The sequence below is a fragment of the Pogona vitticeps genome, chromosome 6 (assembly GCF_051106095.1).
Source record: "Pogona vitticeps strain Pit_001003342236 chromosome 6, PviZW2.1, whole genome shotgun sequence".
Taxonomy (NCBI): domain Eukaryota; kingdom Metazoa; phylum Chordata; class Lepidosauria; order Squamata; family Agamidae; genus Pogona; species Pogona vitticeps.
The window spans coordinates 84,006,680-84,135,196 of record NC_135788.1 but is presented as its reverse complement, the minus strand read 5'-3'; the positions used below and the strand labels follow the sequence as shown (position 1 = coordinate 84,135,196).

Genomic DNA, 128,517 nt, shown 5'->3' with positions numbered 1-128,517 from the left:
AAACGAAGTTAAAAGCCAAATAGTAAATTATTACAATTTTTTTTAAGCGTGAAATAACTATGGTATTAAAATTCACAATAAGAACAATATTAAAAATACAAATAAAATACAGATAAAAGGCTACCTTGAAAAATCCCCTTCGAGCAAGCCTAGTACTGAGACTGAAAAAATCAGTGTCCCCCCATCTCCCCAGCAAAAGGAGGGCAGAGTGTCTTTGTAATGCGGGCGGAGAAGGCTGTCTAGTAATCCGAAATATTCTGCCTTTGGTTTGGACGTGGGCATTCCCATTCTTTTCTCCGGAAACAGCCGTGGTCTTGCTTGTGTGTACTGGTTGCCCTTATCCCAACATTCAACATAGAACCTGCAAAAATTTACTTTTCGTGACTGTAACTCTCACAATCTTTTTTATTATTATTTTAAAGTTTATCTTGTGGTGTTTAATCCAGATCCAACAGAAAATTCATCTCAGAAATTTCCTTATACATTGCAAATATTTATTTATTTTGTAAGTCCAGCATTTGCTCTGAATCCTTTTTGTTGGATTATAGCCCTGAATTCATACGGTTTAAAAGCCTCCTTCATGGATTGCTGCCTTGTCGTGGCGAAGGGGCTTGAGTAACTCAGAGAAGCTATGGGCTATGCCGTGCAGGGACACCCAAGACGGACAGGACATAGTGGAGAGTTCCGACTAAACGCAATCCACCTGGAGTAGGAAATGGCAAGCCACTCCAGTATCTTTGCCAAGAACGCCCCATGATCAGAAACAAAAGGCTAAAAGATATGACGCTGGAAGATGGGCCCCTCAGGTCGGAAGGCGTCCAACATGCTACTGAGGAAGAGTGGAGGACAAGTACAAGTAGCTCCAGAGCTAATGAAGTGGTTGGGCCAAAGCCGAAAGGACGCTCAGCTGTGGACGTGCCTGGAAGTGAAAGGAAAATCCAATGCTGCAAAGAAGAATACTGCATAGGAACCTGGAATGTAAGATCTATGAACGTTGGGAAGCTGGAGGTGGTCAAACAGGAGATGGCAAGAATAAACATCGACATCCTGGGCATCAGTGAACTAAAATGGACAGGAATGGGCGAATTCAACTCAGATGATTATCATATCTACTATTGTGGGCAAGAATCCCGTAGAAGGAATGGAGTAGCCCTCATAGTCAACAAAAGAGTGGGAAAAGCTGTAATGGGATACAATCTCAAAAATGATAGAATGATGTCAATACGAATCCAAGGCAGACCATTCAACATCACAATAATCCAAGTTTATGCACCAACCAGCATTGCTGAGGAGACTGAAATTGAACAATTCTATGAAGATTTACAACACCTTCTAGAACTGACACCAAAGAAAGATGTTCTTCTCATTCTAGGGGACTGGAATGCTAAAGTAGGGAGCCAAGAGATAAAAGGAACAACAGGGAAGTTTGGCCTTGGAGTTCAGAATGAAGCAGGACAAAGGCTAATAGAGTTTTGTCAAGAGAATAAGCTGGTCATCACAAACACTCTTTTCCAACAACACAAGAGGCGACTCTATACATGGAAATCACCAGATGGGCAATATCGAAATCAGATTGATTATATTCTCTGCAGCCAAAGATGGAGAAGCTCTATACAGTCAGCAAAAACAAGACCTGGAGCTGACTGCGGTTCTGATCATCAGCTGCTCATAGCAAAATTCAAGCTTAGACTGAAGAGAGTAGGAAAAACCACTGGGCCACTCAGGTATAATCTAAACCAAATCCCTTATGAATACACAGTGGAAGTAAAGAACAGATTTAAGGAACTAGATTTGGTGGACAGAGTGCCTGAAGAACTATGGATGGAGGCTCGTAACATTGTCCAGGAGGCAGCAACGAAAACCATCCCAAAGAAAAGGAAATGCAAGAAAGCAAAGTGGCTGTCCAACGAGGCCTTAGAAATAGCAGAGAGGAGAAGGGAAGCAAAATGCAAGGGAGATAGGGAAAGCTACAGAAAGTTGAATGCAGACTTCCAAAGAATAGCAAGGAGAGACAAGAGGGCCTTCTTAAATGAACAATGCAAAGAAATAGAGGAAGATAACAGAAAAGGAAAGACTAGAGATCTGTTCAGGAAAATTGGACATATTAGAGGAACATTTTGCGCAAAGATGAACATGATAAAAGACAAAAATGGGAAGGACCTAACAGAAGCAGAAGACGTCAAGATGAGGTGGCAAGAATACACAGAGGAATTATATCAGAAAGATGTGGATATCCCGGACAACCCAGACAATGTAGTTGCTGACCTTGAGCCAGACATCCTGGAGAGCGAAGTCAAGTGGGCCTTAGAAAGCCTGGCTAACAACAAGGCCAGTGGAGGTGATGGCATTCCAGCTGAACTATTTAAAATCTTGAAAGATGATGCTGTTAAGGTGCTACATTCAATATGCCAGCAAGTTTGGAAAACTCAACAGTGGCCAGAGGATTGGAAAAGATCAGTCTACATCCCAATCCCAAAGAAAGGCAGTGCCAAGGAATGCTCCAACTACCGTACAATTGCACTCATTTCACACGCTAGCAAGGTTATGCTCAAAATCCTACAAGGTAGGCTTCAGCAGTATGTGGACCGAGAACTCCCAGAAGTACAAGCTGGATTCCGAAGAGGCAGAGGAACTCGAGACCAAATTGCTAACTTGCGCTGGATTATGGAGAAAGCCAGAGAGTTCCAGAAAAATATCTACTTCTGCTTCATTGACTATGCGAAAGCCTTTGACTGTGTGGACCACAGCAAACTATGGCAAGTTCTTAAAGAAATGGGAGTGCCTGACCACTTTATCTGTCTCCTGAGAAACCTATATGTGGGACAGGAGGCAACAGTTAGAACTGGTCATGGAACAACTGAGTGGTTCAAAATTGGGAAAGGAGTACGGCAAGGCTGTATATTGTCCCCCGGCTTATTTAACTTATATGCGGAATACATCATGCGGAAGGCTGGACTGGAAGAAACCCAAGCCGGAATTAAGATTGCCGGAAGAAATATCAACAACCTCCGATATGCAGATGATACCACTCTGATGGCAGAAAGTGAGGAGGAATTAAAGAACCTTGTAATGAGAGTGAAAGAGGAGAGTGCAAAAAACGGTCTGAAACTCAACATCAAAAAAACTAAGATCATGGCCACTGGTCCCATCACCTCCTGGGAAATAGAAGGGGAAGATATGGAGGCAGTGTCAAATTTTATCTTCCTGGGCTCCATGATCACTGCAGATGGAGACAGCAGCCCTGAAATTAAAAGGCGCCTTCTTCTTGGGAGGAAAGCGATGACAAATCTTGACAGCATCTTGAAAAGCAGAGACATCACCTTGCCAACAAAAGTCCGAATAGTCAAAGCTATGGTTTTTCCTGTCGTGATGTATGGAAGTGAGAGCTGGACCATAAAGAAAGCAGACCGCCGAAGAATTGATGCCTTTGAATTGTGGTGCTGGAGGAGGCTCTTGAGAATCCCCTGGACTGCAAGGAGAACAAACCTATCAGTTCTAAAGGAAATCAACCCTGAATGCTCACTTGAAGGACAGATCCTGAAGCTGAGGCTCCAGTACTTTGGCCATATCATGAGAAGAAAAGAGTCCTTGGAAAAAACCTTGATGTTAGGAAGGTGTGATGGCAAGAGGAGAAGGGGACGACCGAGGATGAGATGGCTGGACAGTGTCTGCGAAGCAACCAACATGAACCTGACACAACTCCGGGAGGCAGTAGAAGATAGGAGGGCCTGGCGTGCTCTGGTCCATGGGGTCACGAAGAGTCGGACACGACTAAACGACTAAACACACACACAAAAGATTTGGGGGGGGGGTTGCCCATATTCACTTACATAACCCGACTGAAAGGACATGATTTGACTTTTTATCACCACCCAAGAAAAACATAAACGCAATCTATCTTTTAAAAGCCATTGGCCACTTTTGCAGAGCATAAAGGGAACGTTTGAATGAAACTGCATACAAGCAGCGGTAGCAGGGGACAGAAGACTTCCAAATACAGAATGTCTGAAAAGCAAGAGAGATTTAAAAAATCAAATCCATGTAAAGTTTCTGTCATCATCACTGTATCAATCTTGAGTTTAGCTCACTATATATATTCATAATCCACCTTTCTGTAACTTTTGACAGGTATAAAATGGCTGGACTCCAACCTCTATCCCAAAAACAATTCTTAGCATTTCTATGACAGCCAAGTATAGTTGGCATGCAGCTTATCTCCCTGGCCAGGACCTGCCAATCCAAGTAATTAACAGTTTCACAGGCCCATTACTATGTTATTACTTATTATCACTTTGCTGAATATCTGTATCTTCACCTAGTCAGGGGATATCTGTAAATACAGATTACACATATTTGCACTCTCTGTGTCTAAAGATGTGGATTTCGATCCATGAAAGCTCACACTGAAATAACCTGTTAGCCTTTAAAGAGCTACAACATTTTGCTCTCCCTCCCTTCGCCCCCTCTCTCTTCCTTTTCTTTTTTTCTCCTTCGATTTTGCCAACATTCTGAAAGAGACCAACATGGCTACTTCTTTGGAAATTCTACTAGCAGTGTTTCATGGGACCCACCGTGTTGAAGAATGGATTCTTGCCTGAAGAGGTTAACAACATATACTGCCATGCAGGGGAAGCAACAGAAGATGCAGAGTTCCAGACAAAAGCAGTTTGCAGTTATTTGAATTGTATGTACAGTGGGGTCTTGACTTGAGAACTTAATCCGTATCGGAAGGCGGTTCTCAAGTCAAAAAGTTCTCAGGTCAAATCTGCATTTCCCATAGGAATGCATTGAAAACCATTTGATCCGTATCTGCTCTTTTCAGTCCATAGAAACTAATGGGAAGCTGCTATTCCGCCTTCGACCACTAGAGGGGGTTTCTTTTTTTCTTAGGTCAAGAAAGGTTCAGGAAAGGCAGGGAAAATACAGTCCAGGCAGTACAGTACCAGGCAGTCCGAAGACTGTCTCCCAATCCACTCTCTAAACGCTGGGAGGAGTGAGGAAGCAGACAGGCACCCTTTTCACTGGCCAACAGTTAACTGAAAGTTCAAATTTTGCACTTTCCCTGCCTCCCACGTGGGTTTTTTTTCAGTTCTTAACTCAAATCTAAGTATGTAAGTCAAGTCAATATTTTCCTATGAGAGTGGTTTGTAAGTCAAAATGTTCTTAACTCGGGCCGTTCTTAAGTCAAGACCCCACTGTACTGAGGTTTAGTTATAGGGTTAGGTACCAAAGGATAGCGTTTTCCAACCTAATATCTTCCAAAGATGTTCAACTACAATCAGTACCTAGCACCCAGAGAATACAGCCAGTGGGAGGAATGGATAATCCGAAATGTAGCTGAGCACATCAGAAATTCTGGGTTTGCACTTTTCTCATAACAGCCCTTGCACATATTTTTATTCATTAGGGGCCTATTCTGATCATGTAGTTCCATCAGCATCTGTATTGAGAGGTTAACACTGTGCAAATTAAATTATGTTAAATAATCACTCATTTGATGAGCTTGAGAATAAAGGCATACCCAGAGACTAAGAACAGAATTATTAGGGGACAAGCTACTCTCTACACCAGTGTTTTTCATCCTTGGGTAGCTCAGGTGTTCTTGCACTGCAGTTCCCAGAAGCCTTCACCACCAGCTGTGCTGGCTGGGATTTCTGAGAATTACAGTCCAAGAACATCTGGGCTACCTAAGGTTGGGAACCATTGCTCTACATCAATTATGCTAGGTGGGGTTAAAAGGAGATTGACTTCTGTCTTGGTACTGGGGACACTTTCATCCATAAACCACGTTGTCAGGAAAGGGAAATATAAAATTAACACAAATTACAGACTGCTCCCAGGATCTAACAATGGCAGCAGAGATGTACATAATAGAAGTGATCCCCTGGTGGCATCTGTACCCAGAGGGAACCAATTAACTCCCATTCACAGTCTCTTTTCCAAAACTACTCAGACATCAATGCAACAGTATCCCCACTATACATGTTTCTGTGGCACAGCCAATAAAAAGTCTATCAGGCAGAGGATCAACTTTGGTGCTCTATTCATAGCTTGCTGCAGTCCACACCATGCCTCGTGATGGAACTGGAAGTGAATGGAAGTCTAATTTTGGTTTCAGAAAAATCCCATTTTAAAACTAAAAGGCATTGGGGCAGACATCTTGTTTCAAAAGAAAATCACATACTGGAAAGTACAATTATCCTTGTTAAACATTCTTTTTTTTAAAAAAATCTGCCCTTTGTTAATTATTTTTTCACCCCTTTATTATTATTTCTCTCTTTCTCTCTCTCTCTGTGGGTGGAATCTGGATCTTGTACTGGATAGCATCTACCTTGATGAAAAGATTCCAGAACTAAGCAAGGCAAATAACATTTTATTTTGAGAACACTGTACTATTTTTGTACATTATTTTTTGTTGCTGTTTTAAATCTTTCTTTCTTTCTAGTAGGGGTGGCTCTGAGGGATCTAAAGGTTGTCACAACTTAGGAATGCATGCTCATGTGTTGCCCCTGCTTTACTAGAGCTTAGAAAAGTTAATTTTTGGATTAGAACTCACATGGGTAATTAAACCATACTGTCTAGGGATTCTGGGAGTTATAGATCAAAACTGTAACTTCCCCGGTTCATTGATGTATGTTATTGTCAAGCACGGCAGAGAAAAGGAAGGAAGGAATACCACAACGCTATGCAGCAAATAGCTGTGTTCGCGTTTATTTATTTTATTTATTTATTGGACTTATATACCGCCCCATAGCGCTACAAGCACTCTCCGGGCGGTTTACAATTTAACTATACAGGCTACACATTGTCCCCACCCCCAGCAAGCTGGGTACTCATTTTACCGACCTCGGAAGGATGGAAGGCTGAGTCAACCTTGAGCCGGCTACCTGGGATTTGAACCCCAGGTCGTGAGCACAGTTTTAGCTGCAGTACAGCGTTTTAACCACTGCGCCACTGATCAGTCAAGAGGCCTGCTAAAGAGGCAGACAGCCCTGCTTTGGGCCTAAGGTTTTTGAAAGTCACTGAGAAGGCAAGATGGGGACAGGACAGACAACAAGGGAACCTGTAGCTGCCAGTGGAGCATTCAAAGTAAGACTTTGAAGCAGAAGCCCAGAGCCCTAGACAGCTGAATTAACAAGAAGCTCTTCAAACATAGCAGGGGTGGCTTAGCACTTTCTGAAGTAAGAGAGGGTGACACATATGACAATCTAAGGAAAGGCAGAAGAGATGAGTAATTCCACAACCTAAACTTTATTTACACTTCTCTTTTAGGACACCCTCATAACCTGAGGCTCTAAAGGCATAACATACTTAATTTGTGCATAAATCAAACATGGTGTTCAATATAAAAAGTCAGAAGATATGTCCTTGTGCCAATAATTCTTCAGTTTAAATTTAGATAGGATGGGGTGGGTGAAGGAGATATTATACAGAAGAGACAATAGGAGAAAACAAGGTAAGACGAGGAGGAATATGGGAAAGTACAAATTGACTCCAGTAGTCTCTCCGAAAGGGACACAGTATACTCCACCTAGAGTAGCCCTTCTTTGGGGATCCTTTTCCTCCCTTGGCTTTCCTGTGATTACAGTGTGCCTTGGTTGTTTTTCTACAAATTCTCACCAAAACACACACTTATATCTCATTGTAAATTAACAAAGGAATACCCTGTTTCGGGTTTTGTGCAAAGTGCAAACAGGAAGTGGGGCATTCATGTATGAATACTTTTTGCTGTGTATTACTTTTGAAAGGGTCTGAGGGGAAATCTAGGATTGGGAGATTTTATCCTTAGGATGTGGGGGGTGTCTTCATGCACTTATTTATACTTAGAATCCTGTTAGAAGCCATTTCAAAATGGGAGAAAGGGGTATCTAAAAGTCTGAATGCTTCCATTTGTCTCTCTCCAGTTCTGAATGTCCCAACCCACTTGCAATCATTCTCTGGAAGTGCATGAAGATTGGGCATATTTAAATTGACTGTACACTGAATGCCTCTTCCAGGTTTACATAGTTTCTTGGGAAGAAAACTAGCTAGCATGGACAGTGAAAATCACTAGCATTAAAAACTAGCATCTGTGACAGTGAGCGTCATTACCAAGATGACTACTGGTGAAGAAAAGCATCAAAGGAATAGATGGCTCTCAGCAAACTATTAGCTGTATAAATAATTTTCTTGGTCTGTATATAGAAAAATATTCTCATACTTTAATGTGAATATACAGCAGTATTTAAAAATTACAAGCAAGTGTGGCAACAATTAATTCCTCCAAAGGCATTGTCTTCTATTTTGTAATGAGAGTGAAAAGTGTAACCAACCCTTTCAGAATCGCACTGATTTGCAGTTTAGCTTTTAGGAAAGTGTGATGGAGTTCAGGTGGGTCTGAGGGTAGGAATAGACAGAGGGAAAATGCAGTCCCCATAATTAGTAAAAGTCCCTTTCAAGAACTGTTTTAAAAACAGATTTACACCCTAGCCTTTCTCTTAAAAATGAGATACCAGTCAGTTCACAGTAAGACTAAATAGGAAGTACAACTAGAACAAAAATCATCATGGAATATTAGAACAGAATTAAATTAGACACAATTTTTAAAAATTAGTGAAGAAAATAGACTACCCAGTCAGCTGCCCAAAGCCTGCCTGAATCAAAACAAAAAACTTTTCCATCTAGTAGAAAGACAACAGCAAAGGCTTCCTACCGAGAGTCAGTTGGAGGGGATCTCTAGAACATGGCAAATATCTTAAAAGTACTTTGTGGGTGGACATTATGCTTAATTTAAATACATGTAAATTTTAATGTCACTACTCATATGCCTGTCTGTGTGGGAGACAATGGGGGCGGGGAAACAAAGCAGTGTTGGGAATCCTTCAGGTGACTTGTGAGTGAAGGGCAGTTTAAAAGGGTTATTGGTCCACTGAGAGCTAGGCTGCTTGACTCTGATTTGGATTGGTTTCACTTACATTTTGATATCCTTCCCACCAACTGTCATGTGAGGCTGGAGATGAACTCAAGACCCTAAAATGTTGAATCCAGGACCTCCTGCAGGTACTACATGAACCATTCCACCCACCTAAACCACCTCCTCTTACCCATGTGGTCCTAGCATATGCAGATGGGTACTGAAAAACTTCCTAACTGTTAGAGCAGTACAACTGTGGAACCAGTTACCTCGGGAGTTGGTGAGTGCTCCAATACTGGAGGCATTCAATAAAAACTTAGATAATCACCTGGCAGATATCCTTTGATTGTGTTCCTGCATTGAACAGGGGGTTGGACTTGATGGCCTTGTAGGCCCCTTCCAACTTCATTTTTCTATGAGGCTGGGGAGGGATCAAAGACAAATTGCTTCATGGTGTGCCTGATTCCTGTCCACTGCTATGAATGAGGGGATTGGGAGTTGCAGTATGGAGTTTGGAATGTGAGGTTGAGTCCAGGGAGCTGATTCTCCTGTGATTTGATACAAAATGTCAGTGGGCAATTCCACACACCCCTACCCAGATTCAAGGCCATACCAGACAAGACAGCATGTTGTTAGAAAGAGGACTTCCTTAAAAAGAAAAGACTGTTTATTCTAAAAGGAGTTTGCCTCAACTCACATTTGATAAATTATTATTTTTGTTTTGTAACTGGTCAGCTGGGAGAAAGCACAGCTTGGTTTGCATGTCTGATGTCTTAGGCACTGAACGTTCTGAAAGAAGGAATACACATTTGGCATAACATGTAATATGGCCCTCAAAATTGTATCTCCTGTTTCCCAAAGCCAGATACATATAGCCAGCTGCTGTAAAATATGTGGCTGTCCCATGCAAGCACATGTAAGAGCAATTCTGTTCCAGCATGCACCCTGCATGTAAGGCTTCTCCAGACAGGAGTCTAACCACCTTTTGGCCAGAGTAGACATGAAAATAGCGCAAGGAGCTATTATGGACACAGCATGTCAATTTTAATGTCACTTCTTGTACAACCGTTGAATTCCCTCTGCACCCATAGGATGGGAGTTAGACTGCAAAATATGTATTTTACAATGTAATCTGAAACCTCTGGGTAGAGTGGGCGGCATATAAATTAAATAAATAAATAAATAAATAAATATGCTATGTGTCATATGTAATAGTGCTGTTTATTGCAGGTTAATTAATTATAGATGTACAAATCAATATCAGATGGATATAAGATAAAGAGTTCAGAAATGTTTTGGACATGTCTGTAAAAATCATTGTAAACATCCTGAGCAAGTTTCACTTTGAAGTTGGAGGAATCTAAGTTAATTGAACTGGGCAGATGGCCAATTTTATAGTAGATGGGATGCAATAGGTTTTTTTTTTAAGTTTTAGCCTGCCATATTAGTAAGAACTGATTAAAAACAGATGAGGCAGTAAATGAATATGCCTCAGTTTGTCAGACCTTTCTTTCCCCCAGACGTGGCGGAAAAAATGGGGGGTCATTCATGGAGGAGGAGGGTACATGTCTATTGACATTAAGCTTGGGGCGCTTAGTACACTTATCACACTCTAGCCATTCTTAGGAACTTCTGGCTGCTGGCCAAGCCCCCTGCATTGCTTCATTCTCAGCTAAATTATTCTATACTAGAGGGTAGGAAGAAGGGCCCTCTACTGCTCTGCAGGACCTTTGTTTAAAAGATAGGGTGATCATGTTCCCTACTTTATAGAGGTTTCTTCTTCTTCAATTTCCACTGGAAGACAAAGAATCACAAGAAGGGAGAGCAAGGACTGTGAAGCTGAAGCCCATCAAGAGTTTCCACCTCAATACCCAACTGAACAAGTCCAGACATCATCATCTGAAGAAATTGAAACAAATTAATGCCTTCAGGAGAGGGCAAAAACCTTGCGATATCGCAGAGTTAATCACTTTTCGTACTAAGACAAATCTTATGAGGATGTTAGGAAAAAATTCTGATACCATTAGTGATTGTAAATAAATTTTGCAGAACAAATGTTCTGTCTGGAAGAATTTTCTGTCATTTTCTAAATTATCCCTATGCCTGCTCCTCAGACTGACCTTCCACAACTAGGACTCACATATTCATGATGAGTTTGCTATAACAACAGACACTCACTACATCAGCATTCCCAAATCAGAGTCTTATACTTTCCCTGAAGATTCTCCCGTTCTCCTTCCTATTCTGCACTTGAACACTGGCCACCCATATAAAACTTAAGCAGGCAGACAAAACACACCAGCTTGGTGTTTGGGAAGATTCATGCTATGGGATCCCTGAATTCTGCAGTCTGGAATACCAGTTTGGCACCCTTTGGATTGGTGGAAGCATTCTAAATGGTTCCTCCCTTCCTAACAGTCCCCACATTCCAAAACTACGGTAGTTCTGGCTCTAGCTACAGCAACAGAGGAGGCAAGGAGGTCCCTTCCAACCCCATCCTTTGGAACTGCTATAGTCGCTGTAGTTCTCAAGGTCCCTGGTGTCTTCTGCATGACTAAGTCTTGCAGTCAACAAGAAGTTTGGGGGATACAGAAGATCAGATATTGCCATGGCTCATAATTTCCCAGTTCCCAGGATGGGAAGAGAAAGAAGCCCCACTCAGTAATTCAGTATCTGGGTGAGCTCATTGTGTGAAGAGGGACAGCAAGCTACCTTCACTCTTTTTGTCATCACTTTGCTCATGCAAAATCTAAAGAGGGGAGGTTTGTCAATCCATGAAAAGTCTCTATGCAAGCATGGGAAAAGCAAGGCTTTAGTTGATAAAAATGGACATATCTCCCTATTAAATCTTGCTTTGCATGACCAAAACAACTCTGTCATACACTTAGCCCACAACAATGCTGAATGAGTGAACAGAGCTGAGGAGTCTCCCAGTTCCAAAGGCATTAATGTGATTCTGCTTCCCTTGTGATGTTGTACAGTACTGTGACTCAGAACAGCAGAAGAAACTAAAAAATTCCTCGTGCTATGTAAGCAAGGAAATAACTTTCTGTCTTCAAGCATTGAGTTGTAAAGGACTCACATGTGAGCTACTGTGAGAAATACTGTCAGGGAAATTCCTGATTCAAAGGCAGAAAAATTAATTTTCAAAATTATCAGAAGAGCTGAGAATGTACTAAAGTTAAAAAAATTATTTTTTTAGTTGTGAAGTCTCTTGGCCAAGGAGAATATTTAATAATATATGGTAACAGCCCTGTGGTTCCCAGGCTATATGCACAATGGAAGGAAGGAAGGAAGGAAGGAAGGAAGGAAGGAAAATGAGAAGTGGAAATTGATTGATTGATTGATTGATTGTATTTATACCCCCCTATCTAGTCATTTCGACCACTCTAGGCGGCTTACAACATAAAGGATAACAAGTTCAAGAAAAATTTATAACAATTAATTAATTAAGTGATTATGCAAGATGGGAAAAATACAAAATAAATCAAATAAAGAGAAAAAGAATAAAAAAGGAAAGAGGACAGGAATTAACTGGAAGGGGAAGCCTGCCTATACATCCACGTTTTTAGTTGGTTCTTAAAAGTACCCAGTGAGGCTGCAGCGCGAATCTCCGGAGGTAAGTTATTCCAGAGGCGAGGAGCCACCGCCGAGAAGGCCCGGTTTCTAGTTCTTTTCTTCTGGGCCTCCCTCGGCGTCAGGTTCCTCAGCCTCGCCTCCTGGCTCGCATGGGTGACACGGGTAGATCTAGTTGGGAGTAAGCGTTCCGCAAAGTATCGAGGTCCTAAACCGTTTAGGGCTTTTTATGTAAGCATTAACACTTTGAAGTCAATGCGGAAATGGATGGGCAGCCAGTAGTGGAGAGAGCAAGACAGACAAGAAGCCGTGCATAAAATTCTGCCTAATGACCACAAAGTACTGATCATTGGTGAAGCACGGTATTAATACAGGATTCTTATTTTTCAGTCTTCCTTATAAAGTAACATTCATCTCAAGAACTGCCCGGCTGTGGTATCTAATATGACATTAGGGAGTATCTGCATGTGTGCTTGTTGTTTTCATGGGCACTTCCCTCAACTTGCCCGTTTTTGTGGACTTCGAAGCAGGGAGAACCCTAGACGCCAAAGTGCAAATTTTACTCATTTGGAAAACTTGAGGAGGGGAAAACGATTTCCCTATGAACACATTTCCTTCCCCCGGCCTGTTCTAAGCCTTAAAAGACATTTTTAAAAGAAACTAGGAGAGGCCAACCGCCGGGGCTTCCACATCAGCTGTTCAACGCTGAGCTCAGATTTCTTTTTCCCACCAACTGCATTTACAGTGGCTTTCGGAGACCGGAGTTAGAAGAAGGAAAAGCTCCTGGTTTGTTTGCTTGCTTGTTTTGTTTTGAACTGGGGGAAGAGGCAGCTAACCGCTCAGAGCCAGGCGAGACCCTCCTAATATTCTCGCCATCCCAGGAGCGGGTACAAAATGTATACCTGACTAAACTCTGACCGGGTCCGCCAGTCGGACTCTATTGGAGGAAGGCTTCTACAACAGAGACGGAAGGGGATAGAGCGCCGCACGTCGTTGGAGGCCAGCGCGCCTTCCTTCCGTTTCCGTTTGGAGGACAAACCATAATGGCGGATGCCGAGCCTGTGTGCAGCTTTCTTTTCAAGAAGCGTCGTCCTGTGCCTGGGAGGGGGCAGCGTAAGAGGCCAGGCAGTGACCAGGAGGCCGGTGAGAAATTTGGCTAATTCCTCTGACCTGGGGCAGCCTGAAGTTGCCTGACGGCTCAGTCAATATCTGCAGCCCCCCTGCCATCTCTCTCCTCCGTGGCAGTCCGTTATAGACTTGGGAAGGGGGAAATGGCTGCTGGGCGGTCTATCCTCGTAATACCTGGCCCCCCGTATGTGGACGGCTGTCCCCCGCGTCCTTATAGATATACCTAGAAAAGCCGGGTGCTCTTTGCCTCAGGGAGGAGACATAACGGGCAGTTTGCATTCCTGAACTTACTGTGAGAACTGCAAAAACGATACGTGGCTTCCTGAACAAATTTACTCACACCTCTTCGTTTGGAATCCTGTTGGTAGGCTCTTCTAGTGTAGACGCATTGAATCGACAGGATTTTCCTAAGTGTTAAGTCCCCATTTGCCAGATGAGGCTGACTTAAAGCTAGCAGTTGGATTTAGATCAGAGGGTCTTTTGATTTAATACGATTCAAAGCCTGTGGTCTGAAAGGGGAGTTACAACAGAGGTGAATGGGCTACGTAGTTGGTTGTGTAATAATGGAGTTTCCCATTTTGCCCGACAGGGAGCAGTAGCGATGAAGGCAGTACTGTGGTCAGGAAGGAGAGACGCAAGGACATCCCCAACCCCATGATTCAGAAGGTGATGGATATTTTATTAGTCTGTCCAAGTACACATGGAGATGTATCCTTGGAACATTTCTCAGTCTAAACTTAATTCTCCCTGATTCTCTTATCTCCCAGACTAAAAAGCCTGTGAAGGATAATGCCTCGTTTGGATCAAGCAGTAGTGACGATGAGAGTAAACCTGAAGGAATTGGAGTTTCTTATAAGTCTACACGATCGGCGGTATGGATGTTTTAAAAGACAGTGAGACAGCAGTTTAGATGATTTCCAGTAGATTGACTGAAGTTTTGTCTCCAATATTAGGCTAAATGATTTATTGCACACAATAAGAAAATAAGGTGATTAGCAGCTTTGCTGGCCAAATTTGTAGTAACTGAGATGTTGATATGCACATGTTTATGCACTTTATCTCATTAGTAGCTCACAGGGTGCAACAGGCAATTGGTTGTACTCCAAGCCCATATTGGGCATCTTATTCTGCTCTCCAGATGATACTGGTTTGTGGTAGTTTCTAGCTGGGGTTCTAAGGAGAAAGGAAAGATAATCCTGACACCTTGATTTCTGCTCACCCATACATTAGAAACAACACAGCAGTTCTGATGTATTATTGTAATAACTGGTAATTATAAAAATAGTATTGTATTTTCTTAGCCTTTTTCACTTTCCTTTCTGCTCTACCAAAACAGTTCTCATATTTTAGAAACCTGTAGGTCCAGAGGACATGGGAGCCACAGCTATATATGAACTGGACACAGAGAAAGAGAAAGATGCTCAAGCCATCTTTGAACGTAGTCAGGAAATCCAGAAGGTGAATGTCAAGTATTCTAACTCTGCTTGTTTTTCTGTTTGTTTGCTTGCTTGTTCTGCAATTTTTCAAAACTCATGGGGTGTATTACTAACCTGCATTATATTTTTCATTCCATTCTCTTGTTTATCTGCTGCAAGGGTTCTCCTTATAATTATTTGTATCACATCCAACCTCTCTTAGAATTTCTTCACCTTATCACATACAGCATTACTTTTATTTTTAACTTTATTGCTGTGCTTCACTGTGCATCCACACCAGTTTTGTACTATAATCCATGCTGTATTTTCTTTCACTCTTGTGATTCATGCGTAAGGATTAACACATGAAAAGGAGGCAGCTCCAGTATCAACCAGCCTTTCTAATGACCCCTCCCCTTCTTTGCTCAGGAACTCAGAGGAAAGGAAGATGATAAAATTTACCGTGGGATCAATAATTATCAGAAGTATGTGAAGCCAAAAGATACATCCATGGGGAATGCCTCCTCAGGCATGGTAAGGTAAGGTAGCCCTGTTGACCTCATCCCATCAAAAAATAAAGATTATAAGGTGGCTCTGTGTGCATTTAATGCATCAGGATACTTTACCAATTTCATTGTTATGCCTGCATAGTTTTTAAAATTAATGTTTGTCTTATTTTTGAATGGTCCATAGTTTTGCCAAAAACTCCTCCAGTTACTTTGTGCAGTTACTCTTAACAGACTTGAAGTGTTGTGATCTATCTGGCTGATACACATATACTTTGATATCCCTGTATTTTCTTCTTGTTTACATTAAAAATGAAATATAGCTGTATATTTAAAGTGAGGATATGAAAATGCCAGAGGGTACAAAAAGAGCAACTAGTAATGTGGGATCTAAAAAAAAAAAAAAAAAAGCAGTTTAACATGTTTTATAATGCAACTTCCCCCTATGTATCAAAATAATTTTTTCCCTTAAAATCTTACTACTTCAGAAAACCCATTTTCCCCTAACTGTTTTCTAATCTCTTTGTTACATCTTAACCTCTTCCTAACACACTGGCAACTGTTTTAATCTTGTACTCCTTGTTTCAGGAAGGGACCTATAAGAGCCCCAGAGCATCTCAGGGCCACTGTGCGGTGGGACTACCAACCTGATATCTGTAAAGACTACAAGGAAACTGGATTTTGTGGCTTTGGAGGTGAATAGCTCTTGTATATACATCTCTACCCCGAGATCTATATTGTGCTGTACCCTACCAAGAGAATACAGTGGTGCCTCGCATAACGTTTGCTTCGTTTAACGTTTTTTTCGCTTAACGTTTATTTTTTCAGAGTCAGATTGTGCTTCGTATAACGTTTTTCCCTATGGGCGATTTTCGCATAGCGTTTTTGGGACCATGCTTCGCTTAACGTTTTTTGTTTTAGGTCCCCTGCTTCACTTAACGATGTTTTTGTTTTCAATTTAAAAAGTGTCTTAGAAGGGTCCAAAACGGTTCTAAATGCTTGGATTCGTTAGAGGACCCCTTAAGTCATGTGCAAACCTGATTTGGCTTTGATCTGACGTTTCGTTAATTTTTTGTGAATTTTTGTTTTTTGGCCCATAGGAACCAATGGACCTGTCAAAATCTGACAGCTCCATGCTTTCCTATGGGGGAGAAAACAATTTACAAAAAATTAACGAAAGTTCAGATCAAAGCCAAATCAGGTTTGCACACAACTTAGGGGGTCCTCTAACGAACCCAAGAATTTAGAACAGTTGCTGAGTCTTCATTAATTTTTTGTGAATTTTTTCTTCCCCCATAGGAAATAATGGAGCTGTCAGATTTTGACAGCTGTCAAAAGTTGGGGGAAAAAAATTCACCATTAATTAACGAAAAGTCAGATCAAAGCCAAATTAACTTTTGCATCCGTTTTAGAGGGTACAGAAGCTAATCCAAGCCTTTAAAACCATTTTTGACCCTTTTATGACACACTTAATTTTGCAAAAATTGACTTCGCAAAGCCATTGAAACGTATTGAGTCAGCTACAATACATTCCAATGGAGGATACATTGTATCGTTTAACGATGTTTCCTATGGGTTTTTTCGCTTAAGGACGGCAATCCGTGCCTATTGGAACGGATTAACCGGTTTCCAATGCATCTCTATGGGAAATGGTGTTTCGCATAACGATGTTTCGCATAACGTTTTTTTTTTGAACCAATTAAAAACGTTATGCGAGGCACCACTGTATTTGGTTAAGGATTTCTGCTTCCATGTATATAGGGGTGGTTGGCAGTCAGAGAGAAATGGTTGAGAAACACTTTAATCTGTTTCCTTCTCCTAGACAGCTGCAAATTTCTTCATGACAGATCAGATTACAAGCATGGCTGGCAAATCGAGCGAGAGCTGGATGAAGGACGCTATGGAGTTAATGGTATAATTTCCTCCTTTCTGCAGTTGTTTTGGTGTTATTCTGCAACTTAAATAGTTTTTATAGAGGAGTAGAGACTATATCAGATTTGTGTACTGGGTACTGGGCCCCATCTTCTCTCAGGATGTCAATGAGAGTGGGTAGCCCTTTGTGACTCTTAAGGTGTGACCAGAAAAAATCTTGAAAAAACTGGAGTCTTTGTATGTGAGGAGGCATATACTGAGCGCACACAGAACTTGTATTTTTCAGTGGAATCATGTGAAGTGTACAATAATTTGCTTGTGGATTCTTGACTGTAGGCCAGTAGCTCTGTGTACTTTCATGTTACTGGTGCTATGATGTGTAGGTCTGGACAGAGTTGGTTAATCGCTTAGTACAGCAGGTCAGTCCTTGCTCTTCTTTCTGAAGTCCTTGAAAGTATACATTTAATCTTCTACTAAGTCTCAAGCTGCTCAACCTTGACCTAGATGAATGCAGTGGCATTTTGGAGCTCTTGCATATTTTGATCTTGTTCTAGGCCATGACTTCTACCTTCTTGGTAAAAGATATTTCAGTTTCCTTGTCAGAGCTGTCAGTTTTGGACCCAAAGGAGCTAAAGCTGCAGACCAGTCTTCCTGGAGCTCCGGTTTCTTGCTGCTGCAGCAGATCTCTAATTGGTTGATCAGTTAGGAGGTTCCATTTGCCAATTCAGTGCCTCCTGCCACCTTTTGGGCCCCCAGCCCAGCCCTTGGAGCTGCCATCTTTAGTGCAGCAGGGCTGTCACTTTGGACGGGAAGATTGGAAGGGAGCATTTTACGAGAAAACAAGAGGCAAGGCTGAAATCAAAGAATTTAATGTGCTCTTTTTGCATTGCTGTATAACATTATTTTCTACTGTTTGGTTCTACTGTCATGGTAAAGTTACTTCAGTAGTTGATGCTTTTTTAAAAAAAAACAGTGGACCTTTTCAGTTATATTGCTATGTTGTACACTATACCAAGGCAAATATTTTCCCCTGACTTAAATGAGCAAATTGACTATGAGGTGGAGTGATGTGCCACTGTGCAAATGACATCCAACACTGTTTTTACATTTGAGTCAGATAAAGCAGTAGAAGTGCTGAATGGGTAATGGCCTGAATAAAGAAGTAACTTGAAGCTTAGTCCAGATAAGACAGGACGTACCATTGGTAGGTACTTGATCTAGCTTATCAAGGAAAATTGAGCTTGCTCCAGATGAGTTTGCATTAAAAGCACAGCATCTTCTAGGTCCAGTGTTGACAGCCTTTGATGTCAGTTACTTAAGCTCTAGTATCTTCCACTAGCTTTAGGCAGATATAGCCATGCCTAGACAGTGAGCGAGCTTGTCTATGGTCACTTATCCTAAACTTTCAGCTTAGATAACTCTAATGCATTATATGTAGGTACATTACTGAAGACCATTTCGAAAACTCTGCTAGTTTAAAATAGAACTTGCAAATTTTTTGACAAGTAGATACTCTATATTTGGTTGATTTAAGAGATATCATAATTGATTCCTGGTCAATTTCCATATACAGCTCAAGCACTGGGGGTGCTTATATTTAAAGCTCAGCAAGATACGTGGAGGAATGCCTCAGATATGAGGCAAATGGTGATGGAGAATAGGGCCTTGCTAATGGTGGTGAGATTATGACATTTTCTCCCAAGAAAATTTTCCTGGCTTTTCATTAATCTACAATTATTTTACTATTGCTTATCTTCCCTCGATTTTTATAGCTACATAAAGAATTGATTTAATATATATTACATGCGCATGATTAAACATAATTGTTTTCAAACTAAGCTATGTGCATATGTGCTTTTTTTATGTGGAAAAATGTTGCACGGTTAAGAGATCTAAGCAGGACTGTCAGTTTACCAATGGTTCTTTAAATTGGTTTTTAATTGTGTTATTATCTTGCAGCATTCTTACTTTGTATGTTGCCCTGAGGGTATCTACAGTATATTAAACACCATAGAAAATGCAAATAGATGGTGGCTCGGGCACGTTTTGAAGTTGTTTCAGTGGTTTGGTGAAGCTGGAGCAATAAACACAGCTCTTCTCTTCTGCATCTGCTAATAGCAGCATGTAGGAGGATGAAGAAAGCAGATGGCCTGAGTGGGCAGATCAATTTCCTCATTAAGCCTGATATTTTTCCTTCTATATATGCTGATGACTTTAGATGTACCTAGATATTGAAGACTGCCTATTTTTGGCAGGAATAGCTTCCAACATTGAGTGGGCAGAAGGGAGGTCACACGTTATAGACGGCAGAAACAAGTGAACATTTTTTATCTTGTGCAGATGATGAAAACTATGAGGTGAGCAGTGATGAGGAAGACCTGCCCTTCAAGTGTTTCATCTGCAGAAACTCTTTCAAGAACCCTGTGGTGACCAAGTAAGATGTCTGGGGACTTAGGATCCCGTTTTCAAACCAAGTTATGTGCATGTATGATTAGTTTTTAATGTGGCAAAACCTTGCATGGTTGAGATCCAAGCAGGGCTGCCACTTTACCAGTGGTTCTTTAAAAATACTGAAAGCACGCATGCACAACTCAGTATTGAGCAGAGGTAGCCTCCTAAGGACTTCTAAGCTCCAAATGTTTAAAATTGTGTTATATAATATTACTAGTAACAGTCTGAAGTTGCCACAAAGTGGATATAATTCGGTCAAAAGCTAGTCCCAAAATCTTAAATAGAAGCCCTGCTTGTGATACAGTAGTTCTACGCTAAAGTTTGCTGGATCTGACTGACTTTTATGTATATTTTTCTCAGGTGTAAACACTACTTCTGTGAGAGCTGTGCTCTGCAACATTATCGCAAGTCTCAGCGTTGTTATGTATGTGACAAACAAACAAATGGAGTCTTCAACCCAGCCAAAGGTAATCTTGTCCTAACTGGATTTCTTAACTTGGGTGGTCAAGATAGTGGAAAGATATAATGTGCTATGGCACAATTAGCTAGGTACCCTTTCCTAATTACAGTTTGATGTCTAGCAGCCACTCAAAGGCTGAGAGATAAAAGTACTTCGAAAAAGAACTTAACAATAAGTAATGATTTACATGGGAGTGTGTGTTTTAGGGAATAATATACTATGTTACTAACTGTAATTATTGGAGTGGCATATAGATTCAATTTAATACCACCTAAAAATAGTGGGTTGTAGCCCTGACATGATTATTGGAGGTCATGTGTGATCAAAGACTTAACACAGTAACTGCCACAGGTTACTGGTATACAACCTAGTAGTCTTTCTTTGTTGCATGAAACTGAGAAAGATGTGATGTCAGAAAAAATGAAAATCTACCCTGACAACAGGAATTAAAAAAATAAAAAGTCTTTTTATTTTTCTTCTGATAGCTGAGTTTGTGAGAACAGAAAAATGATGACATTGATACATTTAGGAAGACTACAGGGAGATTATTGTAATATTTTCCTCCAGTTAAAGAGGATGAGGTTTTCTTTTTGAATTTTGAACACAAACAGAAAATTCAGGTGAAAGAAAAAAAAATCAGTCTCCTCCTCTATGTTCCAGAATGTTATACTTTGATATAGACATGAAGAGTGTGGGACGGAGGCCCACTTCTGTATATGGCTTTTTGAATTTGGCTTCAAGGAGCACCTAACATGAAACAACAGGCATTTCAAAACTGTATTCTTCCCTTTGGAAGGCCTTTCTGTCGCTGCTGATTTTATAATTTTTTTTCTTACAGAGGAAAAGCTATGCCACAAAAAGTTTCAGCTATTCAAGGCAGTGGCAGGAGCCTGGTACACCTTATAAATTCCTCAAATATTTCTCTAATTCTATTCTGCAGGAATTTGTAAAGAACAATTAAACTCACATATGAATTTAATTCTAAAACTGAATGCAAGCATTAAGAGTGAAGATAAAATTAAAATAGGTGGTTGAGGAAAAGAGTGCTCTAAGGAGTTATCTGCCCCATACACAAGAGAATGTGTCTGCTTTCCTTAGTCAGGAATTCATATACCTGTAAACACCAAGGAAACATGTTTTGCTCTTTTATTTCTTGTCGGGACTGCCATACTGTGAAGTGTTAACTTTATTTTTTGTTTGTTTGTTGTTGCTTTTACAGAGTTGATAGCAAGGCTGGAAAAACATAAGGCTGAAGCAGGCAGTCCAGATGATGCTGAAGAACCAGAGTAGTATTGCCATGCCATCACTTCTTCCCCTTTCCAAAAGCTAGTTCTGTAGCTTAATAAATCTTTTATTAGTTTCATTTGTAGAAAATGAATTAGTGTTTGGTGTTTCCATGTTTGGTGTTTCCACATGAAGGCTTTAGGTGACAGATGAGTAAGATGTGACCTTCCAATGCACACTCCAATTTTTTTAGGGTCAAAGTCCACTTGTTTTAATTGAATTTGAATAAATCCCTGCTCAGCCATGGAAACTCACTGGAGGTATGGAACTGGTAAAACCACTCCTTAAATATATCACTTAACCTGGAAGCCCTAGGAGGGTCACTCTAAGCCAGTTCCGATTTGACAGCACAGAACACACCAGAGCCATAAGCAACTTTTAAAAATGATCTGGGAGTGGTTATTGCAGGAGCAACTCTCCAAGGTCACATGTGTGAGAGACCTTTAGCCCCTGCTCTAAGCCTAAGTCATCGGAAACCAGTCTATTTTGCTTCTGTTACACAACGCTTTATATTTTTGTATTCATAAAACAAAATCTGCTTTTAAGATGGGCTGCTATTGCTTAGTTCACTTCAGCATCTTAAATTATTTGTTAACTTCTGGTCTTCAGCATGAGGCTGAATGTGTCTTCTCCCCACAGTAATTTGCTTGTTAAGTCTGAAGAAGAGTTTCTAACATTGAAGCAGGTCCTAATAAGGATACTGCCTTACTTTTATTTTAAAAAAACTTGTTAACAGCAAAGCTTTATTTGTAATTAAATAAATCACAGCTGCCATATTACCTATTTAACTTCAGTAACAAAACTTTGTCCCGCGGCAGGAACTGTTCAAACCAGTAAGGCTTATTTAGGCTGTGAAGAGCACCAGGCAGGCATGGTGTTCTTTTTTCATGTGGAGAGTTTTTTTCAGTTATGGCAAGATAACTTTTTGTACCATCTACTGCAGGATGAACATGGTAAGGTAACTGTCAGCATATACACAAGTTACATCAGCTAGAAGTTCAGAAATATTTTATTGGCAACAAACTAGAACAGTAAATGTAACTTTGGTTCAAGTGCAGTTAAGAAGCAGGTATGCAAAGCCCTGCAACTGCTCTAGTCAGCTAGATGCAGGAAGAGGTTAGGCTCAATACTTGATTAAGGAAAAACGGGTAACAAGGTAAAAGCTAAGGAGAATAAAAATGTACTCCATATAGTTAGGAACACTCTACAAGCAAGCCAAGAGTGTAGTTGACAAAAGCAGTTTTGCAAAGATGTATCATCACTTGTGACCTGTGCTAGACAGAAGCTATATAACACTAAAATAATCTGAGAATGAAAACTACAGCAAATGTGTGAAAAATGAGTGTACTTTGGCATTGAAACAAATATAAAGAATCTTCAACAAGCCAGAGAAATGTTCAGGGATGATACCTTTGCTGAAGCTACTGAGCAAGTTCAAATGCATTCTCTACTTGGAAGAGATGGTTGAAGCTTTTATAATAATAATAAAGAGTGCACAGCACTCAGCCTTACATAGATCCACAGATGGGACAGTAATGACATCAATGAGGGACACTGGCTTAAAGTAGAAAGTACTGAGTCTACCCCTGATTTCCAGCCGAGGATTCTTAGCACCACAGGATTAATTTACCATTCCCATCCTAAATTGCTGGGATACAGGAAAAATTTCAAGCAAAGGAAGACAAAGTTCAATATAAGACATACCTGTTAAGAACACTACCAGCATTTTTACTTATAAAAGCTACAAATTTTCTATTATGATGCTATAAGTGAGCATTTGCAAAGTGGCATGTGAGCATCTATGCACACTTTCAGCTATCTCAAAGGCAATTCCTTGAACAGGTAACTAAAACACCGGAACATATCCTGTCTACATTAGACTTCTACGAAGAGATGGCAGAGAAGACAGGTTCAACTGAGCTCCACTGACAAAGTAGCCATAATCATAATCAGAAATGGAGATCTCTGGCAATATATCTTTACCATTTACTTCTTCCACCTCCCACAGTCTGATCCCTGGCCTTGCTGCAGTGTAAGTGTCATTCAGTTTGCTTTCCTAAGGAACACAAAGTACAACATAACATTCATCATGGCTTTATAAGGAAGGGAAAAAAGGTTAAATAAATTAACTATGTAGAAAAATTTCAGAAGGACTTCTATACTTTCATGTGTTTGCTTCTTTTGGTGATCTAAAAATCCCAGTCATCCACCTCAAGTTGCTCCAGATTGGAAACCAGTCCAAAAATAAGGTTAGGATCTTGTGCCTGCACACCTTCAAAGCTGGCGATTGGTGTAACTGGATATAGAAGTTCAGGAAGTGCTTCAGATGCACGGCGTTTAATCTGGAAGGCATGGAAGAAGTCAATGTATAGAACTGAGAGCACTGTGCTCATTTAGCAAGGATTAGCTAGACTACAGTTGTGTTCAAAATTATTCAACCCCCAATGCTGTAAAGGGGTTTAGGGACTATAGTGTACATTTGGAATTGTATTCAGAATGAAATCCTACAAGGACGTTTTAAAGAACCAAATGCAACTAAAATAACATCAATTGTTTATGTAATACAGTAGTAAATGTTTCTTTTGTGGTTTCTTCATTGCCACAATTATTCAACCCCTTAAAGACTACCACTCTGAAGAAGAGAGGTTCATTCAGGTGTTTTCGATCAGGTATTGAAAACACCTGTGGATGTCACCGAGCACCAATCAAGCATAATAAGCACCAATTAAGCAGCTTTAAAATGACGGTGATACTCAGCTCCTTCTAGACATTTCCTGGTGTGGTTACAAACATGGTGAAGTCAAGAGAATGGTCCAGGAAGACAAGAGAAGAGGTGATTTGTCTTCACAGGAAGGGCAATGGCTATAAGAAGATTGCAAAGAAGTTAAACATACCAAGAGACACCATAGGAAGCATCATTCACAAATCCAAGGCAAAGGGCACTGCTGAAATGCTACCTGGTCGTGGAAGAAAGAAGATGCTGACTTCGACTGCTGTGCGCTACCTAAAGCGTAGAGTGGTGAAAAGTCCCTGTGTGACTGCTGAGGAACTGAAAAAAGATTTGTCAGATGTGGGTATAGAAGTTTCAGCTCAGACAATAAGGCGCACACTGCGTAATGAAGGTCTCCATGCCAGAACCCCCAGGCGCACCCCCTTGCTGTCTCCCAAGAATAAGAAGAGTCGACTGCAGTATGCCAAAAGTCATGTGGGCAAACCACAAAAGTTGTGGGATAGTGTTCTGTGGACTGATGAAACAAAATTAGAACTGTTTGGGCCCATGAATCAACGCTATGTTTGGAGGAGGAAGAACAAGGCATATGACGAAAAGAACACCTTGCCTACTGTGAAGCATGGCGGAGGGCCAATAATGCTTTGGGGCTGTTTTGCTTCTGCAGGTACAGGGAAGCTTCAGCGTGTACAAGGTACCATGAATTCTCTTCAGTACCAGGAGATATTGGATGAAAATGTGATGCAGTCTGTCACACACCTGAGGCTTGGGAGACGTTGGACCTTTCAACAGGACAATGATCCCAAGCATACCTCCAAGTCCACTAGAGCATGGTTGCAGAGGAAAGGCTGGAACATTTTGGAGTGGCCATCGCAGTCACCAGACCTAAATCCGATTGAGAACCTCTGGTGGGACTTAAAGAAAGCAGTTGCAGTGCGCAAGCCTAAGAATTTGACTGAACTGGAGGCTTTTGCCCATGAAGAATGGGCGAAGATACCCGCAGATCGCTGCAAGACACTTGTGTCAAGCTATGCTTCACGTTTAAAAGCTGTTATAACTGTAAAAGGATGTTGTACTAAGTACTACGATTGAATGTCACTTGGGGGTTGAATAAAAACTAATAATGATGTGAGCACAGAAAAGACATTTGTGGTTATTTCATTATATACTTAAGGTTATATTTCTCTGACCTACAAGTGCCTCTTTCATGTAAATGTAAGCAAGATGACTGAATGATCAAAATCAATGTCAAAATGGCCAAAACATTCAATTTCAGTGGGGATTGAATAATTTTGAACACAACTGTAAGACAACAATTCTCATGTAGAATTCAATAAGGTTGTATCACAGAAAAGATATAATAGTATATTAACTTCTCATTCTAAGACTACAATGTGAACTTTCATTAGTTTCATATATATGCTGATAACAAATATAGCTCAGACCCAACACAGCAGAAAACAAGTGTCTAACCAACAAAAGAGTATCATGACAGTACTTCTACAAGGAGGTGAGTAAATGTCTTCTGCTTCCTTCCCTAGTATGAAGACATACTCAATGGAAAAATGGAACCTTCATAATTCTAAGTTGCAGGAACTAAAAAAATATCACTGTCATGTATGTGTTGTTGCCTGCTCTAACTGGTTTTTAAAATTTCTCAAGACATAGTTATGTGAGACTGCCTCTGCATGTTGGCAAAATTAAAGGGGAAAAATAAAAGTGGCACTTTAAAAGACCAACAAGTTTGTTTCAATATGAGCTATTGCAGATCCTGTCTGAAGAAGTGGATTTTGACCCACGAAAACTCGCATTGGAACAAATCTTCTAGTTTCTTAATGCACAACATTTTGTCCTTCCCCCCCTTTAATTTTATTAACATGTTGGTTTTTAAACGAACGCTTCTCCATTAGTTTTCTTGCCTGCTACCATCAGATTACAGGCTCCTAATCCAGTAAGAGAAGCCCACAATTAACAACAGTGTGCTGCTTATATACTGCGCCATAGTGCTTAAAGCACTCTATGGGTTATTTGCATTTAATTATGCAGGCTACACATTGCCTCTGCCAAAAACACACTCTTAATCTCAGAGGAGTGCACAGCCCCTCCAAAGGCCAGAGAAGGTTCCAACAGCAACAATTCCCCTTCTGTCCCCTGTCACTTCACCAATAGCACAAGGTACACCAAGGACAGAATGTCAGCAGGGCCAAGGGAAATAAACAAGCCTATTTACCTGTTTGAAGAAGGAATGGTTGAGCAGTGCACTTGCACTAGGCCTATGCAAGAGAGAGACAAGGAAAGGGAATATATTAACAGACAGAAGACACAAACATGGAAGGACAAGGAAAGGTGCATTTTCCCTCCCAAAACTCACTGAAAAATTTAGTAAGCTCAGGTCCTTAGTATAGAAGGGGGGGACACCAAGATTTTGAGTTATCATAAGAAGCACATGCCTAACATTTGTGCTCCATTTTCTGCCAGGTGTAACAAAGTTTTCTCCACTGCCTCCATGCAAGGAGCCGCTCAGCCCTCTTCCCTACATTGGTACTCTGAATATTCAAAGTGCAGTGGAGAACAGGTAGGCATATACAACTGTTCCCCATGTGTTCCAAAATAACCAAGCCACCCTCCTCCTGAGTCACACAGGACAATGTTTCTCCATCTAGTCTTTTACCAACACTTCTCCTAACCTCATCCACATTTGCAATTTTACAAACCAATATATTTTATGTAACTTTGCATCATCTGAGTTTAGACTTTCTTGAGGCAGACACTGACATTATCTGCCTTGTTCATACAAGGATATAAAAATCTATTTCATAGGCACAAGCAGTGGATGCCTCACAATCTACCCTGCAGAATGTTTTAGCTTTGCTTTCCCCTACCAAATGCTTCACAATTATTTTATGTCCTCAACAACCCCCAACCAGGGGGGTCCTATGGCTTCGATTTTCTGGTGAATCTAGTATAGAGGACAACAGATGCTACCAAGACGTGAAACACCATCAGTAGTTAAACCACTGCAAAAAGCAAAGCTCAGGAAAGTTAGCCTTGGAGTACAATGCCTAGGGCAGATGGTCATACTGGTTGGTGGATTTGGAGCTGAACTCCAAAGAAAAGTTAACTATTCGAAGCTTTAAAAGATATGGTTCTAGGATCCATGGTAGCAGAAAATAAAGTTTAAATGTGTACTGGGCAGTACACAGATATCCCACATCACTCCGCCAGATGCAACACTTGAAAGTTTCCTCCTTTTATTATTACATTATTTCTTTTTTCTTATTATACCTCAAGTCAGGATTCCGCTGCAAGCACTGCTCCACAAAAAGGTGGAAGGAGAGTGAGAAGGTACGGTTGTATGGATGTGGTGCTGCCTCGCCATTAGAGGCCCTGGCGCTGCTGGCTGCTGTGCTTTCCCCAAGGCCAGTGCTAGCCCCAGAATGTGATGGTTTCATGGTCAGCTCCTCTGGAGGAATTGTGGTCGTGTCCAGGAGACATGGTACAGTGCCATTGAGCTTCTCCAAAAGCATCTGAAGTGTCAGAAGAGGTCAGTGTGTTTGGCCAACTAGAAAAATGTACATCACTACAGAGCAGTTAGTGCCATGATATCTGTAGCTTCCTTGCTCTAACACGCTATTGTCAGGGCTGAGGTACAAGGGAAAGAGAAAACCCCTACCTGTGTTGCAGGCATATCTTTGAAGGGGACATGACCATTTGCCAGTTCACAAGCTGTTATTCCTACACTGTATATGTCTGATTTAGCATCATAGCCTTGCAGATTCTAAAACCAGAAAATGAAAGTAAAATTAGGTTTAACCTGCTGGGATGCCATTTAAATTGAGGAAATAAATTGAATGAAGGATCTGTCATAACATTCTACACAACACTCATATAATCTTCTGTTGTTGCTCCCTTCTTAAACAGTGGAAGAGGAGAAGGATAGCCCAGTTTTGCTGCTCAATGTCAGACCTCCCAGCACAAAGAAATGTGTACTTAGAAGAAAGATACTGGTCAAAGCTGTTCAGAAAGCATCCATCACACAATAGGCCATCTGCATTGCCATCCTAAAATGTGCAACCTGAGCTCTACTCCATACAAGTCATGTTACCACTGAGATGCATTTTGCAAGAATTATATAGATTTAAAAGTGAAGAAAATTCCTCAAAGAGAAAAAAACTTCAGCTTAAAGCAAAAAGTTATGATTGAAGCTATATCCACCAAAGCAAAGAAATTCAGACCACAGATCAACCACCCTCCTCAATCAAAACATGGGCATAATGATGCACCTTTCTCACTTTAACTTCTATTCCCAAGTATATACTACAAAATAATCCCACTAAACCACACTCTATATAAGGCATGATTAGCAGTGCAGGATAACTGAAATGAAAGATTTCAAGTGTCAACATCTACAAACAACAGATTTGCACTGCAGTCCAAGGCACTAATTACGTATGTTATACTGCACTCCAGACAGATCTGTACTTAAGGGAAAGATGCCTCATTGAACTTATCAGGCTTAGTCCTAGGTAAACAGGGATTTTTCTCTTTGGGGAATTAAAGGACACAGCTCATCCCCTTTGTTTACTTGGAGTGGAAGTTAAGGGACAAGAAGGAAGCATCACTGTGCCTATGTTTTGAATTAGGCGAATTGATCTGTGATTTGATTTCCTTTCAGGATATAGCTTCAACCACAACTTTTTGATTTAAACCTAAGAGGAGGGTATGTGTGTTTGTTTTTATTTTGGGAATTTCCCTGCTTTTTCAAACAAACACAAAGACGTCACTTTGGAAGACGAAAGTCTATCTTTACCACTAAACAATGTAAGGCGATACAGTTTTTTTAAAGGTACCATATAAACAAAGTAAACAGCCAAACAGCAAATAACACAATGGACTTATTATAGAAAGCTGACTGACATTTTGCAGCCAATTCTAGTTGACTCCTGCTGACCTTGAGGCAGATACAGCTACTCACAAAGCAGGTGGGATGACCATTTAAACCTGTCTCTCAGGTCCTGTATACTGAAAAGTATTACTCATAAATCTGTCCCCTATTACCCATATTTTGCTCAAAGTCTTCTGCTAGGAAACATTTCAGGCTCAAAAATGTTCCACTGAAAGCTACTTCTATCTAAAAGAATATTCTAATGTGGAGGGATGTTAGAAAACCATAAACTTCCCCATATTTGCCATTCACTATCCCTTTGGGTGAAAGGTGAAGACTTTCAAAAGGTGGCAGAACTGCAGCATTAGTGAATAGCCATAATAAAACATTAGCCAAAACAAAAACTGTAGAGTTCACTTCTAATGGGGAGAGAGCAAAAATATACAGTAAGTAGAGTCACAGCATAATGAGATCAAGAAAAGTTTTAAGATTACCTGCTGTAAGACCTCTGGACTTAGCCATGGTAGGACCCTGATGCTGTACTTGGGGAAGTCATGAACTACTTTGAGACGCTGACCATGACTGATCATGCTAAGGTTACTGCGCAGGCCAGAAAGATACACTTTCCCATCTGCAGAAATCAGGACATGACTGGCCTTCACACTCCTGTATGCAAAGAGGATAGAGAGAAAGAAGCCACAAACCCCCACCCATCCATGCTTCCTCCATTTATTACTTCATACTTAGGATTCCAAAATTTGGCATCAAAGAATATTAGATTGTTCTGCCTGGTTCTTCAGATAAGGGGCTGTGGACAAGTGTGCCACACATCTGGCAGCTGAGCTGGCACAATATTAAACTGAACAAAGTGCACATAGGCATGCCACCCTGATGACTGAGATGCAACCCAACTTGAAAATCTTCTCTTACTCCTAAGCAAAAGGTTGAATCATTGGAAATTCCAGACAAGCTTCCCAGCACCCCTCCACCAAACTCTGTAAATACAAGTTGGGCACTCTTGTTGCCTGAAGTGCAACAGCCTTGCTTACCTGTGAACATATCCCATATGGTGAATGTAATCAAGGGCCTTCAGTACACCTTGGAGGATATATGCTATAGCTAGTTCGTTCATTCCATCCATAAAATGTGTGCAAATTAAATCCTTAGCAGAACCTAAAGGGAAAGGAATACAAATTTCCAGTACTTTTAAAAACCCCAAAGCCAGAGCCAATTGTCATTCTTGCAGAAGACAAGAGATTGGCAGAGTCAGGCTACCAGAAGATGTAGGAATCAATACACTGAACTACATTTATATTGTTTTTATAATTATATAACTATATTACAGCATTGTTACAAAACTATAATGCAATACAATTATAAGCAGAGACAAAGAACCCTGGGCTCATTTAAGAAGATAAACAAAAAAGGTTACATTCTGATTGGACTACTGGATAATACACAATGGTTAAATTCTGATGTTAGAAAGTTTTTTCTTATTTAGCTTAAAATAAAATTTAAATTCGTGATCTGCCCTCAAAAGGTTGTCTACTTCACAAGGACCTTTAGTCTTTTTTCCAAACATTCAAGAGAGGTAGCATGTTGATCCATTGCAGCAAAAACAACAAAGTATTGTGTCAAGTTTGCTACCACATACTTCGTTTGGCATAAGTGTTTGGGGACTGTAGCTATTGCATCTATAGAACTGAGTGATAGGCCACAAGAGCCAAATAACATGTGTTAATCTTTAAAGTGCCCCAGCATTGTTTTTATTAAAAGCGAAAACAAAACAAAACCATTTTTTCAAGCATCTCCTGGATTTCTAAGATTGCCCTGTCTTGCTTTGCTCATATGTTTACTCTTGCTACAGTCTAAATCCTTGACTCTGCCTGCACTGATTTTTAACATAACTGTTTCCTAAAGAAATGTATCAGTCACTAAAACTTACATAGGTACAGTGGATATAAAAAGTTTACACACCCGTTAAAATGTCAAATGTCTATGATGTAAAAAAATGAGACGAAGACAAATCAATTCAGAACTTTTTCCATCTTTAATGAGACCTATGAACTGTACAACTCAGTTGAACAACAAACTGAAATCTTTTAGGTGGAGGGAAATAAAAATAAAAAATGTAACTTTTTATATCCACGGTAGCAATTAATTGAATTCCATTGATTCAATGAGCTTTCTCTAGCTGCAAACTTACTACTATATTTCAGTAGTATTTTTCTGTGTTTCTTCCAAATTAACTTTAGCAAAATAAACAGGACTTGTTTCATGATTAAATTAGGAACATTAATATAAAATTTGCCATTACACCATATGGAGTGTTGCCTGTGAAGAAATGAACCTTCACATATTCTAACTAGTTTTTTTTTTCCTGAGGCACCTAGTCATTGCCAACTCCTGTATATGACCTTACATTAAGGCCACACCATACAGCATAAATACAGCCTGCCCAATGGCAAGGAGACCCATGCCATACTTACCATAGGCCATAAAAGATGTAACAACCCACAGTTCATTGTCAGCTATGAAGGCAGCTTTATATGGCACAAGGTTAGGGTGACTGAACAACTTGGACACAAGAAGCTCACCCTGAAAGCCAGAAAAAGCAATGCAGTAAGTGTCCCAGGAGAAAAATAAGTGGCAAACTGAGCCCCTCCCCACTCTTCAATTTAATCCAGAGCTATTGTTTCTGCTGCCAGTTTAGCATACAATCAGGACTTGGTTATCTAATTTAAATGGGTTACAACTGCAAATAAAATGACAAAAAAACAACACACACCACCACCACCACCATACTTACTAAGAGCAAATCAAAAGGAAGAATCCTCAATAAATGTTTGCTAATAATTTACTCTTGGCAACAACTTGAAAACAAGGCCCATAGTTAAACACAAAAAATAGGACATAAAATGTAACTAGAGTATTTGTCTATGTAAGCTGTCTGTGGGAAAGATGAAAAATATATGAGATGTAGCACTATAAAGCTATTATTGGAAACAAATGAAAGGGAAACATGTGACATGACCTTTTTATAGTGTACTGATTAATGTGTTACAATGTAAGTTCTACCTGAAATAATACTAAATTTAAATAAATGTATTTAAATCAAGTATCCATAATTAGCTGTGCTGGCCAAAACAAAACATTTTGTCAGCTGGGTATGCAGCTAAACAGAATATCTGACAGATAAAGAGTTCTTTAACTGTAAAAATTCGCCTTACATACTTATTCATCTCCCTCCACTCCATCTTTGCAGGAAAAAAATTAAGGAGCTCATCTTATATATTTATTCCGTTTTCTTACCCTTGAGAGCTCAAAGACAAAATTTAGAGGCAGTCATCAAAACAATTGCATATTTCAAAAATAAAATGGCAGTTGAAAAAGCAGTAAAAAATCTAGACAACACTAAGTTCATACTGGTGGACTGTTGTACACAAAAACATGAGATAAGTAAACACAAATCAGGAGAATCAGTTTTACTCTGATTTTGCTAATTTGCCTATATATTTATTTTTATTTATTTAAAATATTTTTGCTGTCCCTTTCTCTTTAAAAAGAACCCAAGGTGGCTTAAATGTAGAGGAAAATACTTAAAAGCTAAAAACATTAGGCATACAAATATTACAAAAGAATCAAATACCACACTAAAATAGTAAACAAAATCAATACCAAAAACATGCAAAGAAATAAGGTACAACAATACATTTAAAAAACCCTCTCATACAGCCAGTCACTAAAAGAAAGCCTGCCTGAAGAGAAAGGTCTTTGACTGCTTGCAGAAAGATAACAAAGATGGGGCCAGGCTGATCTTCTGTGGGAGGGAGTTCCAAAATCTGGGAGTGGTGGCAGAGAAGGCCCTCTTACTGTGTCCCTGCAAAATGTACCTGTCAAATTGTTGGGATCAAGAGAAAGGCCTCCCCTGATAATCTCAATAGCCAGGCAGTCTCATAAAGTCCTGCAGTCCATGCAGTCCTAAAGATAACTTGGGACCAAGCTGTTTAGGGCTTTATAGGTTAAAAACAGCACTTTGAATTGTGCCTGGTAATGGAAATAGTAACATAATTTAAGCAACAGCTAAGATGCACTAAATGTCACATGTTAATTCAACGTGAACCAAAGTTAAGTATCTCCAAAAGGGTCAAATCTAACTAACCTGCAAAAATGCCACCATTTCATTGGTACAGGTTTCTAAGTTGATCCTTCGGACAGTGACAAACTCTCCTGTTGGTTTATACCGTGCCAGATACACAGTCATTAGCTCCTCAAAGCCCCTCCCTGAAAAGACAGAGATACAGTTATTATAAAATCAGTTTCAATACTTTCTCAAACAAAAGGCGAAAGTGCCTCAGAACCATTTTTTAAACTTATTATCCATTTTGGGAATGACAATTATAATGAAATCATCTTAATTATTATTATAATATAATTATGTGCTATCAAATAGATTCGAACTTATGGCAATCCCTTTCAAGGTTCTCTATATATAAAGTGCTTGGAGGTGGTTAACCATTTCATTCTTCTGGGGTCATCCAGGGACTGTGAAGCTCTCTCAGTTCTACGAAGACCCAACTCTTCTCTTGGAAAGTACAGTGGGGAATCAAAATTCCAACCTCTGCTGCCAGATACTTAACTTAATGAGTTAAAGCTTAAATCCATACAGTGAATTCTCAGACTATCAGAAGTTGATTATTTGAAATAATGATTTCTCAAAAATTTAAAGAAACAATTTTAGAGAAATATCAGCCATATTTGCCAATAAATAATGTCTCAAAGTAGTAAAATGACTTCTCTAACCATAACATTTTATTATAACTGTTTTTATGTTTTAGACCAAGTTCCTTCATGTTGGGCCTTTGGTATATTTTGGATTGTAACTCCCATCATTTTTGAACATTAACAATACAGGCTGGAAGTAATAAGAGCTGAAGTTCAAAACATTTGGGCCAGAATCCCACTGATTTATGCAATCATGTAGGGCAATCATGCAAGCAGTGGGATATAAGGCAGTCCACTGGGTGCAACACCCTCCTTTTACTATTTTCATGTAATCACACAAAAGCCAGCCAGGGAAAAGTGAAAACTGCTTGTGTGGTTGTCTTCCGCAATAATATTTGGCCCTGGAGAGCACAAGGCTTATACCAATAATATAAAAAATGCCAAAAATGTGATCACAATTACACAACAGCTGTTCCGTATACTCCTGGAATCATGTAATGAATAGCAGGAAAAATTGAAAAGAAGTGGAATACATACTCTGGAGCACAGCTGGCTATCAAAGCACTGCAGAATTCCACTTATGTTTTTAAATGACTTCAGAAGATTTTTGAATTTGTTATCTCAAAGCATAATGAGGTGTACAATAATGAGGTCAGTATCCGACCACAAGCTAAGCTTCACATGTGCCTTAAATGTCTCATTTAAACTAAACTTCTTTATGTCGACTGGAGCTAGATGTATCCCATGGGTCACATGCAACCCAAATGGCCCCCAGAGACACCACCTAAATAACCCTAAAATGTAATTCTTTTCTCCCAGAAGCCCAGCATGGCCTTGTGGGTACTCAAATCTGCAACACCACCCCCGACCAAAAATAATAAAAACTACAGAATGATAACACTCCAAGAAAGAACAGTATATATGTACACTAGTTACAACCACCACCACCCCACAAAAAAGCAGTATTTTGCACAGGAAACAGTTTCAAGTTTCTCCTGGAGTGAAAACATTACCTATTATGGTCAGGAGTTCGTAACAACTAATGTCAGGCAAATAACTGTTCATGATGTCCCTTTTGGGGGAAGATGCTATTGACTCTGAGCTTGCTTCATTGGTCTGTAAAAAATATAACAAGTAAGATACAGAAAATGACTAGGACAAAATCATGTCTACGTGATACTTGCATATATAATCAATCAGGCAAGATATAATTACCTGACATGATTTGAGAAAAGCAGATTGCTGAAAATGGCTTTTCTTTGGAATATCATCTATAGAAAGGACTATCCAACAGCTGCAGATTGCCAATCTAAAAATGTGTCCAATGTAAGTGGCATTTTTAATCCATCCCCGCTGTATCTGTCCTCACAAACACTTGCTCAGTTAGGCTACAATCCAACATATTCTTACTGAGATGCCCCACTAATTTTAGTGGGACCTGCTTCTGAACTGGCATGCATGCTACACTCTCAACTTATGATGCATTGTCCTCCTTTGGTATCTGTTCTGACTGGTTGTATCTGGACATCTGCTTGACACGTTTTTAAGCTAGAGGAGCTGAAGACTGAACCTATGATATTAACAGACCTGTAGAACTGAAGGAATCCTCTGAACTAACTAGGTCAATGGTTTGTGTTCCTTTCATTGATTCCAAAACTGCAATTGTCATTGTATTTCCTTTGCAGTCTCTCTTTAGGAAACCTTCACTTCTACCAACCCACTTCCACTTCCTTTATTGTCTTTCCTTTGCCTCAAAAGCACAATATATGTTGATTGCACTTAATGAATGAGTTAGTATAATAATAATTTAAAAACCCGCCAAAGTAAATTAGAGACTGAAAAAGAACAATAAAAAGGTTTTGGCACAAATGCAACCACCTCTCCACCAGTGCAATCTTAAAGATATTTACTCAGAAGCAATGTTCTCTCTAAGCCATGTGGGCCCACAGGGTTGCATCAGATGTACACAGCCGGCCGAGCCAGTGTTTCCCCCCCATTTACATCTGGTTATGGCCAGAATACTGCGGGCACAGGGTAGAGCCCCTGCACAGTGTGCTGGAAAATTAGAGGGAACGTTGCTCAGAAGTAAGCATTGCTACATTCAAAGAGGCTTAGTGTCTGGCAAACATGTACTGTATATGGGAATCTTTAAGGTGGTGATGGTGGTTGTGTTAATAAAGGAGCTCTAAAGTTCTGCACTGCAAAAAAACAAAAAACAAAAAAGCAAATTTGTTATTTTGGCATATAAACACATCTTGTTCCAGCAGCACTAATTATAACCTTCTAAATCATAATAAACTATTTTCTGCATCTCCTCACAGAAACATAAACTGCTTGAAAAATCCATGCAGAGGAAGTCTACGGAAATCTTGACATTTCACAAAAATGTAAAAAGCTTAAAATAAAATGCTACTTGTGAAGTGCAGCACACCAAAAAAGAAAAAAACAAAGAAAAAACCCTCCAAGAAAAACAAATACAGTTGTCCCCAAGGGTTTCAACACAGGATCTCTTTTGGTGTAAACGGCAGAAATTTAGAAAACAGCAAAAATCCAAAACAACCTGTACCCAACACATTCTCATTCCAATATTACTGCTTTTTAAATCATACCAGGTTTCTAAACATATGTGTTTAGTGTAAGTTTAGCTGGTCTTCTGTTTCAAGAAAATTATTCTGAAAACATCAGATGCAGAGTTTCTAATGTAATTTGGGGGGCAGGATGAAGGTAGAAAAGAAATCTATGGCAAAAATCTTATTGCTCAGTGTAAGTAAATTGCACTAGAGTGAGCCCACTGAAACAGTGGAGATTTGGTGAGTCAGCTCCATAAGTTCCATTGATACAAATGGGCCTACTCTAACTGTAATTTACTATGCTAAAATAAGTCACACTAGAGTAGGCCCATTTGAAACAATGGTACTTAGGGAGAGGTTGAATGACTCAATTGGCCTATTCTGGTGTGATTTACTACAATAAGCAACAAGATTGGCTATTTTGGTCTCATCCTGCATCTTTTTAGCATCCTGATAGACAGATCCTCAAAATCTCCAAACAATTCCTACTTAGATCCTCCCCTTCCTTAGTGAGAATTTCCAATGCAGTGGTGCCTCGCTTAACGATGTTAATTGGTTCCAAAAAAACCATTGCTATGTGAAAACATCGTTAAGTGAAACACCATTTCCCATAGGAATGCATTGAAAACCGCTTAATCCGTTCCAATGGGAACGGATTGCCGTCCTTAAGCGAAAATCCCCATAGGAAACATCGCCAAGTGAAACAATGTTTCCCCCAATGGAAAGCCGTTTAAAAGCACTTCAGTGCTTTTGAATGGCTTTCCGATGTCTGTTTTCGCTCATTTTAAGTGTCTTAAAATGTTTAAACCTGTTTTAAATGCTTGGATTCGGTAGTGCACCTTGTGAAACATGTGCAAACTTAATTTAGTTTTGTTCTGAGTCTTCGTTAATTTTTGGTAATTTTTTGTTTTCCCCATTTAAATCCATTGAATGGACAGTTCAATGGATTTAAATGGGGAAAACAAAAAATCACCAAAAATTAACGAAGACTCAGAACAAAACCAAATTAAGTTTGCACATGTTTCAGAAGGTGCACTACCGAATCCAAGCATTTAAAACAGGTTTCAAACATTCTAAGACACTTTTAAATGAGCAAAAACGGACATCGTTAAGTGAAATGCCCCAAAAACATTGTTAAACGATGGGGAAATTTCCTCAAAGAAACCCATCGCAAAGCGAATACATCGTTAAACGAAGCAATCGCTAAGCGAGGCACCACTGTACCTCCACTTTCTCTGGCATTATGCCTCCTCTAGCCTTTATCTGCTCAGATTCTTCATTGCATTTAACTGACTATTCTTCCTTACATACTTTAAGCAATTATATTTTCTTTCCATTCAGCTTCTCAGCCATCAATTCCTGTTCAACTGTTGCCCTTTCTTGTAATTTTACCAACTGCATATTTTATTCCCCAGACCTGTGAAATGTTCTGCCTCACTCCTCCTTTTTCACTAGTCCTTTTCTGTCTCAGCTGACCGCTGACTTTGCCCATGTCCCTCTGAGCTTCCTGACAATTATCATTCTTGCTCTTCCTCACATAATCTTCCACTTTATTCCTTTTACATTTTTCCCATTCTCATGTGCTGCAGGAGGTTATCTGGGAAAACTTGACCTTCCTTTTTCTTATCAAAACTGCATAGTTATCAAGGTTGTAATTGCCAATGCCTTTATTTTGAGCAGTTAGAATGTTAATAAACATTCTATGATATCAAAACAACTCAATCAACAGTGGGGTGGTGGCAGTTTAAAAGCAACTTCTCTCAGCTGTACAGCACAATCATATGTTTGTCTACTCAGAAGTCACAGTGAGTTTAACAGTGTTAATTTCCAGTTGATTGCAAGCTAAGGCAAAGTTTAGTAAGCCCTATCGAACTGAATAAGACTTGCTTCTGAGTAGACACATAAAATCATACTGACTGGCTACTAAACGTTCCTTACATAACAACCAATTAACAACCAGTATTTGGAGATGTTCAAGAAGTTGACCAAGCATTTGGGAGTTTTCCAGCTCTGACCAGAATCATGAAAAGGTAGTTGCAGGTCTTAACTCCCAGGCCATTATTTTGAGTATCACTGGAGTGTTTTCTCTGAAGAGCAGAATAACTGTTCTGGTTACAGATTTCCCATTTAAACAGGCAGTTAAAAACAGTCATATAATTTCTACTTTACTATAGGAGCCATTTGAAAACCCAAGATTTATGGCAAAACAGATCGATATGCCACACACCAAAACCTTATTTCCAGGGTGAAACCTTGTTCTCACAAATGTAAAGCTAAAAACATTTGATGCATAAATAAGGTAAAATGGAAAACAAGTTAGAATGTCCACAAGGAATAGAACGAATCTCCATGCAGTTGGCCACAGCATCACAACCTACAAAAGTCACTTACTTTTCTCCGAGAGTCACCCAGAGGCTGCTCTGGAGTAAAGAAATCAATCATTCAACTATGTTTTCTCAAACAGATACTCATTAACAATACTGTACAACTAAAGTAATGAGAAATACTTAAGGATAATTTGAGGATGTAATGAGAAATATTTATTTTATTTATTTACAATATTTTTTAGCCGCACCATTGCCAGTGGCTTCAAATATTGTGGTGGTTTTTGGAATGCTTTTATTTAAATTAGGAATCTAAATAATGTTCTTAACTGTTTTTAATTTTGGTTTTGGATACTGTTATTTAATTATATACCGTAATATAATATGTTTCTGACTGTGACTATTATGTTGTTTTATCTGATTTGAGCCAGACTGAGACCCTATGGGATGAAAGTGGCATACAAAATAAATAAATAAATAAAATTAAAATAACCTGAAGGAAGATATCCTAACTCACACTGGCACCATACTGACAGTGCTACTGAACAAAAATGGCAATTTCTTGCAGATTTTGATTATCTAATTTATGTGATGATGACCCCGTTCAAACTCAATTGATCACATGGCTCTAAACCTAAGGTCCCAAGAGGTTCTTAACTAAAACTACACTACACTTGATCTTAGCCAAAAGGCCAAGAAGTTAGCTGTTGAATGTTTTATCTGCATTTTAGTGTTTTAATTTTGCACAGTATGCCAATAAAGGTATCTGTTTGTCTAACACTCTCAGAAGCCTTCACTGCTAGCTGCGCTGGCCAGGATTTCTGAGAGTTGTGGTCCAAGAACATCTGGAGACCCAAGGTTGGGAATCACTGCTCTAAAATGAGAGGGACTCCAAATTATAAGCACCTTCCCATCAGAAGCCTAGCACCACTTGCATGCTTCGAATCTTCTATCACTATAAGACGGGAAATAATTAGAGGTCTACAACTGTGGGTCCTAAGTATCAACAAATGACCACAGTCATAGACCAGCAATACAGAATGCTTCTGGGAAGAAATATGGATGGGAATTCTAGGACTGAAGATATAAGCAACTTCTATGATTATCTCGCCAGGTTTTCAATATCCAAACTTTTCTGGGTGTGCTTTTTTGTAGATACATTACTGATACATTACTTTGCTTATTATTTCAGTACTGTATAAGGAAACTTGTAGAGTCAGTCATAACACCACTGGGAGGGATGGAGAGAAAGGCAGGGACAGCTTATTCCTGTAACTGCCTACAGTGTTGTACAGACCCAGATGAAAAACAGTTTAGATGTACAAAATTGGTAGTCACTGCAATCTCCCAAAATGATTATGTGAAAGAATCATTTCCCTGAAAGCCAACTCAAGCTTGGAGTTAAGGAGTGCAGCTGTTAATGAGGGCACCAGAGTTGATAGTCGTTGTTCTTGACATGGACATAGGCACCAAAAGGAAAAATGTACAGTGAAGATACATTTAAGGGCTAAAACCCTAGGGAAAAGCCAGCACAATACAGGGCAAAGTATATTACCTTTACATTTCAGAGATTTGGACAGACTCAAGGAACTACTCAGTGGGTCAAGTAATTGAAATCAGATTTTGAAGTGACTATGAGATCCAATTTTACATGGAGACTTTTAAGAATGGTAAAGGTTAACTGGGATGCTTTGGAGAAAAATTATTCCATTAGTCAGGTTTGATTAATATAGTAACACTGACTGCTTTATGAAAATTATTTCTATTAACTGATTTGGCTTTTGGCTTTTTTCCTCTACAATAAAAGTTGCTATATGATTACTTTTTAATTTCTCATTGAGCTTCTTTTACAAACAAATCTTATTAACTGGTACTGAAATTATTTAAATATTTTCTAATTATTTCTAGGTTGCTACTTCTGGATCTCTAGAAGACATTTATCATGTTTCCATTTTACATTTTAATTCAGTAAGAATCTAAAACAAACAATCCTTCACATTTGTTCTGAAGGAATAGTCTTTTGATTGAGGATAGTATCACATGCCCTGGAACTGGCACATATAACACATTTTAACAAACAATTTTTGAGCATTGTTATCTCTGAATGCAACGAATAAAATCTGTTCAGCAATCCATTCAAACTTGACTACTGAAATAACTTTCTTATGGACATCTGCTGCTGTTCTTGGGAACATATAAGGTTTGACATTTGTGCATTATTGATCCACTGATTATCAGTTTTGCTTAAGACAAACACTGCTTGAAGATGTGTCCCATTCTACACTATAATAGAGTTATTGTGATGTTACATTTCTGAAACAAATTATAAAAGGAGAAAGGAAATGACATTGACCTATTCATACTTTAAAAACCACATATCTACCCAAAGGCCTAATATTCTGTTGACCAGAAAGTTATTACTTCATCTTCACGTCTAAGCAGAATCCAAACAAAATAGCAGTTAAGAGAAAAGGGCAGATAAAGTAAACTAATAATATTTTAATAATTAAGCTTTGGATTAGAATGCAAGTTGCAAACACAACGCTATTCAGAAAGAAACATAATAAGGCACTGAAAAACATTTTAAACAACATAATATTAAGTTACCTTAATTTTAAATTGTATATATTTTACAACTTGGATTTTAATACATATAATTTTATTGAGATGATTTATATAGCTATTGAAATATAGCTATTGAAAATGTCTGTGATCCAGTAATTAGGCTTAAAATCTAGAGGGGAAAGTACACAGTAATATAAAAGAACATGGTTAGAAATTAGTAATTTGACATTAGCATGAACGGATAGTCTCAAATTCTTGTGACCATCCCCCTGACCTCAGCATATTCCCAAATCAGAAGAATCTACTAGGCTTTCCCAACTTCTGATGTCTACAATTTCCTCTTTATCCTGACCCAGATAGTTCAAAGTCATCTACCAACACCTTCCTAAATATTATATTAAGTGTACAGGTTGCAGCCACAGAAACCTCTCACTTTGAGCTACTTGGTCAGCTACTTTGCACTATGCTGCATGGTTTCTTCCTACGTTCTTACCACCACACCAAGGAATAACCTTTATGGACTGTACTGCAGGAACACAATTCACTAGAAATGTTCCCATCAACCCGGATGAAATGAGTGGCACAAGAATAAGGCACACTGGAGAGACTCTTGACAGATGGTGGAAGTCAAAATAGTTTACACATTATAAACCCTAAATTACTGTCACGGTTCAAGCTATGGAAAACAATGTTTCAAGGTTGCAGCACCAGTGCTGCCAAATATATAATATTCCTTGCAGTAATGAAAAGCATCAAACAAAATTGTAGAAAGGTATAGAAATTTTCTAATATAGTCTAAGTACTTACCTCCAAAGATTTCCAACTCTCTCAAGCCTTCAAAAATGAACTTCTCAGACATCCACCTCTAGAAAAGAAAACCCAGAGTGAGCTATCATGTGGCACCATCATTGGTAACATTATTTTTATTCAATCAATTTGTATATTACTTACCATATAAAATGACACTTATGGGTATCATAGATCATTATTCTTTACATTTAAGAAAAAACCTCATGGCCCCTTGACTTAAAATGCATTAACAAGAGGTAGTATAGACGTAATGCCAAGAAAGGCTTTCTTTAGTACCCTCCATTCTCATCCCTTTTATCTAGGTTTGAGCAAAGTATAATTTTGCTATTTTGGCTAGATCAACTAGCACAAGTACAAGCTCTATTTCATGGACAGTAGACTTGAGAGTTGCCTCAAACAAGCATAAGAGGAAGACAACTGCCATGTAAAAGGGGGGAAGTGAACACACAAGATTAAGGCTCATTGCTGTGATACATTGTTTAGCATTATAGTATAGCTAAATTATCTTGAACTGTAGGGCCAAAATGGCACATGTTTTTCCTAGCAAAAGCATTCTGTTTACTTTGCTCCTTATCCAACACAAAAAGTTAATGAAGAAGGCTACAGAGAGTAGTGCCTGAAACAATACTGGACAAGAAGGTGATGAAGTGAAGAGTTTACCCCCCCCCACCCCACCCCACTTAAGGCTGATCATTTCCCTTATATAAGAAAAAAGCAGAGGTGAACAAACAAATGCCTGTCTTCATCACTTCTATTTTAGCTCTTAGCTGAGGCAATCTTGTTTCATTGGTTTCACAGGAGCCAATGACTAATGATAGGCAAATCGTGACATCATTGGTATCAACTTAGAAGACACCCAACTACAAATACCAAAATATTTTTTTAGAATAACTAATTATGTCTGCAGAATGACATAGAACCTGTGATATGGTAGGAAAGATTCTTCATTTGTGGAAATGCATCACTTCACAAAACGAGTTAACATCCCAAATGAATGTAATTAAAGTTCAACTTGATAGCTGGAATATGTATACTACTAGTGAAATCTAAAATGAAAATTACAATTAACTCTTCACAGAATATTATCTCTTGGAAGCTCATATAGCTCATTCTTGCTAAAATCAGTATGTTAGTAGTTTTCACTGCCTGCATTTCTACACATAACTCTTCATGCATGATATCTGTGTGTTAATAGTTTTCAGTACGTCCCTTTCTTTCTGAGTACCTGGATAAAAGTGAAGATCATTTTAAAACATTTATGAGTTTCCCAATAAGAGCAACATCCAAGAAAAGATTTGAATGTATTTGACTGTAACATTGAATTCACATTTATTTATTTAACTTATATGCCGCCCACACTACCCGAATTCACATGACACACACTTCATTGATTTTTTTCTCCACTAATAAAAAGTTCAGTTCTGCCATTTCTGGGGAAAACTTCTAAGGTTATTTATACATTGGAGAAGTCAATATAAGTATTTAGCACACAAAACTTTGAGAAGTTACAAAAAACATGTGAAAGCATTTCTCTATCACTTTAGAGCACTAGGAAATGTTCTGGAAAATACTGATTTTCTTTCAGAAATCCTTATCATGGGATGGAACATTATCTAAACTCCATTCTAGCATAAAATTATTCTGCTCAAATATTCACACTATAAAGAATTAAGCAAAGCAACAAGAAACATTTTTCATACTTGAGCAACTGTTGTATTCGGACCTCCTACCAGAAAGTGTCTTGACACTGAAGACAACAGGTATGGTCAAGTGTCATAGCATTGTTCATCATGAAGGAATGAACTTAGCCTCCATGCTCTTTCATATTCACATTTTTCTTCCACTTCCAGCTTGTAAGATCATAAACTTCTACTACTGCTTTAGATTAACCGCAATTTATGATGTTGTCTGAACTTCAAATTTTGGGTAATCTTTAATATGGTTAAGTGAAGTAAGCCAGTTTCAAAGTTCATTGTTTGATATCAGCTAATTTCCATTAGATCATAATTAACCACAGTTTGTCAGATTCAGATGAAAAGCTGTGGTTAACAGAAAGAAATAGGAGGGGGGAAAGTGAACTTGGGAGAGACAGTCTTCTTTCCATTATGATAAACTACTGTCTGCTGTGACATTTACACAAGTTAATTAAAATTGTTTACTTTTTCAGATTAATAGGTGCAATATAAATGAGAAATACTACTACAGTGCATCAGTATTTTAAAGATTCATCACTAAGGGAAAGAAAGCCAATACCAAAATATTTAAAATCAAAATCTTGACCTTTCTCCAATTAGTCAAAGGAAGTTTATTTCAAGAAGCTGCAGTCCATGGCCATCTCTCAAAACTCTAGATGCAAAAAAATAATTTTGAATTTGGTGGCTTTGTGGCTCCAGCTTGATCTTAAATGTGTCTGGTCAAATATAGTATGTTTCTTCGCAGTTATATATGCTTAGGACCAGGTGGATAAAAATAAATGATTTCTTAAAAAACAAATTGATTTAAATCACCATTTAAATTTTTAAAAATATTTTTATTTAAATGTCAAATAGCGATCGCTCCGTATAGCAATGAAATGGCTTTGCAATGGACTTTTTGCCATCGCAACAGCGATCACTTTGCGATGGCCCCTATGGGGAAATTTCGCTTTGCGATGATTGCAGGGAAGCGATCATCACAAAGCCCCCATTTTCGGCCAGCTGATCAGCGGTTCCAAAATGGCCGCCGGGTAAACAAAATGGCCACCCGCTGTTTCGCCTCACTTTAGAGGCACCGAAAATGGCGACTGCAATGGAGGATTTTTGCATAAGGTTAGTTTTTAAGCCCATAGGAATGCATTAAACGCGTTTTAATGCGTTTCTATGGGCTTTTTAAAATCGCTTAGTGATGAAATTGCTTAGCAGCGATTTTTGCTGCACCGATTAACATCGCTAAGTGAGGCACCACTGTAGATCCTATGTAGGACTGCAGCCACTGTGCTCTAATCCAGATATACATAATCAATTTAACAAAAGTGGACCCTTGCTGAAAAGGAAACATGTGAAATATAACATGCTAATGCGCTCTGTACAAAAACCACATGCCTAGATAGGAATGGACATGCAGACAATGCTTTTAAATAATTCTTGAAAGTGTTTGACACTCACCCTAATCCGTTCTGGTTTACTTACAAGGAAAGACATGGAATCCAAACTTGGTAATACAACTCCACAGGCACGAAATGTTAAAGTTGCCCTGATAGTGAGAAAGAACACTGTAAAAGCTGGAAAGAAATGTAGTGTTTCTATCTCATTTATTACCTGCATTTCAACCACAGTCAGTGAATAGTCAGGGGAGGGGCAGAAGCTGCACAGACATCAAGTTCAAATGCCTCCTCAAAAACAAAGCTCACAAACATGTCTTGTACTAGTTACAACCAGATGAGCTCTTCATGTCTCTTCATCTCCATAATGGAGGAAAACTACTGGAAACAGAGCTCCTGCTTTTGTCACTTGTCCCAAGTTTATCAAAATATATAATTCTGGTCAATATTAGGCCTCTACATGGGATGACTGACACAGAAAAAAACTGCTATACAACTTTACAATGGTGCAAATTCTGCTTACATCTCTTTTTTTCCTTGATTTTAATTTGTCAGAGGATGATAGAATAAAGAAACTGAAAGGAACCTATGAGTCCAAGCTGATCAGTGCAGGAATTCAAGTTTGTATCTAACATATGGCTTGTATCTAGCTTAGTCTCACATGCAAAAAGGCTTCCTATTCCTAATAATGGGGATGAACTGTTGTAAGAGGGATGGAGATCTAACATCAAACCTTTCCTCAGCCATACAGTATCTATTAGTGACAAGGACTAAATGTAATGAGGGTGAAAGAGGAGAGTGCAAAAAACGGTCTGAAGCTCAACGTAAAAAAAAAAAAAGATCATGGCCACTGGTCCCATCACCTTCTGGGAAATAGAAGGGGAAGATATGGAGGCAGTGACAGATTTTACTTTCTTGGGCTCCATGATCACTGCAGATGGAGACAGCAGCCACGAAATTAAAAGACCCCTGCTTCTTGGGAGGAAAGTGATGACAAACCTTGACAACATCTTAAAAAGCAGAGACATCACCTTGCCAACAAAAGTCTGCATAGTCAAAGCTATGGTTTTTCCTGTAGCGATGTATGGAAGTGAGAGCTGGACCATAAAGAAAGCTGACTGCTGAAGAATTGATGCCTTTGAATTGTGGTGCTGGAGGAGACTCTTGAGAGTCCCCTGGACTGTAAGGAGAACAAACCTATCAATTCTAAAGGAAATCAACCCCGAGTGCTCACTGGAAGGACAGATCCAATACTTTGGCCATCTCATGAGAAGAGAAGACTCCTTGGAAAAGACCCTGGTGTTGGGAAAGTGTGAAGGCAACAGAAGGGGACAACAGAGGATGAGAGGGTTGGACAGTGTCACCGAAGCGACCAGCATGAATTTGACCAAACTCTGGAAGGCAGTGGAAGACAGGAGGGCCTGGTGTGCTCTGGTCCATGGGGTCACAAAGAGTCGGACACAACTGAACAACTCAAGGCCCCTTTCTGACAATGTTGTTGTGAAGATAAAATGAGATATACTGTGATAATATAACTATAACGAAGTTTTAGCCACATCAAAGTTCTAATTGTCACTCCTCAAGGAGAACACAGTCTTACTTAGGTTTATTAAAAACGAATACTGTATATCAACACAATTAAAGTTTGAAAAGAAAAAATAAAGAACATTTTAAGAAAAGAGACGAAGTCAATACAGTACTGCAAACATCACAATTCAATCTCAGGTTTATGAGGTGACTGGGACAATGCTGTCTTTTATCTGTAACCTTTATTTTTCTCTGTAAGTGTATGTTTTATTGATATGTGGGACACAAAAAAATAGGACAGCTTAAGAATCTGTGACCAGTATCTTTCCATTGGAGTGCTAGGCACTCTTTCAGGAAGAAAGCACCCCACTAACACAAGCTAGACTTCAGGTTTACCCAATCAAATTTCCTGGCAAGGGTTTCTGAGTAAAAGGAGGAAGTTTCTACTTCACAGACCCCACAGTTCACTGTTACAAATGCAAACTTTCCTTTTGATAAGCTATAAAGGCAGATTAAATAAACTGAGACACACTAATCAAATCTTAGCAATTAGCCATAGGGACCCATAGCCTGTCGCTTTGTACAGTAAATTACACTAGAGTCGGCCCGTTGAATCAATGGAGGTTTGGTGAGTCAACTTCCCCATAGGTCCCTCAGGCTAATTCTGGGTCTTTCACTAGAGCCATTTGAATCCACTGAATGTACGGAGAAGCTGCTGGCTCACCACACCCCCACCGGTTCCATGGACCTACTCTGCCGCCGTTTACTACACTAAGCCATCGGATTTTGGCAAAAGAGAAGCCAAAGGTTCCGTGCGGGGATGCAAGACATGGGCGACCATCCCCATTCCTGAAAGACCCGTTTCTGGGACACCGACGCCGACCCCCAATTATGGTCTCGAGGAGCCCACTCTGACCCTGCGGGCCAATCTTGCCTTTCTCACGGGAGCAGAAGCAATGGGCTTCTCCCCTCGCCCTCCGTTTTATATTTGTCCGCGACCTTCCCCAAAGGCGCTCTGGCAGGGAAGGCCACCCTCAGCGCCCCCTCAACGTAGCAGATACAGCCAGACGTCCCAAAGCCAACGGGCGCAACGGCGCCAGAGTCTCTATCTTTCTCTCCTCCCCCCCAAACGCCCCATGTCTTTCGTGGGGACCCGGCGCGACTCACCTCAGCCCGGCGGGCTCCTCAGGGCCGGCGGAGTCTCTCGGCAACCCCGAGGCACGCGGCTGCGGCTTGGGTTGCGCGCCCCCTGCGCTGCCTCGCGGGGAGCGGCCGCTTGAGGCCCTCGGGGGCAACGGCTCCTCCTCCTCCAGTATCTCTTCCTCGCCCCACACGGGCCGCCCCACACTCACCGACCCGACGAAAGCACCCCGAGCTTGGAAAGCGGAGAGGCGGCGGCGGAGAAGCGCCTCAGAAGGAAGGCACAGCTCTCCGAGAGTGGCCCAGGGAGCTACGAAAAAGGGAGACGAAACCCCAAGCATCGAAAGGGGAAAAAAACAACTTCCGGTTTCCTCCTGCCGTTATTTTTGTCCCTCTCAGGGCCGGAAGTGACGCCTCCTAGCAGGAGGCACGGCAACGGGGCCGGAAGGAAGTGAAATACGCTTGTCTTTCAGACAGCACAATGCGATGTATTTTTGGGTTTTGCATATATGCGAGTAGGGGAAAGGAGACAGTAAGGTCTAGGTTAATGGTTCTTAACTTTGGGTTACTCAGGTGTTTTTGAACTGCAACTCCCAGAAACCCCAGCCAGCAGAGCTGATGGCTTCTGGGAGTTGCAGTCCAAAGACACCTGAGTAACCCAAGGTTAAGAACCACTGGTCTAGGTGAATATTTATAGCAAGGCAGCCAAATACTGTATTTATCCAGAACAATGGACAAAGGTGGCAGCAATGCTGATACACTCAGCCTGTCCACACCAGCATATAGATCGTTGAAGGTTGAAATTACAACCTTCTGTGGAGTGAAATGAGGTTGAAGAGACTCAGCTGTCCTAAATATGAGGCACGGGTTTCCAAAACTGAGACAAATTCCCAAGGACCTAGATCCAAAACAAACAAAACAAAACTGACAACTGAAAAATTTCACCCTTGGAAGGGGAGGACAGTTTTTCAGTTCAGGCCTAGTGCTAAACTGCTGGAAAAGGAAAACCTAGCAAGTGACAGGCTTTGAAATGGAATCAGGTGGCAAAGTGGCTGAAAGTATAAATAATAGTGATAAGAGGTGTTTTGTATTTGAGAAGGATGAAGAGTTTCTAAAATGAGTCAGGTGGCCAAGTGGTTGAACCAATAATTTCCCTACCATAGGGTTAGAAAACCTAAAAATTTAGTCTGGTTGCCAAGTGGCTGGAAGAGTGAAATGTCTGAAGTGTGGACATTTTGTTCTTGGAGTAGGAGGACACCTTTAAATGGAGCCAAGTTGCCAACTCATAAAAATAGAAAAAGTTGGCATGGGCAGAAATTTTATCTTGGACAGACTGATGCTTAATTCATGTTTTGAAGCTGCTAGGAAAGTAAAGTCCATCAAGCAGAGGAGTTTCACAGCTGCTGTGCAAGGCTAAGTTCTAAACTGAGTCAGGCAAAGTGGTTTGAATAGCAAAAGCTAGCAGATGGAAGTGGACAGTTTCAGATTTGAGGCAGGTGCTCAAAACACGAAGAAAGGGTGTCTGATAATTGGAGAAGTGGGCATATTTTAAACGAAGTCACCCGATTCTGCTTAATTGACATTGGTATCACTGGCAACTACCTTTCTTGAGTGATGTCCCTTGGAAGGTTACTTTATGAAATCTACCAAGAAAGGGATTTTGTTCATTTTTGTTGTGAGTTTGATTAGTCTGAGCTCTCTGAGTAGGAGAGGGTGGTTTTGAGGTCTTTCTTTGCTTTGGGGAGTGAGGATTAGTTAAAGAGGAATATCATCCAGATATGGAAAGAAACTGATACATGGAAGGCCGAAGTGTTACAATTGCAGCCATAATTTTGCAAATACCAATAGGGAAGAGAATCTCAGGGATTGCCTGGTCTATGGTCAGTCCTTCATGGATCTGCAGACCAATAATGGCCCCCTTCTTTCTCGGAAAAAACTTTGTCTAGACAAAAAGACTTGTAAGTTCATTTGGCTCGTCCCTTGTCTTCCTTTTCTCCAGACAGATGCTAAGGATTCTTTTTTATGCTTCATTTCCACCAATATATTGCTGAGGATATCTTAGCCAAAAAGAAGTAAGCCCTTGAAAGGGACAAGAGCAAGATTTGCCCTAGAATATCACATAAAGCCTTGGAAAACAGTGCTTATTTTTAGTTTTAATTAGGATATCTCTCTTTCACTAGGATATGTATACTATTTGATTTATATTCTATTTCCATTAGTAACTACATTCTAAGAACAAATGAATATTTCAAGATAAAGTAACAAAGAAGTTTTATTCCTGGTTATCAGATAAAATATCTTACAAATGAACTGTTATCAGTTACTGCTTCCATCAATAAGTCCACCAGTTAAGGAAAACAGGTAGAAACAGCACAAGACATTTCTTATTAAATAAAAATCCCTGAAAGTTCAAATGCACAGGCAATTAATGTTTTTAAAAGTCAACAAGTAGTATTTACATTCAGTATCTACAAAACTCAGCAAAAACAAAAGCTGCAGCATGTTTATTATGCAATAAATGTCTTTTAAAACTGAGGATGCATGAACTATTTCAGAGGTTGTTTGAGGTCAAACAGGCCTGTTCCTCCCTTGACAACTTTTCCTACCACCAGGCAAGCAGAAGGTGACTGCAGTTCATCGTGAGAACCTAAAACAAAAAGCAATTGATTATTCAGATTTATAACCTGAAGTCTGAGTTGGGAAAGATAATCCTTTTCTTCCACTTCCACTTTTATATTGCCCAGTTAGTGCAAGACACCACTGTGGGTGGTTAACAAATACAGCGGTGCCTCGCACAGTGACGATAATCCGTGCAGCAAAAATCGCTGCAAAGCGAGTTTGTCGCTATGCGATATTAAAAAGTCCATAGGAATGCATTGAAACCCCTTCAATGCGTTCCTATGGGCTTCAGACTCATCTTTAAGCGAAAATCCTCCATACGGCGGCCATCTTCGGTGCCTGGTAAGCGAGGAATCCATCCCAGAAGACAGCGGGTAGCCATTTTTTTTAACCCGGCGGCCATTTTTTTAACCAAGCGGCCATTTTTTTAACCCGGCGGCCATTTTGGAACCGCCAATCAGCTGTTAAAAAATCATCGCTTTGCGATGATCGGTAAGCGAAACAGGGTACCGATCATCGCAAAGCGATTTTCCCCCATTTAAAACATTGCAAAGCAATTGCAAAAAGTTAATCGCTATGCGATTTCATCGTTAAATGGGGCGCCAGTTAAGCGAGGCACCACTGTAAAGCAAAACCAGCTCTTGACTAATCTACCTTTCCTTAAGTTAATTAAAAGAAAGCATGCGAGAATAAAAAGTATAATTTAAAAAAAAAAGATGCATTGTCTTCCTTTTTTCTAGACCGCAAAGATAAAACATGATAAGAGTGTGCAGTGGAACACAAGTGTTCAAATCTCACATTTCAGAGAATTTAACTGGGCTTATTTGTCTTTTGCAAAAATGTTAATTTGTAAAAGGAATTTCTTTTGAAAATGTTTCACTTAGTCGGTACTTCTCAGCCCTTGTTTCCAGTTTCCCTGAATTTGGAAACTACAACTTTCATCTCATATTGCAAACATCCCATGGATGCTTTTGATTTAGAGAAGTGGTGGACAAACTATAGCCCTCCAGATGTTGCTGGACTTCAACTCCCAGTTCTGGGAGTCAAAATCCAGAATGTGCTCAGCCGTTTAACAACAAAGCCCCTAGATACAGAGATATGTGACACTACTGCTTGAGTCTAAGGATGCAAGTCAGTGTTATCATGGCTGTCATGGTACCTGAGTACATTCATGTTTTTAGTACTGCAACTTTGTTGTTCTCATCGAAGAGGTAAACCTCTTTCCTCCCACTTGCTATACAGTCCCAGTATATCAAAGTGGAAAATTCAGGTTTCCTCCAAGTCTCATAAAGACTGACAAATTAAAGGTTTTGCTTGCTAAGTGAAATTTATGTTCCATTATTAAATTTAGTATTGCAACAGAAGATATCAAACACAATAATTAGAAAGTGACAATTGAGATTTATTTACCCATCATGGTTGCCTCCTTTAGAAACTTGTAGCTTGTCTCAAATGTCATTTGCTGCAAAGGGGATGAACTGGACTGTATCCCATGCCTATTGAGTGGTTTGTAAACACCTTCAAAGCACATATAGTCAGACACCAGGGAGAGATGCCGAGGGTCTACCACAATTCCTGTCAACAGAGAAAGAAGGAAAATGTGCATGCAGATGGAAAAGAGACTCCTGTGTAGCCTCTCCTCCATTATCTTCCTTTATGTTATTTTGATAAATGCTAAGACTGAAAGGTTCCCATTTCCCACTCTAGTTTTACTTGGGCCATGTGGCAGGTGCAAGATTGAATTCATGTAGTGCAGTGGTACCCAACCTTGGTATCTCAGGTGTTCTTAGACTGCAAATCTCACAAACCCTGGTCAGCGCAGCTGTTGGTGAAGGCTTTTAGGAACTGCAGTCCAACAACACCCTGGTTACCCAAGGTTGGGAACAACTGATCTAGTGGGAAAGTAGCTGGTCCATGTTTTGATTCTTTTTAATGTAAATTTTATTCTGATGTTGGGAAATCCTGATTGGTCAAGGTATTAGAGGAGAGCACTTAGCCTTGTCCCCACATCTGTCACGGCTCTTCATATGCATTCATTGACAAATTTAAGAGTTTCCTGCTTACATGGAGACCCTTCATATTCATTAGTGAATAAATGTAGAGATGATCTGTTCTCTAGTGAGCTAAACTCAAAGGTGAGGTCTAGCCCAGCTAAGACCAAAATCCTGCTGCTAAATGTAGTAAATCATACCAGAGTAGGCCCATTAATCCATGGACATTTAGTGAGTCAGTTCCTCTGTAAGTTCAGTTAATTCAAATTAGCCTACTTTAACTGCAAGGGCATGTTAAAGTAAGTCACAATTATCATAGGCCCACTTGAATCAATGAAATTTACAGAGGAGTTGACTCCCGGTGATTCAATGGGCCTACTCTAATGCAGTAGTAATGCTTACTATGCTAAGCAGTAGGATTTTGGCCACTGGCAGGAAAGTCCAAAATCAGAGTCAAGGAATGCAGGGGTCAGGTAACCAGAGGCTCACCAAAGAAGCAGGCAAAACAAGGGGGATCCAAGGCCATAGTTCACTAACAATCCAACAAGTGAAGCTAAGCCAATATCTACCACAACCCAGCAAGGAGTGTCCAAGGGACACAGTCAGTCAGTCCAAAGGTCATGCAGAATGCAGGAGACAGTGATTAGGATCCAGGTACAGATACAAGAACCAGTAAAGATGTCTCTAGTAACTCGTCTCAAATGGAAGGTTTACATAGCTGAGCTGCTAGAGCTCCACCCAAAACTCAGCAGGCATTTGGTCAGCTGGGGAAGAAAATCAGTTGCAGGGCTTAGCCCACTGTTCTTCTCAGGAGAATGTGCTTTCCCCAAAGAAACCACCTGCTCCTCAAGATGCTCCTCCTGAGGAATTCCTCCCTACAGCTGAGTGTCTAGGAACTTTGATCCAGATTCACGCCATCCACCTGCATCATTTCACTCCCCAATGTCTGGGATTTCTAGCTCATATTCATTGGAAGACTCTTCTGGCAGCACGAAACGAAACTCTTGAGGAAGGGGCAACCTCCAGTAGGCCAACCAGACCCATCTCAGGACCTTCCAAGGGTTTTTTTTGGGGGGGAGGGGATTTGGGCCCTTAAGCGCAAGTAAGCCTATATTGTGTGTTCTCCCATGTTGAATAAGTAGGTGTACATGTTTCCTATATTTTTAGGCACACACGAGTACTCTGCAAGTGAAAAAATGAATCACAAAGCAGCATTAAGACATGACTTCCTACCTGAACAAATACTGCTAAGATACATGCAGAAAAGGCCTCCTCATCTTATTCTATCCTGCAGATTCTAAGTTGGATTTTGCCATCATTTTACTGGTTATGTGTTAATTTGAAAAAGAGCTAGCCCTGGAGATAGCCATCCTGTTGTCTCCTCAGCAGCATGGCTCTCTCTAGATTCAGTGGGTTCGGGACTTTAACCTCTACCTGCAGATCATCTTCCAAGAGGTGAGATCTACTTATCCACTTTCTTCCACTTGCCCCACATGAGTCCATGAAATGTGTTGATTAATTTATTTCATATCTTTGTATCAGACTGGCAGCAAATATCTTTAAACCTATAAGTTAATCTTTGGCACCCTGTAGGCTTTCCAGCATATGGCTTTTAACTAGTGCATGTTAAATTTTTTACTGATTTTTAAACTGAATTTAATATCATTTGTTTAAATGTGCTTTAATATTATTACTATCAATATTCTATTTGTATATTCTTTGTATGTTCATGTGCCATTTTGAGTGTCAGCTATGGGAGAAAATCAGAGTATAAATCATATGTAAAACAAATAAATATGTAAAGTAACCTTATTTTTCATATTAAGGCTTCTTGTCACAGAAGAATGAAAAAGTCCTTATTAATAAACTGTGGACGTTTTTTGTCCTGCCTACAATCCATTGTAGGTACTGTAATAGCTATTGCTAAAGGTATATCTACAGTGCCAAGAGAATTCAACCTTATCTCTTTACTTTGTAAGAACATTCTGTTTATAACAGAACATGAAATTTGATAAAAATCAAATGCAGAAAAGTTGGTTGGCAAGTTTGCTTTTGCAAGGCCCTGTTTTACATTCTCATAGTTAGCCCCCACTATTTTGGTCATGAACAATCTTACCATATGCAGCAAACACATCTTTAATCTCTTTCTCGAGAACTTTCAAGGCAGCCTCAATTCCATAGGTATTGGCCACTGCATGTATGTCATTGCAATAAAGCCTGTTCACATCAAAAATCTAAAAGAAAAAAGGTGTAAGAAGTACAGGTTGAGTAAACACTCTCCCCATCTGTGATGAATAACATTTTGCGAATTGCTACAGAATGACAAGCAGAACATTAGCAAAGAAAAGTGCATATGGTTTGTCTGCAAACAACAAAAAAATGAAACAGATAAATAGGCAAGAGGAATTTCTCAGTAACTTACCCCTAGACTTCTTAAAAACCATATATGCACAGTTATCAGCAACCCTGTTTCAATTACCCAGGGCAGAAGAAATGCAAGTGATGTGATGACTATACAACTAAACGGCATCACACTCAGAAATCATCATTTTCAGTTCTTACAAGCCTTTACAAGCTGCTTGTTCCAACTTACTTAAAAATATTTCAGCTGTGTACAACAAAAACACCCCAAAAATTCATTTTGGCAAAGAGTAAAAGAAAAGAATTCATTTGTACAGAATTCTGTTAGAATTTAACAGAAATCCAATGCGGCAGAAATAGGGGTTCACTGTAGCCAACAATGTGAGCCACTATTCCTGCTTCACTGAATATCTATATGTCCCTGCTGCCAGGACAAAAGGGGCTACAAAGATCAGACACTGGGATCAAAGCCATGGTTTCTTATGTCCTTTTAGACTGAGGACAAAGGACAGGTTCCTCCATTATCCCATACTAAGGTCACATAGGCCAGTGGCCCCCAACCTTGGGCCTCCAGATGTTCTTGAGCTACAACTCCCAGAAGCCTTCACCACCTTTGCTGGCCAGGATTTCTGGGAGTTGAAGTCCAAGAACATCTGGAGGCCCAAGGTTGGGGACCACTGACATAGGCTTATAGATACAAGGTATACTGAAAAGAAGACACTGGGCATTTTCATGGGCATTTATATGGAATTTACCACTGGCTTCTTTTCAGACTAAGAACAATCACTTTTCCATAGAAACTATACAAGTAGCAGGAAAATGTTGCAAGGGGAGTTTTAAAAGCACCATCAGTATATTTCTCCATTGCTTCCCCCCAGAGACAAAGAGAGAATGCCTTCTCCTTACGTACATCAGCATAGAGGAAAAGCTCAGGGAGGTTTATTCCTTCAGTCTGTAAACTGAGCACCGTCTCTCCATTTTTAGTGCTGGTTTCATTTAAGAGACACCGTGTGATCCCCTTTGTCTCTTGGAGGACAACGTTGTTTGCCAGAGAGGTCACAAGGGAGGCAAGGTCAAAGTACTCCTTTGTCAGAGGCAGCTTCAGTGAAACCTAAATGGAAACACATCGTCAGGCTGTATTGCTTAAAGAGAACTGTATTGCTTAAAGTGAATTTGATTTTCCTTGTACCCCTGAGGAAAATCAAATTCACACACACACTGACTTAACAGCAAGCTTTCTGTCAATCTAGTAAAGAAAGTCAACCTTTTCTTAAGATCAAAATGCCCAGTACTACACAAATTCCACTAATTTTTGGCAGCATGAAAAAGTAAGCAGTCTCCGCTTTGCACAGCCATCGTAAGCTGCCATAGGGATACTGCTCTAGAAGGGAAGTTAAAATACAAGCTAATTTCCTGTATGTGCCCTGGGAACCTAATGTCTCCCATTGTCTGGGCAATATTTCTGGTGCATGTGACTCATCTGCTGCATGCATGTCTGGAGTACCTGTAGTACCGGAAGAGCAAATTAAAACACGAGCACTCGAAAGGGAAGCAGTTCAGCTTCTACAGATGGTGGGGTGCTTTCGATGGGTAGCACAACACAATTCCTTGCTTCGTGGCCACCCCACATCAGGTAACTGTCTCATTCTTCCTAATCACAGTACCTACCTTCTGTACTCTGTGTGTGTGTGTGTGTGTGTGTGTGTGTGTGTGTGTGTGTGTGTGTGTGTGTGTGTGTGTGTGTGTGTGTGTGTGTGTGTATATATATATATATATATATATATATATATATATATATATATATAGCATTCAGCAGACTTCATGGATTACTTTTTTGCAGCCTGATTTAGAAACCCCATTACAGTGGTGCCCCACATGACGACGATAATCCGTTCCAGGAAAATCGCTGTTAAGCAAAATCGTCGTCATGCGAAAAACAATTCCTCATTGGAATGCGTTGAAACCCATTTAATGCGTTCCAATGGAGAAATTATCTCGTTGTCCAGCGAAGATCGCCCATAGGGGAAACCATTTTCGGAGCATTGATCAGCTGTTAAAATGGCTGCCCTGTGAAGCATGGGTCTGGAAAACACAGGGCAGCCATTTTGCGGAGCCAGAAAAATCGTTGTCTTGCGAATAAACGGTTCGCGAAGCACGGACCTAATCGATGTCCAGCGGAATTTCCCCATAGGAATGACTGTTTTGTGAATTGCTATAGCGATTGCAAAAAGTCATCATCCTGCGGATTCGTCGTACAGCAGGGTCGTCATTTAGCGAGGTACCACTGTAGTTGTAACTAGAGATGGGGGTATTCATATTAGTATATGAATACCCCTGCACAGATGGACATAATGAGGGTCCAGCCCCATGGGGCCAGATGGTCCACTCACCGATCCGCCGCAGGCACCACAGAGCCTTCCAATAGCTCCAGAGATCACATTCAGCGAGCCACTCTTTGACCTAGCAGAGAGGCTTGTCGTCCTACCTCCTGCCAGTAGTGGTGAGCTGAACGCAATCTCTGGAACCATTAGAAGGCTCTGCGGTGCCTCAGTGAGTGGAGTGTCCGGCCCCATGGGGCTGGACTGTTGTTATTGCCACCTGTGTGGGGGTATTTGTACACAAATACGAATACCCCCATCTCTAGTTGTAACCACCATCATAACTCCAGCAGCATAAATAATAGTGACCAATTACTGCAAATTAAGACGCTGACAAGTTGTGTACCTTGGCATATAACAACAAATGCCTACATTGATTTCTCAACTTGCAGCAATTCACAGCTGTTGAATTGACACTGATGGATCACTAATATGATCACATTTTTTCAATTGAATTCCAGCCACTGACTTTAACATTTCTTTGTTTTAATTTGGTCACAGCAGGCTCCCTGGATGGCTTGGAAATACACTAAAAACAACAATCAGTAACAAATTATATTTTCTACTCTTGAACACATATTCCTCCACTTTCCCATTTCCATATCCTTACCTCACACCACAGCTCATTATCAGTATCATAGGCATAGCTTTCTATGGCATCGTGACTCTCCAAAACAGCACAAATTCTTTGTTTTGTCAGTTCACTTGACTCCTTTCTCTTGCTTTGAGCTCTTTGACTACTGGAAGGAGCGTAAGGCTCATCTTGACTTTCAGTTGCCTCAGAATTCTTTTCTTGCATTGTAACTTCTTCTTGATCTGGAATATCATCATCATCTGCCTCATTATCATCATCACTCTCATAATCTACCTGTGGAAGAAAGACACTCAAATCAGGTGTAAAGTGTAACTGATGCAACACTGCATGTGGATCTGTCCTTAGAGATCAATGCATCATTTTACTATTTGTTTCTAACTGGGCAACTTTGTTTAACCCTCATCCCTTTATCTTTAGAACACACACATACAATAAAATACGGTCCTTGTCCATCATCAGATCAAACCACAGAGGTGCTATATTTAAACAGAAGAAACACGAAAGAGAAAGGAATGAACAGCCATGGGCCAGGACATATCATGTTGGGCATCTGAATATATTTCAAGAAAGGCAACCAAATTAGAAATCAGCAAGTTACTTTAGCTTCTGTTAACCTGGTTTTTCCAACATGAAAAGCATTTCTACTGATTTATCTAGGTGTGAACCTCCCTATTCCAACGAATGGCTCTCACTAGTTTGACTATCATTAAATTATGTAACACTAAAAATTGGCATATTTATACTCCTATTGCTGACATATTACGTGTCTTAGTACCTGGGCCAATATTTTATTGATGTTCAGCTGAGCGGACAGTCTCATTAACTTAGTAATGTGGGACCATGCTACTTGAGAAAATGTTGCCACTGTATAGGTAGTGGTCTCCATGAAGAAAGTACAAGCAGGTGATATGATTCTGCAGTATTACATTTGTGGAACTTTCAGGTCAGTGGAAAATCAATGGGATACTTGTGGTGCAGTGGTTACTCTGCAGTACTGCAGCCAAAACTGTTCACAATTGCATTCGATCGCAACAGATTCAGATAATTGGCTCAAGGTTGACATCAGTCTTCCATCCTTCCAAGGTTGGCAAATTGAGTACCCAGCTTGCTAGGGGTGGGTGACAAAATGTAGCTTGTATAATTGAATTGTAAACTGCCCAGATAGTGCTTTAAGTGTGATAGGGCAGTATATAAGCAGCACACTTTGCTTTGCTTATACAGAGACTCCAGGGACCATACAACTACTTTCCTAATTACCAGTTCTTGGTCATGCCATATAACAGTTTCTGCCAGTGGTAAGATACCAAGAGACCAAAAACTAACACAAGTACTTCCTTAACTATGTGTGAAGGAGAAGTAGATAATGTGGAAGGTGACAAGAGTGCACCGTCTCCTCCAGTAAAGGAATCAGGGATAGAAGAGCTGAGAGGGAGAACAGATGGGGACAGGGTACAGTCAACCCTCGACTTACAAACGGCCCTAGTTATAAACATTTCGACTTACAAACCGCTCTGATAGAAAAATATTGACTCGACTTATAAACTTAAGATTTGAGTTATGAACCGAAAAAATGTGCGGGAGGCAGGGAAAGCGTGAAATTTGAACTTTAACCGTTGGCCAGTGAAGAGGGTGCCTATCTGCTTCCTCACTCTTCCCAGCATTTAGAGAGTAGATTGGGAGACAGTCTTCAGACTGCCTGGTACTGGCTGGTACAGTGCTGTACGGACTGTATTTTAATTTTTTGGCTTTTTTAAAAAAAATTATTTTGCTGCCCCCTTTTTCCCCAAAAGGTGCGTGTATTGGCTTGTCTTGATTGAAAGGGTGCTTTTCAAGGTGTTCTGTTGAAAAGGTGTCTATTCCCTCCTTCCCTCCCTCTTTTCTTTCCTTTTTTTAACCGAAGTTATCTTAGGTTAAAAGGAGAAAGAAAAAAATTCTACCCCAAGTGGCAGGAACTGATTAACCGGCTTTGCATTAGTTCCCATGGAAACTAATGATTCGAGTTACAAACCATCCCTCGACCTAAGAAACAAAAACAGCCGGAATGGATTAATTGGTTTTCAATGCATTCCTATGGGAAATGCTGGTTCGACTTACGAACTTTTCGACTTACAAACTTCCTTCCGAAACAGATTAAGTTTGCAAATCGAGGGTTGACTGTAATTATCAAAGGGAATGAGAAAGAAAGAATGAAGACAGAAGTGTGCTTAATAGAAGAAGGAAAGGAAGGGGAGGAGCTAACGTTGCCTGTATGGAGGATAAAAGAGAGGAGGAAGGGGTGAGAACTGAGAGTATACCGCGGAGAATTATGAAAGAAGGTGGAGAAACTGATTATCAGAAAGCACGTGATTTATTACAAGATTTTCCCAACTGGCTCCAGAGAAAGGAGGTGTGACAGTGACTGAGACGTTGGAATGGACGGCAGTAGTATTCCCGAGGGGACAGGATCATCGGAGGAGGATGATCCGTCCCAACGCCACTTTCAATTGACCATCCCTCGAGAGGGATTGGGCATGCCACCCATGTTGTGGCACAATCTGTGCCGTGAGGAGCACGCCGTTACGGAAACCAGCGGACAAGGAACGTTTTGGCCCGGCTCCGCAATGAAATAAGACAGTTCATTCATAAATGTGTTGCCTAGCTCTTATGGGCAACTACCTGAGTTAAGCTGTTTTGAGCGTATAGAAGTTGTGGTTGACTCTCCAAATGTTAAGTTTAATAAATCTGTTGAGGTTCAAAATGAAGCCTCGTGGTTATTTTCCGCCCAAAAGCAAGAGCTGCCTCTGCCTTACCCTGAACCCAATCACACTATGTATTTACAAAAACCCTTTAGTATCTATAGCCACTTAAGTTATCCACTGCAAACCCTCAGCTGCCAAATTTAAAACCCTGTTTCAGTCCTGACTCTGTCCTGTGTAAAAGATATCAGGCAAAGGGACAGCTAACTGTGAATATGAAGCCTGCACTCTAGCTAGGATATGCACAAATATTTTCAAAGAAAGCTAAATTTCCTGGAACCTGTACTTGTCAAAAAGATTGAAATCACACATAAATTTCTGATTATTATTATTTTAACATGGATGGGTGAAAAGGAGCTTGCAACAGGACCTTACTGAAGGACCACCTCTGAAGAACTATTGGGAACTAACATGATGCCATTACCTCTTCTTCCTGCTTTGCTTTTCTTTTTGCATCTGTAGCATCAGCATCTCCTTCACTTGTTTCACCATTAGGGCCATTCCCTTCTTCCTCTGCTTCAGCTTCATAATCATCCTAATCCAAAAGATAAAGGATTGGGTCCAGGAGCCACCCATTACTCACATGAGCATTTGCTTAGAGTTATTAAAGATACCCTACTGAACCGAAAATAACCCACAAACACAGAACGGACAACTAAGTTTTCTTGTGCAAGTTTTCCTTAAAAGAAAACAGTGCATACTAATGTACAAAACAGTGCCAGGGAATGTTTCAGCCCAAGTGCTGCATCCTCTTATGGCATGGCAGTGAAGGGCTGGTCTCTTGCAAAGAATGGACACTGCTCATTTTAGATGGGGCTACTCGATATACTCTCCGTTAAGAAACACAAATACACATTCGCACATACGTATGCTCTGAAAAAGCCTCTCAGTAGCATCAAGAGGTGGCCTTTTTCTCATTACTGTAAATGTGTGCCTATGTATAGGTACATGTGCACATTCACAAGGGTGCATGAAATGCCTCATTCCACCACTTTTGTTTAGCTGATACAGAATTTTACTAGCTTAATGACATTAATGACAAAAATATACAGAAAGCAAGGACAACACTTCCCCCTCCCCCAAAAATCAGGCGAATACATACTGTTTCATAGAATCTTTCATGAAGCCGATCAGATGGGAGAATCTGATGTTTCCAATTTAAGCTATGATTCCTCTGCCCAATAATCAAGCCAATAGTCCTAGTTACTGCAAAATGTATCACGGCATTTTTAAAAAAACGTGTTTTATTTAAACTGAAATTTTGGCCTTGTACAAAGTATATGTCTGTATGCTTGTATAATGGCACAGGTTATTTTCAGAGAGAGCTCACCAAATATAATTTAAAGATAGAGAGAATTAAGTTATGTCCAGTATTTAGATGAATGATCCCTGAATACAAATCAGCTGATTATTGCAAGACACACAGAATTAAAGGAGCAATATCTCCTTTTGAAATATTCAAAGTACATTAAAAAACTTGTCTTTACATCCAGCCTAGTCAATCCAGATTTGTAATACAGCTTCAACTAAGTGTACTAAACATTTACCTGATTTCCTTGGGATGTACCACCTTCACCATCACCTTCAAAGTCTCTACGAGCTGCTTGCCGAGTGCTGACAGTGTTGTAAGAAGCCAGTTTTGAACTCTTTCTTTTAATTGTTTCCAGCAGGATTTTAAAGAATCTAGGTGGGACGGAAAGTGAAACCAAATGCTAATCTCCATTTCTAGATTATACAACAATATAATTTCTGCTAGGCATGTTTTCATCCTGGATCCAGTCAACTCAAATGACAAATTGAAAAAATATTCTAAGCTGCTTTTATAACAAAATTTATCTAATTTGCTCAAAACAGATTAGTATTTAATAATGCAGAGATCCCACGTGCTATTAAAAAGTAGATGAAATAATACTCGTGAAAGAACAACCAAGAAGGGAGACCTGAATGTCAAAGAGAGCACAACATTATCAGCAAAATCTGGAAACACCCAGAAATGTTCAGTGTAATGCCAGCAATTCTTGATATCAATCCTGCAAAAAAATTAGTACTGTGGATTGGGGTTAAGTAACATTACATAGTATACGTCCTCTACTAAATATCATGGGCATAAAGAAGGCATAATCTTTTAAGCATCAATTCCAGTATTTAGACTAGACAACTTTCAAAACATCACTATTAACCAGCATATTCAGTCCACAGACTTACATCTTAGAGACACCAACATTTCATTCACCTGGATCTGGGCCTACTTTGAAGGCTGAATGGCCTCCTGAGGCCTGTGTTACCTGTTGTTAATGTACTAAAATAAGAAAGCTACCACAGGTGAACATGAGAAGAGCCCTGTTGGATCAGGCCAAGGACCCATCTAGTCCAGCTTCCTATATCTCACAGTGCTTCCACCAGATGCCTCTGGGAGCACACGAGACAACTAGATATCTGTCTCCTGATACCCCTCCCCTGCATCTGGCATTTTGAGGTACAGTACCTTCCTTTTAAGGCTGGAGATTATACATCCCCATCATGGCTTGTAACCTGCCATGGACCTTTCCTCCAGGAACCTGCCCGATCCCCTTTCCAAGGCATCTAAGTCAGATACCATCACCACATCCTAGGGCAAGGAGTTCCACAGACAACATGCTGGGTAAAGAAATATTTTCTTTTGTCTGTTCTCACTCTCCCAACACTCAAGTGGAGTGAATTTCCCCTCGTTCTGGTATTGCATGAGAGGGAAAAGAGCTTCCCTCTATCCATTTTATCCAACCCCTGCACAATTTTATCTCAATCATACAGTGCTTGCTGGGAGTGGTAGTTCTTTGGGAGGTACCCTTTATAGAGCCTGAAGAACAGTAAAAATAACACTCCCCGGAAACAGCACAGTAGCTTCCTTTTTGTGTGTATTAAACACAGACTATGCAGGTTCACAAGTAGGCCCTGGTCCAGATGAGTGAAATGTTACATGTGAGTCTGTGGCCTAGAACTCCAACAACAACCACAACAAAACCAGATGACACGTCCCTAAACATAGCATGTGATTCTCCCCACGGGACTAATAAAAAAATCTTGAATACAGTGTGGCCAGTGACAGAGGGAACATGAAAACTGCCTAAGAGTATGTAGGTAATGTTTAGTGAAAACACAAAATGAGGAAAAGCAATTTACTTCTCATTAACTGCTAAATTCCAAGTCATTTAAAAACAATTTTAAGTTTTAAAACAATTAGCAAATTGAAACTATAGGTTCATAGTTTTTAAAATGTAATTTTTTGGATTTTGTGATAAAAGTTCCAGCTGAAACACACAAGGACACAACCCCCACTGAAGTTATTTGCCATCTCTGCATCTTACCAATCAAGTCCAGAGAAACAGGCAGGCAGGCAGGATACACTGACCTTGACTCCATAAAATGCAAGATGTCCCTTGGCTTCACATATTTTTCCTCCTGGTAGCATTCATGTGGCAGAAAGCTAAATTTTATGGTGTAGACACGGTGCTTGCTCTGCATCCCCTCCACACACAGGGACTCTGTCATGTCAACCTTCTCTAACACCTGAAAAAGTAAGAAAAGTATCTACATTCCAATATAACGTATGGATGCCCTTTGTACCATTTAAGGATTCCCCCCCCCCTTCTCCTATTATCTAGGAAAACTTCTCCAGGTTATATAGGAATAACAGAGAGAGGGTATAATTTGTTTTAAAGAACTCTCCTGGTATGTGCCATTTCAGAAAATTTCAATATGCCAGAAAAAAGGACAATTCTATTTCACATTCTCCAAAGTCAAATTTTCAGGTTTGGGGCAAAAGCCAGCCCTCAACTCAAGCCTTTATACCACACCAAGGATAACATTTCACGTGTCAGTTCTCTGCTCACAGCACTCTGAAATAGGATCACTCCTTTTTGGGCTGGGATAAACAGCCACATTTTGTTACAGGTCTTTGCTTACAGAGGCTCCTCCATTTTTAGAAATCCATATTCTAAGGGGTGAATTTATTTTTGCCAACACATGCTGTAGATCTTCAGGGGATGGGGCTGCAGACGGTCAGAATCTGGCCTGTGGAGGCCCTAGGTGCAACCCCGCTCCCTGAAGGGAGACAACAGCAGGGATCTACTGCATGCCACTTATCATCCCAGTTAAGGAGAGTATGATGCAAAGCCAGCTGTGCACTCAATTAGCGTTTGTGGACCCGGCCCCTCAAATGTAGCTCCCTTTGATTTTAATTATGTTCCAAACTTGTAAGTGCTAGCTGAGAATGCTTCGCTGTTTCTTCCAGTTTGCTGCAGAGGGGTAAAAAGAGTGAAACCAAATGCACTTTGCTGGCATATGTGGGCATTTTTACAATCCACTGCTATGATTAATATGTCATCAGGATGAGTTCAGTTCATACAAAGGATTCCTATCAAATAGGACTCACCTCCCCTAAGCAAACTCTTGTAAGTTGCTTCTTGAGCTTCTTTACCCTCTTGTGAGCTTTTTTGGTGTTCAGTACAGGAACACTCATCATCGGGGTTTTAATATTAGCACTGGCTACCATCAGGATCTCCCGCAACCTGTTGTAAGGAATTATTTCACATTTAGCTGCGAGGAAGCTGAAAACTTAAAGGCATGCAAAAACAACATTCTTACTCAACTTTCTTACTTGATCTTTTCTCTCCATAATCAGAACAGACATTCAAATGAGGGTTATTTTAATTCTGGGGCTAACTAAAAAGCTAAAAAGACTCTTCTCAATAGGAAGGAACTTCCCATCAAAGCCCCAGAACAGTGAATAAAACAATATTTTTTATAGGTTTTACATGAGTGACTAGTGATCCATGTTTTCCTGTTGCAAACCTGGCTGCTTTATCACAAACCCTTGTAGTGGGCTTCCTAGAGGCAACGGTCTAGCTATTGTGTGAATGATGTTGGATTACAGAGAATCTTTGGTCTGACCCAGCTAGGATATTTTCATTTTCTTGTGACTTCCTCCTCTAAGCCAGAGAAAAAGAGGCGTTACCTTCTCTTTTTTTAAAACAGAAGAGAATAAATGTTTAGAAAGAAAAAGAAAATGCAGAAGAAAGCAACTAGCCAGCTGGAAAGCAGGACAACAATTCAAAGACAAAAGAGATCTCTTCTGAGCTATAGGCAGAGAAGGATTGAGAAGTCAAGATTGGGAGCTCTGACAATGCAATGAAGAGCCTAGCCCATAATGGGCAGCACAAAACATTTGACAATGTATGGATTGCTCCGTCACCAGAGAGGGACTTATCAATAAGTGTGGGATGAAAAACATGAATATACATGTATGGAATGCTAACCAGTTAGCAGGTTATACTGTTAGTAGTGACACAAGCTTCCAGTAGAATAGTCATGGCCATAAGCATGAATGTTTACAAATATTTCTACTGGTCTATTTGTTTACTATGAAATTTCAAGGCCTATTCCCATGTGCTGACCACAGGCTTACTAAGAATGATCATGATCAGTGGTTCTTAACCTTTGTTACTCGGATGTTTTTGAACTGCAACTCCCAGAAACCCCAGCCAGCACAGTTGGTGGTGAAGGCTTCTGGGAGTTGCAGTCCAAAAACACCTGAGTAACCCAAGGTTAAGAACCAGTGATCATGATGATCAGTCAAAGCATGGAATTGGCATGGGGCAGCCATGGAAAAGGAGAAGTCCCAAAGAATTACATCTTGCCATACAGGCTCTTTGCTTAGCCATTAGAGCTTCTTGGCCTTTTGGCTAAGATGAAGTGTACTATCTTATCCAGTATAGTCCAGCTTTGAGAAAGAAACTGTTAGAATATGGTCATTCTGAAGCAGTGTTAACAAACAGGAAACATCTCTTACCTTGGGATACCAAGTGTGACATTCATTTCACCTCTTCCAGCAAAGTGAAAAGTGTTCAAGGTCATCTGCGTAGAAGGTTCCCCAATACTCTGAGCAGCAAGGAGACCCACAGCTTCTCCTGGGTCACAAAGTGATTGCTGCCACTTTAAATGTAACAGGTCCTTCAATCTAAACACATCAAGCAAGTATTTGAATCATTAGAACTTATTAATTTAAATTATCAGTTTAAATCACAATTGGTTAGAAATTATTAGTTTATGCATATTCTGTGCAGCTTAAAATAACAAGACAAACACAAAACACAATAAAAATCACACTAGTGGAAAACAAAAATAAAAACTTCAGGAGGCAACAGTTCTGCAAAACTCACTGATAACAATCACCTCCAAGGAAGTTGTTTCATAATTTAGACACCTAATTTTGCTGCTCAAAGCAGCTAACATCCTCCTTACACCACGATCAGAATAATTTTAAAAAAATTGTGCTGCACTATTCAAACACTGACGTCTATCTACATGTATCCTACCTCCTGTTTTGCATTCCTGGCACAGCTAGTAGGGAGTTAAATACAAGGGAATTGTGTGGAAATTGCTCCTAAATAGTACGGGATAATTGTGCTACCTATCCCTTGCCATCCCTATCTTTCTCTCCAATTCAAATAAAAATAGTCTGTGTGAATAAAGTGTGTTTTAGAAAAAGGATTAATACATAAGGATTAATACTTACCAAAGCTTCCTCAAACTATTACAAAAATAAAGTGGTTCCTCGCTTTATGATTGGCCCGCATTAGGAGGAAATCGCATTGTGACAATCCTTTTGCGATTGCAATTGCGATCGCAAAATGATGGTCTGAATGAGGTTTTTTCGCTTTGCAATGATCGGTTCCCTACTTCGGGAACCGATTCTTCACAAAACGACGATTTTCCTCCAGCTGATCGGCGGTTTCAAAATGGCCACTGGGTAAATAAAATGGCTCCCCACTGTTTTCTGGGACGGATTCCTCGCAAGACAGCCACCGAAAATAGCCGCCCTATGGAGGATCTTTGCTGGATGGTGAGTTTCCAGCCCATTGGATCGCATTGAAGGGGTTTCAATGCGTTTCAATGGGCTTTTTATTTTCGCATTACGCCGTTTTCGTTCTACAGTGATTTCATTGGAACGAATTAACGTCGTAATGTGAGGCACCACTGTAATTCTTGGAAAATAAAAGCTAGCCATCTAGGCCGAGAGGGTGAAAAGAAAAGAACAACCCAGATCACTGAACACAGGTGGCAAGCAGGCAGTAAAAACAATTTAGCTTACTTGTTACCAGTGGGTGAAAACTGCTAATCTTAAAGATCTGGGCTATTTGGAGATTATAAGTGAGTTTCAGACTGTAAAGCACTATTTTAGAAAGCAAAAAGATAACCCTATGCTGATAATTTGTTCAAGTCAACACAGATTTCTGTTGCATTTCTGTGATCTGTTTTGGTCTTGGTAATAAACAGAGACCCAAGTGGTCATTTCATTAACGTTAAAACACGAAATCATGGCATTCTGTACCCCAAGCATATGACTACACGTGAAATTACCACCTCTGAGAAGAAAGTTCAGATTTGCCAAAGCTAACATCATTCTGAGAGTCCCACTTTCCGAGGAAATTCTCTACTTCATTTTCAAATGTTTCTGAAACAGATGCAAAATAGATGTCCGGTCGCCAAACAGCCAGACTTGGATCAGGGCATTTTGTTGCCTTCTTCTGATATTTCCTCCGACTCTTCTCATCCAGTTCATACCACATGTTCAACAACTGAAAGTGAAAACATAATACAAAAGTGCAGAATAAGGAATTTATTTATTTTGCTAGAACTATGTTGGATTTTTACTCTTGAATTTATACAAGAGTGTTTTGCAAATTATTTTGCTTATAATTACAAAACAACACAATTCATATTAAAATTTGTATTCGTTTGTCATTTTTATCAATTGCTTTTGAAATAACCTGTAGAGTTGCAGGATCTCTGCCATTTTTAAGTTCTCCTGTAGGGATCTGTGCTTTCAGTCCAGCCAACTTTTTCTGGGAAAACAACAAAAAGCCCCCTTCTCTTCTCAGAGACTCTTGGTGCTTGACTTGCCATCTCTTGATAGATCTGAACTGTGTATTTGCTTGCTGGGGATCCATTTTTGGCAGAACTTCAGCTAAATGCTTAGATTTCTCTAACACCTATAAGAAACAGACCAAATTGTCCAGTGAAGTTTATAGGAATTATCCAACCTTCAAGTAATAAATAACCATTCTGGCTAAATATGCTGCCCATCAACACATGTTCTGGGTCATTCCCTGCAAGATAAATCTTATCAAAGATTGGTTTTGAAAATATTTACATACACCCACTTTGCTGAGGGCTCTCAAGAACTTAATGGTGACTGATGCCAATGAGTTGACTGTGTCCTGAGCTAGTGTCTACCTTTGAAAGGGGAGTATGTTACCTGATGATCTAATGGCAGACCGATGCATTTTTTCCTCCCTGTGAAGGGCCATTCTGGGCTGGCCAGAAGGAGATATTCCCCTCTGCCACCCAGGTGAGTTAGGATTCCATGTTTAGTTTTTGAAAGGAGGAAGAGCCAAATCTAGTATAAATCAGTGTTATTCTGTGGAAAGCTAACCTTGGCTTGGTGGCAGAGAGGAATAACCCAAACTTCTGGATGGTATCTTTCCACAGACCAATAAAGGCTGATTCATTCTGTGTAAAACTAGAGAATTTAGCACAATGAAGGCTTCCACATGACTGAAAACATAAGGTAAAAGGTAAAGGTTCCCCTTGACAAATTTTTTTTGTCCAATCGTGTTTGTCTCTAGGGGGCGGTGCTCATCCCCGTTTCCAAGCCATAGAGCCAGTGTTTGTCCGAAGACAATCTTCCGTGGTCACATGGCCAGTGCGACTTAAGACACGGAACGCTGTTACCTTCCCACCAAGGTGGTACCTATTTATCTACTTGCATTTGCATGCTTTCGAACCGCATGGGCATGGAAAGAGGAGCATGCCATAGTGGGGCTAGTGGTTGTGGTGGAATGTTTAAGTGATCACAGTTCCGTTGTTACATATTGCAACAGGACATCAGCCTTAGTGCTGTAAAGGAAAACTTAGAACTGACTCTAGGGAGAAAGTGAGGGGTGTCTTTTGATCTAGTTCTGATCTACTTTCTTCGCCCTTAATATCACGCCTCCTAATGGACTGAAGGGTGATCACCTATAATATCATGGGCACAATTTATCAGAAAGAGGAAGTCATTTCTACAGCTTCCCTATGAGAAAACCAGTTATTTGCAAGTCAGAACAGTCATAAGCGAAAAGTGGGAAATCTTTCATTACCAACAATCTCCCCCTGCAGGTGATGTCATCACGCTTCCACAGATGCAGCTATCCTAACAGGATTTCAGCTAAACAAAGAATCTGACTTCCCTGATATATTTATGTAACAGGCTCGAGACACTAGTTTAGAGGAGACTATATCCTTCTATAATATAAAAAAATCCTATTGAAATAAATGTACAGAGAATCTTACCTTGTAGTTATCTGCAATGAAAGGAAACTGGTTAGGTTGCAAGAATGGTGTCTTGGGGATATCTAGTCCATCTTCTCCATACAGAAACTGAACCACACTGCCATCGCTGTCTCGTACAGTCATGTCATAATGAACTATCAGCCCTTCCAAGTGCTTTATGATGCACCTGTGAAAAAGTGAACCCGTGAGAGGAAAATTTCTGGATTTCTGACCAAGGCTGTTCTGTCCAAAGAAATGTTAAGATACTGTGCAAGCCAATGCTCAAAAGTGTGTCCAAGAAACTTCAAAAATGCAATGTTCACATCAAGGAGTTAAGTGACCAAGACACTTATCCATCAACAGCCAATCATATACTGTACTCTCTCTCCTCCTGTCTTCCAATGCAGGTCACCTTTTGGAGTGATCAAGACCGTTTCAGTGTCTAAAGCAGGCCCGAAGCCAGAATGGTCAAGATAATCAATGTTAGCCAAAAACATCAGGACTTGAGCTGCCATCAGCCTCTCCAAAATCTTGCCCCCAAATGAGATACTGCTGACTGGTTGATAATTTATCACTATCATTTGGCTGCAAAGAAGGCTATCTCTTGCTTAAGTAGACATGAATGATCAGGGCCTGAAAAATGCACTCTTCTACTTGCCTGTGACGAGTGAAAAATGCTGCTCGATGAGTCACAGCTCCCTCCCTCCCTGCCTCCTTCCCCTCTGCCTCTCTCTCTCTCTCTCTCTAATCCTGCAGTCCTCCCTTCCCCCCTCCCATTGCAAAAGGAAAACTGCCCCCTCTTCACATGAGAAGAGAGTTCGAGCGGCACATAGAGATATAGCTCTGCAGGAGAATGTAGAGTAGTTCCCTGCTGGAGAATATGGAGAGCTCCTGCTCCCAATTTCAACCGAATGAGGACACATCCTGGGATGGGAGGGAACCCTGGCTCCTTAAGAGGCCGAGTGCTTTTGCTCTCAGTTTTATTTTTGCTAGAGACATTCAAAAGAAAGGCATTCAAAATACAAGCTTCATGACCCCACAGGCATGCAGGTAATAAAGCAAACCGAGTCTGAGGGTGTAAATCAGTGATTCCCAATCCCAATAAATTGCAAGGCTATAGTCTGGTCATGCTGAATGGTGAAAGTTTTGACTGACTGGTGAGACATTCTAAACATTTTCAAGTCATGTGAATGATACATTCTTTCTCAAAAAGTGCTCAGCAGTAAGACTCTTTGGTATGAAAAACAGGAAGACTATAATAAAGGAAATCTTACCTTTGAAGATATCCCGATCGGCTGGTTTTGACAGCTGTGTCCACAAGACCCTCCCTGCCAGCCATACAATGAAAGAAGAACTCCTAAAACACAGGTACAGCCTTGTTAAGAAAAATGCATCTACTCCACCAAAATATGTACCAGCAGATGAAAGAACAGCTTACAATGGTCTGAAAAAATACATATTCAAATAGAAATGAACTAAATTACATGGGCTTTGAATATCATATCTACTTTGAAGACATGGGAGCTACATAAAAGAAAAGGAGAAGAGTACTTACTGCAGGTTTGATGCCAGTGAGAAATCTGCTTGCCACAAACCCTCCTGATTTAGGAGAAAAGTCATAAGGCTGGAAACAAGGCAATGATTTGCCAGATGGCATCAGTGGAGGCCTTCGCCCTTCCAACTCAATCTGGCCCAACAAGCAGGAAATCTTTAGGAAGCCCAGAGAGACAATAAGATGTAATTCCTACTGCAAACACACTCACCAAAGCTAAGACTAATCTCATCTTTCTCTGAATTCAATAAAAGCAACTTCATTCTCTCAATAAAACAGCCATTTTAAAATGCTGACTTAATGTGATTGTTAGTCCTGTTATATCCCATAAGTTCTGTTTTCTGCACTCCTATAATACACTAAAGTATGTTTTTTTTTCCTTTTCTGTGATTTCTCTCTGTCATATTCTCACTTAACTATTCTTAAGACAAAGTAAAAACATGTAGGTGGGGCAGTGGTGGGTATGACTCACTATTATCATTGATACATTCGAGTAAGAACATTCAGTGACGGCTAGCAATGTATTTTACTAACAACAACCATTGGTATCAACTAGTGAGGCACAGCAATCCCCATTTCAGAAGTCAGGCCACGACGATGTGGATTTCTGAAATAGGTTTAATACATTTCAGCAAACTAGTCACCACATTTAAGCATATATAATCAGATCTTCACTAGCAGCAGTCATCCCATGAGCTTGACTTGTCTTACAAGTGGGCTAGGCGACATGAGGAGATTGTCCAAGGGGAATTAATAAAGCCCATCTCTTGTCTAAGCATGGCTAAATCTGGAGCCAATCTATTGTTAACATTAAAAGAAAATGTACCTGCATAGTATTCACAGTGGAGCCTTTAGCTCCGGATTGCACCATCAACTGCAAGTTGTTCTCTGGGAAACTCCGGTGAAGCCCAAGAGGCATGCACACCTACAGGTTTCAGAGGATGAAACAGAGACATTATTTAAATCATGGCTAGTCCACTAAGAGCTGCAAAGAAAATGAGAAATTATACAACAAGGTCCTCAGATTTGGTGTTACTGACATTCAATTTCTTTAATCAAAAAGCAGCAAGTATCTGCATGGAAAGCAAGAACAAAAAATCTGGACTACAATCCAGGAAGGTTTGGGTTCAAATTCCTGTTTAACTATGAACCTCACCAGGTGGCTATGGACACAATCTCACACGTTATGTTGATAGTAAAAATGCGATAGTCTTTTTTGTTGTTATCTCCTCAAACGTCTTAATGAAATTTGAAATGAGGAAGTGTACATGTAAACTAACATAGTACGATTGAAAATTTCTTAAAGCAAACCTTATTAATTTCATTGCTATAATGATTGACTTCCTCTTTGAATTTCAGATCAACCATGTTAAAATTTCTTTGGTCTTTGTGAAGATGGGCATCTTGCCATCTGTTTCTGAGCTCCTCACATGACGCCGTTTCGGATAAGTTAAATGCAGCTCTTATGGCCTGAGGGGAAAAAAGGGTATTTTCAGGTGTCAAGACATATAATAATACAGGATTCTTGGTGAAGACAATCCCCAACTCACTTCTCTGAAACACGGGCTTACCTTTGTGCCACCACGGGTACTTTCTTTAATGATCTTACGCCTCTTATGGTCCGCATGGTATTTGACCAAAATATCCTCCACTCCTGGAACAAGAAAACAACACAATGTTCCTCCTCTTCTGGCTGAGGTCAGAGTCAACTGCTTTTGACTTGTTCAGGATTTTCCTACGGTCAAATGCTTTTCTGATCAGCTCAGGCAGACTTCATACTCTGCCTGGCTAAGCAGTCACTTTATTATGAATGCAGCAGAATGCATGTAAGGAGCTATGTCTTCCAAAGGCAGAGCAGAAGATATTATGTAACCCTCTAAAATGCAGACAATAGTAACTTAGCTAATATTCTGTGCCCAAAATTATTAGCAGAACACATTTCACTCAAGTGACACTGGCACTGCGACAACGCATGAATGGATAATAGTCCAAACTGCACAGCACGCCAAACCTGAAGGGAGAATGATCAGTGGCAATGCTGGCTGGAGAATTTGAGAGCCGTAGCCCAAAAAAAGTAATTTTGCCATGCGCTGTGACTTACTCACCCATTGTAAAACCCCTGTAGAACTGTAAATAGGCAGTGAAGAGCCGAGCCAGAGCTGTCAGCACTTTTCCACTGGTCTCGCCGCCATAAAGCTCATAGCAGCAGTGGACTAAACCATAGGCAGAGCTTCCGTAGTGGGCTTTATCCAAAACTCCACAGAGCAGCTCTCCATTTCTAATGAGGACCTGACGGATGCAAAGGAAGTAAAGTTAGATCTTACTTCCACTCAGACTGAAACTCCCCATTTATACACACTTCCACATCAGTTTCTCTTTAGGAAAACAGCAAATCCTAGTGAGAAAGAGTGACATCGGTTCCCACGTTACTGACAATGTAAGTGTGTAGACTGTAGGCCTTCAGGCAATTCTCATCCACCTTTACTATTTCTGGGCTTAGAGGTAAATGATGGCACGGCTTCAAGGACCTCACTCTGGACACGGCCCAGGGTGTACCTGGCAAAGGGTCCAGGAAAATGCATGACATACTGTTATAGGAGGTAAAACTAGAGCATGAAAAATTAGTTTTTGTTAAAAAAAACACACACAAACTATTAGAATCAGTAGCCACACTATGGCTCTGATCTGGGGCATCCTCGAAAATGGCATGTGGGGAAGCTACCTGATGCTTCCTTTACCAGATGCTGCCAAGCCAAGGCTGTTGAATCAGCTCAAGGAACTTTTGGGCTGAAACTTTATTTCTGGCTTCCTCGCTTAACGTTATCAAAGGTCAGAATATTGCCTGTTTGTTCCTTTCTCAGGCAATGGTCTCGGCAGCACTATTTCATGTTTCAGTTTATGAGCTAGGCCACTGGTTCTTAACCTTTGTTACTCAGATGTTTTTGGACTGCAACTCCCAGAAGCCTTCACCATCAGCTCTGCTGGCTGGGGTTTCTGGGAGTTGCAGTTCACAAACACCTGAGTAACAAAGGTTAAGAACCACTGAGCTAGGCCATGGATGATCTACCATTCACTACTATGTTTCCCTTCTTAGGAAAGCTCCATCTAGTCCAGGTGCTTGCCTCCACCTTCCTTCTTCTATTAGCGAACCCACCTCTCTCATACATACATAAATATTTTTACTCCAGTCTTTAGACCAATTAAACAAGCCCACCTCCCTCTCAATAGGTTAAATAGAATGAATCTCACTGTATGAATCACTGTCTAAAAGAGACAGGCACCTAGTAATGTAGGAAGCTGCCTCATACTGAGTTAGACCACTGGTCCATCTATCTAAATACTGTCAACTTTTAACTGACAGTGACCTTCCAGGGTTTCAGGTAGGACTCTCTCCTGGCTGTACCCTGATATCCCTGGTGGCCTTCCAGGAAAGTACTAACCAGACACAACCCTGCTTTGCTTCTGAAATCAGGCAAGATCAGATGTGCTCAGGGAGGTATGGAGGAGGAGAAACAAAATAATATCATTCTCCCTCCTTCTGTGTCTTGGTATAAAACAAGGGCATCTCTCCATGTGGTTGTTGGTTGGATCGCCTCCTAAAATGTAGTGTGACCGCAAAGGGCAACTCTTGTTCTTCCCTTGAACCTACTGTTGAAATTGCCTTTTTTACCTCCAAGTACTTCTGAAGGTGAATAATATGTTAGACAAGATCAATGTTTGGAAAGATTACTTTTTGGACTGCTATTCTCAGAATCCTCCTAAAAACACATGGCCAATGGGAGATCCTAGAAGACGTAGACCAAAAAAAGAAAACTTTCCAGGCACTGGAAGAGAGGTTCCCCCAAAGTCAGTTTGTGAGTACCACACATTGTTTTCAGGCTATCCAAAATGACTAAGCATCCACTCATACCTGAGATTCACACATGAAGTCAAGATCTGATCCATGAATACTATGGGCAGGCAACTGTATCCAGGCTTTCCCACCAATTTTAGCTTTCCCAGACAAATTCAGTGGAATGTGGTCTTCTGGAATAATATTTATTAGCAATGTAGAAACAATCTATGATAAATACAAGAGAGAAGTAAACACTTAAAAATTATTTTGAATATAAAATAGGATGAAAGTAGTTGACAGGATTTAAATGGCCATCTATGCTCCCATAAAAAGGCCCTACCAGTTATTTTTACACTGGGGGAAAAAAAACCTTTATTCTTGATGGAGGTTATTGGGAATTTTAAAAAATGGCTGGGTGCAGAGTGCTGGGGCCTATTAACCCCTACAAAAGAAACCCCAGTGCTGTAACTTCAGAGAAGAATTCACCAGAAACTTTGTCCACTACTTCACTGAGAGGGCAAACCTAGACTAAACTACACGGTTTAACTCTGCACAGACATTTATATAAAACCCAATAATTGTTAACATACCTGCTTTCCTGTCCACAAGTGCTGTGGTTTTAAAATGGCTGGAGGGAGAAGTTTCACTTTCCCCCTTTTATCCGTCAACCCTTGATATACTAGTTCCACATACTGTTCCTGGGTAAAGAAGCAGCCCCGTGTGGTCATGCTGGCACCAGAGACCATGTGATCTTGGATTAAACCTGCCAATGGCGTCCCATCCTAGGAAAGACACCGCAGGGACAGAAAAAGAAGCATCAAGAGATCCAATTAGTTGGTCTGGTGAGAAACGATGTAGCTGCTCTGAACATTTTGGTTAAGAGATAATTAATTTTTTTTTTGGGGGGGGAGTCTTTTTAGAGGCAGAAATAATGTCCTTTGAAGGAACAGAAACTTTCAGGATCTTTCCAAAGCTGTGTTGGGCAACAGCCTCATTACACGTCCACTCCCAGAAAAAGGTAACAACAAAGATATTCATAGTCTTTCTTGCTTAGGTGTTACTTTGTACAAAATTAGCAATGCCCAAATTCACCTTGCTAATAAAGATGGAAATATCAGTATATTCCACTGTTCTTATCCTCATAAAGCAGGTTGAATGACTGTGGCTGAGAAGATTTTAGAACTGTGAAACTGTACCCCAGAGTTTGTGTGTTCGGTTGAAGGTGGGACGGACTAAACATCCCTGAAAAGTAGAAAAATCTTTTGGTGGTGAGAGGGAGGTAATCTGTTCATGTGAAAAAAAATTAAAGAGGGCAGCCTGGGAGAAAATGTAAAGTGAACGGCAGGGAAACAGCCCTCTTCTTGTAGGTCCCTGTCCCTGTCTACATTCTTACCCACAGAGGGAAAAGGCAGACCTGCAAATGGGAAAATAACTGGGAAGAGAGCATGTTTTGTTTGCAAATGTGAATCTGCAGCTTACTGAAGACATTTTGGTACAGGCTAAGTATGAAAACTTTGGGCATACAAGTAAAGGCAGACAGAACTGTCTCAGGCAGAGGACAATGCTACTTAAAGGGTATAAAAATCAGTGACCCATGCATCAACCAGGGGCGCACTGGCAGAAGGAAAGAACACTGCTTTCCAAATCTATTAATCTACTCTGCTCTTCTTAACCTCCCACCAACCCAACTTCAAACTTTTGTCATTACTCCTTCTCTTTCCTGCTGCATTCAACTATCCAAGGTTATTATCAAAGACCAACAGTATAGAACCAGACACAGATGAAGTCCCTACAGAACAGCCTTGCTTTCAGTAGGACAACACTATCAAGGTGATACCAGCAGGGGAGGGGGGAATTTCCCCTTTCTACTTTGATAATAATTCAGTAGCGTGCTGTTAAGTCAATTCTGACTTATGGCAACTCTTCCTAGGGTTTCCTGGGTAAAGAGTACTCAGAAGTGGTTTACCACTCTTTGTGTGGTAGGATGGGGGACTGGGATTCTGCAGCTTGCCCAAGATTACACAGGCTAGCCCTTCTCCCAGTCGGGGAACCACACTCCCAAACTCCAGATACTTAAATCACAGAGCTGTCCAGCCAACTTTTCAATCTTAAAGACCCACTGAATAACTGCAAGGCTAGAAGGAAGAATACTTCAGACATTGTTATTGTGTTAGAACAGGTATGATCTATGTAGTAGCATTCACTATATTTTTAATTAGGCAGATGCATGTTAAGTTGCACATTTAACCCCAAACCAAAACAAACAACGTCCAAATGAAAAGCGTGTTTTTTTCCTGACTACAGCACAATCCAAATCTAAGATCAAATGGCCATAAATGAAGAAGCAAAAGCAGTCACTAAAAAATTAAGCAAGCATAAACATGCATTTCCGTATGGCTAAGCAATTCACCTTTGGAACCAGATACTGCTCATCAGTACAGGCCAATGCATAGGCTTCAGCGCGGCCCAGCTCACTCTGAGGGAAGTGAGCATTCATTTCATCTCCATCAAAATCTGCATTGTAGGCTTTGCAGTTGGCATAGTGAAGCCTCAGAACTTTCTCTCCAGGCAGGATCCTTGCTCGATGAGCTTGGATAGAGGGTCTATGAAGGGTAGGTTGCCGATTTAGCAGAAGGACATCTCCATTTTTAATATGGCGGCATACCTAGGGGAGAGATTCAAGCTCAGTCAAATTAAAAAGCATCCTTGCAGGAGAATTAACAATACAGTAATTGTAGTTAGAAATGGGGGGGGGCGGGGAGGAGGGAATTATTGATATTTTGAAAGGTAACGAAGAGGAAGAAAAGGGAGAGCACGGTGAATATACAAATTGAAATGATAAAGGAAGACTCAAAGTACTGGTTCTGACCGTGCAATCTTTACAACTGGCACAGTTAAGAGGCAAGGCCTTCTCTCTTAAAGACTAACTAGATGGAGTACGAGCTGACATACACATTATTGACAGTGAATGCTGCTGACTAAAATTTATGGGACTCTTATGCAATCTGCTGCATTGCTTTTGGTGACATCAGTGATTTGAAAATGTAGTATAAAATGATAGACTGTTACACTAGCTCAAACAGACAACAGAACTTAGTTGAATCTAAAGACTGTGACTCTTGCTTTTCTGCAAACTGCATGCAGAAAAACTCCATGTGCCTCCCATGGTAAATAACCAGACAGAAACTAGGTTTGGACGATACCTACAATTTTTATTCCTGGTTTTGGTGCCCCAGTAGAAGGAGTGAGGAGTTGCTTGGCTACGGCTTCTCTCTGGGTCTCACTGGTTGCGCTCAGTATTGTACGAGACCCATCTTCATTGATGATCATAGAGGCACCAGGGTGCTGATTGGGACCATTTATAACAGCCTGCCTCAATTCTTGGACATTCCAGGGAGTTACAGGTTGAGGATAGGTCAGTTTGGTAGCAAACACCTGCAAGGAATCAAAAAGCAGAACATCAGGATACCATGCACACTTTTTTACTGGAGGAGTGATTAAATTTACTTTTCTGTTACTATAGGTTCTTATATATTTCACCTTACTATGCAGGAAGCACTATTTTTGCTAGGCTTCAAATGTAAAAAATGAATAGAATTATCCTGAGTAATCTGCTTTTGACTTTAAAAATCTTAGTTAATTTAAACCGGGGCCAACACCTTTCCATATACAGTCTTTCTATTTTTGTGCTCCTGACAACTGAACTCTGTCAAAGCATTAGCCAAAAATGCTGAGAGCACTTTCAAACAAGGCAACCTGGAATATACACTCATTCTGAAGCTGAAAAGTACACCAGGAATAAAAATTAGCTTCCAAAACAAGACACACACTTTCTGAAAAGCAGAAGTGATTGTTGTATAACTGCAACAATGGTAGTGAGGTGAAGTGGTGGAAGGGGGTGATGATACAACCTTTTCAACCCAGAAAGTTGCCCATCCCTAATTTATGCCCAGCTAAAGTGACATTTTATAGGCTTCTATAACCACTTCCTGAATCTGCTGCTTCTCTAACTTAAACAAAATCTTTAAAACAATCAAACTCGGTGTAGGAATTTGAGTAACCCCATGTTATACTTAAAAATTAAGTTTGATGGAAAAGTGAACTCAAAACTTTCAAGGCTGTATCAAGAAAGCTTTTATCTTACCATTGGAATACCAATTTCATTGGTGTGAATGTACATGTCAGGGCAAATAACAGACCGAGCAGCATAATCCACCCGCTTTCCCATCATGTGCTTCCGGAACAGGCCATTCTTCTTCTCCAGAAACTGATCATAAATGGGTCACAAAATACAGACAGACATAAAAAGATTCAAGTTATTTCACCATCTATCTGAAACACTCAACATCAGATTTTGTAATGCATTAAATGCATGTTTGAAAATATGTGGGGATGACCATCGCATCAGAATATGGCAGCTCAGCCCCCAACTGGAGTTGAAACTCAAACAACATCATTGCACTCCTTGGCTTCTTTATGATTTGTATGCATAATTCAAAGTACACAAGTCTTTAAAAACTTAACATGCCACAAGATCTGGATACCTGAAGGAATGCCCCATACCAACCTAATCACATAGCATTATCAATGGAAGCTTTGCTCAGGTACTTAAATCAGTTGACAATGTATGGCAGTGACTATAGAGAGGACCTTTTCAAGTAGGACAATCAATTTATGAACTTCATTTACAAAATTCTCTCCCTTGAGACATTCACCTGGTGCCTCCTCTCCTCTGCTCCAGGAAAACTTTTTGATGTTGTTCGCTCAGGTTTTTTAGGTTCCATTAGTCAAACAACACAACAACAAAAAAGGTGACTCTACACATGGACATCACCAGATGGGCAATATCGAAATCAGATTGATTATGTTCTCTGCGGCCAAAGATGGAGAAGCTCTAAACAGTCAGCAAAAAAAAGATCTGGAGCTGATTGTGGCTCTGATCATCAGCTTCTTATAGCAAGAATCAAGCTTAAACTGAAGAAAGTAGGAAAAACCACTGGGCTAGTCAGGTATAATCTAAACCAAATCCCTTATGAATACACAGTGGAAGTGAAAAACAAATTTAAAGAATTAGATTTGATGGACAGAGTGCCTGAAGAACTATGGATGGAGGCTCGTAACACTGTACAGGAGGCAGCAACAAAAACCATCCCAAAGAAAAGGAAATGGAGGAAAGCAAAGTGGCTGTCCAACAAGGCCTTGCAAATAGCAGAGAAGAGAAGGGAAACAAAATTAAATGGAAATAGGGAAAGTTACAGAAAACTGAATGCAGACTTCCAAAGAATACAAAGGAGAGACAAGAGGGCCTCCTTAAACTAACAGTGCAAAGAAATAGAGGAAAATAATAGAAAGGGAAAAACCAGAGATTTGTTCAAGAAAATTGGAGATATCAAAGGAACATTTTGTACAAAGATGGACATGATAAAGGACCAAAATGGTAGGGACCTCACAGAAGCAGAAGACATCAAGAAGAGGTGGTAAGAATACACAGAGGAATTATACCAGAAAGACCTGGATGTCCCGGACAACCCAGACAGTGTGGTTGCAGACCTTGAGCCAGACATCCTGGAGAGTGAAGTCAAGTGGGCCTTAGAAAGCATGGCTAACAACAAGGCCAGTGGAGGTGATGGCATTGCAGTTGAACTATTTAAAATCTTAAAAGATGATGCTGTTAAGCTGCTACACTTAATATGCCAGCAAAATTGGAAAACTCAGCAGTGGCCAGAGGATTGGAAAAGATCAGTCTACATCCCAATCCAGTTAGAAATGGATATGGAACAGCTGATTGGTTCAAAATTGGGAAAGGAGTATGACAAGGCTGTAGATTGTCTTCCTGCTTATTTAACTTATATGCAGAATACATCATGCGAAAGGCTGGACTGGAGGAATCCCAAACCGGAATTAAGATTGCCGGAAGAAATATCAACAACCTCCGATATGCAGATGATACCACTCTGATGTAACAAAGTGAGGAGGAATGAAAGAACTTATTAATGAGAATGCAAAAAAATGGTCTGAAGCTGAATATCAAAAAAACTAAGATCATGGCCACTGGTCCCATCACCTCCTGGCAAACAGAAGAGGAAGATATGGAGGTAGTGACAGATTTTACTTTCTTGGGCTCCATGATCACTGCAGATGGTGACAGCAGCCACAAAATTAAAAGACGCCTGCTTCTGGGGAGGAAAGCGATGACAAACCTCGACAGCATTTTAAAAAGCAGAGACATCACCTTGCCGACAAAGGTCCGCATAGTCAAAGCTATGGTTTTTCCAGTAGTGATGTATAGAAGTGAGAGCTGGACCATAAAGAAGGCTGACCGCCGAAGAACTGATGCTTTTGAATTGTGGTGCTGGAGGAGACTCTTGAGAGTCCCCTGGACTGCAAGGAGAACAAACTTATCCATTCTAAAGGAAATCAACCCTGAGTGCTCACTGGAAGGACGGATCCTGAAGCTGAGGCTCCAATACTTTGGCCATCTCATGAGAAGAGAAGACTCCTTGGAAAAGACTCTGATGTTGGGACAGTGTGAAGGTAAGAGGAGAAGGGGACAAACAGAGGATGAGATGGTTGGTCAGTGTCATTGAAGCTACCAACATGAATTTGACCCAATTACGGGAGGCAGTGGAAGATAGGAGGGCCTGGCGTGCTCTGGTCCATGGGGTCACGAAGAGTCGGACATGACTTAACGACTAAACAACAACAAAAGTCAGACAAGGTTTATTGCTGCTTTGTTCATTCATTTTACAGTACTGTATTAATTTTATGGCATTTGTTCTGTCGTTTACATGTCATTGTGAAGTAAGTGGGAACTGTCCTGCTGAGGGGCCAGGTACACATATGCAAAACACTCAACATCTCTTTATCATACAAAAATATTTCAAAAATGCATACTTTGCTCCTGGTACTTCATAAATTTAGAATACTCTAAACTGTGTTCTAATGACTATTTTTTGCGTCTCTTACCTGACGCACACCAGGGTATTTGTCAGTTATTAACTTATCCATGTCACTGTCAAACACAATATTGACATGGGTCTGCAGACGAATCCAGATGTTGTAAAGCTTATCCGCAGTAGTCTGCCCTGGGATCATCACTAGCGCAGAACGGTCCAGGGGTTCCATAGATTGCTCTGTCACCTGCAGAACATCAGAACTTTTAGCAAATGAAAGATTTACCATCATGGCTTCACTGCACATATTCAGGAACACCTAAAAGCTGTGGCTCAGTTTTAGACAATAATATGCTCAAGAGGAACAAATAAGCGTGGACAACAGCACGCAAGGTCTCATGATCCCAAGGTTGGAAGACATGGTCTCTTTCACAGCTGAACATACAAAGTAGTGTTTCTGCTGCATACGTTTCCTCCCATCGAAGGTCTTGCAACTATCCTTTCCTCCCCTACGTGGCAGATACAAAAGGATGAATGGCTGCAGAGAGCATAGCATTCAGGATCCTTTTTGGCACGAAGTTCCTGCTGCCAAAAAGGAACATGGCCAGGCTGCCACAATGAAGGCTGTTTCTTCTTCTTCCAACTTTGTCCCTTAGTTTTTGAAGAAAAAAGAAAGCTGAGTAGAAGTTGAATCATCATCTGGCTCTCTCTGTACTCAGAAATTATGATAGAAGACCCAAGAAATCCATTCTGGAAGGCCAGAAACAGTGCTGCTTTCAAAGTTATACAATCACAGTGTGAAAGTACAGAAAAGGCCAGGCAATGCTGCTTCTGAGTTTTTTCTTCATATTCTGAACAAGATGAAGCATACATACTGGTTTGACTCACAAATTGAGGCTCTGTTTGTCCTGCTACAGTGGTACCTCGACATACGAATTTAATCAGTATTGGAATGGCATTTGTAAGTTCAAATGTTTGTAAGTCGAAGCACCATTTCCCATTGAAATGGATGGGAATGGGATTAATCTATTCCAGCATTAAAAAAATAAATAAATGGAGCAAGTCGCATGCTGGGACTCCAAAAAACAAACAAACAAAAACAAAAAACAAAAAAACCACCCAACACAAATACAAAAACAAAACACAGAAACATAACCCCCCCAGTCCAAACCCACTCTCCAAAACCCACCCAGAACAGTTTTTAAAAAAGGACTTACCAGTCCGAAGCCTCCAAAGCCTTCCAACGCTCCGCTGCCTCCGCTGTGGCTGGAGGCAAGCGGCCAAGCACCTGGCTAGCTCAAGCCTGCTGGCGCTGGGTGACCACTGCCTCCGACCTCCTGGGGGTCTGATCGTAGCGGCGGGGGAGCAATTTTAAATTTCCTGCCCTTTTCCGCCGCCGTGATTGGACCCCCCAGGAGGTCTCCGATGGCGGTGGGAAAGCCCTGGGAGCTTCCCCACCGCCATCGGAGACCTCCTGGGGGTCCCGTTCCTTAACCATTGGGGCAGAAGAGCAGCTTCCTCGCAACCAATGGTTTGAATGGAACAAAAAAAGGCAGGGGAAATTTGAATTTCCTGCCCTTTTCCCCCGCCTTTTTTTCATTCGTAAGTCAAGGCTCCATTCGCAAGTCGAAGTAGATTTTTGCGAACGGAGCCATTCGTAAGTCGAATCATTCACAGGTAGGGACGTTCGTAAGTCGAGGTCCCACTGTATTTGTTCTCAAGTTCTTTAACAAGTCCAGAGGGCTGGAGGGAGAGGTGGATTCCTGTCTTAATTATTTGAAAACTTGAAAAAGCAGGAAAAGTAATGCTTTTTCTCTTGACACTAGGTGTACTGACCAGGCTCTGCCCTTACCATCTTCAGCTCTCCCATTTCAGTCTGCATCAACTGACATTGTTCTTGAGCCATGAAAGCCAGGAGCTTCCGAATCAGGAGGGCGTCTCTCATGACAGCTTGTAAGTTCACCGTCTGACCATTTGCAAACATCTGGTCTCCCACACGATTCACAGGACGGTATCTACATCAGAATATATTGATTACGCCGAGTAAAACAACAGCCCTCTTGGCCTCAACAGCAAACCATAAACACTTCTCAAGCCCACACTGTGAAATAAGATCTGGAAGTATTTCATTACCTACAAGGTGGAACAACAAGTTTATCTAGGAAGAACATCTCAGGATTGAAACTTGCATCTCCAGCAACTGTCATACCAGAAAAAAGCTTGCAAAGAAAAAATCCTGAAAGAACAAAGAGGGGTTAGAATACCTGCTGTATTTAAGCCAGAGAGTCAGACAACAAATAAAAATGTGACAGTAAATACAAATTGCCCCCCCAAATGCAGGCACAGTAATACATGATATTTTCCATATGTGCCACCAATGTTATTCCATTGTGCATTTAAAAGTTGTGATCCTACTCACACATTAATACAATTTTTATCTCCAAAGCATTTTTCAAGCTAGCATTATTTATTTATTTATTTATTTATTTATTTATTTATTTATTTATTTATTTGATTTGATTTGATTTGATTTGATTTGATTTATACCCCACCCATCTGGTCTAAAAGACCACTCTAGGCGGCTTCCAATATAGTAAAAACAGTGAATACAAAAAAAACACAAACAATTACATAAATCATATTGTAATAAACAGAATACAACAATAGAACAGAAAATACATAAGGAGAGAATAAACAGAAAAGTCAGATATTAACTGGAGAGAAGGCCTGAATGTATAGCCATGTTTTTAATTAACTTTTAAAAGTGTCCAAAGTGGGGGCCGCGCGGATCTCAGGAGGGAGATTGTTCCAGAGGCGAGGAGCCACCGCCGAGAAGGCCCAGTTTCGTGTCTTCTTTCCGGGCCTCCCTTGTCGTTAGGCTCCTCAGCCTCACCTCCTGGCTCGTGCGGGTGATCCGAGTAGATCTAGGTGGAACCAGGCGTTCCATCAAGTATCGAGGTCCTAACCGTTTAGGGCCTTATATGTAAGCATTAACACTTTGAAGTCAATGCGGAAACAGATGGGCAGCCAGTGCAGCATGGCCAGAGTAGGAGAGATATGCTGGTATTTTCTCACTCCAGTGAGGAGTCTGGCCACCGCATTCTGTACCACCTGAAGTTTCCGCATCAGCTTCAAAGGCAGCCCCATGTAGAGCGCGTTACAGTAGTCTAATCTAGAGATTACGAGCGCATGTACTATTACTCATCTTCAAATGCCACTTTTAATATCACAATATACAGTGAACAAATAGAAATAGCAGAATGTGAAAAACTGCCTTCAGTGTTGAATTTTGGGTACTGTTAAGGGTAGAGATTGGGGTAACGCAGCTGGACTTAACGAGGGTCCAGCCCCTGGGACCAGACCATCCACTCACGTGCCCTGCTGCGGCACTTGTCCCACTCGTCCTGCCAATAGTGCATGGAGCTCTGCTCTCCTCCTGCTCGGCTTGCCACTCTAGGCAGGGGGCGGAAGGACGAGTCTCCCCATGTGGCTGCTGAGTAGACAGCCGAGCAGGAAGAGAGCGGTGCTCCAGACGCCAATAGCAGGATGAGCGGGACTGGCACCACAGCACAAAGTGTGAGAGGACAGACTGGTCCTGGGGGCTGGACCCTCGTTAGGTCCAGCTGCATCGGGGATATTCGTATATGCATACAAATAAGCCCATTTCTAGTTAAGGGTTACAAAGAGACAACCAATGCTGGCTCATAAGGGAAAAGTCAGCAGAAACTTTTTAGCTCGAACTTTACTGAAATAATTTTACACAGGTCCTATTCACTTCAATTAAGTTTACTCAGGGAAACTTTTCACAGGATTATGCAGTTTGCATTTCAGCTGTGTGGCCATTGTGTCTGGTGTACAGTGTCAACCTTCAAGATTTGGCACAGGTTATTCCATCAGGACATGGCGGTGCTGCGGGTTAAACCGCAGAAGCTTCTGTGCTGCAAGGTCAGAAGACCAAGCAGTCGTAAGATTAAATCCATGTGACAGAGTGAGTTCTGGTCGCTTGTCCCAGCTCCTGCCAACCTAGCAGTTTGAAAGCATGTAAATGCAAGTAGATAAATAGGTACTACCACAGTGGGAAGGTAATGGCGTTCCATGTCTAGTTGCACTGGCCACATTACAAACGCTGGATCTGCGGCTTGGAGACGGGGATGAGCACCACACCCTAGACTTCGACACGACTGGACTAAATGTCAAGGGGAACCTTTACCTTTACCTATTCTATTTATAAAGTGAGCAGTCTTTTAGTACCTTCTGCTCTCTGGAGACCAAATGCTGATGCCCAGTTGTTCACCTTTCCATGGTATTTGAGAACTGCACATATAGGTCCCCTTCATCATTAGAGTTGTCTTACTTCCAAAACAAGATGTGGTCAGAGGAAGAGACAGTTCAAACTATGTAACAGGGGAAACTCTATATACAAACTGCACAAAATCAGCCAGGTGGTATAAACAATAGTCCAGGGTGCTGCATCAGTAGTGCAAGGTTGCTGTTTCTTATTTGTGGAGAAGCAAGGAATTTTATTTATTTACCTTCATTTTTCCATAAACTTTTAACATGTTGTTTGGCAGTTGCTGGTGTCATGTAACCTCGTTTTCCCATGTGGTTTTCATCTATAACTAAGAAAATAAAATTTTTACACAAACCTTAAAATCTCTCTTGCCATTTATAACATTCCATCCAACTCAAACAAAAACAAATCATTAAAGTGCATTTGTTCAATATCAGCAGGAATTAACTAAAGCTAATCCCGGCATATAGTTGCACACAAAGAAAACTGAGCACTAAATATATGACCTCGGATCTTTGGCAGCCAATCATACAGGACCATCACCACATAAACAAAAGATCACAGGTATGCCACATAATTATGCCACTGTCAAGGAAAAAAGAACTATCAAGGGATTTCTAAATTGATATGAAACACCAGGCTACACACAAGGGATCAAATGGCTAATTACTACAGGGCAATACATAACGTCTGAAAACAACAACATTAAATGGCTCCTCTAACACTCTTTCCACTTACACAGCTATGTAGAACTATGTCAATATAAGTCTTGTATAGGGATAGGGGTATTTGTATTTGTATATGAATATCCACACAGCACGCAAAAGGTCAACAACCTCTACCCAGCCACAAGGACCGGGGAATCACTACACACAAAAGACCAGCTAATGACACCCATCAATCACAGTGACAGATAATCTCTCCTCCTTATCACAACAATACACCCACAACAAGATACACTAATCACCCATCTCCTGAATAGGACAAAAGCCTATCTCAGAGCCATAAATACTCCACTCCCAAGCAAACTACACCAGAGCACAGAGTGCTGTCCTCTGAAGATGCCGGCCACAGAGACTGGTGAAACGTTAGGAAGAACAACCTTCAGAACACGGCCAAAGAGCCCGAAAAACCCACAAAAACTATTTTGAATTAGTCAATATAAATTAGTGTCTAATTTAAAAACTAATGGCTAAAATCTGTTTTGGCAAAAAAAGGATAAGGAAATCACACAGCAGTTTTTCTCTTCATATTGGCTCTTTGTATGCTAAGGCACACACCAGCTGTGTGCCTGATTTCACAAATCACTGCAACATAAGGCACACAATAGAGCTCTTATCAGAGGGGAGGGAAAATTTACATGATTGCCTTAATGTAACTGTGCAAATAGGCTTCTGGCCAGTGATTTTGATGGGTCTGTTCTAAGCATGGCTAAATTTGGTTCCAATCTTTGAGACATACAGTAAGAAAAAAATATTATAATAAGATTTCCAATGACAGGCAAGTCAACTGACGTTCATTTTGGAGACATCACAAGAATTAAAGGACGAATTTGAAGATTTCAACTAAAACTACATGATCTATTAAAACATACATCAACATGAAGTCACGACCTTGTCAACATTTTAAGAACTCATGCATACCTGCTGATTCTTCCACTATTGTTTGTATGCCTGATTTCTGGAGTACTGCAGATGGGTTTGTCACAGTGAGCTTGCTATTGTGTTCCTTTCGGACAAGTGATCTTCCCGCTCTTGAAGAGAGAGAGATTAAACAGACAACAGTACAGACAGTCAATCAATCCAAAAAGCAGTTGTTAAAATTAAGGTATGGTGAATGGTAGAAATACTGCATCTATAAAGCTGGTATGTTATACGCACTTGCAATTTGGACATCTTTTTGAACCCATGTGTGACTTCCAAAATTGAGAGATAAGTTTGCTTCTAAAATCACAAACATTTTTCACCTAAAAAAGGAAAATAAAAACCAAGTTCTGTAAATTGCAGATAAAAGTAAAAATATTAAATATAATTGCAAGTATTAACATTGAAAACAAACATTAATTATGCAATTTAATTTCATGTAGTCCTTAGTTTTACATCCATGATATTAATATCATAAAATTCAATCTAGTCTCAGATTAAATCTTGATTATTTAATGATAAGAACACATGTGACATGCAGTAGCGTGGTCACAAATTCAGAAGCACAGGGTCCCTCCACAAGACCTACACATACACATTCTCTTTCCTTTCCAAGTGCGCACGTGCATACATTCACACACTTGAAATTACTACTTTGCTGTAACTATAGGGAGTGGCAGAAATCCATGGTGAGAAAAGGTAGAACCTGACATCTAAAGACCAGGCCCAGTATCTTCATATGCAGAGACAGTGGCAGCTGCCACGGCTCTCCTACTATGCCCTGCCTCCATTTCTACCATATCCACATTCTTCTCCTGGGTTTACCAACAGCATACCACAAAAAAACACACACAAAGTTGGGTGAGGGAGAAGGCGAGAAGTGACTTGAAAGATGGCTCCTTTTCTGGGTTCCTGACACCTTTTGTGCATGCACTGAAAAAGACAGAGGGGTGCAGAAAGCCAATCCTAAGCAGGAAAGCAGATGAATGAGAGAGTGAGCTAGATCTGCCACTGTGCGTTATGCCATTGCCCTTCTAGCAACATTTCAGTGCAACAGGATTGTGGGCACTGATTCTCTTATAATTGCTTATCTCTGTACCACAGTTATAGAATAACAAATTACTTCTTTCTTTATTGTGCAAGAACTTTTGGAAAAGCTGAACCTCTCATGTTCAGCACAATTTAAGTATGACATTCTGTTTTCACAGAACTAGTAATATCATTATTACAGTAAATCTAGAATAACAGATACCTACTTACCTTTCTTTCTTTTACTGCCCAGTTAGTGCAAAGCACTACTCTGGGCAGCTATTAGGCATCCTTCAGTCTTGAGAGACTATGGTAATGTGCTCTGTACGGAGGACTTAGAACAGTGTCTAGTGTGGCTGAGAAGACCAATTTGAGAGTGACAATCCCTTCCACACGGATGACAAATACAATCTGTCCCCTGTCCAGCTCCCTGATTTTGCTGCTTTCGGGACTGCTTCTTTGCCTCAGCCTGCTGGACAAGGGTCTCTTCAAAATGGGAGAGGCTGTGATGCACCGCCTGCCTCCAGGCTGAACAGTCAGATGTCAAGGTTTCCCATCTGTTGAGGTCCATTCCTAAGGCCTTCAGATGTCGCTTGCAGATATCCTTGTATCGCAGCAGTGGTCTCCCTCTGGAGCGATTTCCCTGCACTAATTCTCCATACAGGAGATCTTTTGGAATCCGACCATTAGCCATTATCATGACATGCCTGAGCCAACGTAGACATCGCTGTTTCAGTAATGTATACATACTAAAAATTCCAGCTCGTTCTAGGACTACTCTATTTGGAACTTTGTCCTGCCAGGTGATACCAAAAATGCATCAGAGGCAATGCACATGGAGGTGTTCAGCTTCCTCTCCTGCCGTGCACAAAGGGTCCAGGACTCACTGCAGTACAGGAGTGTACTCAGGACACAAGCTCTATAGACCTGGATCTTGGTATATGCCATCAGCTTCTTATTAAGCCATACTCTCTTTGTGAGTCTAGAAAATATGGTAGCTGCTTCACCAATGCGTTTATCCAGCTCAACATCTAAGGAGAGGATGTCAGAGATCATTGAGCCAAGGTACACAAAGTCATGAACAACCTCCAATTCTTGCGTGGAGGTGGTAATAGAGGGAGGAGAGTCCATGCCCTGGCCCATGACTTGTGTTTTCTTCAGGCTGATTGTTAATCCAAAGTCTTGGCAGGCCTTGCTAAAACAATTCATGAGTAGCTAACAAACTACTCATGGGCAGCTAACAAACAAAGAATACAGAAGAACTGCAAGTCTATCCTATACAAAGTAGTCTACAACACTTACATGTGCCCCTTGGTCTCTTAGCTGGTTATTTTGGAGCATTTCTTCCGTATGCAGCCGTAACACATCTTCGACAGCTTCAGCACTATTTGCATTTTCTTCTAAAAACTGAAACAATAATAAAATTAGAAATGCTCACAATGATCTCAGAACAAACCAGAAAGAGGAAAACTTACCCTGCTTAACACAGCCTCAAGGTCATGGGCTGCTTGAAGCAACCCAACTTCCAGGAGCTTCAGCTGGTTAAGCAATAAATGCATCACAGGACGTGGACATGTTAGGTGGCAACAATTCAAACAGGAACCACGCATCAGAAGATATAATTTCTGAAGAAGAAGAGAAAGGTTTTTTTATAATACTACACATCAAGTGTTTCCAAATGTTCAAATATTTTCACATGCTTTGTTTCAAATATTCAAAACAACTCTCCATGATAGTATAGTATTATCGACCTATATAAATTCTCATGTTCCCATATACAACAAACTCAATACTGAAGGAGCATTGCCATCCATGCTACAGTAAAAGACATAAAATTTAAAAAAAATCCTCAGTGCCACTGCATACTTACATCGAAAAAGAGAGGGTTATAGACAGTGAGGGGCAGTTCTATGTGACCCAGGTGACCTGGACAGTTGTTGAAGTCTTGCACACAAGTTGCACATATTTCTTTGTTGTCAAGTGGTCCCAAAGATAAATCATAAAGTCCATTTGGTGATGGAGCACCCGCGTTATCCAGGAAAACAGGGTTGGTTATAGCTTTCACGCTCAGCTTCCTAAATATATGTACATGCATATACAGACATGTATGTCATATCCACTGTCACAAAGAGAAGATCGTTCTCAGATACATTATTAAGGGTTATAAGATTAACAACTACATTGGATAACAAAGACAGGAGGAGGAGTTGTGAAGGGACTGTGATTATTCAATTTGCAAATGATTTACAGTTTGCCTGTTCTCCTTCTTGCCTATTCTTCCTATCTAATCTTTTGCTCATGTCACAAACTCCTTTACCTGCAATAAGAGGTCGCAAAGAATACACTAAAGGCTACACACCCACAATCTCCTTTAATAGTGTAAGGAAAAGAAGGCAATACTTTTGGTAGTTTTCACCATTTAAACATGTCCAATAATAAGAGTGTAGTAAATGTTTCCCTGGAAAAGACCGTGATGTTGGGAAAATGTGAGGGCAAGAGGAGAAGGGGACGACAGAGGACGAGATAGTTGGACAGTGTCACTGAAGCTACCAACAGGAATTTGACCAAACTCCGGGAGGCAGTGGAAGACAAGAGGGCCTGGCGTGCTCTAGTCCATTGGGGTCACAAAGAGTCAGACATGAAAACAACAAAAGCAAATGTAACTCAAAATGATAATTCAACTAATTGTATAACAATTGTTGCATATTTTGGTTGCTACTACAATTAGGTTTAAAACCTAGGAATGTAGTGCCAGAGACAGAATCATAGCGGTCCAAGCTAAAAACACAACTCAGAGTTGATTTTTTAATATAAATTTGTGAAAGAATAAATATGAACTGGTTCTACAATACAAAGTTATAGGCAAAAAAGTATAATTGGAAACAGAAGGTTGCTAACAAGAGCAATTCTATCTGTATCTACTCAGAAGCCCATCCTATAGTAACTAAACTGTTGCACTGATTTTTGGTAATGGATTACACACATGCACATATGCATGCATTGTTTTATGGTACCACCTAGGATATACATTTTAGAGAAGATAATTTGATTGTATGATGTAACATTAGACTTTTTTAAATTACCCATTCTGAGATGTTACTTTTTGAGCCTTGTATTACTTGTTTTACTATAATTTATAAAAACAACAGCATCCTTGAAACCAATACAAGAATTTCTCATGTTTAGTTACAGACGTCAACAGTGTTGTATGTTGTAAAGAAACATACAGTTACACATCAGCATATAGTCAGTATTGAAAAGAACTACTGAAACGGAAACATCTCAATCTCTCTCTCTCTCTAGTAGCAAAAGGCACCCGAATAACTTTCACCCAACTTGAGGCCCAGAGATAGGTACCCTTAAGCCCAGACTCTGATATCAGTAGCACAACAGAGCCTTGAAGGTACTGCAAGACTGTTCTCTCCTTGCATTCCCAAAAAGGAAAGCCAGGCAATGCATGTGCCTCCACCTCTTCTGTGGTACAGCAGAAGTACAGCGACTTTTTCTACTGTGATAGAACCAACAAAGATTCCTGTACTCAGTAATAGACTCAAAGATGCAAATCTTCCACCGCAAGAAAAGCATCAGTGTGTTTTCAGTATTGATTTTATTGACCATTTTTAACATAAAACTTGCTTAATTCTTGTTTAATAAATAAATGATCGCGCGGCAGCCTAATCAGAACTAAATTGCATCGAGTTCAATAAGACTTTATTGCTACTCTATGGGGAGGGGGGGGAAGAACCCAATCAAAGCAGACAACACGCCGGAGTGCTGGCAGGTAGGTCAGTGCAGCCTCAGCCTCCCCCCGACAGCCTCTCCCGGTTTACCGGATCTCCTCCGCCGTGTACATCCCGAAGGACAAGCCCGTCAGCCGCCGCCACGGCACCTCCTTCGCCGCCATGGCCAACCCAGAGCCGCCCCGCCACGTTCGGGAGGCAGACACGCGATCGAGGCGAACAGACGAGCAACCGGGGTCCACACGTGTGCAAGGGGAACGCCTCCCCCAGTTACCAGATTCCGCTTCCGGCTTCTTGCCTCTCCCACCCCAAGCACAAGGCAGGCGGCGGGCTCGACATGGCGGCGGCGCGGTGGCTGCGGCTAAGCGCCCGAGGTCGCCGAGCGCTGCTGGAGGAAGCGCTGCTCCCGTCGGTGGCCGCGGAAGGGAGCGTTAGGTAACCGCCGAGAGAGAAATGGAGATTCTCCAGGCCCTCCAGCTTGCGAGACGGGCAGGAGGGCTTGTGCAGGAGGGCGGTGGGGGGGCGTTGGACTGCAACTCCCAGAATTCCTGAGGTGCCGCTGCTGCCTCGGGGATTCTGGGAGATGCAGTCCAACCCCCCCCAACCCATCCGCACCCGGTAAATTCTATCGGCCCCCTCGTGGTTTCCATGTTGCTTCGAAGAAGGAGGCCTCCCTTGAACCCTGTTAAGAGCTTGCAAGGTCGCCGGGCGTGTGCGTTGCGGAGGCCCAAAGTCTAAGGCGACTTTCTAGCGGGTTGGGTTGGAAAGGGGTAGGGGGAACTTAAACCGTCTTTGCTTGGAGCCCGAAGGAGTTCAAGGGTGCAGCTGCGCTACTTAAAGGCTGAAATGCTGTTGCTTGGCTTAGTAAGACGCATTTAGAGTAGGCCTGTGGGATTGATAGCACCTAGAGAGGAGGTGACTCAGACGCCTAGAGTGGTTGAAATGACTAGATAGGCAGGGTATAAATACAATAAATAAATAAATAAATAAAATAAATTCTTGTTGAGATCCAGTGAGTCTACGCGAGCTGCGACTTACTATCCTTAAGCAACGTAATTTAAGCCCAGACCAACAAAACCCTTCTAGCATGCAATTTTTATTTGCAACAAGGTTTCGTAGACCTCCCACAGCTTTTTCTTATTAATGTTTCTGCAAAGGCTTATTCAACAAAAAGGTGGCAGATCTTAAGAGGTTAAAAGGACCTGAAGTATATTTTCTCCAGAGTTTCCTTTGTCTCCTGTTTTACACATACAGTAGTCCTTTTCTGCGCATAGTACTGTAAAGGTGTTAGAAGATGACTTGAGTTTATGTGTTTCCTCCTTAGCAATTCTTTAAACTCCAGTATTCTGCATATACTGTAATTATTCTGCTCTTAGCTGACGTGTGACGTGCAGAGTGCTAGAAACAGTGAAATAGAGACAAAGCAACACATTTGATAATCTTGGCAATTATTGATGTTTTTTAAATGCTCATTTTTTAAAAAGCTCAAAACCTCTTTCTGAAAAACATTCTTACAGAAACAAGACCATTTCACCATCAGAAGCAGCAGAGATTCTAAATGCTGTAAAAACATAGATTGAATTGGCTTTCTGGTGGAGAAAGAATATCCTTTTCCAACTAGTAACACCTGTACTGTACTTTATTCAAATACAGAAAATACAGTCCTTCCTCTTGGCCAAGTGATTATAATAGTCATATTGCCCAACCTATCAATGTACAGTACTTAATCAAGTTTCCTTTGCTGAATTCCTCTTCCTAACTAAGAATTGAAGATTCATAACCTTCACAGCAGTCCAGCTAACCAAATTTACATGATGATATGCAAATACAGACCATGCTTATTCAGAAGCAACACACAACAGAAGATATTAATTTCCAGAAAGCTATCTGTGTTCTGTACTGTACTACAGCCAAAACAGGAACCCTGTGGCATCTTAAAGAAGGCTAAGATTTTTCATTGTTTTTGAAAATAAGAGACCCAGTTGGCTGTGCAGTGTTTGAACATTGAGAAAGTTCTCAGTTAAAAAATGTGCCACCCTCTCATCCTATTAATTAAAAGACAGAGGACTTCTACATCGTTGAAACTTTATGTGACACTTGGTCAAACACTTTGCTGTTTTAACTGCCTGATCGTAGCAGCTGAACACAAGACACCTTGCATGTTAGTGTACATGCACCCAATCTGCTGGGTGTATATGCCTCGCTACAATTGACTTTTGTAATGCAAACTCAATTAGTAGCCATTAGGTCCATGGGGTCATGAAGAGTTGGACACGACTAAATAAAACAGTGAATGCTACTTTGGAAGGTGTGACAGCATACATTGTGCTGTGATTTAATTTTTAACCGGGTGTGGGGACTTCTGCTGAAATGTATTGGCCAGTATAAGTGGTTCATGCTGACAAGTGTGTTGCTCATTTACTTGTGAATGACATAATTCAGCAGGATCATAGTGTAACCAAGGCATATATTGCTGCCTTCTTGTACTATATTCTTTCCACTTTTCCCCACACACATGAAGGGAGTGGTGAAGAAGTGGATACAAAATAAAGAGTCCTGGATTGCCTAATTGTCACAGTGAAGAAATTGATTTTACATTCAGAAAAGTGTATTGTCATGGAAGGAATTGTACTGCTACTCCTGAAAGAGGGAATTCTGAAGTTTCATTTGCTATTTAATTTTTTAAGGAACAAAATATAAGTTTTGCATCAAGCTTTGAGTCAGTGGGCAAAACATTTCAGCCAATCCTTGTATTAGGTGCTGGAATATTGCTGTAACTTCCAGATGTAGTGGGAGATGTGCTGTGGGGGCCCCTGCTCTTTTCATTGTTTGCTCTTTTGATGTAACTACTAGTCTAATCTAGAATAAGTTCTAATAAGCAAGTGTTCTCCAGAATACTTTAGAACTATTTTTGCATGATATGTTTGCTCCAACAACCAGTATGATTGGTTTCCATAGGCATTGCTCAGAAAATGCAGCTCTTCAGAAGAAATCTTCCAATCTTGAAGGTATTGTATTTTTAACTGTTGTTGTATTTGTAAGAAGTACTTTTGATTGTAATATGTAAGCTTAAAATAGAAAAGAAGTTGCAGCTGGGGCAGTTGAACTCTGAATGAAAGAGGTTAGTCTAGAGCTGTTTGTATAACTGGAAAAATTTGTTTCTCACACAAAACATTTATTTCTTTAAGAAATATTTAAATAAAGCCATAATGCCCAGGGATAATTGTATGAAAAATCTGTGCTTTTTAAACTTACAAATGTTCTAGACATAAATGCTTTATTATTGTGATTATTTTCTGTCTTTCAAGTTGCTGAAGAAAATATTGTTATTCCAAGAAAGAAAACCTGGTGAGTAGTTTGAGTTAAATTCTCTTCTTTATTGGGAAATGTGACACCATGCTATTCCATTGCAATTGTGACACTTAGGGCATTTTAAAACAATTCAGAAGCATCCATGGAACCTTTAAACACTGGGAATGGGACTGGCAAATGAAAATGTTAAAAATGGCTGATCCTTCTATTAAAGTGACTCCTTAACAAGCCAGATGCCTACCAGAATGAGAACCTCTTCAAGTTGAGTGGTTAAAAGTAGAGAGGATGCCTCAACATGAGTGCATAGTTATATGTGGGGTGTTTCCATCAACATCGGAAAACTTTATTTGCTTGCTCAGGCAAACAACTGGACTCACTGTTATCCTTGTCAGTTATCTCTTATGATTGTAAGCAGATAGTTCATTGTTTGCTCTTTGCTTATTTCTTTATTAAGTTTTGCCAGTGACACTCCTAATTAGGCTCATGTCCAAAGCCAACTTTCTTCTGTAGTAGATTGCTATGTATTCTGCTGCACTCTTTCTGTTTTATTAAGCCAGAAAAAAGTGCAGGAAGAAACATCTGCCTGGAGCAGAAACCTCTCTCGCCATCACTGCTTCCTGATCAGTGACAGAGGTTAACTCCATTCTCTGGCAGATTCCCCCTCTGCACCTACCAGAATGGACTTTCACCTTGAGTGTCCAACATACCATTCTCTGGATGGTACAGAAGCACAATCCACATGGGATGTACCCAAGTTAAAGTATGCCTGGGAGGAAACAAGAGAGATCCACAACAGGCTGGAGCACCCGCCTTCTGAAGGCTGCTGCAACAGATTCATACTTGACAGTTTTGTAATGATGGGTAAACACTGAAGTGGTGCTCCAAGTGGACACCCTGAAGATGTGTTCAGTTTTCCTTTCCATCACTTCTTTCTATAACTATATATATTTAAACCTCTGTTTTCTCTGAATTAAGCTTCAATGGCTGTCCCACATGCACCCAAAGAACTGTAGCAGGTCTTTGAGAGTAAAAGAAAAAGCAGTGAAAGAGCTGTGTGTACTCCTGCATTCAAAATTTCCTGGACTACCACTTGTGCTATTTACATGTATGTTAAAAAGCAACAGGGGACAAAATGGAACCAGCGCCAAAGGCAAAGGTGTTGAACAGGCATTTTTCAGCACAGTGTTCTTAAACTGACAAGTCAGAAAGCACCAGAGGGAAAATAACACTTGCTGCAATTGTGGGCAACCCAGAAAGATACCATGGCTTATTAAATTACTGCAAACATAGTATGTTACGTGCTGAAGACGTAACATTTAACACAGATTTTTTATATTTAGGGATAAACTAGCTGTTCTTCAAGCACTTGCCTCAACTGTGAAGAGGGTAAGTGCTTTTGAACATGGTATTAGTTTTTTTAACAACCTGAGACTCCATAGAATGCAATCTGTTTTTTTTTCTGAGTTGTTTTTTTAAAATTATTGTTGTTGATATTGTATTTTTACAAAGTGTGTGTGTGGTTCACAATATTCTGTGCTAGGTAAATTAAGCATATTATCCCATAAACGAAGATCCAGATGTAGAGTATGAGAACATGGCATACCTAGATACTACAGCACATCAATTTACAGAATTGTGACCATCCTCAGAGTATTCAAGAGCTTATATTTTCTTACTTCTCCCAAAACTAGTAATAGAGCAGTATTGTTCACACAGTGAGGGTGACCAGGATGAATGTTTGCTTAATAGAATATTACACCGATTTTCCTGTGAGTTGGTGCAGATCCAGGCATTCCTATAAAATACCTCTAATACTGAGAGGAAGTGATTCTTTTACAGTGGTGCCCTGCATAGCAACGTTAATCCGTTCCAGGATTAACGTCGCTATCCGGAAACATCACTATCCGGAACGTAAAACCCCATAGGAACGCATTAAACTCCATTTAATGCGTTCCTTTGGGGGGAAAACTCACCGCTAAGCGAAGATTCCCCATCTGGCTGCCATTTTTGCCGCCTCGGTAAGCGAGGGCAGGGCGCGAAAACGCTGCAGGTGGCCATTTTCTTGATGCGGCGGCCATTTTGGAACCGCCAATCAGCTGTTTCCAAAACATCGCAATGTGAAGATCGGTAAGCGATCATCACAGTGCGGTGTTTTGCCATATAAAACATTGCAATGCAATTGTTAAAACGATCACAAAATCCACATCGCTATGCGGATTCGTCGTTAAACAGTGCACTCGTTAAGTGAGGCACCACTGTATTAATAAACTGTATCCATCACCTTAATTGATAATCACATGTAGAGTTTCATTATTCCCAAAATTCACACTTTAAACATATACTGCAAAAGTTCTATATTTGCAACTGTCTTTTTCTTAAAAGTGGTTTCTGGTATTATTTGAAACAATATATTTTAAAAAGTCTTTCAAGTTTAACTGTTGTATTTGTCTGTATGGAACCTGCAGCTTAAATGTTCTGTGCTTCTTAAAATTCAGGATATCACAGCTGCAAACTACATATTTCAAGATGACCCTTTTCTCATTCCTAGAAATATTCGTGAGTATGTAAGTAACATTAAGTTTGTCAGAAGTAAACAAAAATATATCTGGCTGCTTGGTTTGCCACGATACATAAACTTGCAAGCAGAGAAGGCTTCAGTGCTCCTTATGTATCTATAAGTACCCTTTTCCAAAATGGGCAGTTACTCAGCAGTTTGGGCTAACAAAGAAGGTGAAAATGCACTTGTGCCCTGGCTATTGATTTGGGTTTTGTTATATGTTAATTCTTCCCCCTGGACACAAAACATGTAGATTGTAATGTAGATTGTACATATTATTTTTGTGCCCTCCATGTATGGGTCAGGCATTTGTTCTGCTTGTCCTGCAGCACTATTTTGGTGCTTGTCAAATATATTTGGAATTGTTACTTTTATTTTAATGCAGGATAGCTTTAGGCATTCAGTGTCTAGCTAGATTTACTCCTTCCCCAAAAGCCCTATGTCACTTCCTTCTCCTTTTATTTCATCCTAAGGACTTCTTCCTTCTTTCTTGAAGACTTATCTTAACATCATCACCAATCTGAACCCTCCCACCCCAGCTATATAGACTGTCTTGCTGTCTGAATTTTTGTGGAAATTATAATAATGTATTGATTGATTGGAGACTAATATTTTATTTATTTATTTATTTATTCCATTTATACCCCGCCTGTCTAGTCAAACGACCACTCTAGGCGGCTACCAACATATATCACAACGTATAAAATACAACAAAAATATAATAAAATTAGCCTGCCTGTATGCTTTGTTCAGCACAGTCATGTAACAGAAACCGCAAAAGAAGCATGAATGTAAAAAATGTTTTATGCTGAATGTTTGGTGCAAATGAAGATCTACTTTTAATAACAGTGGTAAGAATCATGGGGGAAAAGGCATGAGGTAATGATTTATTAACACAAATGTATATTTTTTACAGCGTTTATATTCCTTATCAAAAGAATCTGGAAAAAATGCTGCCAAATATGTTGTTGACACACATCCTGAATATTTTCAGAGGGATATTGCTGAACCTCACATACCGGTAAATCTTATGCTTTTGTTCTTAAACATCATTTTTTTTTCCAATAAAAAGAGTGACTAGGTCCAGTGAGCTTTTAACACAGTTAATCCATTGTTTATGAATGCAGTGTTAAACAAACAGAACTTTATTCAGGCAAATCTTGAAGGACTTTGCTCATTCAAGCATTTTCTCTCTGGTGTGACAGGCAAATGATAGTTAGCCTTTATCATACGCAGGTCCAACCTTTTGCTTCCTCTTGTAGAAAGTACCACATGACCAATGGCAGTTTAGTGTTTATGGTTTTGTTTATGAATACAGAAAGTGAGTTCAGATCTGCAGATCAATCTTTTCTTCTGCTGGATCATAAATGGTTGATTTTGGAAGAATGAGATGGCAAGAACAGTGTGAAGATGTAAGCAATCCCTACATATTTATTTTTTATTTATTTATTTTTGGACTTATATACCGCCCCATAGTGCTACAAGCACTCTCCGGGCGGTTTGCAATTTAATTATACAGGCTACACATTGCATAGTTCATTGAATTCCCATACAAGAAAATTTTCTTGTATGAAATGTCCATGCGCAACAGATCTTTCAAGAGATGAATGCAGGTAGTGGAGTACAGATCATGGAATCTTTGGTTGTAATAAAGTTAATAGAACTGCACAGAGTATATGGCAATGATACCAAACTATGACATTAATATTAAATTTAAAGTTTTAATGCTATCCTGTCAGGTTCTGAGGCTCTGTAGTTATCCCTTTTGACCTTTGTATGGGCTTGAGAACCTCAGGATGTGAAGGAGTCTTTAATATTGAAAAACCACTGGGTTCTAGCTGCAGGTCCTGATGCCTGTGGAGGTAATCTGGCAGTGATTTGGATATTAAAGCCCTCCCCACAACTATTCTGAGGCTCCCAAAGGCTTCCCTGAAAAGCGATCCCTGGAAGCCTCAGAACCTGAGGAGGAAAGATAGGAAGCTTTAAAATGTATTTTAATGTCATGGATTGATCACATCATTGCCATTTAAACTTGTGTAGCTATACAAGAGGATTTTCACCTATATAGTCATTGGGTCCATCAGATAACTTTTTTATTTGTTTGTTTAAAATATTTTTTTACCTTGCCTTTCTCCCTGGAAAGGCCCCAAAGTGGCTTACAACAATGGAGGACATTAAATTTGAAAAATATGAGTATTCAACAGTGATTAACATCTTTGGGTGAATCAGTTTGCAGTTCAGATTTGTACGTCCCAAAACATGAGTCATTTCATTAGACTTATACTGTAGACTGCAATGCACAGGAAAAACTGCCGTGAGATTCCAGAGGATTGTCTGAAGGATGATTTACAAGTGATTGTTGTGCTGCTATGTTTGTTAGAAATATGCATGAGCACAGCCAGGAACTTGGGAGGGTTAAGCAAAAGAAGGCAAAGGAAACTTGAAGATACCAGTCAGTCTTACAGTTTCTCAAGTGAGGGGTTGTGAGGCAAGAGGACCTGTTGCAAGTTTGCAATTGGGCCCAAAGAAATGACTTGGCATTGGTGAATTCTCTCTTTACATAATTTGGGAATAATTATCAACATCTTATTTTAGTCCTTGATGCCACCGAAGGTCGAATTGCAGCCTGAGGAAGTGAGTGAAGAAGCACTTAGAAATCAGATTCAGTTGAGGAAAGTAAACGCTTCTGTGGACATGTACGATCAACTTCTGCAAGCAGGTACCTGTCTGAAGTTGTAGCACTAGGCGTGATTATGATTAATTATAAACCATACTGAACACAATAGTGTTTACTTCTGAGTTGACATGCATAGAACTGAACTGTGAAATCGAATGCGTTGGCTGGCAGAAACTTACAAAAATGTAGGCCCTGCCCACCAACTCTTTTATTGCAACTCACTGAGCTCCTTCCGCATTCTTGAGGCATGGTGGCTTAACCTCCTCTGCTTTGCCAACCTTTCAACTGCAGTTGGATTTACTTTGGTCTTATTCTGCTTTTTGTTTGGCAGTGCAGGCTGCCTCAGTAGCATGCATGCAGCAGTCTGTCATGCTAACTTTACATGGTATATCTTTCTTATTTATTTATTTACAATTTTACCCACTGTTCTCCTTAAAGAGGACCCAAAGCAGCATAAGTAATTAAAATGCAATATTTAAAAGCTAAAAACAGTAAGTATACAAATAATAAAAAAGGATCAAGCAAATACCACCCTAAAAAAGGTACAAAACAATACCAAAACACATTAAAAGCAACAATGGAATAACCATCCAGTTAAAAACCCCTCTCATACTGCCAGTCATAAGGGGAAAGCCTGCCTGGAGGGGAAAATCTTTGCTTGCTTGTGGAAGGACAGCAAAGATGGGGCCAATCTGGCCCCCTGTGGGAGGGAATTCCAAAGTCTGGCAGCAGCACCAGAGAAGGCCTTCTCCCTGTTTCCCCACCAAATGCACCTGTGAAGGTGGTGGGATCAAGAGAAAGACCTGTCCTGATTATCTTAATACCTGGAGTTGTGATTTCTGTAACCAGCCCGAGTTAACAATCTGGCTGCTGTTTCGGATCCGCTAAAGTTTCCAAAGGCAGCCCCACATACAGCACATTAGAGTAATCCAGCCTGGATGTAACTAAGGCATGTGTCACTATGGCTAGATCAGACGTCTCCAGGAATGGGTGCAGCTGGTGCACAAGTTCTAATTGTGCAAATGAGCTCCTGACCACCACCTAAACCTGGATATCCAGACTCAGAGATGAATCCAGGAGCACCCCCAAGCTATGATTTTAGAAGGAATACAACCCTATGCAGCATAGGTTGTATACCTGTTCCTGGATCTGCCTTTCAGCTGAACAGGAGAATGTCTATCTTGTCTAGATTAAGTTTAGTTTAGTTTATTCACTCTCATCCAATCCATACTTCCAGACATAGATCTAGAGTCGAAACAGCTTCCTCAGATTTAGATGGCAAGGATAGAAAGAGTTGGGTGTCTTCTGTGTACTGGTGACACAAAACCCCAAAACTGGACAACCTCTCCCTCCAGTTTCAGGTAGATGTTGAATAGCGTGGGAGGCAAAACAGAATCTTGAGGTACACCACAGACCACTAGTGAAAATCTATATAGCTATCACAGTTCTGGCATCACAGAAATAGGTTCCAGCTGAAAGGTCATGCTAGTCATCAGCTTGTTTAACGCATGGATGAGAGAACAAGTAAAGTAAATTATTTTATGATGTGATTTTTTTTTTAAAAAAATGTGATTTACACTTTTGTTTTCCCCATTTGCAGGAACTACCATACCTTTGAATATATCAAATAGTCTTTTGGATCTCTTGTGTTTTTATGGAGACCGTGAACCTTCTGACATGGACAGCCATGTTGAAGAGAAGCGCGAGTCAGAAGAACTGGTAAGCAAGTCTGGCTGGATATTGATTAACATACAGGTTGTCAGTACATAACATTACAAAAAACAGGATTGTCAGTAAGTTCGGAAATTTCTAAATTACTATGATGAGGCTGTTATTTTCTAAGACGTCATTTAGTTGTGTCCGACACTTCGTGACCCCATGGACCAGAGCATGCCAGGCCCTCTTATCTTCCACTGCCTCCTGTAGTTGTGTCAAATTCATGTTGGTTGCTTCGCAGACACTGTCCAGCCATCTCATCCTCTGTCGTCCCCTTCTCCTCTTGCCGTCACACTTTCCTAACATCATGGTCTTTTCCTAGGAGTCTTCTCTTCTCATGAGATGGCCAAAGTACTGAAGCCTCAGCTTCAGGATCTGTCCTTCCAGTGAGCACTCAGGGTTGATTTCCTTTAGAATGGATTGGTTTGTTCTCCTTGATAGGTTTGTTCTCCTTGATAGGTTTGTTCTCCTTGTAAGCCGCCCAGAGAGTGCTTGAAGCGCTATGGGGCGCTATATAAGCAGCACGCTTTGCTTTTTGCAGCATGCTTTGCTTTAATATCTCCAATTTTCCTGAACAGATCTCTGGTTTTTCCTTTTCTGTTATTTTCCTCTATTTCTTTGCATTGTTCGTTTAAGAAGGCCCTCTTGTCTCTCCTTGCTATTCTTTGGAAGTCTGCATTCAGTTTTCTGTAACTTTCCCTATCTCCCTTGCATTTTGTTTCCCTTCTCCTCTCTGCTATTTCTAAGGCCTCGTTGGACAGCCACTTTGCTTTCTTGCATTGCCTTTTCTTTGGGATGGTTTTTGTTGCTGCCTCCTGTACAATGTTACGAGCCTGTATCCAAAGTTTTTCAGGCACTGTGTCCACCAAATCGAGTTCCTTAAATCTGTTCTTTACTTCCACTGTGTATTCATAAGGGATTTGGTTTAGATTATAGCTGACTAGCCCAGTGGTTTTTCCTACTCTCTTCAGTTTAAGCTTGAATTTTGCTATGAGAAGCTGATGATCAGAGCCGCAGTAAGCTTGTTTTTGCTGACTGTATAGAGCTTCTCCGTCTTTGGTTGCAGAGAATATAATCAATCTGATTTCGATATTGCCCATCTGGTGATTTCCATGTATAGAGTCGCCTCTTGTGTTGTTGGAAAAGAGTGTTTGTGATGACCAGCTTGTTCTCTTGACAAAACTCTTCGTTCTGAACTCCAAGGCCAAACTTCCCTGTTGTTCCTTTTATCTCTTGGCTCCCTACTTTAACATTCCAATCCCCTAGAATGAGAAGAACATCTTTCTTTGGTGTCAGTTCTAGAAGGTGTTGTAAATCTTCATAAAATTGTTCTATTTCAGTCTCCTCAGCAATGCTGGTTGGTGCATAAACTTGGATTATTGTGATGTTGAAAGGTCTGCCTTGGATTCGTATTGACATCATTCTATCATTTTTGAGATTGTATCCCATTACAGCTTTTCCCACTCTTTTGTTGACTATGAGGGCTACTCCATTCCTTCTACGGGATTCTTGCCCACAATAGTAGATTTTCTAAGACAGTCGTTCTCAATTTTGGGTAAACCAGGTGTTCTTCAACTCCCAGAAGCCTTCACCACTAGCTGTGCTGGCCAAGGGTTCTGGAAGCTGCAGTCCAAGAACATCTGGGTTACCCAAAATTGGGAACCACTGTCCTAAGAAATAGGACTTGTGAGAGTCAACAGCACATATGGTCTTTGTGTAATGCTAGAAGGAGAAACAGGCTTAAAAGAGTCATCCAGCTGTGCTCTTACTCTTGAGTGCTTGTCCTGAAGATTAATTTGCATCAAACATTTTGAGAACCCTGGTTGTGGATGGGGTTCTGATGTCTGCAGCTGTGTTCATGGTGCAAACCTGAAGAAAACTTGTTTCTTTTTGCAGCAAGAAGCTTCAGAAGAGAAGAGGCAGAGGGACACCCCTAATGGCCGACACATGACATGGAGGTACCAGCTATTTCTTCAGACATACCTGTGTGCACTCCCTTAGAGAACACTGAATATTTTGTGCTGCTCAGCTTCTTCCTAAAGATGAAAGGAAAGGAGGAAACTGTTCAAACAACATGCCGTGTTTCCCCGGAAATAAGACAGGGTCTTATATTAATTTTGTCCCCCCCAAAAAAAGAAGAAGAAGAAGCAATAGGGCTTATTTTCAGGGGATGTTTTATTTTACAGTCATGTCATCTTCTGGTTGCTACACAATGGTGGAGGGTGGGGCTTCACTTAACTGGGGCTTATTTTGGGGGTAGGGCTTATATTACTGGCATCCTGAAAAATCATTCTAGGGCTTGTTTTCTGGTTAGGTCTTACAGTGGTGCCTCGCAAGAGGATGTTAATTCATTCAGTGAAAAACGCTGTCTTGTGAAAACATCATCTTGCGAAATGCGGTTCCCCATTGGAATGCATTGAAATCCATTTAATGCGTTCCAATGGAAAAATCGCTGTCTTGCAAAAATCGTCTGTAGAAAACATTGTCTTGCGGAACATGGTTCCCCGTTGGAATGCATTGAAATCCATTTAATGTGTTCCAGTGGGGAAAAATCGTCGTCTTTTGAAAATTGTCCATAGGATACCATCGTCTTGCGAACTGCAACAGCGATCGCAAAAACTAATCATCTTGCGGATTAATCATCCCGCGAGACAATCGTCTAGCGAGGCACCACTGTATTTTGGGGGGAAAGTGAGAAGTGGCTTACTATGTACATGGTTCAAATATTTTAATGTGGATTTTTTTTAAGATTAAGTTCTAGATTTTCAGAAGTCTCTTTGATGTCCAAATAGCTAGGTGTGATTATGATACAGGAAGCATGTGTGTGACTCAAGTGTGAGTAAAGGAAAGAATGTCTGATGTATTGGCAGATCAGCAAGATCATACTTTTCACATTAACTTAGCAACATATGTGCCATGATGTCTACAAATGCCATAGACATGTGCATTTTTACTCAGGCAGCTTGAAATGTGTGATAATTGTTTGCTTGTCTGTTCTTCTAGAGGCCCATTCAGGTGCTATTTTCTGAAAGCGGGTATAGTTGTAACTATGGTGGGCATGTGCATAAATCCTGCCCCCAGTATCCCTCTCAGGTGTCCATCAGATCTGTGTGGGATCGGTGAATATATCTTGTATTCAAGAAATCAAGATCTCATGTTTCAGGCTGGTTGCATGTTCCATTTAAATCTATTTCACCCATGTAGTAGGCAAGCAAGCACAAACCAGAGCAGGCTATTTCTGTCTGATTCTGTCTTCAGTGTACTGAGATGCTTGCAAACATTTTAATGAGAATTGATCTAAATAATGCTCTTTTTGAAATAACAGGAAAAATAATAATGCTGAGAGGATATTTAAGCTAATGCCAGAAAAAAATGCACATTCGTACTGCACGATGATTAGAGGAATGGTGAAGGTATTGTAGTAATCGTCTTTATAACAGATTTCTTTCTATTAAATCTCTCTAGACTAATAACAGAAGTATATCTAATGCTTTTTTAATACCTTGCAGCACAGAGCATATGAAGATGCTTTTGGCATGTACACTGAGTTATTGAACCACGGGTTTAATGGTAAGATCTGGAGAGCTTGTTTATTTACTATAATTACCTTTGTATTCCACTTTTCCTTTAATATAATTCCCAAGGCTGCTATTAAATCAAATTAAGCAGTTACCAGTCTCAATAATTAAATGAGCAATAAATCAGTCTGCTGTATAACTCAGTGGTTTAGGTCTCTGGCTGCAGAGAGCCAGAGGTTAGGAGTTCGATTCCCCACTATGCTTCCTTGAAAGGAGCTGGATCGGATGATCAACAGGGTCCCTTCTAGCTCTGTAGTTCTAAGATTATTATTGTAATACTAAAAGCCAATTAAAACAATAAAGGTATAGCAACCAGTAGTATTTGCCCATCTCTATATGACACTTCATGCAATGTTTTGTGAAAGTAGGGAGAAGCTGTGCCTAGTGACTGGGCGCTTCCCCTGCAGTGTGAGTGAGACTGGAGTTGGTGTCACAGGGACAGTGTTGTTTAGATCATTGCTTCACTTTCTGACCGTTCGGGCTTTTCTTTGCAGCAATGATGATTGGCGCAGGGGTACGGACCTCAGCTAGATAATGGGAGCTGAGTGTGAGTTATCTGCTTTCCAGCATTGCTGGCATGTGGCTAGCTTCCTGGAGACTGGCTCACACGAGAATTCCGCCTTACACTGAGCTGCCATAGAAACAATCAGTGCCAAAGAAAGTGCACACAGTCCGATGCAATTGCTTAGCATCTAACTGATATGCCATTTCTTTCAGCGGATGTGTACACCTTCAATGCACTCATTTTAGCAGCTAAAGAAGTAAAGTCATTGTCCGTTGAACGATGTGAATTTATTGAGGTAAGGAAAGTATCAGATTCATAAGGTTTTATTGCATCTTTGCCATGCTTGAAGTCCTGTTACTTTGTTACTCAATAGGTATAGTATTCACCCATTCTTGGCCAGCAATTAACAATCCCTGCTGGGATTTTTGGGTGTAGGTATTTCTGGTTAGGAATGATTGGATGTTACACCTTTTGTATTATGAAGCAACAGCATTTCAGCCAGTGAATCCAACGTGACTCTGTTGTACAATGATTGGCAAGAAATTGGTCTACCTTGTGGCATGGGCTGAATATATGGGTCTCTCTGTCCAGCTGTGAGTTGGAACTGGATGTGGCATTTACTAACAGGTTGAATATTATTATTCACTAGTGTAGCAGATTATATCTTCTAAAGCCCTTGCACAAGCCAGGTAGGGATGAAAATGAGTGCAGGTTTGGGCAAGGAAGAGAAATGGCCCCATCTGTATTAATAGGATCAGTGGCCCTCAGGCCAGAAGAGGTTGATTATTAGCCAGTCCACACAAATAATGGGTGGCAAAACTCTATCACTCAAGAGACTGAGCAGGAAAAAAATGACAAAAAATGTCCCGAGTGGTGATCATCAGCCCTGGATTTCACAGGGAAGAATGGTAAGTAAGATACACACCATTCAGTTGTCCAGGTTAGTAAACATCTAGTCGAGTGGTTCCCAACCTTGGGTTCCCAGATGTTCTTGGACTAAAACTCCCAGAAGCCTTCACCAGTAGCTGTGCCAGCCAGGATTTCAGAGAGTTGTAGTCTAAAGACACTGGGAGACCCAAGGTTGGAAACCACTGATCTAGTTCATTTTAGATCACACGGGTATCTGATGTACTTACAATTCAACCATGTTTATCCTGGGACATTGCTGATCAGCTTGTACCAATCATGACTTTTCCTTCTGTAGCCCTAGTAGGTTGCACTGTGTGAAAGATGTTACTTGCCATTTAATGTGGTGGAGGTCAAGGGTGTTGCAAGCAGATGTGCTTGTCTCAAATGTAATGGCAATTAACACTGATAAAACAGTTTCTAGTGCCCAGAAATGCTTTAATGCATTCTCTAATCATGGCAACAAAAGTTTTGATAAGAAATTTAAAACTGGGGATGTATTGGCTGAAGTTGCAACTACAGTAGGCCTGTTGAATCAGTTGAACTTAATGGAAAAGGTGACTTACCAAATCCCCACTGATTTATTGAACCAGTTTTAGTTGCAATTTACTTTCATTTCAGCCCCTGTAAATTTCTAGAATCTTGTTTAGTCCATTGCTACCTTAAAGTTGAAACAAAGGCTGGGCATATAAGTAAATACATTTAACTTGGAGCTAACAGCCTATACATGTACATGTGCATGCACAAAGATTAATATGAAAGCAAATCCTATTGTTTTTAGTGGGATTTTATTTGCAAACAGGTTTTGCAGTATATTGGTGTGATAAATCTGATAAATGTTCTTCCAGTGTTGGGGACAATGGCATACGTCTTAAAGAAAGGGGAAAATATGTTTTTTTTTTCTTCAGAGTCTCTATTTAGGTCTTGCTTTCTGGTTCACCTTTGTTTCTAGGACTTGCTGAGGCAGATGAAGCAACAAAATGTGCAGCCGAACCTGCTAACTTTTAATTCTGTGCTGAAAACAATGAGGTTTTCTGGTAATCCTGGCAAACGTATGGCCATGAGGACCCTGAATGAGATGAAAGCACTAAATATAGGTTGGAATTCTTTGCTTTCCTTGTCATTTTACTCTGCAAAGAGGCAAACATCCAAAGACTGTTTAGTTAGTCCTTGCAAATGTATGTGATTATGGCATCTGAAAAAGGGTAGTTGTATATCATATGTATCATAGCATGTTACATATGAATGTGGGGTTTGTACAATTTCCCGGTGTGATCAAATTGCAGCCACTAGTGCTGTGGACATTTTGTGACCTGCTTAAGATGCCTTGGTAGGGAACTCTTTAGTAACAATCTCATGCATGACCATCATTAAACCTGTGGGACAACAATGAGATTTCCTTCTGTTTTGTTCATGCCTTTTTCTATTTACTCCTCTTGATTCTCCTCGAGACAGTCAGGATGGCAACTTTTTAGGTACTCTGAAAGATAAACATTCTTCACATTTTTGTGTTGGAAGTTCCTAGAATAATTCAGATTTGGTATTCTTGACTCAGAAGCAGTTTATTGCCAAGAGACACCTTAAAAATTCTGCAAAGAATAGACAAGACCACATTCTGAGCACTGGTTTTGATTATAATTTGATCTTACAATCCTGACGACAACACCTACTTACGTAAGTTCAAAGAAGCTTTCTTTGATGCCCAAGAACCATTGGAGTGTGGCATGGAAAGACCATGGGGCTTGTGAATCTAGATAATACAGAATTCATTAAGGTGTCTCCTGTTGCCTAGCACCTTAGGAGAGTAAGACGGAGAGGCTGAGGTAAAGTGGAGGGAAAGTGAAAGTGGTAGCTGCCTTGGGTTCTTTTTAAGGAGAAAGGCAGGGTTAAAATATTACAAACAGACAGACAAGAGAGACATGGCAGAATGGGCCCTTAGACTTTAGGAAGCTACATTTCCCATTCTAGGAGAAGTTTTAGTGGGAAGACAGGACCAGAATTTGGGAGAAGGAGTGGAGGAGAAAGACCCCACCTCTGGGAGCAGCTCAGGGAGTGCCAGGAGAATAGAGAGCCGTAGCAGGAGTGCATGCAGGAGCCCAAAGAGCAAGGAGAACATTGAATATGAATTCTGCATCAAGGAGTTGTAGAAGCATGAGGGGAAGTCTGTGAGAAAAGTCTCTGACCCGGGAGCCAGAGATGATCCAGCAAAGGTGCACCTTCTTAAATCACCAGTGCTTGTCCCTCCTGCTGTGACGTGACAAAGACCGAGGAAGGGCCAAAGGGAAGGGAGTAGTGAGGACTTATATTTACCTGAAGCTTGAGCAGGATAACCAATCAGTACCCTACACCTGATGAACTGAAATAAAAACATTTGCACTCTAGCCATCAAATGTCCATTACTATGAATAACCCCCGGGCAGTGACACCTTGGGTGCCCAGGGACTGATCTGACCGGATGTTATTCAGGGTGCACTGGCACTCCAACGCGCATAAGAAAATTGGTAGGACTGAAGAAGGTGTTTGACCCTTAATTCAGTCATTCATTGTCTCCTTCAAATATTTCCTTCATCTCTGGGAAACAGTTAAATATCTCTGTGCCCACAGGAAATAAATCTAGGCAAATTGTAAATAGCTGAGAATGGATATGGCATGAGGAAAGTGGTAGGCATAAAATTCAAGGGAGAGTTCAGGAAAAGGTTGCATGGCCATTGAAACAATACAGTTATAGGAATGGGTGATACCTTTATTTGACTATTAAGAATATAAAACAAAAAATCCCAGAAAAAGCAAACAGCTTTCGTTGATAAATTATCTTCTTCAAGGCTGTGCACCAAGTTCCAATGGGTAATTCCAAATTACATGCTGTTATTAAAGTCCAGACGTCACACTGATGGTGCGGCGAGGTTAGCCTCTTAGTTGGAGATGGCTTCAGTCTGCAAATGCTTTAAAGGGGGTTGGTTGTGTTTCATCCCCTGCTCTCTTATTTCCCTCTTTCTCTCCATTTTCCCACTATCCCAGCAAACCTAGGCTTGAATGAGTGTACAGTACGTAGTTTGGTATGCTTATGAGTGTAATCACAAGTATATTAGATGAGCCTATGAGTAAAAGATCACCTTGTGATCAGTGAGTCTGAAATGGATCCTAGAGTGCCACTGTAATAATGCATTCTGAGATATTTTTCAGCATTGTTAACCAAAAAGTTTCAGATAATTCTGATTTGAATATAATATGGATTGATTCAAATATTTATATCTTGAGTGATTAAAGATTAAGTTTGTTTATCATATGTTTGTATGTTTCAGAACCTAGTCTTGCAACATATGATCATCTCCTTCACATTTTTTATAAACCTGGTATGTAATTTCTAGATCCTAGTCAATCTGTTTTTATGGTAATCATAATTTTTCGTGTGGCTTTTTATTGTTGAACTCGTAGTCCATGGTCAATGCTGCCTTAAAAGCTGTTTCTAGTTTTACACTCCATATGCAGATCTTCTTTTGCCCTTCTCTTGCGTTTGGGCCTTTTGTCACAGGCTGTGGCATAATTTTGTTTCAAAAAGCAGGCATTTGAACTATGTTACTCTGTGGAAAGATTCAAAACTGACACGTTGCACAGGGTCACTATTTTTAAGTTAAAAAGTGCATCCATGATATCTGACATGTAATTGCCATTTTTGCCACATGAGCGTCTTTCTGTGGCCCTCCTGCTTCTTGTTTTTGTTTGTTTTTACAGAGTTTGACAGCTTATAATCAAGGAGCAAAATGACTGTTTTCAGGAGCACTGCAGACAAGTTGACAGTAACTCCTCTCTGTTATCATTGGAAGTGCCTTGAAGTCTGGCAATCAGCTGTCTTAAAATCTTGCAAAGCAGAATGATAAGTGGACTAGTCAGTGGTCTTCAGTAATATTAATGGGCATTCCAGGAGAGGAAGAATATCTTCTTGCCTAGCTGTGCCCTATGCCAGTTCTCACTGCAAAAAGAAAAGAAAAATGTTTGTATCATGTAAGACAGACACACATTTAGAAGAGAGATGGGCAGTTTGTGCCTCACCCGATTTTGGGGTAGCACTCCCAGTGACTCTTAGCAAGGGCTTTGCTGGCTAGCACTGTTGGGAGTTGCAGTCTGGCAACAGCTAGAGGGCTATGATGCCCCTTTTGGCCATTGCTTTTCTCGTAGGTGGTACCATGAGCCTGCTGTTCCTTCCAAGAGGAATTATCCTATGCCATTCCTCAGGAGCCAAGGCAGTCTCCCCAGCTGTTTGGTGTACACATGAAACTGACAACAGAGATGGTCAGGAGATACAGAGTTAGGTATCATCATTGTCAGCCTCTTTTTCTCCTTGTCAGAGCTGTTGTAGCTCCTTTTTGCTTTCATGTCTTGACAAGGCAGTACAACCCCTGGATGCATACTTGCCATCAGTAGCAGGCTGGATTAGGAGTTACAGGTTCAGGCTGCAGAGAGGATTGAGTTAATGATAGTGGGGGGGGGGGCTCAATGTATTCAATGAGTGCTTGTTGTATACAAGATCCCATTGCCAGACTGAGGGTCTGTTGAGTTTAGCATTCCTTCTGAATTTCCAAGTAACATCTGTGGCCCAGGATGTCTTTTATCAACTTTAGCTGATAGATGGACTATGTCTGCTGTTAGAAGATGGAAACTAGTAGCTGCTCTTCTATAGCTGCCTCTAGACCATACCATTGCAATGTACATTATCTGTGACTACCTTTGACTGTGGTTTGGAAATTTTATCTAGTGCAGAATATAGTAGCTTTTTTATCTGGGTTGGACCGGTACTCACTTATATCATAATGCAGCTGGCAGTCAATTTCATGCCAAATTCAAACTATGTGACATTTGGTAGACTGAATCCTGATTATTTCAGAGGGCATCATATATTCTCTTGTACATTGTTATCTGTTGGAAGCCTAGATTAATGAAATGCTGTCGTATTTTTTCAATAGCAGTATAAGTGTTTATTGAACAACTTGTTTAAGATTACAGTGGTACCTCGCTTAACGGGCGCCCTGTTTAACGACGAAATCGCATAGTGATTAACTTTTTGCGATAGCTTTGCAATGGTCTGAATGGGGTTTTTTCGCTTTGCGATGATCGGTTCCCTGTTTCGCTTACCAATCATCGCAAAACGAAGATTTTTTAACAGCTGATCGGCGGTTCCAAAATGTCCGCCGGGTTAAAAAAATGGCCGTCCGCTGTGTTTTCGCACGTATTCCTCACTTACCGGGCAGTGAAAATGGCCGCCATATGGAGGATTTTCGCTTAAAGGTAAGTTTTTAGCCCATAGGAACGCATTAAATAGGTTTTAATGCGTTTCTATGGGCTTTTTAAAATCGCAAAGCGACGAAATCGCTTTGCAGCGAGTTTTGCTGCACCGATTATCGTCGCTATGCGAGGCACCACTGTACTTAAATTCCATTTCAGAGTAGATTAAAGCCATGGTATTTTTTCAGCTTGGTTTGTGTATTTTTTTCTGCACTTTGCTGCTGCTGGAAATAGTAATATGCTTCCATTATATACACTCAGATTATAACTAGGCACATGATCACGGGATGCTGTGCTCAAAAGCATCTACAAAAGCATGGGCAAGGATTGAAAGCTAAATAATTGTGGAAAATGTTTTTATTGCTCACTTAGTATGTTTTACTTTTTAAAATCTTTTGTATCTGAGATCATACCTTAGTTCTTTGTCTACAGAAATTATTTAGCTCATCGTTTTTAAAGTAGAAAACAGCATAACAGAGTTTGGATAACATATGACTTTTTGTTCCACAGCCCATATTTCTGAAAATCCATCAGATATAATCTATAAAATTCTGGATGAAATTGAGGGGAAGAGTTTTTACCCATGCGACCCAGAGGATGGTATGTTTTCTGTATATACCTCTTGTGTCATGTATAAGAATAAAAGGAATAATGTATGACAGGGCCAACAAAGAGTGTTGCAGCACTTTAATAAATTTTATTTAGCATAAGTTTTTGTGAACTGTATCCCTTTCATCTGTTGCGTCTGAAGAAGCGAGCTGCAGTCTACAACAATTTACTCAAATAAAACAGGATATGAAATCACAAGGCTGTTTGTTAATTTTGTCGTAGCAGACTAAATGTGTTGCTTCCCTCCTCCCTCTGAAATGAAAGGCAGAATTCACTTACTCTTTATAAGACAGTGGGGTGAATATTTGTTAATGTCCCATAGGATTTACTATACATCTGTCAAAGAGTCCAATCTGAGCTAACATGTCACATCACCATTATATATACCGTTTTTTGGGTAACGTAGATGTGTATTTGCTGACATGGTGATTATGTCTTTGTGGACCTCTGTTGCCATCATATACAGTGGTGCCTCGCACAGCTGTGTGAAAGCATCGCTGTACGGATCAAAAAAAGCCATTGGAACGCATTAAACAGCGTTTAATGCATTCCAAATTGTCAAAAACTCACCGTACAGTGATGCTTTTCCGGGTCCGGCAGCCATTTTCGCACCCTCGGTAAGTGAGGGGAGGGCGCGAAAACGCTGCGCGCGGCCATTTCGGCTGCAGCGAGACCGCAGATCAGCTGGTCGGCGGGTCCAAAATGGCCACTGGAACAGCCGAAATGGCCTCGCACAGCGTTTTCGCGCCCTCCCCTCGTTTACCGAGGGCGCAAAAACGGTGTGCGTGGCCATTTTGGCTGTTCCGGCAGCCATTTTGGACCCGCCGACCAGCTGATCGGCGGGTCGCAAAGCGAAGGTCGGTAAGCCAACCGCTTACCGACCTTCGCTCTGCGATTTTCGCCCTATGCGGGCACCGTTTTGCGATCGCATTTGCGATCGCAAAACCGGCCTCATAGAGCGGATTCATCGCTCTACGAGGCGTCCGTTGTGCAAGGCACCACTGTAGTTAGCTTTTATAGGCTTCACCTGCATGGTATTTCATCCATCTTGCTATAGGTCCTCAGTTTGAAAGTTCTGAAGTTATGGGTGAAGTTATAGGGATGAGCACAGAATTTTCAATGCTTTACCAAACTATAACTTCTCTTCAGTGTTCTGTGTTCCAGGTCATGATGTAGATTTGTCAAATAATAAGAATAAGAATAAGAATTTATTGTCACTGGACGTATATACACTGTGTACACATACAATGAAATTTACGAAGAACACTCAGAGACCAGACCAAAACACACACACCCTCATAACAATCCTAAAACCCAGAACCCCGCCTAAGAGCACACAGTACCCACACAACATACAACACAACAGACCAAGTAATAGTAATACAGTCCAACAACTCACTGCTGGTGATTCTTAAGTTCCTTGTTAAGTTCAGTTATAGCTCTAGGATAGAAATTGTTCAAAAAGTGTGCCGTCCGAGTTTTAATTGCTCTGTATCTTCTGCCAGAAGGCATGAGTTCAAAGAAGTTATAAGCAGGGTGGGAAGAATCTCTAAGAATATTAAATGACTTCCACAAGCAGTGGGATGCAAAGATATGGTCCAAGGTTGGGAGCTGAAGTCCAATAATATAATGTACTCTCGGTTATTATCTCGGACTGAGAAACTGTTTCATTAAAATGGTATTGCTTGAGATACTGGGGTTGTTCGTACCTCTGGATCTGTGTCAGTAAACGTAACTTGTGTGTCTTGCTAAAAAAATTATCACAAATTTAACAGTACCTGTTATTTCTTCTCTTTTAGACAAATTCTTCATAACAGCCATGAGAATAGTAAGTAGGCTTGGTTTCTGTGAACACTTTGATGTGAAAATAGAGTTCCATCTCTTTCTGTTTGCCTCTAAATTATGTTTGCTAATCTGCAAAGCCTGAACTATCTCTGGAGGTAAAAATGCTGAAACCGAAGCTGTTCTACTTTGGTAAATCATGAGAAGCCAAGATTCTCTGGAAAAGACAATGATGCTGGGAAAGGTTTAAAGGGAGCAGGACAAGAGGAAGACCAAATATGAGATGGACTGACTCCTAAAGAAAACCACAGGCTTGCTTTTATAGGAGCTGAGCAGGTCTGTTGAGGACAGGACATTTTGGAGATAGGTCATTCATAGGCTCATCATAAGTTGTAGGCGACTTGATGGCACATAACAGCAGCAGTAGTCTGCAAAGCACTTCGGTGTGTTCCACGAGTTGAACTGCTCTCTTTGCCATTTGTATACCTCCATATAAATACTTCATATAAATTCATATTCTCAGTCCTGTAGACATGCAGAAGGACACTATCACAGTAACCTCGCCATTACTATAGAACACTCAAGAGCAAATATCCTGTTTTTTTTTTTTAAGTGCCATTTCTGTAGTCTAAATGGAAATGTAGAATTGTGGTCTGGAGAACCTGTACTTAGTGCAAGAGTCTTGCTATTTACTATTCTTGCCTAGCTGATATAGGGATTGAAATGCCAGAAAAATGTTGCTCATTTTGTATCTGATCTTTCTTTACCTTATCTGAGTGGGTGATAGATGAAATGTCTTGTTATTTCATTTTCCACTTGGAAAATTCTGCTTTGGAAATGATTTTGTTTATTGTGGAAGTTTATTGTGTTTATAATTCAGTGAATACTCCCTTCTCCTCCAAGTGCTCAAGCTTCCTAACATTATTAGAATGCTACATGAAGATCAGAATCTTGTTAAAATGATTTCCGCCCCACTCCGCCCAAGTTTTGTCATGTCCTGTTTAGTAGGATGGTTATGTCTTGGGCTTTAGCATTTATGCTGTTTGTCTTCACTACAGTGCCTGAATCTGAAGGATATCCAACTTGCCTACCAGCTTAATAGAATACTGGATACAGGAGAGAACAGAAAAATGATGAGAAACCATTTCCAGCAAATGCGTTACTGGTAATTGTCGCTCCATATTGTCAGTAGCTTCATGGGGGGCAAAACACTATTGCCAATCTGGTTAATGGGGTAAGGGAGTGAGAACATATGCTGCCAGTTTGGAAATAATTATATACCATATATGCCGCCGTACTAGGCGACCGGCCATATTAGACGACCCCCCCAAAATGCGGCGCTGGGAAGAGGCTGGGGGGGCGGCAGGAGGAGGAAGAGGGGAAGCAGTGTGGTGGCAGGCGAACGTGCGCGCGCCGCTTCCCTCCCTCCATCTGCCTGCCTGCCCGCCTGCCTTCCTCCCCGGCGGCAGGAGGAGGAGAAGGAGGAGGAGGAAGAGGGGAAGCGGGGGTCGCGAGCGAGCAAGCGCCGCTTCCCTCCCTCCATCTGCCTGCCTGCCTGCCTTCCTCCCCAGTGGCAGGAGGAGGAGAAGGAGGAGGAGGAAGAGGGGAAGCGGGGGTGGCGAGCAAGCGCCGCTTCCCTCCCTCCATCTGCCTGGCTGCCTGCCTGCCTTCGTCCCCAGCGCAGGAGGAAGAGGGGAAGAGGGGAATGGCGGGTGGGCGAGCGCGCGCGCGCCACTTCCCTCCCTCCATCTGCCTGCCTGCCCGCCTGCCTTCCTCCCCGGCCAGCGGGGCCCCGCATCACTCACTCAGCGGCAGCGGCGGCTCCTTCCTGGCCCAGCGTACAAGACAACCCCCCCACTTGGAGGCATCTTTTTGGGGCCCCAAAAGGATAAGTCGTCTTGTACGCCGGCATATACGGTACTTAACTTTTTATGGTACTTGAGGCTAACAAAGAGAGACTTTTAAAAGGACCAGATTTTATTTGCATATTTGTTTATGTAGGAAATTACTCATAAAGAGGTGGGAAGAAGGAAATATTGTCAGATTTTTTTTCTTCTGAACTTTCTCCTAACTGTATCTTACTTGATTGCATGTCTTCAAGGGTTTTAAAAAAGAGAACCATATAAGGCTTGTGTAATTTCAGCTACACTAACCAGCTGCATATTTTAATTCTGATTAGTTAATTTTAGAGTGTTAAGATTGTGATATATTCTTAATGGAAATATTTTTAAAATTATTTTTTTGTAAACTACCTAGGCCTGTGAGAAGTCACAAAATAAATGTAATAGTTCTATAAATTAACTGGTTCCGTCTCAAACGCTGCTCGGTTTTTTAAAACTGGAGATTTCATGCTTTGCCTGCAGGGGAAGATTTTTTCACTTACTATGCATAATGGAACAATTTGATGTGATAATGAAATGGTATAAAGAACTAGTTCCTTCAGTAAGTATTTGTTCTTAAAGTTCCTTCCCCATAAAAATCTGCTAATCTGAAGTGGGGGTGATTTAAAAAAGCCAGTGTCTCTTTCTTTCCTCAGGTATTTTACCTAAATGTTGAAGGGATGCAGAGTCTTCTACAGGCATTGGACACAGCCAACCATTTGGAAATTGTTCCCGAACTCTGGAAAGGTTGGTAGCCCTTTCTGTTCTCATTTTCAGTGCAGCCAAGAAGGAATCTTCCAAATTTGGTGTTGCTACATTGGTTAGACAAACCACTTCTAGAGTCAGCAGACCTTGGAAATGTGCACTGAGATCTAAGGAGCAATGTGGTTCTCTCAAATTGACTGAGAACGTGTGTCTCTTTTGCTCCTCAAACTGTCCCTCTCATACAAAAGATGTACCATTCTAAGATTTTGGCCACAGGATGTGTTAAGTAACACAAGAAAAAGACAAACAGCTGCTACACTTTCGCGTAAGCATAATGTTAATGCAAATGTATAAAGCTGTCTTTAGCACTGAGACAACTTTATTTTCCCACATTTATATAAAAGTGCAAAAAGTAATTGACAGTCAAAGGAGCCATCTGTGACCATTTTTGTTGGCAGTAAAATTATTTGACTTTACAGGCAGAAAACCTCTTGCTATGCCTCATTTGTGTCACTTTCTCCCCGTACAGACAATCAACAATTTTCGCACCACCAGAGATTTATTATTGCAGAGGAAGTTTTGGATCTGATGGCCAGAGACGTGCAGCCTCTTGAGGTGAGTTTTGTTGTTGACATTTAACATCTTTTAACTAAATCCTGTCTAGTGAGCAGCATGGTGATAATGTTTAAGTACCAAGTAGTTAATAGTGATGAGGTTGCATTACCAAGGCCTGGGTTCAAATGCATGACACTCCCTGGATAGCTATGAGCCAATCATTTTCTGGGCCTAACTTTGTTCCTAGGATGGCTTGTCATTCATTGCCTGGAATAATGGATGATTACAGCAGGCAACCGCCTGTAAAGAAAAGGTTATTAGCAACTGTAAAGGCCAGTCTCCTCAGTGTAATTAATATGTTCTTCTAGCATTGTTATTCATGACGGAGGTTCTTACATCCTTTAAAACACAGACTTCAGTGGAATATACCTCTTTGATATGTATATCGAAGAAGTTGTCACCTGTTAAATATCCATTGACTTTCTTACCAACCAGCCGACCATGATCTCTGTATTTTGATGCCATGTATAAATATTTGCCATGTCATATCTCTCTCTCTCTCTATGTCTGAGAACATGGACTTGTCACAAAAGCCCACACTAAAATATAACAGTATTTGAGGTGCCATCACATTTTTGTAATAGAAACATACAGCTTAAAATAAAAATAAAATGTTCTGCATTTTACATCAGCTTTGAAGTTTTAAAAACAATTTTCAAAGGCATTCTGATGTATGTCTTAACAATGCAGTATCAGTCTGACAATGGCATTTGCTTGTAGTTGAGTTTATCTTCTGCAGAAATGGGTGCAACCGGGCATCAGTCTGTGTACTCCTGGCCTTAGTTGCCACCTCATTATCGAAGATGACTTCCAAGCTATAAACCTGGTTCTCTCCCCATTGATCCATACTGTCTCTGGATATTTTGACACTAGCCAGTCCTGTTAGTTATGCCTGCAAGTGTTAACGCAAAAGGTGTAGCTTTTGGAGATGAATTGTCTCAAGTTAAGAAATCACAGTAGACATTATGAATTGTGTACTGAGTTGCACAGCATGGCACACAACAGATAACATCTGCAGCCATTCCTTACCTTCAGGCCATTTGCTTTCAAAAATTAAACTGTTGGTATTATGCCAGTATAAAACTCCAGTAGGATTTTGGCCTTTAAAAACTTAGAGGGAAATAGTTTTTGCAGTTTGACTTGTACTTCATGGCACCTTTTGTTCCTTATTCATCAGGTATGAATGGATTTGATTTTAAAAAGGTACTCTAGAGACTTTTGTGTCCGGCTTTTACCTGCTTCTGCACAAGGATAGTTCTTGTAAACAAATATTTGTATTGACTCTTTCAGACACAGATTGCATTTGCCGACTGTGCTGCAAGCATAAAATCTCTCTATGAGGGAGGAGAATTTAAACAAGTCACCCCAGAGTGGACAACTTCTGTTCTGAGTCATATCACTATATTATTTGCCAGAGCTGGGAGAGCACAAGAAGCCTGGTAAGTCAACCAAAGATGCTTGTATCTCAGCTTGTATCTCAGGTTGAAAGAAAAATATGAAAAAAATAAATGTGCTGAAGCTCTGAAATACGTCAGGTGCCTGTCACAGTCTACTAAAGCTTTACACTGGTTGCTATTCTTTTCCTCACTGTGATTGGGTTCGGAGTAAGTTTGGGCGGGAAATAACCAAGACGGCTCATTTTGAACTTTAACAGATTTATTAACATCTGAAGAATCAACAGCCTCTATGGGTTCAAAACAGCTTAACTCAGGAAGTTGACCATAAGAATTAGGTAATGCATTAAAGAATAAATTGTCCTGTTTCACTGTGGAGTCAGACCAAAATGCTCTCTGTCAGTTGGCTTCCGTAATGGTGTGCTCCTCACGGCACAAATTGTGCCACAGCACGGGTGACGCGCCCAGTCCCCCTTGAGGGGTAGTTGGTTGAATGTGACGTTGGGGCGAATCACCCTCACGAATGACCCTGTCCCCTCGGGAATACTACTACCATCCATTCTGACGTCTCGGTCACGGTTATACCTTCTTTCTTGGGAGCTGGATCCGACAATAATCCTCCAACTTTCAAGTTGGGAAAGTCCTGCAATGTTGCGTGCTTTTTGGTATTCAGCTTCTCTTCCCTCTTTCATCTCTTCACCGGGTCTTCTGAATGTTCTCACCCCTTCCTCCTCCTTTTTATCTTCCTCCCACACTGACAATGTTAGCTCCTCCCCTTCCTTTCCTTTCCCCTCTTCCACCAAACAATCCTCTGTCTTTCTTTCTTCCCTCTCATCCCTTTTGACAATCATCCCTTCTGTTCCCTCTCTCAGTTCTTCTTTCAATGATTTGTTCACTTGAGATGGCACACTGTCGTCATATTCCACATTGCCTACTCCTCTTTCACACTCTCCTTACCTCAGAACACAAGTGAAGAGCCTTTTCAGAAGCAGAGGAGCTCTTCATGGAAATATTTAGGAGAAAGTCATTAGGGGCTGGAGCAGGAGCCAAAAAAAGAGGAGACACTGGAGATGCAGTGGAACGCAGCTGCTTTAAGGGGAGCTACTGCTTCTGCTCTCAGCTCCATCTTGCAGCTGCTACCAGGGGAAGGGAGTGCTGCCTCCATTAAGAGTCCTACCAAACCTGGCACCAAATTTGACTAAGGGTAGCAAATGCTATATCTATCCCAGCCCTTTTTGACTTGCTTCCAAAGGGAAAGGGAGGAAAGCTGCCAGAGCAGGCCCTCCCTGCAAGCCAAATCCAGCCTGTGGGCCAGAGATTCTCCACCCCAGGTTTGGAGGCAGCTAGTTTTACATGTTTAAATGAGGCAGTTGTGATCCAAGTACAGGAACAGCTCATATTCCTGCATGAATAGGAATAGATAATGTTTTTATTCTCAGCAGTACAAATGAAAATGTCTATTCTCTCCCAATAGGAAAATGCTGGAGTTTTTCAAAAAGCACAACCGAATACCCAGGTAAATTCTTATTTTGGTCATGTGCCTCAGTTCTTATTTATTTTTGATAAGGGAAGCAGATAGAAGAACAACTTCGAGTTTTTTTTCCATTTCTCTTTAATGTTTCTCTCCACAAAGTGATATATATTCAGTTCCATTTGACTCTTAGTTTCTTCTTCCTACCACCTGACTGTGGCTTCCTCTAAACGGCTCTCTTTGCTTAGGACAGTCTCGCTGTTAAAACCCTTAAGGAGCTGACCTCCTCAGGCATAAAATGCTGTTTCTTTAGATGGTTGCGGCAAGATAATATGTCAAACGCAGTATTGGCTGGGGAGTATGTTGCTTCTGAACCAAAACTTGGTCAGAATCCTGTTCCTGGCTTAAGACATGCATGAGTTAAATTGTATAACTTATCATGGCAAATTGCTATTAACCCATAAGGTGCTAGTCACATTATAAGATTTACACATAGTAACTCATTTCTTGTTAGTGGCAGTTTGCTGTGGCGAGTTATGTCCCTCCAGAATTCTGGCTCATGATCTGCTAAGCTTCTTGGTGCTAAATTAAATGTAACAAGTCTTAAATTATGGGGAAGAACAGGTTGCTTACCTGTAGTTGTGGTCCTTGGAGTGATAATCTGTGAACACACAACTATGGGTTTTATTGTGTTTGCACAAAAGATTTGGCAACCTTCTTCTAAAGGGGTGTCATTGAATTTTGGTAGGAGCCTCACCCTCTCTACTGCACAGGCCCATGCCTTTCCTCAGTTTGAGTCTGCCTAACTCCAGCTTACATATAGACATCAGTGCATGGAAAGGCAGGTTGTGTGAGTTTGCAGATGACAACCACAGTTGCAGCTAAGCAATCTGTTCTTCTTTGTAGTTCCTGTGACTAGCAAGCTCACTTTGAAGGAGGGAGGGATGTCACTGGAGAACTGAAGACAAAAAAAAGCTGCACCAAAACCTGCATCCTGATATGCTTGCATATATATTCTATGTATAAGGAACATAGAAAGCTGGGGTGATGTGGCTGCTCTGCAATGACTGGCAACAATATGTCTTGGAAGAAAGCTGGGACACATCAGTAACCCAAGCTGAATGTGCCCAGATATGCTGTTGTGTTTATAGCTTAGCCGGTTTATAACAGTTTAGTGGTTGATGCAAGCCATTAAGATGGCCTTGGAGCTGATTCCAGTTGGCCCTTTTTGTGTGTCCTGAACTATACAATGTCAGTTTGCCATTATCATGAAGTGACTTAAGAAGAGAGCCACATCTTAAGAAGAGAGCCAATAAAACACTTTCTCAGCTCTATGAAAGGGCCAAATAAGTGGGGGGGATGTAAGTATATTGGGGCAGTGGAAAACTACTCAGAAGTGGGAGGAGATGGGAGGGGGCAACAAGGGAGATTTTTGTTTGCTTACCTGAAGCACTGCATCTTGGTTGTAGTTTACTTCTTTAAGTGAAGGATTTGTTTCTGGGCCCAGTATTCAGTATAAAGGGGAAAAGAGTGGTAGAGTCCTGCCGAACAAAGGAGGCTAGTTTGTGGTGAAACGGGGAGCGAAATCTGTCACAGTGTCTTTGCTACAAAACCCTCTAATTTCCATCGTGGTGCTATTGCTGCTTTTCCAGCCTCAACTGTCATATATCTGTAGCCCACAGAACATTGTTTTGTTTTGTTTGTTTGTTTGTGGAGTGTGGAAGTCTCTCTCAGAGGCTCAAGAACCAAAAGGAAGGACAGAGAGAAGGCATGGAACAAGTCATAAAGAAAAAGACCCTTTCACAGAAAAGAACGATAGCTTGTTATCCCATATTATCAGTAGTTGTGTACTGTAATCTTCAGCCCAGCTATCATACTAAGACTTTAAGAAAGCATGGTTTGATTTTACTCGGCTGAACAGGCACACATTCAACTACATAAGGGCAGCTGGTTGCTTTGGGGTACATTGAAGAAGGCATTTGTGCATAATAAACCAAGAAGCACAACATTTGATTATATTCACCAATTGATTCATATTTCTGGAGACAGAATCATGTATTAAATTTTACTGTAGTAGGGATGCCATTGGCATAGCCAAGCTTACCACAGTCTCTGTCTTTCTCATATGCAGTTGTTTGGTGATGAATGAGATCTTGAATTGCATAAAGCAAGAAAACCAAACCAAGCAGGCATTTGACCTAGTAAAACTGGCTGCTAGCTTCAGCTTACCTTCAACTTCAGATCTTGCCAAGAGAGTTCTGGAAGAATTTCAGCTCTCAGAAGAGGAAAAGTGAGTAGCAACAAATAGATTAACTCAGAGCAATGATTTTATTGTTGAACATGTTTTTCAGCTAAAGTATAGTTTTGCGCCCTTTTTTCTTTCAGTTAGTACATGTTTCTAAACACTTGCCTGTCTGTAATAAGACTGCAGTTTTGCCAGCAGTTTGACTTAACTGATCTGCTGTACCATCATCTTTTAAAATCATAATTCTTGAGACCTGTCTTCTTTCTTTGCAGAAAGGAGCTGGTTGAGATGACAGAAGAAATCGACATTGACAGTGAGTAGATGCCAAGAAGGAACATCTTCTTTTTCCTGAAGAAAAGGGCAAGCTCTCCAGATCTGGCAGCTTAGCTGACAGGATGAACTGGTATAATTTATTTCTGCGGGTCACTCAACCTCATGTTTGAGAACTTTCAGTGTGAAGAATAATAAAAAGGGGGCTCAGGCTGAATCCTGTTTCAGGGCATTTGTTCCCACCTCCCAGCGCTTCTGTTTGGAAGATTAGAACTCTCTACTGGGTCACAGAATTGTTCTCCCATTGCATTGTTTCTGCCATTAAAATAAATTAAGGTGAAATATAGTTGCTTGTTTCCTGTCATGTCTAGCATCTGGTTTTCCTTTGCGTCCACCACTGAGCTCACAGTAGAGTCTTTCAAACAGAGCTCTGGAACAGCAAGCTACGTATTTCCAAGTGGTGAAGACTACTGTTCTTCGTGGCCTCTCTGAATGCACACAAATGGGTTGTTTTGTGCCTACACTGAATGTCTCAGAATATTTTAGAGCTTAAAAGTACAAAGTTAGTGGGACGTTCCCCTGTTGAGCACATGCTCTGCCCACCTAAGATTCCCTTCAGTTCTTTTTTTCCACTATGCTGATCAGATCTCCAGAAGAATAGAACGTGTTTCTGAGCAATTTTAGCGACTATATTAGTATTTCCTTTTCTAATCAACATGTAAATTGATACCTTATTTTGCAATCAACTAATCAACATTTCCATCAGCTAGTTCTGTTTCTTTGTCTTTCTTGCTTTTGGCTTCCCACCTCTTCCCCATCTCTTCAACCATCTCTCCCTCTGGTTTTCCACTCTTTATGGCCTCAACAGCTCCTTTTAAAAGCTGCATCGGCTGTTCAAATAAGATCCCATTATCTGATGGCCACAAATGCTGCGTATTCTGCTTGGGCGAGCAACATCCAACCCTTTCTTGTACAGCATGTAAAAAATTGGCCAATCCAGCACTTAAGCAAAGGCTCCAAAGGCTCTGATCTCACACTTGGGAGATGTCCATGAACAAAAAAGGCTCACGCTCCGGTGTCAACTGGTAGCCTATCTCCCCACACTGGCTCTCAATGGCTGATGCACCATCCAGCCAGGCCTCGGCCCATTCTAGCCCTGCATCAGGGCGGGCGATTGAAATCCAACTTTCAGGATTGGATTCTCCTCAACACTCTCCCCAAAAACTTCAGGCGAAACGGAAGCATATTTCTCCTCCTTGATACATGCCTCTGTACGGAGAGTACTACCAGTATACCAATTTTCCACAGTACCATCATTTTTGACGTGGAGGAAGTTGTCCCATATTGCAATCCATATCACATGGAAGCATACGAAGGACATTCATATTATCAAGAACCAAAATGTGTGCAATACACACTACTTTACCATCATACCTCCCTACACCAACCACAGATGCTATCGATAACCATCCTCCATCTCCTTCAGAGGATTTCATTTCTTATTCAGAGATGATATCCAGAATGGCTAAATTCCTACAACTACATGTCGAACAACCTCCATCACTTCAGGCAGATCTAATCTTCGATGACATTAATCAAGAAAGGACACCTCCACTTAGTCTTACTTTTATTCCATCAATGCTCAAAGTCAGAGGCAACATGGTGGCTCCTAAAAAAATTTCCAAGCCAAGACTGAAAACTCTTTCTGGTGTCGGACTACAGCACACAGAATCCCCTCAGGCCCCATAGGCATGGGGACTCAGTATCCAGTGAGTTGCTTAGTGAATGTGTCACTATAGACTGTTCCTCCAGTCCACTATAAGACCAACACTCTGATGTTTTTAAAAGACTCCGATTGATGGTTCTGTAATCACAAAGATTGATGGGTTCTTACGGTTGGCATGGATACAGCTCAGGCCAAAGAGAAATAGAATTCTCTGATGTCAGAGTGAGGTAACAATCTGGAGAGTTCTTGTTTCTCTGCAAACCAAGTGACAGTTAACAGTCAGGTTGAGCCTTAACATGGTCAGGATGGATCTTCATGACAGGGAAGTGGAAAGATTGGGTTGGGGGCAAGTTGAATTAATTTTTCAGACTCACTATGGTAAAGTAGATAGAATATTGGACTATGGCTCAGGAGACCTCGATTCCAATCCCTCCTCGCCCTTCAAATCTTTCTAGAGAGTAGCAATCGTGAATCCCTCTTGAGACATTTTATGTACTTCACAAACCCTGTCAGGGTCGCCAGAAGCTGAAAATGACTTGCCAGAGGACAATAACATTGTCCTTTCAAAGGTAGGGAAAGCTATTAGAAGGATTTGTGAGAAGGTTTTCTGAGTGCTTTCCTACCCATTTTGTAAGGGAAATGGATGCTATGTATTGCAACTAACATGTCTGCTTCACAGAGCGTGTTTTGCTCAGAACTTGTTTGAATAACAGCTCTCAAAACTAGTTTTTGGACCACAGCTCCTAGAATCCTTGGGTCATGATGGCCACTGTCCATTCCACCGGGGACGGCTGGGAAATGGAAGAAAAAAGAAAGTTTTCCAAGCTCTGCTTCTGACCATGAGACTGAGTAAACAGATGACCATGCCTATGGGGGCAGGTCAACATCTTCCTTTCTTGTCTGATTGCAAATACATGGTCATAACAAGTGCCAGACATCAGGAGAAGGCAAGACCTTGTTGAAGAAGGAGAAATCAGACATCCAGGTGACCTTTAGTCTGCAATTTCTCTCCATCTTTTGCTGTAGAGCTTCAATGCATAAACACTAACAAATATTATTTTCCACATATTTGAAGGAGGAACAAGATGGTATGTACATATAACCATGGCCAACGAAAAAGGACAATCGGTACTATCCGAGGCTGTGTGGAAGTTTGAACAGGTTGTAGATGGTGTGAAGAAGCCTACGCTGAGAGCCTAAGTAAGGGATCTGTTTTCTACAATTAACGTGCAGCCTTGCTAGTTTCGGAAAGGTGATGAGGGTGCAAGAACCGGGGTGTAGTGGACAGAATGAATTGGTAGAGAAACATTAAATTGTCAGAGAAAAAACCTCTCACAGTATCGGTAGGATTGTTTGTGTAATCTTCAAGCACCCTGTCCTAAAACCATTTCTGTTAATATTCAAGCCTATCTTCATTTGGGAGAGGAGCTCTTCATTTCAGGGAACAGCAGTTGTTGGGGTGCTAATTTGATTCTCGTGCTTTTCTTTGAATAGTTGAATATTTTGGTTGGGCTGTGAGTTCTCTTATGTCACTCATTTCAGAAAGTTGCTGTAGAGGAGAGGACATTCCCTCTCTCACACCCAAACACAAACACAAATAATCCAACTGCATAATTTATTTGCATCTCTCCTCTTTTAAACCTTGTACAGCTCTCCTCCAAACACCAGGTGCTTACCAACAATCCACAGATGATGTGAGGATGCCCACACTAAGAACCTCAGTAAGGAACCTCCTTTACACAAGTAATGTGCCACCATGCTAGTTTCTGAAAGCGGAAAGGGGCAAGAACCAGGCATAGCAGCCAGAGTGAGAACTAGGACTTGAGAGACTTCCAATTCCAACTCCTGAGTGACCACAGAAACTGAGGGGTGGCCCTGGTAAAGCCCCTCCTTCAAGGCGAGAAAGAAGCCGTATAACTTTGACATGGGGACTCGACATGCAGTGAGTTGCTTGGTGAATGTGTAGCCAAGAAGTACGGGAAAGATGCATTAATTCCATTAATTGTGGCCCTGATCTGGCCATCGGACCCGCATAGGCTTAGCATCAAAATACATTGTGCAGAAGAACTGAGACAATGATGGTTGGAACAGGTTTAAATAACTTCAGTTCACTTTCTACTTAGCAACTTGGTCTAAAAATCCATTCAGAACTTAAGGAACACTTGGAGGGGCTGCAGTAATTTCTACCCATTGACTAACAAAGTGTAGATGTCTTTCACAACTTGGTCTTTTTTTTCCCCCTCCAAAATAGGTCTCTGAAGAACTACGGGAGTTCTCTTGGGCACCAGCCAGAGCAGACCTGCTGGAAAGAAGGAAAGGAACATCAGGAACTCTTTCC

General features: G+C 40.7%; 4 protein-coding genes and 1 non-coding gene across 10 annotated transcripts; 3 read left to right on the top strand and 2 right to left on the bottom strand.

The window, feature by feature from the left end:
• Positions 1 to 13,460: 13,460 nt before the first annotated feature.
• On the top strand, positions 13,461 to 21,675 carry LOC110080319 (E3 ubiquitin-protein ligase RNF113A). Of its 2 annotated transcripts, XM_073004044.2 has the most exons (10): positions 13,461 to 13,612; positions 14,187 to 14,263; positions 14,365 to 14,469; positions 14,948 to 15,055; positions 15,442 to 15,551; positions 16,107 to 16,213; positions 17,341 to 17,430; positions 19,731 to 19,824; positions 20,202 to 20,308; positions 21,521 to 21,675. In XM_073004044.2, the coding sequence occupies exons 1-10, from the start codon at positions 13,513 to 13,515 to the stop codon at positions 21,589 to 21,591; spliced, it is 969 nt and encodes a 322-aa protein (XP_072860145.2). In that variant the 5' UTR covers positions 13,461 to 13,512; the 3' UTR covers positions 21,592 to 21,675. The 2 variants fall into 2 exon arrangements, with proteins under 2 accessions (XP_072860145.2, XP_072860146.2); XM_073004045.2 differs by lacking the exon at positions 14,187 to 14,263 and having other exon boundaries at positions 13,477 to 13,612.
• Positions 21,676 to 22,576: 901 nt separating this feature from the next.
• On the bottom strand, positions 22,577 to 49,431 carry STRADA (STE20 related adaptor alpha). 4 transcript variants are annotated; one of them, XM_020796117.3, is made up of 14 exons: positions 47,966 to 49,431; positions 45,336 to 45,423; positions 42,190 to 42,247; positions 38,885 to 38,913; positions 34,937 to 35,039; positions 33,361 to 33,482; positions 31,688 to 31,796; positions 30,248 to 30,371; positions 29,693 to 29,864; positions 27,987 to 28,091; positions 27,599 to 27,840; positions 26,544 to 26,586; positions 23,748 to 23,927; positions 22,577 to 23,641 (listed from the first exon to the last, which is right to left on the bottom strand). In XM_020796117.3, the coding sequence occupies exons 1-13, from the start codon at positions 48,277 to 48,279 to the stop codon at positions 23,775 to 23,777; spliced, it is 1,662 nt and encodes a 553-aa protein (XP_020651776.2). In that variant the 5' UTR covers positions 48,280 to 49,431; the 3' UTR covers positions 22,577 to 23,641; positions 23,748 to 23,774. The 4 variants fall into 4 exon arrangements, with proteins under 4 accessions (XP_020651776.2, XP_020651775.2, XP_072860144.2 ...); XM_020796116.3 differs by having other exon boundaries at positions 22,577 to 23,927; XM_073004043.2 differs by lacking the exon at positions 27,599 to 27,840 and having other exon boundaries at positions 22,577 to 23,927.
• Positions 49,432 to 50,192: 761 nt separating this feature from the next.
• Positions 50,193 to 93,224, bottom strand: POLR1A (RNA polymerase I subunit A). Of its 2 annotated transcripts, none has more exons than XM_073004037.2 (34): positions 93,042 to 93,224; positions 91,082 to 91,286; positions 90,687 to 90,836; positions 90,514 to 90,618; positions 88,420 to 88,505; positions 88,183 to 88,292; positions 86,781 to 86,867; positions 84,382 to 84,484; positions 84,101 to 84,263; positions 82,322 to 82,495; positions 79,500 to 79,622; positions 78,563 to 78,790; positions 77,766 to 78,020; positions 75,946 to 76,137; positions 75,431 to 75,580; positions 73,626 to 73,809; positions 73,092 to 73,174; positions 72,832 to 72,990; positions 72,347 to 72,445; positions 71,524 to 71,676; positions 71,243 to 71,325; positions 69,990 to 70,155; positions 68,426 to 68,647; positions 68,019 to 68,233; positions 66,445 to 66,612; positions 65,029 to 65,164; positions 64,006 to 64,163; positions 62,165 to 62,300; positions 61,042 to 61,152; positions 57,898 to 58,155; positions 55,820 to 56,020; positions 54,665 to 54,782; positions 51,968 to 52,132; positions 50,193 to 50,585 (listed from the first exon to the last, which is right to left on the bottom strand). In XM_073004037.2, the coding sequence occupies exons 1-34, from the start codon at positions 93,113 to 93,115 to the stop codon at positions 50,485 to 50,487; spliced, it is 5,121 nt and encodes a 1,706-aa protein (XP_072860138.2). In that variant the 5' UTR covers positions 93,116 to 93,224; the 3' UTR covers positions 50,193 to 50,484. The 2 variants fall into 2 exon arrangements, with proteins under 2 accessions (XP_072860138.2, XP_072860139.2); XM_073004038.2 differs by having other exon boundaries at positions 86,781 to 86,861; positions 93,042 to 93,222.
• A 15-nt stretch (positions 93,225 to 93,239) lies between these two features.
• PTCD3 (pentatricopeptide repeat domain 3) lies at positions 93,240 to 124,799 on the top strand. Its single transcript, XM_073004039.2, has 24 exons — positions 93,240 to 93,386; positions 95,910 to 95,959; positions 96,260 to 96,299; positions 97,604 to 97,649; positions 98,759 to 98,827; positions 99,737 to 99,841; positions 101,416 to 101,539; positions 103,098 to 103,216; positions 105,110 to 105,171; positions 106,539 to 106,626; positions 106,723 to 106,783; positions 107,509 to 107,591; positions 109,155 to 109,299; positions 111,505 to 111,555; positions 113,993 to 114,082; positions 115,891 to 115,919; positions 116,932 to 117,038; positions 118,237 to 118,315; positions 118,410 to 118,500; positions 118,988 to 119,073; positions 120,364 to 120,512; positions 121,942 to 121,983; positions 124,070 to 124,228; positions 124,456 to 124,799. Exons 1-24 carry the CDS (start codon positions 93,289 to 93,291, stop codon positions 124,502 to 124,504), a joined length of 2,022 nt encoding a protein of 673 aa, XP_072860140.2. The 5' UTR covers positions 93,240 to 93,288; the 3' UTR covers positions 124,505 to 124,799.
• LOC140701574 (small nucleolar RNA SNORD94) lies at positions 107,282 to 107,426 on the top strand. The gene has a single exon (XR_012080465.1). It is a non-coding gene; the product is annotated as a small nucleolar RNA SNORD94 (small nucleolar RNA).
• Positions 124,800 to 128,517: the final 3,718 nt, after the last annotated feature.

What these genes read in the sequence shown, in the direction of transcription:
- POLR1A (XM_073004037.2), bottom strand. Translation starts at nt 93,115, where the DNA reads ATGGCGGCGAAGGAGGTGCCGTGGCGGCGGCTGACGGGCTTGTCCTTC. An exon ending in TCATTGCAGATAACTACAAG is followed by an intron (nt 68,648 to 69,989) that starts GTAAGATTCTCT and finishes TGTTTCTTATAG; the next exon opens with GTGTTAGAGAAATCTAAGCA. An exon ending in CAAGAGTTTGCTTAGGGGAG is followed by an intron (nt 64,164 to 65,028) that starts GTGAGTCCTATT and finishes TTACTTTTTCAG; the next exon opens with GTGTTAGAGAAGGTTGACAT.
- PTCD3 (XM_073004039.2), top strand. Translation starts at nt 93,289, where the DNA reads ATGGCGGCGGCGCGGTGGCTGCGGCTAAGCGCCCGAGGTCGCCGAGCG. An exon ending in TTGCCTCAACTGTGAAGAGG is followed by an intron (nt 97,650 to 98,758) that starts GTAAGTGCTTTT and finishes CTTAAAATTCAG; the next exon opens with GATATCACAGCTGCAAACTA. An exon ending in AACGATGTGAATTTATTGAG is followed by an intron (nt 107,592 to 109,154) that starts GTAAGGAAAGTA and finishes CTTTGTTTCTAG; the next exon opens with GACTTGCTGAGGCAGATGAA.
- LOC110080319 (XM_073004044.2), top strand. Translation starts at nt 13,513, where the DNA reads ATGGCGGATGCCGAGCCTGTGTGCAGCTTTCTTTTCAAGAAGCGTCGT. An exon ending in GTAGTCAGGAAATCCAGAAG is followed by an intron (nt 15,056 to 15,441) that starts GTGAATGTCAAG and finishes TTCTTTGCTCAG; the next exon opens with GAACTCAGAGGAAAGGAAGA. An exon ending in TGGATTTTGTGGCTTTGGAG is followed by an intron (nt 16,214 to 17,340) that starts GTGAATAGCTCT and finishes TCCTTCTCCTAG; the next exon opens with ACAGCTGCAAATTTCTTCAT.
- STRADA (XM_020796116.3), bottom strand. Translation starts at nt 48,279, where the DNA reads ATGCTTGGGGTTTCGTCTCCCTTTTTCGTAGCTCCCTGGGCCACTCTC. An exon ending in AGAGTTGGAAATCTTTGGAG is followed by an intron (nt 38,914 to 42,189) that starts GTAAGTACTTAG and finishes TCTTTACTCCAG; the next exon opens with AGCAGCCTCTGGGTGACTCT. An exon ending in GTCCAGAGGTCTTACAGCAG is followed by an intron (nt 28,092 to 29,692) that starts GTAATCTTAAAA and finishes TTCTGGTTTTAG; the next exon opens with AATCTGCAAGGCTATGATGC.